At 34.2% G+C, this 117,736-nt stretch overlaps 9 protein-coding genes and 2 long non-coding RNA genes across 12 annotated transcripts in view; 5 read left to right on the top strand and 6 right to left on the bottom strand.

Annotated features, from left to right (window-relative positions):
* The first annotated feature begins 26,857 nt into the window (after positions 1–26,857).
* LOC105343122 (uncharacterized) lies at positions 26,858–56,377 on the top strand. Of its 2 annotated transcripts, XM_066079492.1 has the most exons (43): positions 26,858–27,457; positions 28,733–28,928; positions 29,063–29,214; positions 29,727–29,819; positions 30,047–30,217; positions 30,510–30,647; positions 30,843–31,022; positions 31,484–31,644; positions 31,817–31,954; positions 32,181–32,279; positions 34,255–34,438; positions 34,854–35,001; positions 35,332–35,465; positions 35,704–35,830; positions 36,047–36,138; positions 37,059–37,223; positions 37,366–37,488; positions 37,638–37,772; positions 37,928–38,047; positions 38,395–38,535; positions 38,815–38,999; positions 39,314–39,413; positions 39,597–39,767; positions 40,072–40,152; positions 40,613–40,693; positions 40,938–41,039; positions 41,301–41,405; positions 42,159–42,305; positions 42,567–42,654; positions 43,017–43,181; positions 43,974–44,092; positions 44,739–44,784; positions 45,695–45,786; positions 46,904–46,985; positions 47,367–50,996; positions 51,119–51,202; positions 51,609–51,693; positions 52,976–53,147; positions 54,033–54,188; positions 54,562–54,604; positions 54,754–54,836; positions 55,081–55,180; positions 55,513–56,377. In XM_066079492.1, the coding sequence occupies exons 1-43, from the start codon at positions 27,323–27,325 to the stop codon at positions 55,836–55,838; spliced, it is 9,075 nt and encodes a 3,024-aa protein (XP_065935564.1). In that variant the 5' UTR covers positions 26,858–27,322; the 3' UTR covers positions 55,839–56,377. The 2 variants fall into 2 exon arrangements, with proteins under 2 accessions (XP_065935564.1, XP_019928831.2); XM_020073272.3 differs by having other exon boundaries at positions 46,904–50,996.
* Positions 32,286–33,580, top strand: LOC105326364 (uncharacterized). The gene is made up of 3 exons (XR_010712104.1): positions 32,286–32,799; positions 32,965–33,084; positions 33,239–33,580. It is a non-coding gene; the product is annotated as an uncharacterized lncRNA (long non-coding RNA).
* Positions 56,378–57,744: 1,367 nt separating the features above from the next.
* On the bottom strand, positions 57,745–63,703 carry LOC105343121 (translation initiation factor eIF2B subunit alpha). Its single transcript, XM_011450325.4, has 9 exons — positions 63,622–63,703; positions 63,089–63,190; positions 62,824–62,963; positions 62,497–62,613; positions 61,980–62,092; positions 61,767–61,835; positions 60,166–60,241; positions 59,106–59,231; positions 57,745–57,904 (listed from the first exon to the last, which is right to left on the bottom strand). The coding sequence occupies exons 1-9, from the start codon at positions 63,632–63,634 to the stop codon at positions 57,749–57,751; spliced, it is 912 nt and encodes a 303-aa protein (XP_011448627.2). The 5' UTR covers positions 63,635–63,703; the 3' UTR covers positions 57,745–57,748.
* A 146-nt stretch (positions 63,704–63,849) lies between these two features.
* LOC105343120 (general transcription factor IIH subunit 3) lies at positions 63,850–68,601 on the top strand. Its single transcript, XM_034480036.2, has 12 exons — positions 63,850–63,909; positions 64,003–64,094; positions 64,209–64,315; positions 65,885–66,030; positions 66,336–66,398; positions 66,521–66,579; positions 66,730–66,804; positions 66,902–66,955; positions 67,058–67,126; positions 67,499–67,634; positions 67,766–67,802; positions 68,433–68,601. Exons 1-12 carry the CDS (start codon positions 63,903–63,905, stop codon positions 68,494–68,496), a joined length of 909 nt encoding a protein of 302 aa, XP_034335927.1. The 5' UTR covers positions 63,850–63,902; the 3' UTR covers positions 68,497–68,601.
* A 241-nt stretch (positions 68,602–68,842) lies between these two features.
* On the top strand, positions 68,843–71,462 carry LOC105343119 (uncharacterized). The gene is made up of 5 exons (XM_011450323.4): positions 68,843–69,155; positions 70,051–70,329; positions 70,472–70,487; positions 70,620–70,722; positions 70,901–71,462. The coding sequence occupies exons 1-5, from the start codon at positions 69,044–69,046 to the stop codon at positions 71,321–71,323; spliced, it is 933 nt and encodes a 310-aa protein (XP_011448625.2). The 5' UTR covers positions 68,843–69,043; the 3' UTR covers positions 71,324–71,462.
* Positions 71,463–72,105: 643 nt separating this feature from the next.
* LOC105343118 (transmembrane emp24 domain-containing protein 6) lies at positions 72,106–74,770 on the top strand. Its single transcript, XM_011450322.4, has 4 exons — positions 72,106–72,557; positions 73,666–73,783; positions 74,128–74,273; positions 74,510–74,770. The coding sequence occupies exons 1-4, from the start codon at positions 72,348–72,350 to the stop codon at positions 74,741–74,743; spliced, it is 708 nt and encodes a 235-aa protein (XP_011448624.2). The 5' UTR covers positions 72,106–72,347; the 3' UTR covers positions 74,744–74,770.
* Positions 74,771–76,260: 1,490 nt separating this feature from the next.
* LOC105343116 (uncharacterized) lies at positions 76,261–83,433 on the bottom strand. The gene is made up of 5 exons (XM_034480031.2): positions 83,379–83,433; positions 82,287–82,491; positions 79,845–80,836; positions 78,170–78,302; positions 76,261–77,548 (listed from the first exon to the last, which is right to left on the bottom strand). Coding segments are annotated over exons 1-5 (2,334 nt in total). The 5' UTR covers positions 83,381–83,433; the 3' UTR covers positions 76,261–76,546.
* A 1,217-nt stretch (positions 83,434–84,650) lies between these two features.
* On the bottom strand, positions 84,651–93,588 carry LOC105343117 (uncharacterized). The gene is made up of 4 exons (XM_066077869.1): positions 93,059–93,588; positions 91,499–92,512; positions 86,338–86,568; positions 84,651–85,863 (listed from the first exon to the last, which is right to left on the bottom strand). The coding sequence occupies exons 1-4, from the start codon at positions 93,182–93,184 to the stop codon at positions 84,859–84,861; spliced, it is 2,376 nt and encodes a 791-aa protein (XP_065933941.1). The 5' UTR covers positions 93,185–93,588; the 3' UTR covers positions 84,651–84,858.
* A 3,109-nt stretch (positions 93,589–96,697) lies between these two features.
* Positions 96,698–98,517, bottom strand: LOC117692426 (uncharacterized). Its single transcript, XM_034480193.2, has one exon. The coding sequence runs from the start codon at positions 98,023–98,025 to the stop codon at positions 96,820–96,822; it is 1,206 nt and encodes a 401-aa protein (XP_034336084.2). The 5' UTR covers positions 98,026–98,517; the 3' UTR covers positions 96,698–96,819.
* Positions 98,518–102,160: 3,643 nt separating this feature from the next.
* LOC105343112 (uncharacterized) lies at positions 102,161–106,288 on the bottom strand. Its single transcript, XR_010712102.1, has 2 exons — positions 105,963–106,288; positions 102,161–105,691 (listed from the first exon to the last, which is right to left on the bottom strand). It is a non-coding gene; the product is annotated as an uncharacterized lncRNA (long non-coding RNA).
* Positions 106,289–116,322: 10,034 nt separating this feature from the next.
* The window catches only part of LOC105344220 (large ribosomal subunit protein mL44), a 5,302-nt gene continuing 3,888 nt past the window's right edge, over positions 116,323–117,736 (bottom strand). The window contains exon 10 of the mRNA XM_011451918.4: positions 116,323–116,595. Within this exon, the coding sequence (XP_011450220.2) occupies positions 116,384–116,595 (212 nt within the window). The 3' untranslated portion in view covers positions 116,323–116,383. The remainder of the gene's footprint in view (positions 116,596–117,736) is intronic.

Raw genomic sequence — 117,736 nt, 5'->3', positions numbered from 1 at the left:
CATGTATACAGTTCTAGTATCATCAATACTTCAATTATATTAGGATCCAGGAAGAGAAAGGAAGTTGAAGCGCAACAACAAGTAATTTCTGTCTAGGAAAAAGTCCAATACATCTCTCGATGTAACATTAATGGCTGCCATCTCCCAGACATGCAGGTTCTGTTCTATAGAGTTCTATATAGAAAGGTTTTCAGTTTGCTGGAGGTCACTGCAAAATGACAGGTCAATCCAAGATGGTTGTAGTTTGGATGCCATGTATACTCCTGTATAGCTGGTGGAAAAAGAGGCATAATTCCTGTGGACAATAGTTTAGTTGCTCTTTATTCTGGTCACACACGGTATAATGAAGGTCTCCGCTACTGGGATTATCAAAACGATATGTACCTGGGTTGAAATTCTCAGGGTATTCCTCAGTGACCGCTAGGCTTCTGGCATAGTGTTGGATATTGGTGTTAGGCACTAAGGAAAAAAAACCTGTAATCGATGAACTGGTCCTGGATGGGGTTTTTTGGCCTTGCTGAAGTCCCTTATTGATTTACCTTACATCAGCGTTGTCACCATCTTGTTCCCTTGTTGGTACGTTGTCTTATTCTGTCAACTCATGATGTTTCTCTTTGGTTCATTCGTAACAAACTTCTCTTTTATCTTTCTCAATATTCTTGATGTCAGCCTTGTATCTGACGATCGACCATGAAACGGACAATCGCCGAGAAAGGTAGATCTGGTAATATTGTCGCATACAATGGAATGTACTCAACTTTGCTGAAATTAGGAGTATCTAGAGGACTCGAAATATAAAGGTGCGTTCAAGTTTAACATCAAATTGATGATCTCTTCTTTTGAAACGCTACACCCAAATCCTCTGCTAGCCGCTAAATAGAGTACTTTTTTTAAAACTTGATTAAACTTTCCCGGGTGGTCATCTTTATTATTTTAAACAATGTTGTAACCAATGCTTATCCGGAAATTGCGTTAAGTAATTTTATATGTAAAACTGGAAGAAAAAGATTTTTTTTTTAGTTTATTCATTTTATTAATAACATAGAGATAAACTTCGGTAAAGTTGACGTTAAATGGCAAAATTTACGTGTATTTCTCTTTAGCCATATGCATCCCTTAGGGGTTATGCACATGCGTGCATATTACCCTAAAAGAGTCTATACAGGCGTCTCATACAGAAGATTTTTAAAGTCATCAAAACATAAAAATGGGGTCACAATCGATATATTTCATACACTGAAACAAAAAATGAAAGCAAATAAGATATAAAATGATTCTATTATCCAGTTATATATTTATCTTTTTATGCATGACCGCTTAGAATAACTTTTACTCTACTCCGATTTGAGTTGTGTAAAACTCAACGTTCGTGGCCCCGGGGCCAGGTTTCGAAGTCATGTTTCTGTCAATCAGTCTTATAGGGCTTCGATGATCTAAATTGGGTATAAACACTGGAACAAGTTTCCCAGTCAGAGGAAGTACATTTCTGTTGCATGGACTGCAAACACAGTTTCAGCTTCATCTTTCATCCAACAGGGAAGCAAACTTTTTCCGACTTTCATCTCCACTTTTATGTAATCAATGTTATGTCCTTCTGTCTGTCTGGCTATATCAAAAATTTCTGTCTTATTTTTCTCTGCAACTTTTCATTGTAGGTACTTGAAATTTTTAAATACTCTTTGTAATGGCATGCCATGCGTTGGAATTTATTTTTGTACCAATCGGACGTCAACGTCCTGTTTAATAACGACTTTTTTGGTTTTATTTGAAATTGCATACAACATTTGTTTGAGGCAACATTTCCGCAGATACCCTCATTATATACCACACCTGGGCTGCCAGGGTCCCCGTGGATCGGAAATTCTGTATCTAAAAATGATGTTACATATACATTTATATCTTAACAAAATCAAGTTAATAAAAAAAGTGATATAATTATATTCATAGTAAATATTACACAAACATATAACTGAACAGTGCGAATATCATTTTGCTTATGTAAAGATTTATTGAAAATATGTTAAATGACGGCTTATTTATTTGCAGCCTTAATTTTCAAACAAATTGTCGTCAAAGATTTCTCAACAACTGTTCATTGCAGATGCTTGAAATATTTACACAATTGAACTCTTCTAACGAGGGAGATGAGTTAAGAATGAAATCACCAAAACGCTTAGAAAATATGTCGGTTCCCTCCGTGATTAAAGCTTTCAACTACCGTAACATTGATTATCAGCTGTAATGTACAGAAAACGTAAAATCGAAATAATATACTGTTTCCCTGCTATTGGCAAGACATATTTGTCATGTTATCTGCAACAGACGATCATAAATATGTGACGGATTATCGATAAAGGTGAGCAGATATAATATTTTCACTTGAACCATATATGCATGATTAATATAAAACTAAAGTTCCATAGTATCATCTCTTGTATTGATCCCAACTTCCCAAATTTAAAACATTTGCAGTATAAGACTTAGAGTAGAAGGAACAACAGAATCTTGAAAAAGAACATGTTTTTAATTACCACATGTACATGTGTATCACTATGGACATCTAATGTATGTTTAAATATGCATATGGTTGTTTATAATTTGTATTGTATATTTAAAAAAAAGTAAAAGGCAATGTAACTTTTGTTTTTGTAATTTTGTTTTAAAGAGTTAAATATAAATATAATGCATTCATCAAAAATATAATTTTTCAGATTCAAACATTATCATAAGCACTACTAACCTTATTCCTACATTCTAGCATATACTTGTACCTTTTTTAAATTTTTCTTCGTGATTTTTTTAAATTTGAAAATTGGTCCCAAGTTATTTGTTTTAAAGCAATACGAGCTGTATATTTTAGAATTTTTTTTGCTGCAAAAACCTGCTATTATGATAAGTCTGCATATAACTTAAACTTTTATGATAAATAAGATTTTTGTACATGACGACAATAATTCAATTTTGCTCCGAATAAGGCTTCTTAATGGCATTTTTCACAAAAATATGGTTAACAGAAATTTAAAAACCATATTTTTGTCATTTTAGTAGAAAAGAACATTTTCGTAAAAAAATTCAACATGAAAGATGCAGCTCATATTGCATTAATTTTTCAATTTCATTCAATTTCTGTTTTTTCATCTCATTAACCAACGAATATTGTTTCTTTTTTCAGATTTTTGTGGGATTTCATCCAGCAGTTTGCCGTAAAAGAATTTTTAAATATTTTAGTTTCATATTTATGTGGATTCCAATAAAAATCATACAAACTTCATTCATGATTTACTTTTTTTTAATTTTCAAACATAACATTTCACTTTCATAAGAGTTTTTAAAACAGAAATGTATTAAAATTTGACTTATAAGGAGTTATCTGGAAGCAGACTGATATTTTAAAAATTCTATAAAAAAAGAGTATTGTACTTTGAGGTATATTATTGTTGAATACTGTGCCTATTATTAGTAACAAATGCATGCAACAAAAATCTCCCACACTTATTTGGTGTACACATCCCCCTTAAATACAATCTCTGTTATGGCATGGCATACGTTGAGATCTATTTTTGTACTAATCGGACGTTCCTGTTAAATGTCGACTTTGCTTATTTTGTATATTCACATCAGGGCGGAGGTATGTGTGAGCATTGGCTCACAGATATTTTGTTCTTACTACGATATATCCCTAAATCGGAACACAGAGTGAAATGACCTATGTACTTCTCCCAGTCCTAGGATTCACTTTATGTCTCTGGCTTTACTCGCAATCCAGCATTCTCCTTATAATTCTTCATAGACATTGAATGTATCAAAGGTCTACAGTCCTCATGAGATCTCAACATATATGGTTCCTGATTCTCATTTTTGACTATATATATATATCGCCCTGTCCTAGTTCATCACGTTTAGTAAGGCATCTTCTAGATCCCTGATCATGTTGATTTATGACCACTTCAGTATCAGAATCATCCGCATTTCGAATATTAAATCTAAAACATATTTACATGATTCATGTATAAATGTTTTTTCACCACTTACAAAAGCCTCTCAACTCGGGTTCATATCCTGGATACCACTTTTGACTGTGATATTTAACGTCTGACACCATTGGCCTCATTGTCCTCTTTATACTGTCAATGCTTCAGATATGTACCTTGTAGCAGTTTATTTATGTCATCACAATAAGTCTCCATAACAATTTAATTTAGTTAACAAACTTGATTACACAATATCATAAAGGGTCTCGTGAATGGTGTGAGATAGCTAAATGAGCCCCAAGTCGTTTATAAAAAAGTGGCGTATTAAAGGGGAATAATTCTTGTAATAGAGAGAGCTACTATGGGAGTAAACACAAAAATAGATTTATAAATTATGTTTACTAGGTGTAACGTAGCAGTACCTGGTGTATTTGTAATATGGTTAAATAACGACCAAATAACTCAACCATTCGAAGAATAAGATCTACGACTTTGGTAAAGTTAAACGAACAAGTTTATTAACGATTTCAACAAAAAACAATTTATATCATATATATATTATAACAATCATACACACATGAATAAATAACGAATAATGAAAAAAATAATTAATGGAGTCGCTGAATACATAAAAATATATCCTATAAAACAGACTACGAATTTTGAATAAAAATCCCAACCCGAAAAATATTATTTTAATCAATGACGCATATTAATAGGTGACAAGTCATAGTTATATGTAACTTGAGACTTCTTAAACAAAACAACAAGTCGTGCAGTATTAAATTTACAGGTGTGACTTGTTTAAGAAAAATGCCAAGGAACCGTAAATCTCAGGTATACAATTTTGATACGAATATTAATCTTAAAATTTCAAAGAAAAGTTTATGTTTTAAAAACAATGTCAATCTAGAAATTCTATAAGAATACACATAAACATAGACAAGGACATCATCTTAAACAGTTTTTACACCCACACAGAAATATTACACATAACCATAAGATAAAAATATCATACACACAACTTTCATGCAACTAAATATAAAAACCCCATTTATAGAAAAAGATGTAACATCTCACATGTACCATCACAACTTCTCAAAATAAGAAACAATACAAGGACAATAAAATGATGATGCTTGTACTGATTTACATCAATTAAAATGCTCAAAAATTCTGTACCACAGCAACAAAAGCCATACCCATGATAACAAATATTCATAACCATGCTAACAAAAGAAACTTCATGTCTGTAAAGAGGTTCTATATTATGCTAAAGAAAAAATATATACAGTAAGCAAAGAACCTTCGGTGATCAATCGTCATTGCTAACACCTAAAATTGCGGAGCCAATCGTCATTGTACTACCGACATAAGAATATCTAATTTTCTAGGACAAAATAGTAAACCTATCATTCACTTATAAACCAATATAAACAAATCAATTAAACTCAATTACTATAGATGTGTCATATTCAGGTATCTTCAAACATTTCTATCTAATATGATAGTGATAGACATAATACTGTAGTACTGTACAGAAAAATCTAGCTCACAATGTCAGCTAACAAAATACATCTAGTTCTCATTTCAGGGACAACAGAAACTGGCAAGTAAATTGGATATGACACAAGAACATGATACAGTATATATGAGCATAAACAATAATACACTGTACTATCAAAAGTCCATCTTTAGATTTAGTATATACATACATGTTAAAATCCAACCCCCATCCCAAACTGCAACCTATACTTTACCCTTAAATTTCTAAATACATAGCAAGTACTCTTCTTGACAACTGACTTCATCTTTTTTGAAGGGGGGGATGAGGACCTGGACCGGCTTCTTTCTCTTGTGAATAAGGTTCTGGATCTTTTCCATCTCTCATCCCTTTGAATGTTCCTACTCCGGGGGGGGGGGGGGGCACTGGCCTGTGAGGTCGTACGACAACTCGTGGGCGATAGAAATGGTTAGGTGGCCTTCGTGGAGATCTTCTCTGGTTTCTGCGTACGTGGAGATCTTCTCTGGTTTCTGCGTACAACTGGAGTTGGAGGCCCTTCGGGCAAAGGAAGTAACCCGCGCTGTGGTCCACTGTTGTAAAAATAGCCTGTGAGTGTCCTATTCAACTCTTGTATTGCATTGGTCTGCTCTTGCAGAGCACGCACCTGTCTCTCTCCCTCTTTCTCTTTTATCTGTTCTAACGCTGTCATTGATATTCTTCTTTCTCTGGCCTATCTATCTCCACACTCTCTCCATCTCCCAGAAAATCTGGTATCTCAAATGGTGCTACTTCACTAAGAGGTTCGGCCGCCACAATGCTGGTGTTCTCTGTTGGCTCCATGTTCACTGTATTTGGAAGACTGGCAGCCTCTTCTAATAAGTTCTGGATACTCTTTTCATCATTTTTCTTCTGTTGGTTCACCCAATAGACTATTGATGAAGGCTGATCCGAACGTCTAAGGTGATAGTCCTTTCATACAAATGGGTTAGCTGCTCTGATGATATCCACTGGCAAATCCGTGTTCTTATGCGGCCCATACCATTTCCCGTGGTTTTCGACATCTTTTAGGGTAAGTGAAACATACTAGTAATCGCATTTACTGCATGAAAATGGAACCTGGTCTCTTGTCACATGTGTTTTTAGATATATTTTATGGCATATTTCTTGATCTGTTCATAGTCGCAAATACTGCATTGAAATAATCTTCCTTTCTTCTCTGCCTTGGAAATATCGATGGTTTTCTGTGAATTTTACAGATAATAAAGGTAAGTATAAGATACTTAAATATAAATATCATAAATCCATCCCCAATGTTTCTTATGCACCCATAGTTGTAGTCTGCTTTATGTACCAATATATCATTGTACATATATATGTATATAATTCATAGAATGTTATACATCATGTACATACTATTTTGACTGTAATATTAAAGTTTAAGTAAACTTCTGGAATTTCTTCAAAGCAGTCTTCATCCATGCCAATTTATCTCCTTGATATGGCTTAATTTTGTCATGATGAATGATTCTCTGTGTTCCCATTTCATCTATTTGAACTCTACATAATAAATCATTCAACTTTTGTAGGATAAGAAAAGGTCCATGATATTTCAACAGTAGTTTCGTGCTTTCCACGTCAAGTTGGGGCTGATTATGTAACATCATTACAAGATCTCCGGGACTATACAGGTTTAAGGGCATTTTTGTATCATATCTATCTTTCTGTACTTTTGCTGACGTTTGTAGTTTTTTTGACAATTAGATGGGCTTCACACAAATTATCACGTAAATTGCTGATATACTCTCCGTAAAAAAAAGGTATCATTTTCATTTGGACAAAATAAAATTTCTAGAGGTAGTTTTAATACTATTTTTAACATTATAAAATTTGGGGGAAAATTTATAGACTCATGCAGCGTACATCTATAGGCCATATCTAAGCATCCTAAATTGAGGTCCCATTCGGTCTGTTTCCCTTTGATATAGGATTTAATCATGCTTACTAGAGTTCTGTTAAATCTTTCTACCATCCCATTGGCTTTGGGATTCCTAGGGGTTGTTCTTGTCTTTTTAATTTCTAAAAGTTGACACAGTTCTTTAAACTCTCAAAATTTCTGCCTTGGTCGTTATGTAAATTCAAGGGACATCCGAAACGAGCAATATACTCATTTAAAATTTTATCTGCACATGTAATGGCAGTTTGGTAAGGCACTGCTAAAATTTCAACCCATTTGGTAAAGTAGTCCATAACTACAAGTATGTATTTATTTCCACGAGGTGTTCTTTGTAATGGTCCAAAAATATCTGTGGCTACTCTATCTAATGGGGCACTCACTCTCATATCTCCCAACGGTGCCTTGGGTGGCTTATTCATTTGACAAATATGGCATTTAAAGACCCTTATTTTAATATCTTGTCTCATTTCAAACCAATAGATTTTCTGCGTACTTTTGCAGTGGTTTTCTTATAACCGAGGTGACCAGAAATGACAGAATCATGCATTTGATGTAAAACATCATCTTTTAAAACTCTTGGTAAAAGTATTTGAAGACTTTCCAAAGAACCATCTTTCAATAAGTTTCTCTTTTTTAATATACCATCTTCTAGTACAATAGAATCCCATATACAAAATTAATGCCTAGTAGCAGGACAAAGTCTGTATTTGATGAAAATCAGGTGTCTTCTGTTCTCTTTAAGTTTCTTGAAGAATTTTCAGATCCGGGTCATCTTTTTGTATCTGTTCCATATTGACAGGTATATGAAAGTCATTCCAAGTTGTAGCTTCAGATTTTAGTTGATTCCTTCTGACTGCACGTATTTCTACAGTATTTTTGTTTCCCAGCCATCTTTTTCTCTCTGGAGTTTCTTCCATACGCTTAGTACATTTTACATGGTCCACACTTTAATGGTTCTAGGGCCTAGATCCTTCAAATGGCGTCATAATTTCATACACATCATGAATTCTGTTGAAGATTACGCCAAGCGATGGGCAAAATCTGAAAAAGAAGAACTGGATACTTTGTCAGAGTGGGTTAAAAGCATCAGGTGTATATTAAAATCTCGTATTAAACGACTGAGAGGTCACATGAAAACCAGATATCCTTCTGTTTTCAATAAAGCAGAAGTGAGAAAAGAACTAGTCAGATTGCACGATCAGTATGTACTGGTCCCTGCTGATAAGGCAAATAACAACATTGTCTTTGTTTGTAAAGCACATTATATTAATTGCATTTTCAAACAACTAAGTTTTGATTCTACACATGGTAATCCTACTTACACCCACAGCAGCCTTTCCAAGCAGGAAATACTTCACAATCATAAATCTGTAATGGATATCTTTAATATCCCCAATACACAAAATGAATTTGATTTACCTTATTTGTACTGGATTCCAAAGCTTCACAAAAGTCCTTACAAACAGAGATATATAGCAGGTCCCAGTAAATGTTCTACCAAACCTCTCTCTTTACTCCTTACTAAAATTCTTACAGTAGTGAAGGAGAAACTTCAAGAGTACTGCACAACAATATACTCCAGAAGTGGTGTGAATCAGATGTGGATATTAAAAAACTCAAAAGAATTATTAGAAACTTTGAGGTCACAAAATCTTACCAAAATCAATAGCATCAAAACGTACGATTTTTCCACGCTTAATACAGTCAACATGACAAATTAAAATCTAGGCTTTTTGATATCATCGACAATTGTTTCTTCAATAAGAATGGAAGTCGTAAAAATGATTACCTTGTCATTGGAGATCCAAAAAATTATTTTCTTAAAAACCATCCTGATAGCACACACAAGTACTCTGAAGTTTACATTAAAAAGATGCTTGAGTTTCTGATAGACAACATCTATGTAGTTTTTGAAATCAAGTCTTCCAACAATCTGTTGGAATTCTCATGGGTACCAATTGTGCCCCATTGTTTGTATTCTTATGAAGCAGAATTTATTCAAAAACTTGTACGTGAAAAAAATAAATGACTCACTGTGGCCTTCAACTTAACATTCAGGTATATCGACGACGTATTATCAATTAACAATTGTTATTTCCATACTTACGTGGACTCGATACTGAGTATATCCCAGTGAACTTGAAATAAAAGATACCACAGAGTCTGCGTCATCTGTTTCATATCTGGATATTTTACTGGACATAGACATTGATGTTAACCTAACAGCAAAACTTAATGATAAATGCGATGACTTCAAATTTTTTATAGTCAACTTTTCTTACTTATGTAGCAATATACCTTCATCACCTGCATATGGTGTTTTAGTCTCTCAGTTGATTCGATACGCAAGGGCATGCCCTTCGGATGAACAGTTTCTAAGACGAAGCAAGCTACTGACAAACAAAGTGATAAAACAGGACTCTTAACAGTCTCGTTTGAAGTAATCTTTTCGTAAGTTCTATGGTCGATACAACGACCTTGTCAGCAAATACAATCTTCCACTGGGTCGCATGCTGACTGACGTTTTTCATACTAGTTGTTAGACCATAATTAATCACCTAACTGTCTACGGACTTTTCCATTTTTCCCGATTACGACAAAGAGCACACGGCGGGTGTGACCGGTCAGCAGAGGATGCTCACTCCTCCTAGGCACCTGATCCTACCTCTATCTATTTGGAGGTCCATATTGCTTTGCTTTGAATTTGTATTTCGTTTAATGGATTTTTGAGATGGTTCACGGTTTGTTATTGTCATTTTTTCATTCTAGGCTATCAAAACTTGAACATTGACAGTCTGGCGGATCCAAGTCATAGATGGTCTCGATTAAGATATATTCTTGCAGTGAGATGATATTAAATGATCACGTAAAGAGTGAATATATTTACTGTAATCCTTTTTATAATATACATAGAAGTTAATGTTTGACAAATGTTGAATAATTAAAATAAGTCAATTCGTTTCTTTAGTGGGCAATTTTAGATTTGATACTCATTCTCGTGAAAGAATGGGATAGAACTTTCCAGAACGGGTAACCAAGAATGCGGATTAGCGAAAATCATCATGCATCGCGGGCTGATACCTTGCATCAGACTTTGATTAATACAAAAAGTTAATAAATAAAATGGAACAATTAATGCGATTTTAGTATTTATGGAAAGAATTTTCCAGAACGGGGTGCCAAGAAACGGGTTGATTAATTGACATCATGGCGAAAAGTGTACTGTGAGTTAACCATCGTAGTGTTGCTGTGACTGGCTCTGATGGACGATTCCAGTCCCTCACCGATCGCGGGAAGAAGGAATTTTTGTATACCTCTTTGCTGGTCCAAGGCTGTCTGAGTCTGTGACTCCGTCTAGTTTGTCTGTCTCTGGGTATGTAATAATTCTCTACGTTTATGTCCACGGTTTGTTCCCGTTTTGCACCATTTGAAAATTTGGTATCGAAAAAATGTGTGCGAAACGGGAATTTGACCAGGTGAGATAATTGCTTAATTGCTATAGTCTATATCATAGTTCCTGTAAGGGCAATTGACAATGAAATATATAAGACATATCTACTCGCAACTGATATTTACATTTATTTTATGTTACAATATAACTTGCATAAAAGCACATTTACATAATAATTGACATCCACGTTCTTGAATATAATTTTAAACATCGTTTTGGTCATGAACAATTTTATTTATTTCTTTAAATAAAACTGATTATTGCAAAAATGTTGCGTATGTAACGTTAGTGCTTTTTGTTTAATTTCCCGCCTTTAGGAAGTACATGTACATGCTACAAGTTTGAAGAGAAAATATCATATATTAATATTTATTTATTGCTTTTGCTTACATAAATGGAGGAAATGTGTCTAGTGAAAACGCTGCTAAATATTTTTCATATATGCTGTGGCTTGAATAATCGAAGAAAATAGAAAAACTGTCTGATGATATGATGATTAAATAGGCAATTTTTCATGCTTCAAAAACTGAAAATATTTTTTTCACAAAACCTATCAAATGTAGACCTAATTCATACATTTTCAACCTCTTTCAGTTTGAGGTATATTAAATCAATATTTAAATTATTATTTTTGTCGGAATTTATTGAGCTACTGATTTGAAAAACCAGAAAAGTGACCCACAGTATATTAAAGCGGTGATGTCGATCATAAGATATACTGTCAAGGTTGCTTCTTCAAAGATTGAAATATTTTGTGATAAAGGTCTGTTTCGTTTCATAATATTCTTTCTGTTGATACCAAACAACCAATTATAAACATGCGTTTTACATATTTTGCAGCTATAATGTGAGTGGTAAAAAGAGACACGGAGTATCCCATATGACTGTCTATGTAGTTTTCCCCTTAATCATATGATTATCCACTGAATCAGCTTCCAATCGGCTTGGGACCATCAATTATTCCTCAATTCATCAAAGTAAATGGGCAAAAATGTAAAAGTCAAATCATCTCATCCTTATTTTTCTTATCAGTGAGCAGAAATTTAAGACTAAAAATATTAATTTGAACTTTATTTTATCAAATGAAAAAATGCCAATAGTTATTAGTTATTAGACTAAAACACAACAAAATATCTATATTCTTCTTGTTTCATGGCGCTGATGAATGAATGATAAAACACAAGTTAAAATCCAGGTATAATCTTTGACCGAAAACAGACTATAATTGCTATCACAACAGAATTCACACCTATTGTTCTATATCCAATTATCAAATGTGTGCAAAACGGGAACACACCATGTCCACAAGCTGTTTTCTGACTCATTGGTGGAATGACCAGATAAGAATGAGAAGCTATGGTCTCTCTTTGTCGCACTTCACAAGGAACACATCTTCAAAACATCTCGTTCCTTGTGGGGCTGCAATGACCATGGCGTCTGCCCTTTCTAAATGAACAATTTACACAAGCCGTAACTGTTTTATTCGTCCATCGACTTGTCTTGAAGCCTCTCTCAGCTATAAGTATTCTTACAGGTTATTACTCAAAGCTCTTTCCTATCTCATCTCAGCTCCATATATATATGAAGGGTTGGATTCAAGTCCAAAATTTTAAAGTATATCTCCGAAATAATAAAAATATTGTGATAATTATTTCTCGGTTTGTCATTCTTGCCCTGGATTGGGCCAACTTCTCTGGTTTACGATTTACGAGCGTAGGATGTCAGTGTCGTTCCTTTGCACTGAGTTGAATTCTACATGTAATTAAAACATTAGTATGATATCTTCCTTTGTTCTTTTGATATCCTCCAATGCTTGAAATGACAAACACAATCAAATATCTTACCTGTGACCGTCCAATAAGTTATAAAAAGCTGTCCATTATTTAAAAGTATACGCTTTTTACAGCTTATTAATTGGACAGTTACGGGTAACATTGAACTTGAAATAAACAATTACACCGACACAAAAGTGTATACTAACATAAGTTAAGGATTAAGGTTTTTAGCATTTGCATGCATCTACATAGTTTTCTCACCAATAAATGTCCGCAATGGATTTCAGCAAGTACTCACAAGGAGGTTCAAGTTTGAATATTTGTTATTCGTAAATGATGAAAAAAATAATTCCAATTTCAAAATTTAAAGAAGATGGGTGAATAAGGCGTGTAAACTGCCTATATGGGGATAGATAAGATGCTATAAAATTAAAATATGAACAAATCTCATAATTTCTTTCTAAATTATTGAAAACCAAGGGTTTTCGGTCCACTTTGCTCCCCTTAAAAAGTTTGTGGGTAGCAAAGTGGACCGACAACCCTTGGCTAGCAAAGATGCGGGTCAGGGGAAGAACTTACCTGTAACTGTTCCTTAAGTTAACAATTACAATTAATTCTATAAACTGTAAATTGAAAACAAACCCTTTACCTGAGACAATCCAATAAGACGATGACAACTCAGAACAATTAATGTTTTCTTCATTGTCATTTGCAAGAGAGAAAACTTGAAAAAAGTACATTCTGAACACAAAGGAATAGATGTTTTAATTAGGTTACAAGCCTCAAATTGTCGATAAATCTGTGAGAAGAAACAACTACATGTATATATATTGTCGGGCCTAACGGCCCCTCAACAGTTCTTTCTTCTCATAGAATGGACATTTTTCGGCATGTAACCTTTACCTCGGGGAAGCTTTTAACTGAGAATTTTATTTAATCTAACGATATTTTATATATAACAGTAAAAGAAAACAAAACATACTGAATCTTAACTTGCTTCTTTGTTTAAACGTTTAAATTCATATCATTTACAGTCGTATTACACCAGTATGTCAACTTGTAACATAAATCTGACTTTAATGACTTTAATGTTCGATTTCATAAGCAACATCCAAAAAGCAAATTGACTGCCTGTTGATTGACTGAATCTTCCCCCAACTCTACATCCTATTGAACATCGTTGTTGTGAACCAACATGGTAAACAACTGGGATCTCTTGTATGGTTTTAACAGCCAAATTGAGCCTGGTAGTACATGTACTTTGAACACAGACTACACAGTTTTTGCATCATGTCGTTTCAAATAAGCCTTAAGTTTCTTCTTTGTCCGTCAAAAATTGCGGTGGCATACCTCTCAAAAGAATTGTCTTTTCCTTGTTAAGACGATACCCTGCCCCCACAACCAACTCTTTCGGTCCCCAGTGGTGCATCATGATGGCCTATAGGTTGCGAATTACCAAGATTGGCATCCTGTGGAAATTTTAGAAAGGGGTTTTAGGAATTAAATCCTGGGACCATTGGAGGCCTAAGGTGTGATGGTGTCTCAGTTCAGTATGGTTACGTGTAACAAGTACTCGGTATTTTGATGTTAACTGCGATTTCTTGGCTGGTTAGTTTTTGTTTAAATTCTTATTAGATGCACGGGAATATTTAACACTGTACACCGCATTAATATCATACAATGCTTAATAGTTGAACCATATATATATTGTTTATTTTTTATATATACTGTGTCCGAAATTTTTCTAAACTGCTTTCTTTACCTAAAATTAAAAACAAGTGAAAACTGCATTGCTAGACTGCGTTTTACAAAAGAACTTACGACAAAGTCGTATATATATCTTTTGTCTCATAGATTGATCTTTCCTATACAATTTTTTTTAAAACCGTTAAATCACAAATATTTTGATTTTTATTATTATAGCCTATTTGAATGGCACTAAATTGAAACACTGATTAGTTTGTTATCAATAAGCATCCGTTCATTTGGTCGTAAATCGTAAGTTCTTTTGTAAAACGCAGCCAAGACATTTAGAGAAGCGGGCAAAGTTGAAAAATCTAAACTGAAATGGATGGTAAAAACATGTACTTGGCTTTAATTCTATTAATTGCATTTGGCTAGAAAAAAAATAAACTTTTTTAATATTTCAAACAAGTAAGTGAGTATTTATTTATAACATTAAACGTTAGTGCGTCGGTATCTCTAAATTTTTGCACAACACACTTGTGGAACCTCTCTTCGTATATTTTTTTTTCTGGTTTGTTCGTTTTGACACAGTATGAGGTCTAAACTCATTAAATGTTGCACATACAGTATATCATGATAGGGAGTGCCTTCTGATTGCTTTTACGACAGTTCAACTCACTCGACTTTGGTTTTCTAACACTTCTTCGGTCTTTCAAACGTCTCAAAACTCCTTACACAGTTGATAGTGTGTGTCCTGTTTGCTTAGCGATCTGTGACCCCTTGCCGAGATACCCGCTCTATGCTACTCAACAATCGAATTTCTTTCTAACAATGACAGCGGAGCACTCGTCTTTTTGTTGCCAATGTTAAACTACATGTTATGGGCTATATATAGACTAGCAGACGATGTCACACTTCCGGTTGACCCCCAAAATAATTTATCGACGTAATAGTTTTGATTGCAACTGATATAATTTGGAGAACATAATTAATATGTATTACGGTGCGACCGTTGGGGCGAGCGCAGCATGTGTTAAATAATCAATTATGATAAAACAATAAAAATAAAAGTAGCGACGTAAAGTAAATGAATTTGAATGCAGAATAAAATAAGCATGCCTATTTTTTCCAGTAAATTTTCATCATTCATAATTCATAAGATTTTGTTATCTATTTATATATAGAATTTATCTTGGATAAATTTAAATGTTGTTGAATAATAAAGATTTTAACATAATGTACATTACAGTTTATTTCCTCTTTTCTTGCAGCAGACATTTTTCTTAAACTTACATGAAAAATTGACTTATCACAGAGTCCCCCCCCCTCCCCCGTTTAAAAAAAAAATCAAATTCACGTATAAAAAAAACTTGCTGATCATATAATGAAAATGGATCCCCCGGGAGCATGTAATAAATGGAAGTGAAAATAAAGATACTATTGTTTGAGTATTGAGCAGCTAAAGAGCTAAAGGCATACTACGCACTCCCAATTCTTCATCCGGATTAGAATTTTCCTGATTTTGAGAATTTTTTTCTTTTTGCTTGCGAAGAATTTTAGAATGATGTTGCCACGCACCCTTTTAAAAAAACATTCCTGGAAATAACCGTAAATATAGTGAATAAAATAAATGTGAGCATTCATCCAAATGAGAGCAAGTTATAGTTGTTTCCTATCTTTGAAGAAATGTCCCTATTCGTTAGCTCTGCAAGATTTTGAAAAGATTTTGGTATTTATATTTTAGCAGTTTTACAATAACTACTTAGAGTAATTTCCCCTTATTGTGACGTCAAAGTTCACGTCGGTCAAGTGTCGTCTGTCTCTCTGAAAACATCCTTTAAAAAAAATAACTCCGCGAAATATACTGTTTTGTTTATTTAAAAGCATTATGTCCTTGAAATTACATAATTTATCTGTTTCTCAAAAGTTTTACTTTGATTCTCGCGAGATGGTATCCAGTCTAGTGAGATCGTCCGACATTGAGGAATTGCATTGTGGGTCGAAATTTACTGACTCCGAAAAATTCTGTCGGATCAATGTGTAAGAAATCCATTGTGACGTCACTCGAAAGGACGATAACTCTGTTAGTCTTATGTAATGGAATTTGCGTTGTGTCGGCAGTATATTTACAATGCATGTACATAGCATGCGCGGATCTAGAGGGGGGGTCGGGGGGGTCCCGACCCCCCCTGGAAAATGAAAATTTATTAAATATACATAGTAAAATTATCGCGAAAATATGCCTCGGACCCCCCCTGGCAAACACAATTATCCTTCGGACCCCCCCCCCCTGGAAAAAATTTCTGGATCCGCGCATGCATAGTCTTTTATCTTGTTCTCGTGAGAGTGTGAAATGGGAAACCATAATTACAGGGAACTACTGGGACGATTAAAACAAGGCATTACTGGTCCGATTTACTGACACCAAAAAAATCCGTTGAATGAATGTGCAAATAGTCCGAATTTTCTATTCACACACGCCTTGCCGGTAGAGCTCGCTTCGCGCCGGCGAGCTGCGCTCGCTAATATATAAACGGTGTGACCGTTTGACCGAGCGCAGATTTAACACACTGCAGATTGAATTTTGTTGAAAAAAATTCATTTGAAACGCACACAGTAGGATCCGCCTGGTTGCCTACTCAAATCATCAGCCAAAGTTAAACCAAACGTCGCGTGCTCAGTCTACATTATGACGTCATGTTACAGACGTAAAACGTACACGTTTTGTCTTCGGAAATAGCCGAAGAGTGACTTTATTCCGAACTTTTTTTTATTTCTTCTTTCATATTGTTTATCAATTTAATTCATATAAATGCCGCGATAATAAAATTGAATACTTTATTCAGTATCTAAAAGATCAGTTCCTTGATGTTAATGTTTTTATTTTCCATCTGATAATTCGATAAGACATACATAGAACTAGTCGTGTTTCTTGATTGACGCACTATTGAAACTTATCTGGTGTCCTCTTTTATTTCTTTTAATTCAAATTACCTTCTATTGAAACATTGGAAAATCTTAATTGAGTTTAGCTGCAATAAACATCGATAAGTACCAGTCAATCAGTGATCGAACTAACTTTTTGAAAACAAAATGGCTTTCAATATGGCGGCGCCCAGGGCTGGAAGAAAATTTGTTTGGCCTTAGTACCCCTGATTCAACTTTCATTTTTCACTGATTTTCTTATATATATATATATATATATATATATATATATATATATATATATATATATATATATATATACGTGTTACCATTAATCCTGCGCTCGGTATTAATATGTTTTACGGTGTGACCGTTGGGGCGAGCGCAGAAGGAACCAAACATCTCTCATCATTGTTAAATGCAACGTTAACCCATGGACTTGCCCCAACCTAAAAACTTTGGCTTTGTCTCGAAAACTTTTATCACCGCAAGGAACCCGAAGTTATCAAATATTTATCCCAATTGTCCATCATACACTTAAACAAACTACCACTGAGCATAGATTTAATGTAAAACAGACTTATTAAAATATGTCGAATCAAAGACGTTTGATTTTTTTTTTATAAAAGGACAATCATGTTTTATCATTCCTTAACTTTTTAATAATGATCATTAAAATCAGTAATTAATAAACTGCTTGTCTGAGTGTGTTATTTCCCATTTTGTTCCTTGTTGTTATTTTCCTCTGTATCATCAATTCGTTTTTAATTTTCTTAATTTTTGTATGCTATATATGCGTTGTAGACATTTTTTAAATAATTTTTTGTCACCTACCTCACGCATGAATATTACAATTGAATCAATATGACTGTAAATTAAGTATGGAACTTGCATGTGTGTTTACTTAGCCAAAAAATATGATAACAAAACTAATCAGCCGAACAGTTACCATTAATACTGATACTGAGTACTTACTACACGTTACACCGTACAGTACATATATGCTTGATCCACCTCTAAACTTAACTTCTTTTGCGCTCGACAGTTCTCGTAAATTGTCGGAAAAATTCGGGAAAGGAAATGACGTCATATGTCAGCAAAAGTTCAGATAGGTACAGTTTTTAACGTAAGCATATATGTTGTTTACTTCAGTGTTTTTAAAAGATTTTTGTTGTTATAACTGAAATAGATGTATACGATTAAGAGGTAAGAATTTTCCTTAGAAACGCTTCCTGTTCCACCATGTTGCTATGCACCGCAAAGGATTATTGGGATATGTAGAACTTTTTCACGTGGCCTCATAAAAATTTCTTTGAACAATGTGCAGATTTCAACTCGAATTTCCTCCGTTCGTACACGTTGTCTATGGAGCTCGCTGCGCTCGCTATTATCTCAAAAAGTCGATGGCGCGTTGTTTTTTTGTTTATATATATATATATATATATATATATATATATATATATATATATATATATATATATATATATATATATATATATATATATAATTATAAGTTACATGTATCTATTTGAATAGTTTTTCCTTTCATTGCTAAAATATCCCTAGAATAGACCAAACTTTGAAAGTTTCAAAGGTCTAATATAACTATCGTACTAGGATTTTGCTTAATACGATATTTCCGTTAATTTGATCCTCGGGATCTTATTCGTCCTTGACCAGACACCTGGCGTTGTCTGTGCCACGTTATATAACCCAGAATTCTCTCCTCCTCAACCTGGGGAGTAGCCCTTTCCCTGTCTGTATAAAAAGAGGAGGCAAAAGACAGCTTCCAGTTGACTACTGGAGAGCTGCTTTCCCCGCACCTCCTTTTTATACGCACGGACACTACTTCCGATCTCCGGACCTTATAAGTAAATGCGATTAAGTGCATACTAATGATCTGACGCACCGTGGTCAGTAGAAGCGTTTTATTTAGATTTCTGACCCGGCATCGACAGGCTCATCACTGGACTTAATAACACATTTCTCCATGAACCTAAATAAACATACGTTATCTATTTACCGCATGTCCTTTAACCAATTTCTGTATAATTTCCGTTATGATAAATTCCAAGCTGTCTTTTGCCTCCTCTTTTTATACAGACAGGGAAAGGGCTACTCCCCAGGTTGAGGAGGAGAGAATTCTGGGTTATATAACGTGGCACAGACAACGCCAGGTGTCTGGTCAAGGACGAATAAGATCCCGAGGATCAAATTAACGGAAATATCGTATTAAGCAAAATCCTAGTACGATATAGTGGTGGAAATCCGGTCTTCGTCCAAGCCACGGTAACGTCAATTCTTCCAGTTAGAGAACATCTGGCTCGAAATTTATTCAGCCTGATTTTGAAGATTCAGACATTGAATTTAACGCTAACACATATAGACCAGATTTCGTATCAGAATCGAGACCAGATTTTGCATCAGGATCGAACAAGAACTATAAAAACATTTCGCAAACTTCCCCGCCTTTGTTTTATTCTAATGATGATTTAAATTTCAACTATCCATCTGTGGTACTAAATCCACACGAGGCATCTTCATCCCAGGCGGCTTCCTTCGGAAGGACTACATTTCCGTCCTTCGATAGACACGAAATCAGCAGAGTCCCGGACCCGTCGGACGCACACAACGCTACGGACGAATATAACACTCCGAACGCAAACAACGTCAACAACGAATCCAACGCCCCGGACCTTTCGGACACACACAACGCCCAAAACCTTCCGAGCGCACATAACGTCAAGGACGGATTCAACGCCCCGGACCCTTCGGACGCGCACAACGCCCCGAACGCATCCCAGGCCTCCAAGACAAGCAACCCACCGCAGAACCTACCTCGAACCAGCCAGGAATTTGTAATACCAGAAAATACGGCTGCCAACTCACAGACAGCAGGTAGAAACTCATTTTTCTCTACCTTTAGAATGTCTTCTAACATTAAATTAGACAAATTTAAAGGAGATGGCTCTCAGGACGTAAATGCATGGTTTACAAATTTTGGGCAATGGGCAAAATTTCATGATTTGCCTGATTCTAAAATTATTGATGCTTTTCCGTTTTATTTAGAGGGGCATGCAAAAATTTGGTATGATTCTTTGTCACCTGAACAAAAAGTAAATCCTGCGACACTTACAAACTTGTTTCAAGAAAGGTTTAAAGAATTAGAAAACTTTTTGGATTTGTCGGTACTTCAAATGAAGCAAAAGGGGACAGAACCTGTGGGAGAATTTTTGTCCAGACTGGTCAGTTTAGCTTCTATTAAAAATATTCCAGAAAAAGTTTTACTTTCAGTTGCAATGAATGGTTTAAGATCTGATATTAAAACATACGTTGTTACCCAGAACCCCAAAACAATGGAACAGTTAAGGCAAATTGCAATTTTGGCGGAAAAATCTCAACCAAGTCAAATTACAACGTTAGAGACGTATGAAAATTTGTTGTCGGAGATTAAGAACTTAAAAGAAAAAATTGAGACAAAGACAGAAGTTAATGAAATTAACCGTGTTATGCCGCAAACTCAAGATTATTCCCCACAATTTGTAACGCAACAACCACCTGTTTTTCAGCAAAGGGTTAGATTTCATTCGCCGCCACAGCAGGCACCTATTTATCGGCCAAGACGGCAAACTATCAGGCTAAATAGATCAAGAACGGTCAGATACGCGTTGCCCGGTGTCAATATAAGACCTAATACACAGCAGCAGTCAACCCAACACCCCCGCATGATCGCTCCGCAATGTTATTTTTGTCTAGGCATGTGCATGGATAGATCCAGATGCCCCGCACGAAATGCTCTCTGTCATACTTGTAACAGAGTGGGCCATTTTTCAAGGGCGTGTAGACAGTCATATGTTGTACAACAATAGGAAATCGCGCCTATCTCCAAAACGTTCATTCCCAGATCCACTGTTCAAAATTATCATCAGAAAAAACAATTACGTTGGCAACAAAACCATTTTCAAAATTTTAACGATCAACACTTAAATTTAAAGAAAAATCAAATTCACAATTTCAAATCAACACAAAATTCTAATTTAAAACAAAAGAAAAATCGAAATTTCAATCAAAACAAATTTGGAGATGGGCAAGAGACAGATTCTGTTGATGTTTTAATTTCTTTTAAAGAAAAATGTTCTATTCCTGTATATGTACATACCACTCGGTTTAATGCTCTTTTAGATACAGGATCAACAATTTCAGCCATTAATTCCGACACTTTGAACAAAATCAAAATTCATGAAAATAAACTTAAAAATTCTGAAATTTCGTTTATCACCGGTGCTGGGGGAACGACACATACAGTAAATGGGAAAATCGAATTGGAAATAAAAATAGGAGGTCTTAAATTTAGGCAAATATTTTATGTCATTCAAGACTTGTGTCATCCTTTAATTTTGGGAACTGATTTTATGAAAAAACAAAAAGCATGCATTGATTGGGGTACGAAAACATTGTATTTACAAGAGTTTTCTACTTATGTTAATATAATTAACGTAAGTAATGGTTTGGCCAGAGTCTCAAAAGCAATTACCGTACAACCGAACGGATTTGCAAATATTCCAATAAAACTCTCGCGCACTCAGAAAAACCATACCGTGTTATTAGAACCGACTGGCAATATACAAAAGCAGCTCGCAATTGCAAAGTGTCTTGTAATTAATCGGCCGAAGCGCGTGTTTATACAAGTAGCCAATGCATCCAATAAGAACGTATGCTTGACCGCGGGCACGATAATAGCTACAGTGAGTACGATCCGGACAAAAGCTATTTATTCCATAGACGAAAATAACACAACTATAAAATCGAAATATAAACATGTACCGTTAGACTTAACATCAACTGTGTTATCAGATCAGCAAAAGCAAATATTTCAAGAATTTATCAATCAAAACAGTGATGTCTTTGCAAATGATTTATCAGAATTAGGTAAATGCAACAATTATTATCATTCCATTATAACAGAAACGGAAAAACCTATTCAATCGCAGCCCTATAGAACATCGCCAAAAGCAAAGTTGGAAATTGAAAAACAAGTTAAACAAATGTTGAAATACGATATAATTGAAGAAAGCATTTCCGCGTATGCTTCTCCGGTTGTCTTAGTTAAAAAGCCAAATAATGAATATAGATTTGCAATAGATTATAGAAAATTGAACGCGGTCACTCAACTTCAAACTTTTCCATCTATGCGTTTAGATGATGTATTCGATGCGGTAGGTCAAACCAATTTAAAGCTCAGATATTTTCAACTCTAGATTTGGCTTCGGGTTATTGGCAAATTGCCTTGGATGAACGAACAAAACATAAAACTGCTTTTATTACGCATGATAATTTATATCAGTTTAAACGAATGCCTTTTGGATTAGTTAATGCACCTGCGACGTTTCAAATGCTCATGAATATGATTCTTAAAGGTCTTACGTGGAAACATTGTTTGGTTTACATTGATGACATCATTGTATGGTCAGATAATTTTGAAAATCATTTAAAACATCTTTCTTTAATTTTTCAAAGATTACGAGACGCAAATTTGACATTAAAACCACTCAAATGTTCATTTGCAAGATCAGAAGTCAATTATTTGGGACATATTATATCAAAACACGGAATAAAAGTAAATCCATCCAAAATTGACGCGGTAAAATCTTATCCTTTACCCAAAAATCAGCATGATGTTCGCAGTTTTCTGGGTCTTGCAAATTATTATCGGAAATTTGTCAAAGGTTATTCCAAAATTGCGCTACCTTTAAATAGATTATTGACAAAGAACACGCTGTTTAAATGGACACAAGATTGTCAAACTGCTTTTGATTCATTAAAACAAACTTTAACGAATACTCCCATCTTGGCGTATCCAGATTTTCAAAAACAATTTATTGTATCTTGCGATGCATCTGGAATGGCAATAGGTTATGTTCTGTCACAAATTGGGGATGATGATAAGGAACATGTAATTGCATATGGGGGAAGAGCGCTTAGCAATACAGAAAAATCATATTCTGTTACGGAACAGGAAATGCTAGCATTAATATCAGCTATTGATCATTTTCGCGTTTATTTAATTAACAATAAATTCATTGTTAATACCAACCACAAGGCGCTTACCTGGTTAAAAACGATAAAACATACAAATGCAAGATTAATTCGATGGGCTTTAAAATTGCAAGAATATACATTTGATATTAAACATCGACCAGGAATAAAACATCAAAATTGTGATGCTCTTTCAAGAAGGCCATACCCAGATCAAGACATGTGTCAAAACACAAACAAGTTCTCCCAAGATGATGATTTGTTACCGTCAGAAAAAACAGAAATAACATTCATCTATGCAAATGAAAATTCTGAAGACATTTTAAAAATGGCTGAAAAGAAAACAGAATGTCAAAACACCACAATAAATGTACTATCAATTCAAACTCAAATTAAGAATGAACAACAAAATTGTCCATATTTTAAGCATATTTATGAGTATATACAACAAGGACTTCTTCCGGCAGATAAAAATCGTGCAAAAGCAATTCCGTATGAAGCAAATCAGTATGAAATTATAAATGATGTATTGTTTCATATATTCCAACCAAGAACTAAAAATAAGGCAAAAACGGAAGTAATTTTAAAACAATTGGCTGTTCCGGAAAAACTAAGAAATGATGTGATAAGGTCATATCATGATTCAATTGCAGGCGGTTGTCATTTAGGCGTTCAAAGGACATATGTGGCAATAAAACAAAAATACTTTTGGCCTAAAATGTATCAAAATATCTACGATTATGTAACGTCATGTGACATCTGTCAAAGGGTCAAACGAGATACGTCAGCTCGAAATGCACCATTACATCCCTTGCCAGTCCAAGGTACCTTTGATAGATGGCATATGGACATTTTGGCAGGATTACCAAAAACAAAACAAGGCTTTCAATACATTCTAGTGGTTACAGATTCCTTGTCGCATTGGTCAGAAGCTTTGCCAATGAAAACTCAGGAGGCTACTGAAGTTGCTAATGTATTATACAAAGAAATTTTTACTAGATATGGGGCTCCTAGGACTTTAGTCAGTGATAGGGGACAAAATTTTATGTCAAAAATAGTGCAGGTCTTGTGTAAAATTTTTCAAGTTACACGACATGTCACAAGTTCCTATCACCCACAAAGTAATGTAGCTTGTGAAAGAATTAATTCCACGCTTGCGCAATCTTTACGGGCTTATTGTCAAAAAGAACAAACACAATGGGATGAAATTTTGCCCAGTATTTTGATGGCATTTAGAATGAGTCCCTCAACGCAATCAACGGGGTTTTCGCCATACTATATGGTATTTGGAAAAGAAATGTCCTTGCCGTTGGATGTTGCGTTATTGCCAACGGAGGAATTAAACAAAGCGCCTGATGCATACGTAAAGGAATTGGTCCATAAAGTAAAAATTATTCAAGAACTCGCAAAACAAAATGTAAAAGATGTCCAAAAAGTAAATAAAGAACGATATGATAAAAAAACAAAGGTACCACAATTTCGGATAAGGGACCAAGTACTACTCAAAGTCATGAAACGTACCCCAGGAAAAAAACATAAATATTTACATACATCTATCCCCGATTCAATCACACATCCTGTAATAATTCAAAGACTTTTTGATTTATTCAAAAATATTACTATAAAGAAATTAACTAAATTTATTTATTACTGTAATGTTCACTTAGAATGTGAAACTGAATATATTTATCAACAGTTGATTACATTCGCTGATTTTTTGTGTTTTGATTTACTTTTTACCTTATTAGAGGAATATACGTTAACACTCAGTAAAGGAACAACCTTTGACTTACTCGTTTTATATTTTGAATGTTTTGGCCTTTCACCGATTGCAAATAATTATTTGGTAAAAGTTTCTCATTTATATCGATTACCTAAGCAATTCGTATTCGACTTAATTTTGGAGGATGGATATATACCTCTGCGATTTAGAAAAAATAAATTAAAAAAATCGGTGAGAGAACAATTAAGGTCATCTTGGTATGATCAACCTACGGATGATAGGTTTAACATTCATTGTGCTGTGTGTATGTTTGGTTGTCCAGCAACACAGCTGTGTGCAACAACCGAATGCTGTTTTGCACGGGTGCACAGGCAGTGTCTAGACAAAATTAACGCAGTGGGACGGTACCCTTCTGGCACCTTATTTATCATGTGCCAAGGCCAATGCTCAGGACAACGATTGTTTTACACAAATCAGAGTTTTTAAAATATCATCCGGACACTGTTCAATTTCCTGACCTTGATCATTTTTAAAAATCTATTCACGGAATCTTGAGGACAAGATTTTTTTTGTTAGTAGGGGGAATTTATCATAACGGAAATTATACAGAAATTGGTTAAAGGACATGCGGTAAATAGATAACGTATGTTTATTTAGGTTCATGGAGAAATGTGTTATTAAGTCCAGTGATGAGCCTGTCGATGCCGGGTCAGAAATCTAAATAAAACGCTTCTACTGACCACGGTGCGTCAGATCATTAGTATGCACTTAATCTCATTTACTTATAAGGTCCGGAGATCGGAAGTAGTGTCCGTGCGTATAAAAAGGAGGTGCGGGGAAAGCGGCTCTCCAGTAGTCAACTGGAAGCTGTCTTTTGCCTCCTCTTTTTATACAGGTAAGATCATAGTAAGATACTTGCGCGGTTTTAATAAAAGTTAACAAAAATGATTCAGAAGGTTCAAGTAAATATAATATCTTATTTTCAGAGTTTTTGTAATCAATGTTTATTGTTATTAATTATACATTATATTATATTGTGGAATTTGATTGGAATGTTTTATTAGTAAACTTGAATAAAAGAAGTAGTCAACTGGAAGCTGTCTTTTGCCTCCTCTTTTTATACAGACAGGGAAAGGGCTACTCCCCAGGTTGAGGAGGAGAGAATTCTGGGTTATATAACGTGGCACAGACAACGCCAGGTGTCTGGTCAAGGACGAATAAGATCCCGAGGATCAAATTAACGGAAATATCGTATTAAGCAAAATCCTAGTACGATATAACATTGGAATTACTAATACTTAAAGCAGAATACTTATTACAAACAAGGCAAATTATCAACTATTTAAAAATCATTTATAAAAATAGAGTCGAAAATTTTGAACTCAAATTATGTCCAAGACTTTTCAATATTCAATCGATACAAATAAAAGTCAGGGATCTATGTTATTTTAAAGATATTATTTATAAAATTTATATATAATAGTATTCCTCCATATTCATGCATTAAAATATGCATTATATTAGTATTTAAAGCTAATATTGACATGTTCAAATCCTTTAAATATTCAACCAATACATATCGAAGTGCGATGATACTCCAACGAGTCCTGCACTTTATTGGAAGAAGAAGAAAAAAGATTAGGCTACTATTCTTTAATTTATATATCTATTCCTCCATATTTATGCAGTAAAAAGGTATTTAAAACTATTAAAAATTATGTTTATAATTTTCATAGGGTACATTCTCTCTTGGAGAAAACGTACCCTAGGAAATGGGTACGTTTTCTCCTGGGTACGTTTTCTCTTGGGTACGTTTTCTCCTGACACCCAATGTTAGACCTCTACGTCATAACTTTCAGTTTGCAAAATGAGATATTGTCATAGACCAAAATAAACACTAAAGACAGTGAAGCAAAGGAAGGAGGAGGTGTAACGTGTTACTCGTTTCACTATGAAAGTTTATTTGTTATGCTTCATGTAGGTTTGCAAGATAGAAGTCACAACCTGTTAGATATGAGAAATTAAAACGATTGATAAATTTATAGTAGTAGTTGACAGCTATAGGATATTCAGTCAGCTCTGATCAGACAAAGACGGATACGACTGCAGTATGTTGTGTGCCACAGTGCAAGGTAGATGGACAAAATGACCTACGAATAGAGACTTTTTGCCAAGCTAATCAAGCTGAAATATTCACATGTTAAGCCTCGGCAAAACTTAACAGCTGAACCAGCATGCATAAACCTTAAATATCTTGCACAATTTTTGGATGCTTATTAGTTATTACACACAGGGAAATGGAAGACAACATTTTCCACAACTTTGTCTTTGTGTTGGAGTTTGATATTTTAACAAGATTTAAAGAAAAGCAGTGTTGGAGAAGAAAGATAACAGAACATGGAGGGACAATATCCTATGTTTTTACTCCGAAGGTGAGTGACTGAGTGAGTGTCTCTAGAAAGGCCTGTCTCTTCACACATTCTTGACAGATTTATATATAAGAAAATTAAACTTTTGGGTATTAGATGAGAGAATATAATCTTAGCTAGATTTGTTGAAACTAAAAAACTTTGACTGGCGTCTCTTCTGGAAGAAATGTCAGTTAAAATTTTCAGTCTTTATGAATCTAGCTGGTTAATATGTATAAGCATATTAAATGTAGGTGATCGCACTCTTGTTTTACTATACTCTGTCCCAAGTTTTTGCTTTCACCACTTTTCGCTTGATATTTTGATTTATACCTTTGTGCTCAAACTATGTTCATCCACTAATATAAAAAATGGCCAGATTATCTGTTTTAAAACGCCCCCACTACTGCTTCAAGTTTCAATACACATCCCAAAATAGAAAGTCTACGGGATTTTGCATTGCATCAGGCATGAAATAGCCCAGATGATAACGTTGAAAAATAGTGTGAGGTATTCCAAGTGAGTTCTGAAGATGAAAAGTTGTAAATATTTCCCATTAATAATAACCTCCATAAGAAATTTGTTTTCGTTCCTGTGAACTTTTATGAGTAGATGAATAATGCGTCAAAGAAGATATTTTCCCTTACATCAATTTCAACTGTATTTCTTTCACAGGTATTTGTATTTTAATCAAAAATCATAAAAAAGTGATGGAAGCAATAGCTTGGGACATACAGTACTACATGTATAATTGCTTTACAAACAATGCATATAATTAATAGATCATCAGATTTTATCTGCTAGTAGCTAAATCTGTCAAAGGTTTGTGAGAAGATGAGTGGATCAGAAACACTGAGTTAGGAATATGGTACATAGAGGAATTTTATGAAAACATTTTGTTAATCTAGTATAATCTATAACACCGAAAATAAGAGAGAGAGGAGATCGAGGGAGAGAAATAGAAAAGAGACATATTGTACACATGTTTCTGGATGAAATCCTGAAATTTCAAAGATTTTGGAAAAAATATAGTGGTCTTGACATGTTGTAAAAATGTTGAGTCAGTTATTACGAACATAGGATATTTATGTCTTTGATCTTGTTTACATTAAAGGTAACAAAATTATGAAAATAAAAAAAATCTTATGTACCAGTAATTGGATTCAACATTTACTATATTAAAGTAATTCAAGATCTTGAAATACAATCTCAGGGATTATATGGAATAAATATGTATTGCAAATACATACCGTTACAACCTATCATATGAACAGATACTTAATAACAAATATTTTTCAGGTAAACTATGTGGTGCTATTTGGTGATATGTTGGAGAAATCATCGTATAAGCAAAGACAAGCTGTGAGACATAATGTTCCTGTTCTGCGCTGTGAATTCATCACTGATTGTATTGAACAGAAGCAGATTTTGCCAACAGCCACATATGCTGTGGGAGAACCAATCTCTGGAAAGAATTTCAAAAAAGGACGAATAAGTAAGAGTTCTTGGAGAAATTTTTATGCATATATATAAGTCTCAATGTACCTGTATACTATATATGCCATGATACATACTATTTTGAATTCTCATTTAAGTAATTAACAACAGTACTGGTAACTTGATTTATAGCTAAACAAGAAAAGACAAAAAGGTACCTCAGTGCTAGAAGACATGTGAAGAGTGTTAATTTGAATGCTATAAAGTCCTGGTCTCTGGATGATCCTGAAGCCCCATCACACAATGATGATCAGTATGAGGTAGCCAAGTGGGTTTTGTTAAAGGTACAGTGAAAATAATTGGACTTTGAAAAATTTCTTGCAATAATAGAATTATGGTACGTACTTCAAGTGACAGTGATCGATTTAATGTTTCAATGGAAAAGTGTGGTTCATAACTATTTCATAATTGCGTCACATTTTTTGAAATATGTAATGACAGTGATTTATTGTTTAAATGGAAAAGTATGGTTCATAACTATTTCATGATTGCTTAACACTTTTAGAAATTTTAATGGTAAAATACTAAATTCAATGTTTGTATGTTATGTATATATACATGTACAATATAGGTCAGTTAATTTAATTGACAAGGATTAGTATTTTGAAACCTGAATTGAGACAGCTTATGTGCTATATTAGAATTGACTCACCACAATGTTTGATTTCCACCCAATCCTAGTAATTCCCATATTTTATTTATATATATACATGTGATAATAAATTGATGTGCAAGATCATAATGTTAATAAATGATATACAATTTAATTTATGATTTCTCATTATTCACTTTTCAGTCAACAAAAGTGATTCAGGTTATTGAGGTTCATGCGCTGACGTCATGTGACAAGTTCCGGCTATATCATCAGGAGGGACACTTGGATGGGGAGGTGATTACTGTGCTTCTATAGAACACAATCCTTCAATGATATTCCTCTACAGGTTAAATGTAAAAATGACTCTTTTCTGTGAAGTTATGTTAAAATTAGTCCCCTTATCTTTTTTTTTTCCATTTCTATGGGAAAAAATTGATTTTTACTTGTGGTTTTTTTTGTTGTTGTTTGTATAGCTGTAAGTTATTCATGAGCACTTAACTAAACATAAATTACTCTTGCAGCACATATTGGCTTCTGAAGGCCCTGTGGTCTGGTATTTGGATACTGCTGATGAAGTTCTGGTTTGTTTTGAACAACTTTACAAGAGGTACACATCAGGCATGATGAATATGGAACCTTGGTACACACCTAGATTTGTCTCCAATCAAATAGGGTCACACAAACTCAAAATGGTAAAGAATTCACTACCAACAAATATTAATCAAAGTACTAAAAGTATTGATGTACACTAGGCATGTTAATTTTGTATGATTCTATATCTCAAATGGTGTTTGATAAAAGCTCAAAATTTTCCTGTAATTCAATAACTCTACAACTATTGACAATTAAACAATGTTTTAATCTCATGTTTACATTGATACATACTGTTGTAAAATGTCACAAAAGATAAGTGGAGTTTGATGTGAAGTCACTTTGTACAACATTGTGGCAGAAATTAAGGGCTATAGGTTCTTTTTTCTTCAGACATTGGATGATCTTTGTTTGATGAACAGTGACCTTGATCCAGATGTCGGACAGTTTGTGGAGATGATTTGGAAGGAAGCCACCCAAGAGGCTGAGAAAATGCTTACTATGTCTATGGAACATATCAAATCTGATAAAGTATGCATCTTAATTTATCATTGTTGCTTGTTTCAGGTAAAGCTTAGAAAAGCTGTTGTTAATGTGCAAAACAAAGTGTATGCATTGTTTTGCTCTTACATGTAAGTATTTGATCTTCTTACATGTAGTCCTTATGTCAAATGGAAAATAAGTTATGAAAATGTGTAACGTAATCTTTTTAAATCTCATTTGTAGGTAGATGATGCCATGGTCATTTTGCAACAGATTAAGCAGATGAAGAAAGAGAATCAAGGAGACAACCGCTTGGCTGGATTAGTGGAAGAGTTCTATAACGAGGCTCTCCCCCACAAACAACAGTACATAACACGAGATCTAGATCCACAAACCATCTCCCAGAAACTAGATTTGTGTCAGGTACTGTGGTTTCATTAATTTTCGTGGGTATCAATTTTCGTGGATTTTCTGAAAACCACAGTTTTAAGGATACGTAATTTCGTGGCCAATGATCCTATCAATACAAAGTGTTAGTTGAAATTGAACTTCAATGAACATTTAATTTCCTGGGTTGCAGAAAAATTTGAATGGCACACAGACAGGAAAACATGGTATACAATGAATGTTTTCTCCACATCTTGTGCAGATTTTTATTTGGGATACTGAAATGTAGCAGTATGCTTTTATGTGTACCGAAAGTTATATATTATGGTGGCAATTAAAAATCACGGCTAGTTAACTATGTACCTGTTTTCTGAAGTTTTCTCAAAGTTTTTATTCAAGCTATTAAAAGCAGTTAGCAGTAAATTGCAGTTGGGCCATTTAACATGCTCATATTGATATATTTTTTATGGTCTTGCATTTATATCTATCTTTTGCAGTTGATCTATGATGTCTTGGCTGTAAGTGAAGCCACAGATTTTTCTCCTGCTGCCAGCACTGTTGCTAAGTACAGGGCCCTAAGATGTCACATGACAAAATTGGACCTGTCTGCCAGCAAATATCAAGTCATACAAAATATTCTCAAGGACAGTGAACAAAGGTGGTTTTTATTTTCTTGTTATTAAAGTAGTTGCCTTTATACTTTATACTCCATTTTAAAGACTGTGTGTAAACATTCATCCTAATAATCATGCACATGTATGTGTATGTTTTCTCAAAGTTTTGTTTTCTTATCATCATGTCGTATAAGTGTTGCTTTTGTCTTTTTAAAGCATTGCAGTTCACAGTGTTTTTGAAGCTGGGAGAACCATGGAGGACATTTTGTTTGAGAGTACTGCTGAATGTATTGGAAACACACAATTATTGATGCATGCTTCAGGGCCCCATAATCTCTTGGGAATTCTATCAAGGTAAACTTGTCATTCATTGGTGAATACAAGCTAGGTTTCTATGATTGACATTTTTCTATGTAAAGTACTTAGATGCCATAACAAAATTTGTGTTTAATTCAATTCATATATTAACTATGAAGAATACATGTAGATAACACCTTTTGATTGATAATTTGAGACTATAAACACTGCAACAGTGTGCAATTACAGTTTGTGATTCAGGCAATGAATGATTTTCTCTTAGGGGACTACTTCTTCCTCAAAATGTAGTGGAGGAACACGGAGTGAACAGGACAGATGGGGGAAAACTGGGATATGGAATCTACTTCTCCAATTCATTCAAGTAAATACATACATGCCAACTATCCCGATTTTTGCGGGATTCTCCCGATTTCACGTCATCAAAAATACAAATCCCGATATCCCGATCGGGATTGTCAAAATACCTCGAAATCCCGATTCTCAAAAAGTCCAACCCGTTTTACGACAATAAGTCCCGATTTCCATCTAAAATTTCAAATCCCGCGCTGCTTGTCTACGCTAACCAATCAAAAAGCGGGATTATGACCGCCATTGCTGTTTACCTGTATCGCGTGTGTGTATATCGGTGTAATTACCTGTACTCTACCTGTGTCTGGGTGCTTGCAAACCTAATGGGGAGCATGTTTTGATAGTAATTAATCGGGAAGTATCGGGATGGATAGCGAAATGCCACACTTTTTACACAAACTTCGACAAGAATGGGGTTACACCACCAAAGAAAACGAAACTTTCATCCCAATATCGGGAGGCAGATTCCCGATTTTCGTGATGACTATCGGGATCGTAATTGGATGACAACCATGTATATTGCCGTGCAATAGGTATGTTTAACTTATATATAGTACAACTAAATATATTGACAGGGTACATTTTATTGTGTACACATGACACAAGGAGAGATTGATAGCTATTATAATACATTATCTACAAGAAGAATATTGTAGATATGTTAAACTTTATGAGTAACAATTTTTTTTTATTTTGAGGGATTTTAGGGTAGACCATGGTGGAATGAATGATGTTACAAAGAACACGAAAACAGCCATTCATCAAGCCACCTGCTGCTACCAACTTGTTTGTGAAATCAAAATTGGAGCAAGATGAAGGTAACTAAATTTTTTAATAAGCTAGTATATAATATTTCTAAAGAATTTTAAGCCAGGAAACAATTATAAATACTTTCTTTCACTTTTTATAGCAACTTGACCCATAAATGCTTTTTAATATTTAATTTAATTAATTAGTCATTTTATTTTGTAGACGTCACAAGAGCAGAGGTCCAGTTTGCCAACTGCGTTGCAGAATTTAGTGCTTTTTGAACTGCTATACCATACTATTTATTGTTTGTGGAGATTTCAAAGATTGATTTAATATATGAAAATAAAGTTATGAACTTTATTTATGATTTCATTTGAAAGAGGAGATTGTTTGATAAACACATTAGGATAATGATAAATAGATAAAGAAACAGATGAATTTCTAAGAGTTCAATTGTTTATACAAAGCAATTACACGACAAAATGCCGCGAAATTTCCTTCAAGGAAAATGTCGTCGCGCGTAAAATCCCCCATGGAGATTTTCAAAAGTTGGCATGTATGTAAATAAAAAAATTGTGTTCTTCTGAATGTTTAACTATACTGAATGTATTACATTTTCTTGACCTTGATATGATTTTTCAGTAGATATATGATTTCAATTTCAAATTTATAAAATATATTCTTTTAAAACTTATACACATATTGGTCTGTATTCAGATATTGTCATAGAAATATGATGAAAAAAACGAGCACATGTATACATGATCACATATCATACTTACAAATAATATATCAAATTGAATTCATAAAATTGTATATATGTTCTTCAGTGTAATTCACAAGTTCATTGACACTTTAGTTTTGTACTCATGATCAGACTGGGTAATATTCTATTTTCTAACCTAACTTTTGTTACCCAAAAAGTCACCCAAACACCAAGATACATGCAGATGGATGAAATTGTCATTTATTTAAAAGGTGACAGGAAAATTTAATAGATACACAAATCAGTAAAGGGGAGATCACTCATACACAATACCATAATACATGATCTCCCCAGTGTATCAAATTACATTAATATTAAGAAAAAAACCCCAATCCAGTTTAAGAATGATAACGTGTAAAAAAGGTTGCAGACAAAAAATGCCACAGTACATTGCCACCAACTCATAAAACTGTATCAGTGGATTTAGTATAAAAAGTTATAACTTCTGACCTCTCTCTATATTGTGACTCAGCACGTGCCTTCAGTACGCTGTACCAAGTGCTGTGACGGGGATGAGAATGCTGGTATTCTGTGAAGTGGCGCTAGGAAATTGTATGGACTTCACCACCCTCCAGTCAGGTATAACAGCACCACCTGGTGGCTACCACAGTTGCCACGGAGTGAAGACCACAGAGAACGATCCAACAGAGTTTTTGGTAGGTCTCATGTTATTTAAGTTTTGCAAAATGGTGAACTTATGAGAAAGCATTTACAAGTGTATACTTTAAGAGTATGTGCAATGGTGTTGTATATGTTTCATTCATGTTTCGCCATATACATTGTATGTTATTTTATTGTTTGTGAAACATCATACTAACGATTATTTTTATCATACACTTGCATGTATGTAGATGTAACTCTCATTCAGTCAAATCTTAAAATGTGTTTGAAGAAACTGTAATTAATTTCTTTTTTTTTTCATACTGTGTAAAAAAAGACTACCAGTACCTTTAAAGAAAAATGTGAATTAGACTTATTTATAGTACTTGCTTTAAAAGTTCCTTTATACCCAGTATAATTTTATCACTTTCCTCACAATTACAGTGTGTTTGTAATTCTTATCCATGACAGGATGATGAGTTTGTGATATACAGCACATCACAGCAGAAAGTGAAGTATGTAGTTCTGTTCACACTCCCCAGTGATCCACCCCTTCGACTGATCCAAACCACGCCCGAGGAGGAGGAGGAAAACATGGAGGTCACGGCAAGCTCTGTTGGTAAGAGTTCTGTGACTCTCTTTTAATTGAATTTAATTAAAAAAATAAACATATACCCGGTACATCTAATGTGATTGTTTTGTCTGTCTTTCTGTTTTAAACAAGAAATTTGTTGATTGTTATTAAAATTGACACAGAGGGGACATATAGGCAGAGTATCAAGAACATATATCGTGGGAATTGAAGGAAATAATTAAGAAGTATGATAAAGAAGTTACCAGTATTTCCATTTTTTTATTCTTTGAAATTCATGGTATGGTAAGAACTGGTATATACAATTAATATAATATAAATTTATTTTTGATGTACTTGTACTTGTGTATCTACTAGATATAATGGAATTAAAGGACCTGCCTGACCCCTTCTCCAAAGTGACCAGCGGTTTGATCAGCCAGAATAAGTCTGTTCGAGTCCCACTGAAAGCAGTCCATATCCGGGCCAAGGTCATTGATATGGTGGCAAAGGTAAGACAGATACTGTGTAAAAATGCATGCTCCATGTGTTCAATAGAAAAATTTAAAGATTGGATTGTTCATGTATGTCATAATGAATGTATAATCTGCTTATCAGTAATCATGTCTTGATATGATATAGTAATTTGATTCTCCCATCCTTTATTTTTTTTTTTCATTCTTCAAATTTGAGAGTGATAGCTAGCAAAAGCAAACTCTTTCAATTCATTTTTTTTAAAATTCTAACCAGGTTGTTGTCTTGCAATCTTACAAAAACAACATGACAGAGCCAATCGAGGCGAAGTATGTCTTCCCTCTGGATGAGAAAGCTGCTGTGTGTGGATTCGAAGCATTCATAAATGGGAAACACATTATAGGCATGTACATTGAAGTTAATATTCCCTTCATGTTTTGATTAAAAGCTAAGAAAAAGATGTCTTTTATAGGGATCAATACACAAAATTTTTATCATCTGAAACCTTTTTTTTAAACATGAGAGTTTCAATTCCTATAGTTATTTGAAAAAATTGTGTTCTACGGATTTAAAGTGGTACATGTTTAAAAGTTTTACCATTGGTTGTGGGGATTTTTAGGAGAAATCAAGGAAAAGAAGACAGCACACCGCGAGTACAGAGAGGCCATCAGTAAAGGTCACGGTGCATACTTAATGGACGAGGAGGAACCAGTAAGTGTCAACTCAAGAGTCATGGAAGCTAGAAGAGATTAAAAGTTAAAAGAAAGTGTTTCAGTATGATGATGTGGATAAGTTTAGATGTGTAATGCACATGCAATAATGCTATGGTGTAATGTGAAAAAAAAATTATATACCTTGGGTGGAACACAGATAATACGGTATCTGCTTTGACTGTACTTGATGTCTATTATTACTTATTAGGTTAGTTACTGACTGACTACAGAAATATATCGGGTTGATCGATCTCATGGCGAGGCAAAGTCAAGCCTTCTATGGGATTGCATGATCAACCCAATATATTTCTGTAATCTGTCAGTAACAAACCTAATAAGTGTTTTGTTTTCCCAAGGACTATCAAGTGGCATATTAATCACAAAAAATGATGATCTACGCAAACCTATGTATACAAGTTGCCTAACATCTCATCCAATTTAACTTATTTAAACTCTTCAAAATTATCAATCTCACCTTTCAAATACTCTTTGAAAATCTTTGCTACACTATTGTTTACTTATAATGTTTTGTTGCCATTCAATTTTAAATGCTTTCTCCCTTTCCGCTGCAGAGATTTGAGCAAATCTCAACACTGCTGTTTTATTCTGCTCCAGACACAACAATGTGACGTCAATATTCAAAGGGCAACAAATCTAGTTTTAAAGAATTTCAAAGGGCAACTACTCCAAATATTTTAAGAACTTATGGCATGCAGATTTTGTATTAAATATCATGAAATTTTGAAATGAGAAGGCGAAGCGTTGGCCAATGACGGCCATTTTGCCCAATATTAATTCTCATAGAACAAACATAGAGATATATTAGGCAGTCACGTGCTATGTTTAAACTAATGAAAGTGTGACATTTCAGTCCGAGGGAAAACAAATAAATTTAATTTACCTGCTTATTGCTTTTAGGATGTATTCACTGTGAGTGTCGGAAATCTACCGCCCGATTCGGAGGTACTGATAAAGTTGACCTATATCAGTGAGCTTGGGGTGGAGGGAGATGGCATAGCCTTGACCATCCCTGCCTCAGTGGCCCCGTGGGTCAGAGATACGGCCTTAGCTCAGCAGACCCAGGTACTGATCCTAGGTGTATAAATTGCATTCATTGTCCTCATGCATCAGTTATTTCTTTGGAATGTGTACAGCTTCAATATAGATGGCAGGTAGTGAACATGGAAAGTTTTCATGCTGCTTAATTTTGACAAACTATTTGCAGGCAGAGACATCAGTCCTTCAGATCAGTGACTTAATGGATTGTCAGATCTCTCTGCAAGCTGCCATAGAAATGCCTTTTGAAATAAGGGAACTGAATTCTGGAACTCATAGACTCAAGTACAAGGTTCGAGTTTATGTCACTTTTTTTTTTTTTCTTCATGTCATTTATGATTTACACAAAGATTTATGTTACATGTTTTGTTAACGACATAAAGTAACTCTTGATTGTCTTAAGGTTTTTTTTTGGCTACAAAGTATTTTGTTTATCAATAGAAAACTGATACCAAGGCTGTGGTGGAGATACCAAAGAAGTCCAACTTTGCCGAAGGATTCCAGCTGCTGATTAAGTTGGCAGAAATCCATGTTCCGCGCATGTGGGTGGAATGTCATCCAGAAAGAGATGTGCAGGTAAGAAGCATTGTAGAGGACAAAAATAACCAATTTTACTATTGCTTGAATAAAAAAAAAATTAAAATTCATAGGGATTGAGAACTTAAATTGCTTAAGGACACAGGGTCTGAAATTTTTTGTATAAATTAATGGTTGACTTTGAATGATTACAGGCCTGTATGTTAGCTTTTTACCCTGAATTTGAGGCAGCAATCGATCCTAGCCCAGAGGTTGTATTCCTTATGGATTTATCCAACTCTATGAAAGGGGACGCATTTAGAGATTCCAGAAAGGTATATCTGTTATCCATTTATTGATATCTTTTAATATACATGTATGATAATTACAATTACATGCAGTTGATCTAGTACATGTATGCATTGGACATGAAGATTCGTCTGTGGAATGGTTTTGTAATTCTTTTATCTATTATTTGGTTATTCATGTATTAAATAAATTCCTTTTGTTAGCCAACAAAAATGAGCATATCAATTCTAGCTCCCAAATTACCTAACAAATAGTACTTTAATTTTTTCAAGGACTTATTTTTTTTATTTGGGGGGGGGGGGGTAGGGGGGCCATTTTTATTTGTTCAAGGTGATTTAAAAATATTTTAAAAATTCTTTCATTCTTACATCAGGTCTTGCTGCTGGCACTAGAAAATCTTCCTGAGAAAGCTTGCTTTAACATCATGACATTTGGATCATCCTTTAGGGAGCTCTTCCAGTTTCCTCATAGAATTACAAAGAATTCAACTAATGAGGCCATGAAATATATTGAGGTTTGTTTAGACTTGGTTGTAAAGGGATAAAGGCTCAATTTTCTGACATGTTGAAAATGCATGTAACCATTGTCATGTACATGTATTTATGCATATAATGTTCATAACACATGTATGAGATTTCTTAAACACATGTGCTATACCTAGTGTATAACAATTAAGATACACATCAAGTAACCGTAGAATTTTCTTTTTATATATGTATGTTTGTAATATACATGTATATTACATCTATTATTCATCTGATAAAATATTTGTATTATCATGTTATTATTTCAGAGAGCCAATCCTGTGATGGGCTGCAGTGATGTGTTATCTCCCCTGAAATCTCTGTACTTACTAAGTCCAGCAGAGGGCAGTAGAAGCATCTTCCTGATCTCTGATGGATTTGTAGGAAATGAGGGGCTTTTTGAAACTGTTGCCAAACATTCCTCCAAAAATAGGCTGTTCTGCATGGGTGTTGGGTAAGTAAACATGCTCTATGTTACAGACTGGTAAGTGTGTTTGTTCACCTGATAGAAATTATAAAATAATAGTGAAAATATTTGTATATTATACTTATGTTTCTAAAACCTTTAGTTTGAATATGCTTGATGTTGCCAATAAAGATACACATCCCATAATTGCAAGATTTATCCTGAATATCTGAAAGATATTTCTGTGCTTTATTAAACATTCAATAACACCAGTAGTGAACATTGATAAAATGGTTGGAAAATGGAACAATTTTAAAATGATCTTTTTATTAATCAAAAATGTTGTGGTGATATCATTTTAGAAGTAATAGGGACAGTCATACATTACGGAGTTTAGCTAATTATGGAGGTGGGACATATGAATACTTCAACAGCAAAACCAAATCTAACTGGCAGTCAAAGGTAAATAACAGGTGGAACTTTTTTTCATGTTAAATTAAAGTGTTTATTGTAATGATTGGATTGGATTTGAAGACTATTGCTAACTTATTTTTATAGGTGCTTCTTATTGAGAGAGAGAGAGAGAGAGAGAGATGGGTTTTTTCCAGGGTACATAAGTGTATGCTTCTGTGGGTGTATTTACAGATTGCATTACAAATGGACCAAGCTACACGGCCTGGGATCTCCCAGGTGCAGGTGGAGTGGGGCCCGCTCACTGATAAACTAGATCCACCCCTTCAGGCTCCCTGTAAGATCCCCAGCCTGTTCAGTGCAAATAGGCTTGTGGTGTATGGATTTGTCAAGAATTGCACACAGGTATGTTTTGAAAGAATGACATTTTTTGTTAATTTACATGTACATGTAGGTATGTTATTAAATTACTATGCAATTCGTTGTTGATTTAAAGTGGGTTTTTTTTTTTCAAACCAAAATACATTGTACAGATTTCAAGGGGAGATAATTGTGAAGCAGTCTAGGAAATAAGTTTGATATTTGATAAGTAAAAGTGCTTGTACATGTATATAAAAACTAATATAGGTTTATTTTTTAGGAACTGTAATCATTTGTGTTGATTTATTATATTTGAAAGATTATTTCATTCATAGTTTATTCTTTATAGGCAATTTTAAAGGCAAAGGTTGATGAACAGGAATTTGAAACAATTGTTTCTACAACAGAGCTGAACTTCACAGAGGGAAAGGTAAAGAAGCATTAATATGACAAATGGTATCAAATTTTCTGTTTAATCACCATGCAAAACTACAGTATTAAGGTAATAATATACAGGGCAAATATAGACTGACCTTGCTCCACCGTCACCAAAATATTTTCTAATCACTCAACTCATTCCTCGGCTCAAATACTTTAAAGAAATTAAAGCACATAAAAATTTGAGGAAAAACCTCAGATTTGAGGCTGAGTATTGACTTGAGGAAAGTGACGACGGAGCCAGTCCTAGATTTACAGGTTGAAAAGGAAGTTTCATAAGTGTAAATAGATGATTATTGACCAATACCTACAAACTGCTATGATTCTTGAAATAGTCAATGTTAAGATTGGTAGAGTTTTGAGTATTTCAAATGTCATTTAATTTCATCTATGAACATGAACTGAAAGATTTAACATTTGCTATTTATGCACTTTCTGTTCTGTACCGTTAGATGCTGCATCAGTTGGCGGCCCGGGCTGTTATAAGAGATTATGAGGACGGGGTTCTGAGTGACAGCAAACTTCACCACAAGGTATGGCACTGATCATGCACACTGTAATTCTTCATATCTACATCTTATATACATTAAAATAAATCACACATGTTAAAATTATTCAGGATCCCCAATTCTCTCTGTTAAAATCATCTTGCATGTTAGTGAAACATCAAAATAATTTGGTTTGTAAAAGTAAAATTTGAAATTTGACCAGAGTTCTTGTCAAATAAATCAAGATCTGGAATTCGATTTTACTGATGAACTGGGTTTTTTCTTTCAGTTAATTAAACAAGAAAGAAAGCAGCATATCATTGAGCTCAGCAAAGAGTTTGGAATTGTGACTCCATACACCAGTTTTGTAGCCATAGAAGAGAGGACAGAGGTAGAATATAAGGGATCTTTCACTGGGTCATGTTTGATATTTTGAAATTGCAAAAATTGTACCAGAGCAGTTTGTGGCAATTGTATGGAACATTGCAAAGTTCCTGAACACCTGATATTTTATATTTTAAGTACTGATATATGTACTTTTGTATTTGCAAATATGGTTTATGATGAATATACATTTTAAAAACAATGTACATGTATGATCATGTGTATCACCTGTAACTAAAAAAATATAGAAAATGATTTATTATTTTAGGGGGAAACAACTGAGGGTCCAAGTATTGAAGAGCTAGTAAACAATGAATCTGTGGATAATCTTACCTACATGGGATGGATCAATGCGGATAATATGGATGAAAAGGTACAAATAGATAGAAAAACACCTGTACTATTTTAGTAACCCTGATAGCAAAGCATCCAATTTGTATTCTTTCCTCTGAGAGTATCAGTATACTGTAGGGAGAATTGTGATAGAACATACATGTATCAATCCACTTATTTAGTACTTTGTGCTTAGATTAAGGCTTATTTCTAAGAAAATATTGTCTTTGATGAATATATAAATATATGATTAGAGAAATTTTCAGATAGAGCAGCCAATTTTAAACAACAAAATGCTTCCTTAGGGTATTCATGTAGGATATGTATATGTATACGTCATGATTATTTTGTGCAGTCTGTAATTTTTCTTAGGTTGCTGTAGGTTTCAACCAATCGATAAACAGGGCGTGTAGTTTTCAGTCCTGTCAGTTTCAGTCGCTGTAGGTTTCAACCAATCAATGTATGGGCGTGTAGATTTCAGTTGTGTCAGTTTCTATAGAGCAATGAATTAACAATAAGTTTCCGTAAGAAATAGAGGAAATCATACTCGGTAGATGTAAATATATGGTTTTGTTGTGGAACAAAGGAAGAAATATAATGTTACAATAAAAAAGCATTAATTTGCCAGTGATTCAATTAAAACATTGCAGAATGACATCCCGCCATATCATCAAAGATGTTCAAATGAATGATAAAGTGCATATCAATACACATCATGGAAATTTTGAATGGGTTATATGCAAGGTCATTAATGTGCAATCAATATTTTAACCCAAATACTAAATACTGGTAGGATCCATTGGAGTGTGTAGAGGAACTACTACATAGGGCAAGCATTGCTGAGAGCTTCTCGCAGCTGGAGGTGGAGAGGTGCTACCTGTCTGTGCTGGATTACAGAAAGGATCTGTTGCAGGAGGACAACAAGGACATGCTACAAAAGGTCAGCTAGTGGTGGATCCAAAGACAGGGATTTCTTTACAAATTAAATAACAACAATATTATTTCGGGACCATTTTTTATCTTTAAAAATTCTTCATAATTGATAAATTATGTTTTCATTGCTGATGATTGCTTAGTTAAGTACTTTTTTTGCCAGCCAATGGTTTATTATCCGCTGTGATTATAAATCCTTTGGCTAGCAATTAAGATGGGTTTGGTATATAAACCTTTACATATTTTGTTGTGTTCATGTTTGTCGCAGGTCTTGGAGAGGTCAGACGAGTTTTTTAGCAGTCAGCACTCAGAAAAAGCTCAAGCACTTCAGCAACAGTTCCATAAATATTTATCCAGTAGGTCTTAAGTTGAATTATCTTAGACACACATCTTACCTGAATAAATTTATGATTCTCTGTCAGTATTCAATGAAATCGATAAACATTTTGATCCTTTCATAAAATCTGATGAACTACTGTAAATGTTTCGCATTTGGCAGCTAGTGTATTCTATTTAACATTTTTTCGCCAGAAAGCCACTTCACTAAAATTAAATACTGTACATTGCAAATAACATGCATACATTAATATAAATAGTTTATCCAAATATACACTAAATCAAATCTATGCTAACCTGTTGAATAAATCAATTTTCACCAAATATCACTATCGTACATTTACAGTACTGTATTTCAGTATAATGTAATTTTTCCTCCCAGTTCCTAAACAGCTTGAGGTGCGAACTCTGACTGGGAGGTCCATTCCTGTTGTGGCCGGCACAGTGGCTCAATTAAAGTTAGAAATCATGGAGAAAGAGGGTCTGCCTGAGAGCAGCATACGATTAATTCATCATGGAAAACTACTAGAGGACACAGACAATTTAGGTCATATATTAATTTGTGATTTTTGTGTGTATTAAGTAACGTTTATTTCTGCCAGATAAATGCCTGTAGAAACATGATTAGATTAATTAAAAACTGAAACTTCTTCGAAACAATTATTTGATAATTAAGTCTGAAAAAACCCAAAATATGTACTGTATCAAGAGATTGTTTGTTTATCATTATTCATGTATGAAGCTTGAAATACATTGCTATAGGTTTGCTGCCTAAGTGGTTTTTATAACTAGAGTTTGTCAGGATTCAGTAGAATTCAAGAGCATTAAATATTAAAAAAAAAGTATTTGATCATTGTTAGTAACAATATAGTACTGCATGTACATATACCTCACTGTACAATTTGGGCATTTGTTGTGATTTAATATTAAACCAAAGTATATGCATGTTCACTGCAGCATTGTTCATGTATATAAACTGAACATATGTACATGCATATGTACTGTAAACTAACTTTTATTCGCATGCGAGAAAATCCCGCTGTTCGCAACAGCCTTGTTGACGCAAGTATTTCTCACCGCCGACCAGCTATTTCTCTGGTGTATATATTTTTAAGTAATCTGTGACTTGATGGCAAAAATTAGTTGCTGCAAAAGGTTTTATCTTTGGTAAATCGCGAAATAAAGTTGTTGCGAATAAAGTTGGTTTCAGTATTTCATATAAATACACTGTACTAAGATTACGAGGAATATGATAATGTTGAGCAACATCACAATATTCCTTGTAACCTTTGCACACTACCTACAATGTACATTCATTTATACTCCTATGGTTTTCCAGATATGAGAGAACATTCCATTATTTTTATGGTTCAACGTTTGAGAGGAGGTGCACCTCCTCCTACTATGCATCACCAGGCAAGCTCTAGTCCAAGTGATACCCCAATCTACAGTGTAACGGTAAGTAGAATCAAATATAGGTACCGGTAAGATTGAAAAGTCACTGTTCACTAGCTAGAGCAGACAGTGCTTTGAAATTGAATGAATAAGAGTACCATTTTTCCATGACAGTCCAAATTTCACCAGTTTGTGAGGATGTAGTTTTATAAACAAATGATTTTTCTTGAATGGAAAACTATTCCAGTTCAATTTTTTTTTTTTTTTAATGACTTTGTAATCCATGAATAGTAATTATAACAGCATACTATGCTTGTTCAATATCTGCATGCATTAAAATTGTGTTATCAGTGTGAAAGGACACAAAGACCTCTGAAGATGATCTTTATGTTTGAAAAGAAATTCAAAGCAGATTTATGCTGAACTTGAATTGTTGAAAAATTCAAGCTGCATTACATTTTGTGATTTTAATTAACTTCAAAGTTTACAAGAGTTTGAGATGTAATATATTTTATTAAGATTTTGGTATCTGAGGAATAATTATCTTTAATTGTAGTAAATAAAGGAATGATTTAGTATTTGCTATTAGATACATTTTAGCTTGTGAATAATTTAATAACCTTAGTTACTAGTATATACTTATATACATATGTACTATGAGTAAATGCATGCATGAAGAATTCTATGATGGAGTTTTTGTTTTGTTTAGCTGCCTGTAGATCTGACATCTGATGAACTTCAATCATGTTTTAAAAGTAAGTAGCAATTTTTAACTCAAACAGATATACATGTACTACATGTATCTCTCTCAACAAAAAGGAAGGCCTTTTCAATTTAGAATTCTTAAATCTCTCATAATTTTGATACTGAAAGTTAAAGGTTCTTTATTGAATTATGTTGCAACCAAACTAAACATTTATGGAAATTTAGACTCCTTGTCCAAGCAAGGATTTCAATTTACTGACTGTTTAAACTAGGAAACTTTGATTATAGCATGGAATTGTTAAGTAACCTCGAAGAAGATTTGTTTATCAGGAAAAAATAGGATTACTGAGTATAAGTATGATACATGTACAGTTATGGATTAGCTGTTTAGTTCAAATTTTTAGTGGGGATAGAGACATCACAGATTTTGTGTCATACTGTTAAAATTTATCCCAGTGTATCGTGGTGAATGCTAGCAAGAAACAATTTTAATCTATTGCCTTCAACAATCTTTAAAATCATCTCTTGAAAGTAACAATTTACCAATAAAATGATTATTGAATTAGATTCCATTTGAATAGATGGTAGTATATAAAGCTTGATTAAAAAGGTTGATCAGCCACTTACCAATTCTAAAGGCATTGTTATCACACTGTAGTTTCCTAATTAAACATGAGGAATTAACCCTCACCGATTTTAAAGTCTCGCTTTAATTTTTCAGACAGTTTTGATCGTGATTTTTTATTCTCGCGATTTGATACAAAGCAACGGAAATGCAGATTTAAGTACCCACGTAAAATAAGGAATTTACAGTATTTGACATTAAGACTACAAGCTGTGCTTTTAAAAGAAAACCTAGCTTTGTACAGAAGTTTATTAATGACACAACAAGCAGTAGTTTGTATACATTTTCATAGAGGAGTACATAACTGTATCTTGGTATCATTTAATTCGTTGAAGAAAAAAAGAAAAAGAAGAAATGTTTAAGTGAAAAAGAGGCAGAAGAGCTGGGATTTCTGGAGAAAATGGATAAAGTTCATACAAACCAAATGGTACATTTAATTTTTGTTAAATGAAAATTAATTTAATGAGGAGATATATCTACAAGTATAATTTAACCTTGCTCAAGTATTACATGTATATGCAAATAAAAGTCCCCAGAGAACTATTGGGGTTGAAATAATACCTAATGGCTGTGGATATAAGCATTATTTTTAATATGTACATGTTAATTCTTTTTCATTTGATTTTCTTACTTTATCTATGCATCACCCAGTTTTTTTTTAATCATGCTTTATAATTGACATGAACACCATAGCAAAACTCGGTTATAGCGAAGTCCTAGGGACTAATGGAATTACTTCGTTATATCCGTAATTCGTTATATCCGTATAATGAATTCGTAATAATATCTATAGCGAATTCATTATATACACGTTTTCTTTCACAAGACAATAATTTTTGATAATTGAGGCTTAAAATAACAAAAACATTACTTTGATACCTTTAATAATCGAATTGTGAATTGAAAAAAACATATGAAAATAAATTCATTCAAACTATTTTGTTTAATGGTATTGCAAACTTTTTTAAACTGTTAAGAAATTCATTATAAAGCTGTTAAATTTCGTTTTTATTCACCTCTACGGGATTCAAAATCAGTTCGCTATATCCGTATATTCGTTATATGAGAATTCGTTATAACTGAAAAATTTTGCAAAGATTTGTTAAGAATTTTACCGGGGACTCAAAAAAACTTCGCTATATCCAAGAATTCGCTATATCCGTGTTCGCACTAAACAAGTTTTACCGTATGTACTTTGAATAGTATCATGGAGGACATTGCATTTTAGAATCTTTTAACTCTAAATGATAATTCAGTTACTTTGACCCTAAAGATAGTCTGAATATCAAAGAAGTTAAAAGTAACAGCAACAATGTCCATTTTTTTTAATAGTTTGTGTTTAATAGAGACGAAAGCAAACTGTACAATTGAAGTAGTAAATACCTATACCAGAAGTGAGGATTTTTTCAAAAAATGAAATAAAAATATGATTTTTATTTGGATGGCACATAAAAAGGACATTTTGAGAAATACATGTCTGTTTACACCAAGAAATGTGATAAAAAAAACTTATAAAAATTTCGGCTATCTCTGTTATATTATAGGAATACCAGAAAAGTTTGGTGGATCAGCAAGAAGGACCAAATGTAATAGCTGAACAGTTGAATGATGTTGGCAACACCACAGGTGTGTCAATAACAGCAGTACTCAATGAATCAGACTTAGATAATGTAGAGTTTGACATTGATGTAACACAAAAGGAAAATGAGCCAGATGAAGTTGTACAAAATTCCTCTCTTATGGAATTAAATCAGATTTTAAAATCAACAATTCAAAGTTCCAGTGCTTCTAAGAAAAGGGGCTATTCCTTAAGGGCTACTTTAACTCCTACCATTCATACAAACAGTTTTACCCCACCAGCATTCAGTCCTGCTTCACCAGCATATGGTTCTACCTCAGCAGGATTTTGTCCCACCTCACCAGCATACAGTCCCACCTCACCAGCATACAGTCCCACCTCACCAGCATACAATCCCACCATATCACAAACATACTTCTCCACTACAGAAGCAGTCTCTCAAACCGTGCCACCACAAAGTTTCACTGGCAATATAGATCAGAAAGCAGACGAAGAATATTCAGATGGTGATATTCATGTTGAATCTGACAGTGAAGATGATGATTTTGAGGTGGATGATGACAGGGGAAGTAGTTTAGAGAGAAGACCTAGACCAATAGACAAATGCTTTGATGAAAATGAAGACATTGAGGAAAATGAGAGAGATATTGAGGAAAATGAGAGTAGTGTTAATATAATTAAGAGATATGGAGAACAAGAAAAATCTAATTATTCAGAAGGCACGGGTTCAGAAAAAAGAAATAGATATTTGCAAAGTGAAGATCAAAGTTTTAAAAGTAGTAAAAGTCCAGTTTTTAAGAGAAGAGGAAGGAGTAGAAACAGGAAATATAACAGTAGACAAGAAGAAAGAGGAGTCAGAAGTTGTGATAGGAGCTGGCATAGAAGAGACAGAAGTAGGGATAGGAGCTGGAATAGACGAGACAGAAATAGTGATAGAAGCGAAGAAAGTAGCACCAAAAATATGGATAGAAGCTGGGATAGTATAACCAGAAGCAGAGATAGTAGCACCAAAAGTAGGAACAGAAGCTTGGATAGAAGATCCAGAAGTAGGGATAGAAGCAGGGTTACTAGATCCAGAATAAGGGATAGAAACTGGGGTAGTATATCCAGAAGCAGGGATAGTAGCACCAAAAGTAGTAATAGAAGAGACAGAAGTCATGTTAGGAGCTTTGATAGAAGATCAAGAAGTAGGGATAGAAGCTGGGATAGTATAACCAGAAGCAAGGATAGTAGCATCAAAAGTAAGGAAAGAAGCTTGGATGATATAACCAGAAGCAGGGATAGAAGCACCAAAAGCAAAGAAAAAAGCTTGGATAGTATAACCAGAAGCAGGGATAGTAGCACCAAAAGTAGGGATAAAAGCTGGGATAGAAGGAGGGATAACAGATCCAGAAGTATGGATAGAAGCTGGGATAGTATAACCAGAAGCAGAGATAGTAGCACCAAAAGTAGGAACAGAAGCTTGGATAGAAGATCCAGAAGTAGGGATAGAAGCAGGGTTACTAGATCCAGAATAAGGGATAGAAACTGGGGTAGTATATCCAGAAGCAGGGATAGTAGCACCAAAAGTAGTAATAGAAGAGACAGAAGTCATGATAGGAGCTTTGATAGAAGATTAAGAAGTAGGGATAGAAGCTGGGATAGTATAACCAGAAGCAAGGATAGTAGCATCAAAAGTAAGGAAAGAAGCTTGGATGATATAACCAGAAGCAGGGATAGAAGCACCAAAAGCAAAGAAAAAAGCTTGGATAGTATAACCAGAAGCAGGGATAGTAGCACCAAAAGTAGGGATAAAAGCTGGGATAGAAGGAGGGATAACAGATCCAGAAGTATGGATAGAAGCTGGGATAGTAAAACTAAAAGCAAGGATAGTAGCACCAAAAGAAGGGATAGAAGCTTGGATAGAAGTCATGATAGGAACTTTGATAAAAGATCAAGAAGTAGGGATAGAAGCTGGGATATTTTAACCAGAAGCATTGATAGGAGCTTGGATAGAAGATTAAGAAGTAGGGATAGAAGCTGGGATATTATAACCAAAAGCATGAATAGGAGCTTGGATAGAAGATCCAGAAGTAGGGATAGAATCAGGGTTACTAGATCCAGAATAAGGGATAGAAACTGGGATAGTATAACAAGAAGTAGGGAAAGTAGCACCAAAAGTAGGAATAGAAAAGACAGAAGTCATGATAGGACCTTTGATAGAAGATCAAGAAGTGGGGATAGAAGCTGGAATAGTATAACCAGAAGCCGGGATAGTAGCACCAAAAGTAGGAATAGAAAAGACAGAAGTCATAATAGGACCTTTGATAGAAGATCAAGAAGTGGGGATAGAAGCTGGGATATTATAACCAAAAGCATGAATAGGAGCTTGGATAGAAGATCCAGAAGTAGGGATAGAATCAGGGTTACTAGATCCAGAATAAGGGATAGAAACTGGGATAGTATAACAAGAAGTAGGGAAAGTAGCACCAAAAGTAGGAATAGAAAAGACAGAAGTCATAATAGGACCTTTGATAGAAGATCAAGAAGTGGGGATAGAAGCTGGAATAGTATAACCAGAAGCCGGGATAGTAGCACCAAAAGTAGGGATAACAGTTCCAGAAGAAGGGATAGAAGCTGTGATAGTATAACCAGAAGCAGGGATAGTAGCACCAACAGTAGGGATAGAAGCTTGGATAGTAAAACCAAAATCAAGGATAATAGCACCAAAAGAAGGGATAGAAGCTTGGGTAGAAGGGACAGAAGTAGGGTTAGAAACTGTGATAGTATAACCAGAAGCAGGAATAGTAGCTTGGGTAGAAGGGAGAGAAGTAGAGATATGAACTTGGATAGTAGAACCAGCAGTAGAGATAAAAGATCCAGTAGAGATAACAGCAGGGATTGCAGCACCAAAAGTAGGGATAGAAGCTTGGATAGAAGAGACAGGAAATGTGATAGAAGCTTGGATAGTAGAACCAGAAGTAGGGATAGAAGCAGGGATACTAGAACCAGAAGTAGGGATAGAAGCAGAGATACAAGAACCAAAAGTAGAGATTGGAGCAGGTATAGAAGAGACAGAAGTTATGATAGGAGCTGGGATAGAAGAGACCGAAGTAGGGATAGGAGCTGGGAGAGTAGAGACAGAAGTTATGATGGGAGCTGTACTAGGAAATCAAGAAGTACGGATAGAAGCTGGGAGAGTAGAGACAGAAGCTGGGATAGGGAAAATAAAAGAAGAGAAAGAAGAGACAGAAGTAGAGATAGATGCATGGATAGCAGTAGAGATAAAAGCTGGGATAGAAGAGACAGAAGATGTGATAGAAGCTGGGATGGAAGAACCAGAAGTAGGGATAGAAGCAGGGATATTAGAACCAGAAGTAGGGATAGAAACAGAGATACTAGAACCAAAAGTAGAGATTGGAGCTGGTATAGAAGAGACAGAAGTTATGATAAAAGCTGGGATAGAAGAGACAGAAGATGTGATAGAAGCTGGGATGGAAGAACCAGAAGTAGGGATAGAAGCAGGGATATTAGAACCAGAAGTAGGGATAGAAACAGAGATACTAGAACCAAAAGTAGAGATTGGAGCTGGTATAGAAGAGACAGAAGTTATGATAGGAGCTGGGATAGAAGAGACCGAAGTAGGGATAGGAGCTGGGAGAGTAGGGATGGAAGTAGGAACAGAAGCTGGGAAAGAGAAAACAGAAGAAGAGATAGAAGAGACAGAAGAAGGGATCAAAGCTGGGGTAGAAGAGACAGAAGCAGGAACAAAAGCTGGGATAGTAGAGTCAGACGCCGGAATAAAAGCTGGGATGAAAGAGAAAATAGAAGAGATAGAAACATTTACAGAAAATCCAAAAGAAGAGATTGGTATTGGGAAAGTAGTAAAATGGGTAGTGATAGAAGCTGGGATAGAGACAGAAGCATTAAAGATAGGAGAAAAAAATTGTATGGAAAGAAAACAAGAGGCAGGAAAAGAAAAATAAGTAAGAAAAGTGATGATAGTAAGATGCCACAGAGAACCGAAGAACCATATAATCTGAAGGGAACCCAGTTTGAACTAGAGCTATCAGAAGAAGGTGAGATAATGGATTAAATATTTAAACAGAATAAACTATAGTTGAAGAAATAAACATGATTTCTGTCCTATTATGTATTTTGTATTTATATGCATTGATTTATTGCAATTGCCTCTTTGTAGAACTTTTGAATTCCTTGTGCCTTTATGAAAGTCAGTTTGAGGCACCTGTTGGAAATGGAGATTTTGAAGTCCACTGCTGGACAGGTATAGATGAACATTCTTATAACAAAGATATATGAATCAAGTTTGTTATGAAGAAAGTCAGAGTATTGGTAAATGATAATGATTAATTCCATATTTGTAACTGAGTGGAATGGATCTAATTAAGGAATGTTAATAACATTAACAATTTTGTATTCATGCAATTTATATTGTTTCAATGTTTGAGATTTGATTTAAGTCTGACATGGTTAAAGTAATTAGTTTAAAACAATTTTTTTTAGAAATTTAATATACAAATTTGTGCTTTCTTGAATTGGAGGACAAAATAAAATTTTTACTAGAAACTGAGACATAAATCTGAGATTTGAAGTTTTTTAAATGAGAAATCCAAGACAGAACTCTGCCACTATATTTAATCTGAACTCAAGTTATGATTTTCTTATTTCAGGGAATTTGCACTATCAAAAGATTAGTACCAGGGAAAACATAAATTATGAAATTGACGTTTATGTTAATCCACAGAGAAAAGAGAGGTAAGAAACATTTGAGAGTGACTTTCATTGATAAGTATGCCTTATAAGAGCAAGTACAAAGGTATACACAGATTTGCTGTTATTTTCAGCTCACTGAGCCTATGGTGCATCTAGGCACATTTCAGGAATAAAAAATTGGATGCTGAATCTAAGCTATAGGTATCAAATGCTAAAGGAGGTTACAGTTAAGGAGCAGGCTAAGTCTTTGGTGCATTTGCCCTTTGATGGCCATATTCAGGTTAATAATAGCCTTATTCCTGTCTTCACCAAACTTTCATAGAGTGTTCATCTAATGATACTTAAGCACTTGACAAACTTGATTGCTGAATCTAAGCCATAGGTATTGAATGCTGAAGGAGGTTACAGGTTTAAAACCAGGTTAAACAATTATAGAGCATTAATTGCCTTATGATGATCACATTTATGATATTTTTGGTCCTATCTTTACTTAGATGGATGATGCATCTTTTAATACTAATGCACTCTTCAAGCTTTGATGAGCATTAGGTGATGCTGGATGAGTTTAAAGTTTTTCGAGCAGGTCACATATCTGGGTTAATGATGGTCCTTACTTATTCAAACATGCATGGTTGATTTAACTACATGAGTGTATGTAAATGAAGTACAAAGCAAAACTAGCTTCAAATACAGAGTGTGACCTTGATTATTTAGATGCTCAGGCAGGTTTAAGTTTAAAAGCAATTCAAAAGTGTGTTAGAGTTGTTAATTATAAAAAAAACCACATATTTTGGTTGGGTTAAAATTTTGTTGTTTTAAACCAAATAAAATTTTGTTGGCAATTAATTTCATCATATTGCAATTTCTAAATTGTATCACCTATCAACTTTGTATTTATAATACTTGGATGAAATATTTATTGTGGATTTAATTTCGTTGATTTATTCTGCCAACGAAAATAATGAAATTTTTTAAATCCTTAATGAATATTTCTGCTTCTACAGAATTATAATCTCTTCGTGAAAAGCAAGGAACAAACCATATTGATTCATTATTAATAATACAGTAAAACACGCTTATAACGAAGTCCCAGGGACGGGCGATTTAACTTCGTTATAAGCATAATTCGTTATATCCATCAAGTTTACAACATGAAATAGAATCTTGGGGAATGAAATTCACTTCGCTGTAAGCGTCAATTCATTATAAGCGTGTTCGCTATAACCGTGTTTTACTGTATTTGTTTTACTAAATTTTATAATAAATTTTTGGAGTAAGGTTTCATGGTGTATGCAATTTGTATTCTGATTATTTAAACTTGTAGGGTACAAAATGTATTGTTGCCAGAAACATTATACATGACCTTTGTGCCAAGTTATCTGCTGAGAATGTTGAGCCTGCAGCAATTTCCGGAGAATGCGGTGCAAGCAACTATGGAAGTGCAAGATGCTCCAGAAGAATTCTTACCAATAGGAGAATTCTTACCAATAGGACTGGTAAGAACAAATCATCATTGGCAAAAGAACATCTCACATTTCTCATCACTATGATTAAAAACATCTCATGTTCATCATCAGGAACATATCACATTTCTTATCACTGTCACAGGAACATTTCATAGGAAAGTATCACATTTCACAGGAACATCTCACACATTTCTCATCACTGTAACAGGAACATCTAACATTTCTCATCACTGTCACAGGAACATATCTCACAAATCTCATCACTGTAACAGGAACATATCTCACATTTCTCGTCACTGTCACAGGAACATATCACACATTTCTCATCGCTGTCACAGGAACATCTCACATTTCTCATAACTGTCACAGAAACATATCTCACATTTCTCATCACTGTCACAGGAACATATCTCACATTTCATGTCACTGTCACAAGAACATCTCACATTTCTCATCACTGTCACAGAAATATCTCACATTTTTCATCACCGTCATTAGAGTGTCTCACATTCCTCATGTTGTTTTTTTTATACAGTTTCTACTACACAGAACTTGAGAGAACAAATCAATATCATTGCTGCAACAAAAGCAATACATTCTTATTTTTTACATGCATTTTCTTTACTTTATACTACTTAAGCAGTTGTGTATAAGTTATCATGTGAAATTGATATTGGTGAAGGATCATGCAGTACACAGAAATTTCATACTTTGCGTTATTCAAACATGCATGTGTATGTTTATCATATGGGTCACTTTTGGCCATGCAGAATGTTAATTTGTTGAGCCAACACATAAGTCATTCACTGGATATATATGTTTCTGGTTTTTGGATTTTAAGAATTTAGCATCTTTTTCTTGATTAAGTATTGCTTGAATTGCCGGAAACTGTTAGAATGCTCTTGTTCTTTGTAGATTGGATGCATTCAAATCGAGGAACCTAAGGGACATTTTGAACTTGTTTTAGCAATTCCACATTCTATGAGTGAGACAATATTGTTCCTTATCCCAGAAGATGGAAAGGCTGTGGCTGAACAGCTTGAAGAGTTTGTGAAGGAACATAAAATGCAGGTATGTGTTTGACAAAATCATATTATGTTTATATTGTTCAAAATTCACCTCTGGCTTCGGAGCATAAATGTAAAATTTCATATGAATAGCCATTATAAACAGAATATCTATCTAATTAATTATTAAAATTGTTATGAATGTACAATTCAGACAACATCCACACTTTCAACTAAGAAATATAATGAAGTTGTAATGACCATCATTGTTAAGCATTTTCCTATCAGAGATTGTTGCATTAATTTTTCGAGTTTATTCTCTCTCTTGATTTGTAATCTGGTTGGTTGCTTTTGCTGGTATACATATAGGATATACATGTTTTTAAAAAATGTTAATGGTTTGTTCAATAAGAAATCATCAATTACTTGATTTGTAGGTTAAAGAATACAGGAACAAACTGAATGAAACACTTTCTACAGGTCTGTATATCTAACTCTTCAATTATTGCACCTTTCTAGTTTTGTTTTGGAAAGATATATTTCTCTTATTTCTTGTGATTTACTTCTTAATTTATTTCAAATGAAAGTATTTTTGTGTCATTTCTTCGTTTCTTTTTCTTTAATTTAAGATGCACCTTACATCGACATGTGGAAGAGTGTGTGGGACAAAGATGGCACAATGAACTTTAGATATCTGCCACCTTTGAACGAGGTACATGTATAAGTCATGCAAACTCAATTTATAGAAGATTATTGCTTTTAAGAGAGTTTGTCATTTAATGAACCTTTAATAAATATTCTTGGCAAGAACTGACTGCGTTTATTTTTGTTATTACTAGTATTTGTAGACAGAAAAGTGCAACTTGCTAGAGCTAAGTGATAATATTCTTGTCCTTACAAATCATAAGAATTAGAAATGTGATAGTCATTTAATAATTTAAATTGCATTTATGCAGGATGGTCTGTGGAGACTTGATAAGGATCTCGCTAAGGGATTAGCAATCAGTGCCGAAAAACTGGAACAGTTACTGAAGAATCAAGGCTTGCTGTCACTATGTAAGATAATACATGCAACATATTAACATTGTGGAAGTAATATCCTGCTAGCTATTTTAGACCATTACCTGCCTGTGACATTCAACACAGAAATATTTGATAGAATATTTGCAAAGGAAAAAATGTTCAATTATTTAGAATTTTTTCTCAAAATTATGGTACTTTTGATATCAAATTATTTCCCAATACATGTACTACCTCTGATACAGAAAATGATGTAAAACAGAGGAACAAAACCCATGATGCATTGTTCTTGCATGTGTTTTAGGACCATCAATAATCATAATTCAAACTTTTTGTACATTGAAGATAAAATTATTTTTCTTTCGTAGCAAAATCCATTCAGAGTGAGCTGTTACCTGTGATGGCCACTTTTCTTGTTGGTATAATGAAGTTCATGCATGAATTCAAAAAAAGAAAACTTCCAAAGTGGCTGTGCTGCTGCGAACATCTTCTTGACATATCGCCAAACATTTCTTCGGTGGTAGTCAGTTTTAAATGTATGAAAGAAGTTGTCAGCATTGGGTTTGATTTTCCACTAGAGGCATCCATTCAGTTGGGAAATCGTAAACCAATATGGACTCCTTACATCAGAGATTTGGATCTTGGAAAAAACCTGACACATCTTGTGGATTGCCTGTTACAGTCACTGTTCTAATTTTATGATACTATTGAAAAAGGACTAAGTTAAGAATGTAGAGCAATATAATGGAACACACGGCTCAGTGGCCACTAAGTAAAAGGTCGCTGGTTCAAATCGCACCGTGGACATATGATGTGTTTGTGTGATTTTGAACAGGGTACTTCTGTATCTGCATTTTCTCAACCCAGCCAGCTAAATCAACTGAAAGTTACCCTGCCATTGGCTAGTGTCCCATCTAAGAGGAGTCGATCATTCTCTTCTAGACTAGATGACAACAGAGCAAGGGCGCAAAACCTAACAACCCTCTGGCTTGGAATGGATTTTATCAACTATCCAGTGCAATTTTTAAATTTGATCTCTATGTCAAACTGCGAAAGTTTAATTTGTTTCTTACAAAGCCAATGAAGTGATAGCAAATGTAGTTTATATTTGATCAACAAAAGCTGTGATAGATTTGTATAACAGTGTCATATATTTTTATTTCATATACATTGTATCTTTATTTGTCTGTGATATTGTCTGCAAAATTCTTTATCCCATTCAAAAATGAAATTTATAGTTAATTACATAAATTTAATTCTTATCATTGCAAAGTTAAATGATAGTAGATTTTAGTGGAGTTGTTTGGCTGCAATACATTAAGACGTTGATTTTTTAAAACCATAGTTGGAAATCCATGGTCAATTTAATGCAGATTGTTTTGCAACACTTTGTATTTATCATCTTTGGAGGGGGGGGGGGGGTCAATAATTCATTCATGTTTACTTTTGTTTTGCAACTTCTATTTTTATTTTAATCTTGTCAACAACTTCCACATTTGTGTTTTAGTTTATCTCTAAATTTTTTACATTCTTCAGTCTAGGCAACTTATCAATTCTTCATTAATATTTTCTTTAATCTTGGATAATACTTTTTCATCAGTATTTTTTTTTTACATGTGTAATGCTGATCTGTTTCTGAACATTCTTCTTAGACTAATACATAGTACTGTAAATAATTGGTTTTCCGTACAATATTTTGTTTGAACATTCTTGTAATAGAAAATGATTGGTTTGCAATATTGTAATAAACTTGTACTAAATGTATTGTTTTACAAATTAGAAATAAACTTTAAAATTCAATGTTACTTTTGAAAATTGTTAACCAGGTGGAGTACAAAAATTTATTCTGCTTATTCTTATATAATTACATTTTCAACTGTCTTTGTCTGTAATAACATTACAAATCTCTTGGCTCTACATGTAGGTTTGTATGTTGAAATGCTACCCAGAGGAATAATTGTTTGAAATTTATGCCTGCTACTTACAATTTTTACCCAGGCTCTGCTGAAAGCAGAGTCCTGGCTGTAGGCAGGCAAATCGCCAATGTTACTATAAATAGCATAACTTCAAAAGTAAACAAAAAACCAATCAGAGTCAAAGTAAATGCTTCGGCTATACCAAATAGTTACAAAAAGAGCCACGTTTTGTCAAAAGTGTTGGCATTTTGTTTCTTTTTTTTTAAATTCGAGAGGAGAATTGTTTATCTTTTTAAGTTTTCTTATTAATAACATGTTTAAACAAGACTATGCATTTTGGACACATACGATGCGCATGAATTTCCATGAACTACCTTGCTGCGCATTGAAGAAATGGGGATTGAATATATAACGCTTGTTGCAAAATTCAAGGCACCAACTGTTGAACTTTTTTCTATTAGACAGACATATTTTTGTTTATAGCCGCTTACAAAATTTGGTCGCTCTCTGACGCTTTGCCAACATTAAAAGCATGAGAGAGAGAGAGAGAGAGATAGAGATTTTCAGTCTTTACCACACAATATGCATAAAGACACACCAAAAGAGCCCGGCTTTCAGTACTTTGATTGGTCTTGTAGCTACATGTAATTCAAACCACTTTGGAGAAAAAAAAAGAAAAAAAAATTAGTTAACAGTATAATTTAATGAGTTCATCACTGACAGCTGAGGGGGTGAGGACGCCCAGGTCGGTGAACAGTAGAGTGATGTAGGAGGGGGGAGTGTAGTCCACCAGGGGGTGCTCCTTCATCAGGTCCGGACTAGACTTCAACACTTTTGCATGGTACTGAAACCAAACAAATAATAACATGGTACATAATCTGTGACACCGATACTGTGTCAATGTTGTTGATTTTTTAAATATGATATTGAGTAAATGTATATTCAGTAAATTTGTCATGCACAACCACACATGGTCTGTCAAAATTCATGGAGACATTTTTCAGAAAGGAATACAACCTAGAGAATATTAACACATCCAAATACCGGTAAATGCCAAAGGGCTGATTTAGAGTTGAAGGATTTAGAAATGAATTGTATTTTCTGTTAAATGATCATAAATGTATTCGCTATCAGAATATACGAATAGGTTTCAGACCTAAGTGCATCATTGATACATGGTAATGTGACATCACCAGTGCTGAACAAGGAGATGCTGTGTATTATTAACCGGGTTTTTCAACGGAAAAATCCGGTTATTAAAATGGTGAAAATGGCGGGCAGGCGGGCGGGTAAGTGGGCGGCTGCCAAAAAGGTACCCTCATTGTACGGATAACTCCTCCTACAGTTTTCAAGATAGGAGGTTGTTCTTTTGCAGATCAATTGTACATATATAAGAGGTGTGCGTATTGCTAGAATTTTGATTTCCGATAATTTATGAAAAAAATACCAGCTATTGAACTTAGTCATTTTTTGGCAAAATATTGCATATAGGGTACCCTCATTGTACGGATAAGTCCTCCTACAGTTCTCAAGATAGGAAGTTGTTCTTTTGCAGATCAATTGTACATATATCAGAGGTGTGCATATTGCTAGAATTTTGATTTCTGATAATTTATGAAAATATACCAGCTTTTGAACTTAGTCATTTTTTGGCAAAATATTGCATATAGGGTACTCCATTTCACTGGATACGGGTTGACATGGATTATGGATACAGTTCACATAAAAGAAAACCCGGTTTGCTGTCACATTGACAGCTTTTCACTTGTTCTACATGCAATATAGAATACAAATAACCCAAAATTCCACCAATCAGTGGCGTCAGAAGCAAATTGAAAGTGGGGGGTTGGGGGGGGGGGGGGGGGCTAGATTTCTTTAATAATCTTGAAGAGCATTAAAAAAAAATTTGGCTAATGGTTATGTCTAACTTTGCAAAAAAAAAAGGGGGGATAATTATACTCTATTTTAAATACAATACTCTTTCAAAAATGGAGCTGTCATGTTTTCATTTATTTTCCAGCTGCTTTAACAAATAATATGGGTACCTTGAATTGATTGGGAAGATCCTGTTGGTTGAGTGGATATAAACGGGCAAATTTAAAACTCTCAGCCACTACATAGAACGGTTTATTCATGGCCTTTGCTGTAAGTCCCAATGTGTATGTTCCTATCTACAAAAAAACAAAGTGAATTTAAAAGTTGATAATGTACAAGTACATTGTATATTAAAGCTGACATACAGTTTTACATACTGGTACACTTAAGGCTCTTGACTTACTTTTACAGTGGTATAGATCCAAGTATAATTTGTGAAGCAAGAGAAATGGATATTCAATTTTGAAAATCCTAGGTTTTTTTTGTATCGTATAAAATAACATGAGGATTGCATTTAAATTATGCATTTATACTTTATATAAATTTCAAAAGATGTTCTCTTAAAGCTGAACATGACTCGTGAAAAGCATTTTCTGCCATTCTTCCCTTTCCTTGCGGCTATCCCTACAACCCCTATATAAGCTGCAGACCTCTGAACATTTCTCATCTATGTGGATGAACATCTTGCATCAGTTTGTTACTGCTTTAAAATGAAATGATCTAACCTTTTGCATTTATTTGAGCCAGGAGAATAGTTATATCAAAAGCATGGGTCAAATGCATTATATAAAAAAAGAATTTGCAAAAAACAAGAAATGAAAAAGCAAGGCTAAGACAACATTAAGGGTTAATACACTGTATACCAATGTGCTGGTGCTTTTTTATTGACACATTCAAATTCAATAGCAAGTGTAATTCATACTGTAACTGCACACGACGTATAACCTATAGGTTTATATGAATCACCCTGTTAATGATTCCCCCTCACGAGGTAAAACCTATAGGTTTATATGAATCACCCTGTTAATGATTCCCCCTCACGAGGTAAAACCTATAGGTTTATATGAATCACCCTGTTAATGATTCCCCCTCACGAGGTATAACCTATAGATTATGTTAATTACCTTGTTAATGATTTCTCCACACGGCGTATAACCTATAGGTTTATATGAATCACCTTGTTAATGATTCCCCTACACGGCGTATAACCTATAGATTTATATAAATCACCTTGTTAATGATTCCTCCACTCTCTACAACACCTTCTGCTCCCACCAGCACCATGTCCACTTTCTCCATTACATATCTTTATATCAAAATAGAAAAGAAACTTTGTTCAGTCTCTGGAACTAGCATGATTAAACATGTACATTCATTTACAAGAAACATTTAAATTTTGGAAATCTTTTACAATCTTAAGAATTTCGAAGATTTGTTTGATATTTGAAAGCATTAATCAACTAGAAAACTGACCAGTCAGGAAGGGCCCCGCTATGACAATTAATATAGAGAAGTGAAAAAAAACGTTGAATTCCATCCTCTTTATATTAACAATGATGAGAAATAAATGCCCAACATAAGATGTAAAGAACTGCAATATATAGGATCTCATGATTTGTAGTTGGATATGATTTTCATCCAACAATTAAAGTGTTTTTTTCTTGAGTGAGGGGATAAAACACAAAAGTTGGATAAAAATCATATTATACTACAAATCATATGAGATTCTATTTATCCCATGTTTTATACACGTACCACAATCAATGTTTACACTGTTTATTAAACTCCACATTATTTTACTTCATTATGCCTACGCAAATCCCGTTGTAAAGTCACAACTGTGGGATATCCAAAAAATATCCAATGTTTTATACACCACAATCAATGTTTACACTGTTTATTAAACTCCACATTATTTTACTTCTTTATGCCTACGCAAATCCCGTTGTAAAGTCACAACTGTGGGATATCCAAAAAATATCCAATGAGTCATATCCATGGGATAAAGGAGGTTAACATGGGATGAAATAATTTTTTTTAGAAAAACAAAGAATTGATACCAATGCAATGATACCTAGGCTTTGCCTCAACTTCAAACAAACATCACTTTAACCGAGGGGGAAAAATATTAGGGTGCAGCTCATGGAATGAGAGTTTAATTTGCTTCAAAACAAACATCAGTGCAGACAATTTCAAAGGTGTTCATTAATCTCGATATGACAGATAGAGATAAGCCTCTAAATTTTCTGCAGCAGGCAAGATAATTGATCCCAGGGGATTAATTGTTCTGCTCTCTCATCCTTTTCTTCTAAATTTACAATAAGATTTTTTTTTCCGAAATGACAGCATGGGGTTATTATCTGATTACCTGTTAAAATTAACAGCATTAAGGCAGAAAAAAATAAAATAAATAATTAAAAAATAAAATAGTGTGGAAGGTTAATTAATCCCAAAGGACAAATATTGCACAGCCTTCCATGTATACAATGGTAACATTCTCAGCAGTTATCTCTCTTTGCCCATTCATTCTCAGCAGTTATCTCTCTTTGCCCATTCATTCTTATGCATAGTTAGGAATCTACCCCACCACCCCAGCTCCAAACCAGAAGACATAGAGAACCAAACTTAGCATCAAAATATGTATTTCTGCCTACTGAACTACCATACCAAATTTGAACTTGATTTGGCAACCATAAAAAAAGTTATTCGAAAAAAACACGAAATTTGTGGACGGAAGAGTGACAGACGGACGGACGGACAGAAGGACGGACGGACAGAGTGATTACTATAGGGCACCCGCAAATCCTTGCGGGGCCCTAATAAATGTTTACCCAACTGCAGCATCTAGTATCAATGTTGCCGGGATCTCCATGTCTTGAAGTTCATTATATGTTTCCAAACTAATAAAAAAAGAGAGAACTTGTATAATTAATTTTATATGATCAATGATGATATATAAGTAAATACCCATATTTTGCCTTTTTATGCCCTACCCTGACTTGTTTGGTAGAGATTCTGTCACATAGACACATACAGATACTGACCCTGACTTGTTTGGTAGAGATTCTGTCACATACACATGGAACCGTTTGTTGGATTGCTGAGCCTCTTTCAAAACTTGAAGGACAACTCTGGACTTTGAGTGAGTCAATATTGTCTGCAAAGGAAATAAAACTCTGTACGATTATTCACGATAAAATATGTCATACATACTGTGGTTTCATTGATATTCAAGGATATCAATTTTTGTGGATAAAATCACAGTTTCAAGGATACGTAAATTTGTGGCCAATGACCCTATCAATACAAAATATTAGTAGATGATATTTGCAGTTCAATGAATATTTAATTTCATGGATAAACTTAAAATCGAAATCAACGAAAATTGGTATTCAACGAATATTGATGAAACCACAGTAACACGATAGATTTCATGAAAATCACTATTGTAGAAGTGAATTGGGTCCATCGTCCTTATTATAATAAGCAAAATTATTGGCACTTCTAAAACAATCAGTCAAAATATGGACTGTTAGTACATGGAATATAACTTCCTCTTACTGTGCCATCTCTAATGAACTGTTGAGCTTGTTTGCCAATTTTCTGACGAGAGTTCTTGATCTTGTTTAAGAAGACATTTCCTCTTTCTACCAATATCCGCTGACAGTCCTGAATATCCTGAAAACAACAAAGGATACCCCACTGATTGCTTTTATGTCATTTTTCACCAATATGTTGTTATATCAATTAACCCTGCAAGGATTAGTACTTCAGTTAATGTAAAGGGATTTATTGATCATCTGCAGTCCCCTAATAATCATTAAATCTATAACTAATTGACATCATCAATACAAATCTACTAATTAGAAGAACATTAGTGATATTTACAGGGTGTTCTAAACTTGTGAGGGTGATGAAGCGAAGGAAAAGCTCTCCAGCGGAGGAGATAGAAGTAGTACTGCTGTCTGTTTCCGTAAGAATCTGAATTGCCTCCTTGAGTCTGTCTCGCAATTCAGCCAATGTTTCAACTACAAAATAAAAAGAATGGAATAATTTATGTCATCTTATGTTGAGCTTGCAAGTTACGATTGACTTTTTCTCTTAATATTCACAATTTTCTTTTCCGAAATTTATCTTTTAACATTTGACTTACTCTTATTATTCTCTAGAAAATGCAGTAAGGTCTTAATGGCTGCAACAGCTACTGATAGACTTGGATCCTCTTTGACAAGTGAATTGAAGTAAGATAAAATACCTGGAATAAAAATAAATATAGAAACATACATAAAGTAAGCATGGCAAGTACTGGTTTGTCTAAATCAATGTAAAGTCCAGTTTTATCAGAGACATAATTTGTCTCTGGTTTTATACAGTATACTGTGGATTGTACAAAATATATCAATACAAGAGTAGTCTCAAATACAGCTATAAAGGCTTTAATATACAGTTCATGTGATGAAAAAGATGCCACATATACACTATAAATGTGTTGAACATATTATATGGTCAGGTGTACATTTCATCACCAGACTGAGACATATTTTTAAAAAAATACATTTACTTATGTTAGGTTATTCATTATAAGTATCTTAACAGTTTATAGCTATATTAGTTAACATATCTACAATTATATTCACTCTAAAATATATTTAACATGGGGCTATAAAGCACATTTGTAATATTTACCGTCTCTGTCCATGTTTGCATCAGCCGTGAAATTGAAAGTAGAGAATTTAGTTAGCCCGTACTTAAAATATCAGTTTAAATCTATTAATGTGTTAGTTTTTCACATAGTCTATTCAAAATTTAACAAAATCTGATTCAAAAAATGTATCTTTAAAAATACTGTATCACATTCATTGACGTTTTCTGTAACTAGAAATTGAAAATATTGATACGAATAAAAATTGAATGCTTTAACATTTTTGTTGTAAAATGAAAGAGTAACATGCGAGCTCAGAGTCAAAATGACAGGCATGATATAATTTACACACACAGTATTTGTAATGAATTGTAGACCATTTATAATGCATGCAGTAGCTGTAAAGTGATTTTTTGTTTCTTCAGATAATGTGAAAAGCCAACTTATCATCATCCTCGACACAAACCCAGTATGGTGGGGCCACAAACCATCATCTCATACAAAGGCACAGCAAAAGGTAATATTCCCTTGCAACAATTGTCTCCATTACTCCTTCAGTAGAATGTTTACTGGTATATTTTGTAAGCACTGATCTGAAATGGATTTATTTTATGCAAATTTCATTACCTAGATGACTTTGACAGAATGCCTGAATTCTGTAATGGTTTTTGCCCACTCTCATTTAATGATGAACCATTCCAACAAGTTGGCCATTATTGCTGCTCACTCAGACCAAAGGTATTTATGATACAATTCTTTAACTTCTAGTTGTGACTGCTTGACTTACAGACTTGGTGGGATATTATAGATTAATGAAGCTGATCTGAAGACTTATTTATTTTTAAAAAACGAGAATGCTAGAATTCAGAGTTATCTAGATTAAAATGTGTTCTAGGTTTGCTCTTGCTGAGTCTATACTAATCAATAATCTGCACATAAAAAATGTAACTCTATGAACTATCAGCCTTACTAGTGTGAGATTTATTCTGGCCAAGGACCATTTCTCGCCTATGCTTTGTTACATCATTTTCCTTACAAATGATGATTTAGTGTGTTGATAAAATGACGTAAAATGCACTGGTCAGTGGACCTTGGCAAGAATTCGTGGTATGCCAGTAGTATTTTGAGCTTTGCAATGGAAAAATTAGATTCAAAATAAAAATATTCAACTGCTAGTGTTAGCTGAATACCTAAAATGGCATCTTACAATAGTGATGATAAAGCAAAAGAAATTCTTTTTTGGTAAGCGTTGGATAGAAATCATATGATGTTTTTTAATACATAGCCAAACTATATCTTAAAAATTGAAACAAAATGACTTACCCCAATTGCTACTGTGTCTTTAGTTGGAAACATCTTACATTCTTGGAAGCTATTGTTTTCAAACTTACAGTGGGCCGCAGGTTTACCCCATAAAAAATCTCGAGAGGAAACATGCCCTGAAAATTTGTTAAATCATTATTTAGGATATACAGTTCATTATATAAAATTTTTATCAAATTTGCCTATGCAATTTGCCTACGCTATTAGTATACAATGCCGCTCTAAACTTAGTATCGTTTGTGGTGCTGTTTTGACGCTTTTCTAAGGAAACAGATAGGAAAATGAGCATATTTCTCTTTACATCCAAGATGGGAGTTATTTTGAGAAATTGCAAATAGCTTCTAAACAATTTAGACAAATTATCAATTGTTTCTATGTTTCTATGAAAACACGATTTACAAATTATTTATGTAAAAAAAAAATTTGAGTTCTCACTAGATATTTTGGTATTTTATTTTATGTGTCTGATTATTCTACCAAAAATTGTCGCATTTTCATGAGCACAACGTCAAAAAATGTTAAACCTGTTCCACTTACTCAGTCATAGCAATCATTTATAAAAAACTAAATTCAGGACTGCTAAAGCTACAACTTTTACAGATTTAAGGTTCAAAGGATAATGCTGATTCTTTTTACATAAATATTGTCCACAAAAATACAGAAAAGAGAAATTATTGTTCATATGCAATTTGTCATAAACAAATGTGCACAAAACGGCCATACAAGTTGTCTAAATTGCGTACAGAATTTGATGACGAAAGCAAACCCGCGACCCACCTTAAGCCAGTGACAGCGAGAGCATGGCCTCATAACAGCCATTTGAAAAGAAAATATTTAATTGCATGGATCACATCAGCAAATCAGCTTGTGCTTTTTAATAGGGCATCCTGAAGATCTATATTAAATTTATTTAATGATTTAAAGTAGTTTTTTGTCATATTTGTTTTCTGTGCATAGATCTACTTATGTGAATTTTGTTTTCAGTGTGTTTTTGTATCCAAAGAATGATCCCACAGTTCATGTGATATCAGAAGCAGATGAAGTGACAGAAGGGACTGATGGGAAATACGAGCTCTTTAATCAGGTGGACAAGCAAATCAAAGAGGGAATTAAAAACCTGATAGACAATTGTAAGTTTTCTGATGGATGTTGGATAAAGATTTGTATAAATTCATTACATTTATTTTGTTTTAAAACCTTCAATGTGATTATCTTACAATGAACAACTTATTTCCCTGAATAAAATATTATCTTGTTACATTATTGTATTTAGGTCTGTTTTGATATTAAAAATGCTGGCATTTTCTAGTGCTTGCTGAACAATCAGTTGAATATTGGGTCAAAATCAACGTTCATTTTATTCTGAATAATAGCAGGTACATGTATGCTATAAAAACAGAATCGCATTTAAAAGACGTATGTTCATTTTTTTCAGGTATGAATGGACAACTCTATCCAGACTCTCTGGTTGCTGGTGCTTTGGCCATGGCTCTGTGTCGTATCCTTGGAATATTTTCAGCAAAGTTGCAATGTTGTTTTGAGCATAATATTAATTACTGTAAATGCAATTACACATGTACATTGTACTTGCTAGGACATGGTGATTCTTAACTTAAAAAGATATCAACAAGACAGAGAGGAGTCATGAAGAAGCGGGGATTCTTTCCAGTCGAATTCTGGTAAGATTCAGAACATGAACTTTAAAAAAAAATATCGTATACATGTACTGTTTTCATTGAAACAATCACTGATCACGATCAAAATCTAAATTGTTTACACTCCAAATTATATATATGCATAAGAAATCTAAGATTATTTTTGTGTTCTAGGTGATCAAAGGGTCTGAGGACAACACAGAGCAATATATGAATTTAATGAATGCCGTTTTTACAGCCCAGAAACAGGCATGTACCATACATATTCACATAACTTACAACCTAAATGCATTAAGATTTATAAAAGAATTGTTTTGAACAAGTGGTGTTTCTTTTCTCTTTGTAGAATGTGGTAATCGATGCCTGTGTTTTGGATAATGAATCAGGACTCCTGCAACAGGTTAAGAAAAGCTGGCTCATATTTGAAAAATTGTTTTGTAAAAATGCATTTATTTATTACTTTTTTGTAGAATTTACTTAGTGAACACCAGTTTAATTTCAGGCTTGTGATATAACCGGGGGCATATATCTGAAGATTCCTCAAATGAAAGGACTGTTGCAGTACTTGATGGTTTGTTAGATTTTTTTCTTTATTTGCTTTATGATTTTAAGACTGCAACTTGAATCTCTAACAAATGATGAACCTCCATGCACATGTTGCCCCAAAAATTTTAATTACTCATCAGTCACCAGTAGTTTTCTTATTTGACCACAGAAGAAATGTATAGAAATTGTAAGCAAACTTTTATTTTGCATCGTTATACTCTTTTCTTAAAATGTTAAAAGCACCAAATATTGAAATTTTTATCATACTCTCTTTGAATTTGTCAATTTTTTTTTTTAATATCCACATATGATACAATCTTAATCTACATCAACATGATTATGTGGTTTGAAATAGCATGATTGCAGAAATAGATAATGAACAAATTACATTTTTCAGTGGGTTTTCCTTCCCGACCCCCTTGAGAGACCAAAGCTGACCCTTCCTCCCAAAGTCCAGGTGGACTACAGAGCTGCATGCTTCTGTCACCGCAACCTCATAGATATCGGATACGTGTGTTCTGTCTGTCTCTCAAGTAAGACCTCTCTCTCTCTCTCTCTCTCTCTCTCTCTCTCATATCCAATTTAATTGATATGTAGTATAATTGGGTTTAAATACTTTGTCCAGTATATTAACATAAGAATTATTTAAATCCATTTATTGTAGTATTTTGTGCCTTCAGTCCAATTTGTGGAACATGTCAGTAAGTACTTAGTAGTTTATATCTAAGATCTTCATTTATTAACGATAAGATACATGTACATGTAACTCTGACTATACATAGAAGATCCCCCTTTATTTCTGGTGGTAATGTACATGTTTACTTTCATGGATCCAGAACTTTTTTGAAGAGGAGGGGTGGGGGTCTGGGGCACATTTTTGGTAATTTTACTATGTAAATTTTAACAAATTTGAATTTTTATTGTTTTATTGGTTGGGGGGGGGGGGGGGGGGGTCCTGGCCTCTCCTGATCTCCTCCCTTAATTTGCACATGTTTAATATCCCTTGGAATCACAATAGACAGATAATATACTTGTACCACCACAAACAGTACTAAGGAGAACATTTTTATCATGGTTCTTTTTGTAAATTTTTATTTGGTACACTTTGAGATACAAATGATACAAACATTTTGTCAACATTACTTAATAGCAGGGAGTATAAACTAAGTAGTAAGTATATATATGTATGTCCCTGTTATTAAATAGACTTTGAATTGCTACATTATATTTCATGTCAAATGAAAACTATGTCGTATTAAGTCAAATGTTATAAGAAGATCATTTCTTGTAAAATATTTATGTATTTATAGTACTATTTTTTATTTTTACAGAACAACCTTCAAGATATTTGGTCCCCCAAAGGGTGTAAAGAAAAAATCAAAGAAACTGGGATAGCATTAGATAAAATTATTTGTGTATTTTGTATTTCATGTTATATATCATTGCATTACAATATGTGTTCAATTTAATATTTGTATATAATAAATGAAAAAAAAAATCTTTCATGTGTTAAATTTGTTTTTTTGTTATTTCTCTGTTTTAGAAAAATAATAAAAAATTAATATTATTATATCAAATAATGAGAAGAGTAAAATACTGACCTTTTGTTCAATTGCGTTTAAACTTATGGATCAGGAGTCTTGATGCAGGTTGCAAAGGGAAAAGAACCAAACATTTAGATATTTCTTAAATATCGTTTTTATGTCTGATCTTGCGTTCCGTAGTTTTACGACAACTCCCCACTTTATGACAGGAGTTGTAGGCGGAAGTAGGTCGGGTTCCAACGTAAACAAACCAACGTGTATGGTAACTCGTGTACACATTATCGGTTTTAATTACAAGTGGGAAATTCTGATCCGTTTGCAAATGTTCCAACACACTTTGTCTTTTCAAGGTCCAACTGATTATATGTAGTGTCGCCTTCTGATAGTAACGAGGAAGGATGATAAAGCCCCGTGTTATAATTCGTTTTCTGTGTTTAGGTATTTTCTTGTTTTCAACTTTTTCGATAACGATATCTTGGCGATCTTTGGTAACATTTGCTGTATTTCTAGGTAAGTAAATCATTTTGCAGTTTTAGGTGAGAAATGTGAATAGTTCTATGGATGTGTGTGTGTAAAGGGGGGGGGGGGGGGGGCTACATGTCTCAGGTTTCTACAACAAATTACGATGAGACCTTGAATATTTATATACAGCATGCTGTATTCAGTTTGGTAAAATAAGAGGGTTTTTTATTCAGCTTGACTTAATATAATATATGGTTGGCATATAACCAAAATATTGACCACAGTATTTGCATCATATGGCATAAACTCACAGTTAATATTTAATGTTAAGATAGGTCTTTATAATTGAGTTATATCATAATTTACAATCCTATATAATATTGAAGGATTCTTTCAGAAATCTGTCGGAAATTTCTCTATATTAACCGACTCCAGAGTTTAATAAAAAATGGTTTGATGTGTCCAAAGATAAATTTCCTACATTTTCATGCATATAAAAGTGCCCCACTACACCTTTCTCAAATCAGCAGAAAATTACTTCATGATAGATAGCATGATGCAAAAGAAGAGCATAAGTCAAATAAGCGAAACATACGCACTTTTGGGTTGAGAAAAAAATTTTAAATTTCAAATTCAGTAAAAATTTACAATGGCTCCAGCTAGCCTGATTTGAACTCTAGAGCCGTGGCCGATACTTTACCCACTGATCTATGAGAAAACTCGACGAAATTAATTGATGCAAATACTTCGATTAAACATTTATTTAAATCTTGTGATGTTGTGTCTTCAAAAAAATGTTTTTTGTAGTGGGGTAACACTGCGTAATTTAAAAAAAAATCATTTTTTGTTGATTTGTTTTTTCATTTTATCTGCAACAGCTTAAACGGAACATAGGATCTGCACTTCTTTGTCTTGTTTATTCATAATGTCGTGTTTTTTCTAGCATCTTTATATATACTATCCCCGGCAAAGCAACCCAATGCCTCATCAGACAGTGATCAGAAAACAACGCGACACATCGTAAACGAGTTATACCCCTTGGTGGATGAGGAGGAGCTACAGAGGAGCGTAGAGAGGGCGGTGTTTGGGTTCGTGACCTATGACGCAACCAGTGTCACGGCACTGCAGCAATTCAACCCTGTACAAGAAAACACGGAATGTATATTTGCAAAGAAGGCGAAACTCTGGGGAAATAAGGATTGGAACCAAGAATTAAGTTTGGGTAATTTATCTCACTAACACTTTATTCACATCCAACATAAAACCCCTTTTGGGTTCCACAGTAGTATTCCTTATGTATCTGACAAAACGTACTGGAATCTTGAAATAAGTTGTAACATTTTGTTTTTTTAATTATTTTGCAGAAGAGAATGTTTTCAGGTAAGGCTTCATAACTTTGCTTCATTATGTATATATACACAACTGTACACAATTTTTTTTTAATTTTTCATTTAAATTCAGGTGTGTCAAACCATGCAAAAAGTTGTTATTCAAAGTCGACGTTTTTTTTAGATGGCTACCAACTCTGCTGCAGTTTACAATTGTTTGTCGCCAGTATAAACTTGATGGATTCGTTATCGAAATACCCGAGGAATATCACCATAACGACATACACGTAAGCCAAGTCTTTGAGATATACATGTATTTCAAGAAAAATATCATTTGAAAATAAATTGCTCCGAATCCAAATGAGATTTATCGAAGAATATTATGGAGCTCTATGTAATGCATCCAAGATTCTAACATTTTTTTTTTTCAGTACTTGTATAATACATCACATATATTTGTTGTAGGAATTTGCAAAGACATTCAAGAAAATTCTAAAAGTGATTTCGGATAATGATCCGAAAAATATTAAATGCATGGATAAATCGTATGTCTCGAAACGAGGCTGGGTTTTTCAGTTCAACAAGATGACGTTTTTCATCACCACGTTTGCACCTTTTTATCCAGCGACCAACAGCAGGTATGCCTTCGGGTGTGACAACTGTTTCATTTTGCTTCAACCAGAATTGAGTTTCGCTCTTCACGATTTGTCTTGGGACACACCCGAGACAAATTACGACAACCCTACCTCAGAACGGGACAGAATCCGCTGTGCCTATAGGGATGCAGGGAGACCCTATGTAGTACCACGTGATATCACTCAGCCAATGGCGTGGGACATGATAAAACCACTCACAGAACACGATCCGATAGTTCAGTGGTGGAAGTGATAACCCCGTTGTTGATTTTGAATTTAAGTTTGTTTTATCTGTCAGCACATCTGAAAATATTGTATAATTGTCACTGACAAAACTTTTTGTTCTGATACAACCTGTATAATTTAATTAATATTATATGGTTATATATGATTGTGGTTCATTTTTTAATCTTTTGGACTATTTTTGGACCGAAGTAACAGACCCTACGTCAACACAAAATCGTTCAACTAAACATTCCTTCTCGTGCATGATTTCTTGAAATGAGTGAAATACTCTCCAAGTGATGCAAAACAGCAAGAGGAAATATCATTGAAATTAAGGTACTTCACTACACCTTCAAATAGTTTCTCAAATCAGCAGAAAATTACTTGATTATGATAGTGAGCATGATGGATAAGAAGTATATATGTCAAATAGGCGAAAAAATGTGCAATTTTGGATACTGATATTTTTAGAAATTTCATTCAGTAAACATGAACAAAAGCCACAGGCGGATTCGAACTCATGATCTGCGGTTCACAAGCCTGATACTTTAACCACAGCGCTATGACGATATATATCTGAATTGCTTGATACAAACAGTTTAACAAAACATTTAAATCGCCATCTTGTGACGTAGTGTCTTAAAAAGTATAAGTCTAGGTGTAGTGAAGCACCTTAAAAACAAAACCAGTCTCTGTATTTCTCTCCTCATCTGGGTTCTAGCATAACAACAGCTTAAATTAAAATGTAGTATTATTCACTGCGTGTTTAAAGGTTTAGTTTTCATTTAATTATATTCTAGCATTTATAATTATATGGACTTGAACATATAATGTTATGCAAAAAATCGGTTTCTACGCCATGTATGAATTACCAGTTGTAAACTGATGTTTAAAAGGTTATATTGATATTTATCTCCGCTTAAATCAGCATCGTTAGAAAGTGATTATGATCAAGCGCCGACGTGTTGTGAGAGTACAGGCTTCCCTTCTAGTATTGATTATTTCATTGTGCCATGACGGAGTGATGATATTCGGCTACATGATTTATCACCATGTTCAGTGCTCGGGCCTTGCTGGTTTCTGTGTGTCTCTGGAATCTCTTTCACCACACGCTGAGTGCGTGGGAGGGGGAGGAAGGAGATTTCAGCTTTGACGGCCTCCCCGGGGCTCAGCACGAGTTCAAGGTGGAGGTTCCCGGGAATCAAGAAGAATGCTTTGTTCAGAAGGTAGCGGAAAACGCTGAGCTGCATGCCTCGTTTGAGGTAAGATTTCGTTACAAGAATATGCACAAACACAATTGTGAAATGGAGCTTTTACGGCTAAATTATACACTGTACACATGATTTTGTTCAAAACTATTTTCCTTAGTACATGAAGTGTTGCCGATATATCGATTTTTAATACACATACTGGTGAATGTAAACACTCTATCGAGATATTCTATATTGTCTATACAAATCTTTATTATTCTCAGTGATTTTATTTCCAACGTTTGTTTTATGGTTTTTGCACTGAGAAAAGTGATATGCTACTACTTATGTCACTATAGCTTTTGAAGATGCAACAATGAAGGTAATATATAGTAATTGTTCACACGTGTATTTAAAAAAATTACAAGGTGATGAGATTGCAAAGATAATTTAATGATTGTATCTATTTACTATAGAAAATTTACATAACTCTTTTGATTGCTTTCGTGGCGTATCAGTAAGTGAAGTGTAAATTAGGATAAGAAATTGTTAAAAATCTGGAAAGGTTAGGATTGATTATAATTGGATAAGAAACAAAGATCAAACATCAAAATGTATCGAAGGAGATGAGATGACCATTGGCCGTTAAATTCGTTGTTTAAAGGGATCGGGGGTTATACTGCACTTTAATTATACTTTTTATAAAAAATTAACTTGATAAATAATTATAGTGACTGTAGTGAATTTCCAAGAACTAGGCGGTAGAAAGACCTCGAGGGTGAGCAATATGGCGCAAGTACCTTTCTCTGACTGTCATTACTGAAAACATTATATTACATGTAAATCTATACAACGTATGCCGCTGGTCCGCATGATTACATTTTCATAAATTATTGGGGAAAAACACAAATTCGGAAAATTTAACGCATGGATAATTAATACATCGATTTGTCATTTTTATTTAGCTACGACTCTGCAGCTACCGATAAATACTGGTTATCAGAATCATTTTGGCCACAGTAACAAAGTCAAAGGGGGTTAGGGATATTTTTTCGGCCATATATCGGGAACATTTCACCGTACTTCTCCAGCTTGTACAAATCACGACCCCAAAAGTAGTTCTGTTTTTCAAATGTAACATCGTTTTTTTTAATACAAAAACTTCTGGTGTGTTTTGTAGGTTTTGCGAGGCGGAAGTCGAATGGTGGACTTCTCCATCAAGGATGCGTATAACAACGTTATCCAAGAAATAATATATAAGTCTGAGGCTAACATTAAATATAAAGCCCCTGTTACAGGTAATTAAGGTTATCAAATATTTCTTGGGTGAGTAGATACACGTAGTTACCAGATACCCTGCAGACAGCTTCAAACAGTAAAATAATGCTACTTGACCCTCGTATGTACACAGTGGGTTAAACAGATTCTACAGTAAAACTAGGTTATATCGAAGTCACGATAAAATTGGTTTAATGTAATTTGAAATGCCAAACAATGATAATAATAATGCTAATAATAATATATAATTGTTAGACATACCACGTGTGTGTATGTTTTTCCAGTGAACATTATGCTTGCAAGAAAATTGTTGCCCTGTGTGTTTATCCTTCAATTTATAATTTAACATTGCATGTATTTTCAGGGTACTATCAAATATGCGTCAATAACATTCACAGTCGTTTTGTATCAAAGCTTGTACATTTTTACATCGTGACAATGGTTGAAGCAGAGTGGGCAAAGTATGTGGAAGAGATTGAGGAATTAAAAACGACAGTAGAAAATTTTACGGTAAAATGTTCTTTTTAATAACATATTTTAACATTTTTTGATGCACCGGAGTTTTATGATTTTCTGTTTACCGGTATTTTTATAATTTTATGTTTTGGTTGAAAAGCAACGATTATCTTTAAGGTTACACAGAGAGAGAGAGAGAGAGAGAGAGAGAGAGAGAGAGAGAGAGAGAGAGAGAGAGAGAGATATATCGCTTATGACTAAAAGATTAAATCGAAATTTTTCAATTACAGGTTGTTATTACGGAAGTTCAAAACTCAATTAAACAAGTACGCTTGCACCAATCATCAACTAGACTAAACGTCATGAAGGATTGGTACTTATTAACTGGAAATAACTCTTACGTCATGTATTGGTCACTATTCCAAATTGCATGTGTCCTTATGACGTCATCCTTTCAAGTGTACTTCGTCAGAAAACTATTTAATATCCCAAATGTGACCCCTACTGCGAAACCGCGAGCTTGAATAAATCAGTTTATTTATAAAATGAAATGCGTAATCTATTATTTTGTTGCATACTAAGTATTCAAGGAATCATTCTTTGAGTATTATGAGGGGATAATTTCGGTTGGGGATGGTCAAATCCAATAAAGAAGGGCTTTACGATAGATTGACCACGCTCCGACCGAAATTATCTCCATAATATTCAAAGAATGATTTCTTATTACTAATATTTTAAGTGTTAACTATAGTTAACAGATGTGAAACATAGATTTTCGCGTTAACTTTAGTTTACAGACGTGAAATATAGATTAACGTCGGTAACTATAGTTCCGTAAACTATAGTTAACAGTCGATAAACCTAGTTTATCGACTGTGAAACTATGTTTAGCTCATTTCTGTGAATTTGTCTGATAAATGTAGTTTCACGATTTGTGAAACTATAATTAACAACTCTTAACTATAGTTTAATATTACGATTGTAAATTATAATTAACAAATGTGAATCTATATTTATCAGCAAAATCTATTGTTAACGTTTTTTACAGAGAGATAAACTATGATTATCATTCGTAAACTATAGTTTACATTCGTGAAATATAGATTCACAGATGTAAACTATAGTTATCGAATCGTTAACTATAGTTTAGGATCCGTAAACTATAGTTAACAGCTGATAAACCTAGTTTATCGACTGTGAAACTATGTTTAGCCCATTTTTGTGAATTTGGCGTTCCATAAGTATTGCCCCGATACATCATAAAACCATTAAATGTTGTGTGTGATACCTAGGAAGTTCCTAGGTATCACACACAACATTTAATATCTTTTGTAGATGTCTTTTCATATACATCTAGTAGGAACTACATGTATATGAAAAGACATCTACAAAAGATTTAAGTATTGAAAAAATTTCACTAAAATTCCTGTATAGAGAAAGAAAGAACAACATTCCAAATATGATGAGATTTATCACATGCATTTCATTGTATTTTTTTTTATTCATTTGTAAAATTAATATCACAGCGCTTTTAATGGTAGTTTTTTTATAACTATAGAACATAATGTGTTTTTGATTGAATGTTTGTGTTTGCAATAAGCTATGAATTTTTTATTTTTTTTGGGGGGGGGGGGTATTTGATGTATAAATTTCCCTCTATATAATAATTAGACACAGAAACTAATTTTATAAATAAAGATGTCTTAAATAACTACACATTGTTACATTTCAGCTTATAAAGTTTTACTCTCCCCAAAAAAATGTTTCGAGAAAAATTTTCATGAAAATATACATGAAGATATCAAATCTACGTATTAATAAAACAATAATTTCATGCACATTATGAATATACAGTAAATCACAGCTGATTAAATTTCAAAACCTCGCCAGGTTCATATGTCACAGTATTCCTTGTTATCGCCATTTTATAACCATGGCTCTATTATATGAAGTAAGATTAATATTATTATAGAGCGTTTACAGCAGATATCACAACCCGATCAGAAGAACAGTATACAGGGGTTGTTTATTTTTTTTGGGGGGGGGGGGGGTTGTTTACTCGGGTCGAGGGCAACAGTTGCTCTGTCGGACCGGCTCACAAACTGTTGCCCAAGGCCGAACCTCGACCCCAGTAAACAACTGTTTTGTTATACTCCTACTAATTTAATCACTCGTTTTGTGTAATATGACAGTCGATTTTAACAGTTCCAATCCAACAGTTCCAGTCTAACAGTCAAAATGCTGGACTTTTTTGGTATAGAGTTATATGGTAACTGTTTTACAGGGGTATAACAATCGGTCTTGCTAAATGCTCTCACAGACTGAAGCTACTGAAAGCACTTCTTGTGGACAATGCAGGGACCGTATTCGTCATATTCCTCTTTGCTGATCCATATATCTTTGAAAATGGAGGTAGAAGCTAGAAACGATCCACCAAACCAGGCTGAGTATTCCCTGTCGGGCGGAGCAGTTATCTTGACTTTCACAGAACTGGGAGCAAGTGCTGCGATTTCCTTCTTTAGACGTTCCGCAATTCCGGAAAACACAGTTGAACCGCCAGATAGCACAATGTTAGCGTACAAGTCTTTTCGGATATCCTCATCACATTTCGTGATACTGTTGTTTATGCTTTCATGGATACTAGAACATTCTATTCCGAGGAGTGATGGTTGGAATAGAGGTTCTGCACATCTAAATCGCTCGTTGCCAATGACCATGAGCTGACCGTCAGGGAGTTCGTACCTTTTTTCAAGGAGGGATGAATCGATCTCCATATCTTGTTGAAAGTCATTCGTGACAAAGCACAATTTCTCCTTGATGTCGCTGACAATGTCTTTTTCGGCTTTGGTTGTGAATGAATATCTACGTTCGGTAAGTAGTTTCATGAGGTAATCGGTCAGATGACGTCCAGCAAGATCTAGTGTCCTGGTGGCATGAGGAAAGGAGTAACCTTCGTAAATGGGCACTGTATTAGTAACAGTATTTCCAGAGTCGAGGACAATTCCTGTTGTACGACCGGAAGCGAACAGAGACATAACGGCCTGAATAGCCACGTACATGGCGGGAGTTTCAAACTTTTCGAACATGATTTGTGTCATCTTTTCCCTGTTTGCCTTTGGGTTGAGCGGAGGCTCTGTCAGTAGAACAGGGCATTCTTCTGGGGCCACACGGAGTTCGTTGTAGAAGGTGTGGTGCCAGATCTTCTCCATGTCGTCCCAGTTGGTGACGATGCCATGTTCTGCGGGGTGTCTTAGGGTAAGGATTTCTCGCTTAACCTTGGCCTCATCTCCAACGTACGTGTCTTTAAACTCCATACCAACCATGTTTCCCTGAAAATAGCAACTGCTTTAAAATTAGAATGAACAGAAAATACCGGATGCGCATGAGTTGTTTTGATGTATTTGAGAAAGGGACATGTAATAATTGTCAAATCATAGTATCTTAGCAATGAATAAGCAGCATACCGACCTATCAATACATCAATGTCAACCATATTTTATTTCTATAAAATAACTGTGTTTAGAATTTGCGTACATTACAGAGTCTTTCATACACGTTACACGCCATTTTGGTCTTAAACAGAATTCTCTTCCATTTAAAATATTATATAGAGATTTACAAGATTTACAAAACTGACTCTGTTTTTTATAATAAACCTGAAAATAAAAAGCTTACTGATTTAAGCTGCAATGCATGAAATCGATGAAATTATGCAAATAAAAAAACATTCTCGATCAAACACGGATCCACATTAATTAACTAACTGTGATATATCAAGGTTCTGATAATTACTAGTAATGAACCTATTCTAATTGAGAGGGCAACATTATGCGATTGTTTTTGCATTTGACCTATTACACTGAATGATATACCCAGCAAAATGTCATACATTTTTTTTTTTATTTGCAGACGGTAGAAATTACTCAAATTGTAACGTACCATTAACATACCGTATTCTTGGGGTGACCGACAATGGAGGGAAACACGGCTCTTGGAGCATCGTCTCCGGCAAATCCAACCTTGCACGTTTCGGATCCATTGTCAATAACTAATGCAGCAACTTCGTCTTCGTCGTCGGCCATTTTTTAAAACTGTGCTGAGGGTGGATTTTAAAATTCTTAATCTTGATTAGATTCCCTATGTTGGGGGAAATGTTCAGCCATTTAAACCTACACTAAATATTGCACAATTCTTTTATATTGAATATCGATACGTCAATTTTTGCGATCTGGTTCCATAGTTGGGCGTATATGGTCAATGGTATTTATTTTATGTATTTTAAAGAGATAATCCAACTTATACCGATCGAGTCATTAGAAAAAGATTCCTAGTGTGCAAAATATGAAACAATGCAATAATAATAATGCATTCCCAAAAAGAGAGGTTCATGGGCAGCTGAGCAGCATAATCTATAACTGATAAAATCAGCTTTATTGGGTCATATTTTACAAAGCTGGACAGTGTGGTAGAGTAGGTCTTGTTTTATAGGTTTTCAATTTTTCTTCACTCTCCACATATTTTTGGTTAAACATTAAGCCCCTTTTATTGTTTCAGAGATTGTTGTTTCAGCAATTTAGAATGATTACTTATACGTATACTATTTTCGCGCATATTTTTACTTTTTATTTATTTGAAAATTTTAAACTGTGTAAGTCGGGATCAGATTTTAAATTTGTATTATCCGTCATGGTGATGATGAGTTTTGCTCATTTCTATACCTGACAGAAAGTACTTATTGAAGAAAAAAAAGATACATTAAAATTATATTTGCAAAAATTAATGGCATACCTCGTAAGACCGAATTCGCCAAATCTTTGCTCTGTCCCAAAACAACTGCTTTACGGTTTTATAAATTGCATTGCATTTGAAAGAATACTCTTTAGTTGCACATTATACATGCTAATTATTCTGATGCTGATTTTTAAACCTCTTCAGTGGACACAGAGTCATGGTTTGAACAATTAAAATCTAAACTGTTTCCAATATCAAACTCTGAATCCCTCCTAGGGGCCCAGTAATCAAAGTTTGAACAATATTGAACCCATACTTTATCAGGATGATTGTATAGTCAAATCACATTTTTATTTTTCGTCCATATAACAACATAAGTGCATGACTCGATTTCATATTGATATTTTTACTCGATAAAATTTATATGCAGAATATTGGTATTACTAGTAGATCTTCCCGGTCGAGTTAAATCGATTTATTTAGTGGTAAAAATACATTAACACTTTATGCTGTGCATGTAAATTACATGCACGCAGTTACTTAAAAAATTAAGAGACAACTACTGGTTTCGTTAATATTCGTTAAACGTCAATTTTCGTGGATTTTGTTGCATATGCGGTCCACGAAACCAAATATCCACTGAAGTAAATCTAGTAACAGGTTTTGTTGATATATCAATTGTATACGAATTTTTGCATTCTCGAAACAGTAAAATATACTTAATCTTTAACTATTTATAGCAACAAAACATTAATGAAACTATAGTATGACAAAAATGAAGTTTCCAAAATACAAAGCATCATTTATTCATTTCATAAAAATCATTACATAATCGATCACTCAAACTGTAACCGCTCCCTCCTGCTTTGTTCACACAAAAAGTATTAGAAGCACTTCTTGTGAACAATGCAGGGACCATTTTCATCGTATTCCTCTTTGCTGATCCACATATCTTCGAAAGTGGAGAGAGAACCCAGGATGGATCCTCCAATCCAGGCGGAGTATTTCCTCTCGGGTGGAGCAATGATTTTGACTTTAATAGAGCTTGGAGCAAGTGCTGTGATTTCTTTCTGCATACGATCGGCTATACCTGGAAACATGGTTGAACCTCCAGATAACACAATGTTAGAGAACATGTCTTCATGGATATCCACATCACATTTCATGATACTGTTGTTTATGTGTTCATGGATATTGGAATTCATCACTCCATACATGGATGGCTTAAAAAGAGTCTCAGGACATCTGAACCGCTCGTTGCCAATGGTGATAACCTGGCCATCTGGAAGTTCATAACTTTTTTCCAGAGAAGATGTCATTGAGGATGACATCTCCTTTTCATAGTCAAGGGCGACGTAGCACAATTTTTCTTTGATGTCACAGACGATTTTTCTTTCAGCAGTGGTTGTGAAAGAATATCTTCGTTCGGTAAGTAATTTCCCGAGATAATCGGTAAGATGACGTCCAGCGAGATCAAGTTTCAAAACGGCGTGGGGAAAGGAATGGCCCTCGTAAATAGGCACTGAGTGGGTGACATCGTTTCCGGAATCGAGTACAAATCCAGTTGTACGACCGGAAGTATACAGAGACAGTACGGCCTGAACAGCAACGTACATGGAAGGGGAATTGAAGGTTTCGAACATGATTTGTGTCATCTTTTCCCTGTTTGCCTTTGGGTTGAGCGGAGCCTCGGTCAGTAGAACAGGGTGTTCTTCCGGGGCCACACGGAGTTCGTTGTAGAAGGTGTGGTGCCAGATCTTCTCCATGTCGTCCCAATTGGTGATGATGCCATGTTCTCTGGGGGGTCTAAGTGTGAGAATTCCTCTCTTAACCTCGGCCTCATCTCCAACATACGTGTCCTTGAACTCCATACCAACCATGTTTCCCTGAAATGTAACCAACATTAAAAAAAATGCGATTAAACCAAGATAAAGTAAGGGAAAACAAACTTTGTTGGTGTACAATTCCCCCATATAAGTTAGTAAAATTACGAATTACTTTTTGGGCTCTAGAGACTTTCCCTGTGTTTGAAAAACAATAATAATAACAATTTTTGCATATGTTATAAACATATTTCAATTATAAATTGATTAATACTACGTACTGTCACATCAGCAACTAAAATTATTTTACAAAATTTAAGAATTCGAGAACAAATCATATGGATGTTAACAGTTTTACATTTATCTGTACAGTGTCTTCTCTAGCGTTTATATTTTGTGTATCTTAGGATAATGATGAAATACTTGCAGAAATTACTAAGTATAACAAACAAATTCATTATCTTTACATCTATCGAGTATGATTCGATATATTTCTTACGGAAACCTATGGATAACTCATGACAGGACTGAAATTGACAAGGCTGAAATCTACACGCCCCGTTTATCGATTGGTCGAATCCTACCGCGACCCTAGACAAATCATGGACTGCACAAAATAATCATGATGTCAGACTCAAATTCCTATTTATAGGAGGCGATTTGGCCGTTTCTTTTAGCGGACGTCCTGATGTACATTAAAGGGATTTGTACACGATTGGACTTTAAATTTTCAAATTTGATATTTCCATTGTCGATGTTTATACTGATAAATATAGAAGTTTATAATGCTTTGTCAAAATTTGAAAGTCAAATATTAAGTTATAAGCAAGATACAGAGTTCATAATTCTTTGTTTTGTAAACAAAGCCAGAATGTTGTCATTTTTACATATGTGTTGTATCGGTGCAAGTTTCAGTCAAATGTATCTTTCTTTTGTTGAAGATACTGAATTAGTTTAAATTGTTTTTACATGTCGTTTTGTTAGAGAAATTGTAATTCTCTTCATTACATTTTTTGTAAACAACTATAAGACTCGAGCTTTGTTTACATAACAACCAATTCTTTCGTCTGTATCTCGCTTGTAACTTGACTAAAACAATCAATATTTTGGTCCATCATTTAAAATGCGTTATAAACCATTTTTTACATAAAAAAAATAAAAATGAAATTTTTGATCTTAAATCGTGTCCAAGTCTCTTTAAGTCATTAACAGTACATGTAATTTAGTTAATTTAACTTACTTTTTACAATCAATTTATTAATTTGTTGAAAGAAAGATGTAAACATAAACAATAAAATGCTTTCTTTGATGATTAAGATTTAAAGGTATCGATCATTGCAGAAAAAAATTACATAAACCGCGTCAGTGGGTTGTACATTTTTTCTGCAATGTCGCCACCTTCATATCCCGCTTGAATCATCAAAGAAAGAATTCATTATTTAAATAACAACATTTTATATCATTGAATGTGATGCTATTAATGATATTATAATTGTAACTTGGCATAGCCTACCGTGTGCTTGGGACGACCGACGATGGGTGGGAACACAGCCCTGGGGGCATCGTCACCGGCGAATCCAGCCTTACACATCCCGGATCCATTGTCAATAACCAACGCTGTGACTTTGTCATTATCAGCCATTTTAACTTTGTTTTTTCTTGATCTCGTTTTCGATTTACACAATTCAACATTTCCAAGATTGGTTAAAGAGAGATGCCTAAAAGTAAAAACTTATTTATAGCATCCGTAGAGTAGGCGTAAGATTAACGAGAAGAATTAGAGTTGTTTTAACAAGAATTTGGACATTTGGTATTAGTGTCATATGCTACTCATGGTTAACTATTCAGTCATCAGCAAATAAATATGAACATACACTGATTGCAGCAACACTTGTCTGACTTTATAGAGGGCTTTATATTCATGATTAGTTGAAACCGCATCCATTTCACAAAATAGATCAGAAAGTTTTCAACATTCAAAGAACATTGATGAATTTCTATAAACTTAAGCAAATCTGAAAGAAGGTTCATGTTCTTAATATCTGACTGCTGTTTTTGGTGAACAAACTAGACATTTTCATCTGAAAGTACAGCCTCTTGATAAAATGGCTCTACAAAGAATCAATTAATCCACCATATTGTAAAATTTTATGTAGTCTTTTTTTAATCCACCATACAGTCTGGTGACACAGTATTGTGATAATCGTGAACAAATTGTCATTTTTTCACTCCGTACCTAATGTAATGTTTGAGAGTATACAGGTTGAATTAACATATTGATCCATTTTAGAATGCTTTAATATTTACTTGAATAGTAAACACCTGTAAATATTAATATAATAAGCTGCAAAACACGTACATAGTTATAATTTACAAGCAACATATGACGCGGAAAAGCGTTTATCGATTGGTTTATGGCACTTTAAAGATTCCATATAAACAAGCCTAGATCTAAGAGTACCTTAATCAATTAATCCTCGAACGGTTATAATATGATTTACATATTATATTTCAAATTTCAAAATTTAAATTCAAGTTAGAATAACATTATTACAAAAGTTTACATCTAACATACCACAAATATTAAATGATATATTATACACACATTGAAATTTGTTCAATGGATCCCCCAGTAATTCGTTCGGACCTATCTTATTATCTCATGAAAACAGGATGTGTTCATTGTATTGTAAATATATAAGTACACGTACTTACTATGTATCAGACGATTGTTTACAGAGTTGGTCCGAGTCTACCGAGAAAAAGAAAACACTCAAAGTCAAACAGGATGTTTCGACCGCTACGGAAGCCGCTTTGTACCAAATTAAAAGAAATATTTTATTCTGCGCCGCCAAAAAGGCGTTTATTATACACTTAATATCGAGAACTTCTATATGGAGATATTCTTAATTGTTTCCGAAATTGATATCATTCGCTCCACCACTTCGATCGGAGGACTTGTTTTGTAAGAAACAATAGAAATTATCTAAGTAGAAACATGCAACTTTGTAGGTTTACGTATGTAGTTATTTTCCAACGAGAATAAAGATTGTTTAAAAATGCATTGATGACGTATATATTTATTTTGGCGGCCGTCATATAAAATACTTTTTTTACTCGTCACCATTAGTCTTTTACAGTATAAAAAACAAAAACAAAATACCCCCCCCCCCCAAAAAAATAACAATACTCGTATCAAAGATAATTAAATAACGAAGACAAATTTTCTTTAACGCTCTATTGATCTAAGGGGGCTGGGTGGTCGACATCTGCCTCAATCTTTATCTTAAAAATTTTATTTATCCTTCAAACTTTATAAATGAAATAATATAAAAAGAAAAGTTTTTGATTGTATCCATGAATTTTACGAAGTTGTGGCAATTTTGGCCACGATGCATATTATGGAATGAATATATACAACTTGAGATCAAATTAGAAAAAAAACCCGGTTGTACCGGTACATCGGTGACTCCAACCCCTTTACCTTTATGTTACACGTAAATCTCCGTGGAGCCACTAAGCCAAGCAGTTTGCTGAACACCTGAGCGTAATATTAACACTACAAGACTTATTAGATTTGTCTACATAAAAGTCAGATTTATGGTACAAATAAAAAATTCCAGATAATTTAGAGTTATCGAACATTGCTGATAGTCTAGTCTCGGAGATCGTTATCATCCTGACGGTCGGTCAGTAAACTACGAAAAGCGAATAGTGCCAAATAAAAAAAATATTTTTATCTCGTAATTACGAGAAAAGATCTCGTAATAACGAGTTAATTATCTCGTAATTACGAAAAAAGATCTCATTATTACGAGTTGATAATCTCGTATTTACCAGAAAAGATCTCTACAGATATTCAGATATAAACAGGGATTTCATTATTTATTATACATGTTACAATATGCATAATTATATTTTATATACTATCACTTGTAAGTTGCATACTAGTGTATTTGTATTATATTTGAATCAATCAATCAAGTTCATTTCATAATCATTCTGGATAAGCTAATTGCTATTCTAAATGATTTACAACAAACATCTCAGATCGGTTCAAAGGTCAACTGGTTAAACAGTAAGTACTAGAAACACTTTCTGTGGACAATGCTTGGACCACTTTCATCGTATTCCTCTTTGCTAATCCACATCCCCTGGAAAGTGGAGAGAGAACCCAGGATGGATCCTCCAATCCAGACGGAGTATTTCCTCTCGGGTGGAGCAATGATCTTGACTTTCATTGAGCTGGGAGTCAGTGCTGTGATTTCTTTTTGCATGCGATCAGCGATACCGGGAAACATGGTTGAACCTCCAGACAACACAATGTTAGCGTACAAGTCTTTACGGATGTCCACATCACATTTCATGATACTGTTGTAGGTGGTTTCATGGATTCCTGATAATTCCATGCCAATAAAGGATGGCTGGAATAGAGTCTCTGGACACCTGAATCGCTCGTTGCCAATGGTGATGACCTGACCGTCGGGGAGTTCATAGCTTTTTTCCAGGGATGATGAGGATGCAGCCGTTGCCATCTCATTTTCAAAGTCAAGCGCCACGTAGCACAATTTCTCCTTGATGTCTCTGACGATTTCTCTTTCGGCTGTAGTTTTGAATGAATATCCACGTTCTGTAAGGATGGTCATTAAATAATCGGTAAGATCACGTCCAGCGAGATCCATTCTCGCGATGGCGTGGGGAAGGGCGTAACCTTCGTAAATGGGTACAGTGTGAGAAACGCCATCTCCTGAATCTAGTACAATTCCAGTTGTTCGACCTGAAGCATACAGAGACATAACGGCCTGAATAGCGACGTACATGGCGGGAGAATTGAAAGTTTCGAACATGATCTGTGTCATCTTTTCCCTGTTTGCCTTAGGGTTGAGCGGAGCTTCAGTCAGTAAAACAGGGTGTTCTTCTGGGGCCACACGGAGTTCGTTGTAGAAGGTGTGGTGCCAGATCTTCTCCATGTCGTCCCAGTTGGTGACGATGCCATGTTCTATGGGGTACTTGAGGGTGAGGATACCTCGTTTGCTCTGAGCCTCATCTCCGACATAGCTATCCTTTTGTCCCATACCAACCATCACCCCCTGGAAAATAAGAATATACATGTATTATTTAATATAAACAATTTAGAATTTTTTTTCTTTTCCTTTATTTTTGATTAATTAACAAACCCTATCAGAGTAAAATGATTTAGATTTATAAATTCCGTCATAAAAAATCGGTTTTCATACAGTTAACATTCATTTGCGGTTTACCAGTATCAAATTACCATAAACTGAATCATTATCACTTAGTTATGTAATTAAATAGTTTATTTAGTTTTTCAATCAGATTGCTTTATGAAACATGAGCTACCAGATGAAATGCAAATATTATTAACTTTTTTATTCTATTGTTTTCGGTAAATAATGAAATAGAATAAGTGAAAAGTATGCTAGGCGTTTTCCGTTCTCGTTGCATTACAAAAACGATTTTATCCCTTTGGTTGTATGTTACCTATTATACGAACATAGGTATGACATGGTTGCAACTTACATCAATTATTAGAATGTACATACCGTATGCCTGGGTCGACCAATAATGGAGGGAAACACAGCCCTTGGAGCATCGTCTCCGGCGAATCCAGCCTTACACATCCCGGATCCATTGTCAATTACTAACGCTGCAACATCGTCATCCATCATTTTGAAAGTATTTAAATTCTTAACACTTTTTCCGATAGTTAAGTTCCACTTTATTCTAATGCTTAACATATGATGGCTGCTCTTATTTATATGCCATAAGACTTTTGATCACGTGCTTCTGTTTTCATGATCCAATACCATATTTAGACAACAGAATGGAGCGCTGTTTGTGATTTTTACCTTTTTTGGAAGTTCAGTTTATAAGTCAACCAGGCTTTATCAGAATCATAATTAAAAATAAACCATAATGTATGAAGCATGAAACAACTCAAGATAAGATAATTTCATTTAAGCCTTTATCGACTCTTAACAATTTAATCACCAAACAGAGCAAAACAATTGAAATTTTGCTCTTTTTGTTTTTGTTTTGATAAACCTTAAAATTTGATATATATGAAGAAAAAAAAATATATCGATTTGAAAGTTTAAAAGGTTTGTAAAATAATTCAGGATTGTTTCATTATTGAAATCTTTAAAAAAAAAATAAATTAAAAAAATATATGAAATAAAATTAGAGCAGAGCAAAGTATATTTAAATTCGTGTAGTAAAATCAATACATGTATGTATATATCACACTTTCATTGTTGATTCAGGTACGTGTATTTTCTTACATATATTAGTAATGTTTAAATGTATAGAAATGACGACATTCTTCAAAACCAAATCCAAATAAGGTATCTACATTTATGTAGAGGTCTCCGTTCTAGACCGAACTATTTTTAGACTTGACACACTCGGGACAGGTGTAGTACTGATCTCTCGACTGCTTGCGCAAGTCGTGTTTTGATAAGGTTATATATATATAGATTCAATTCTTTATTTCTTTAAGCTTTACAGCTTATCAGTATGACATATGTATAACATGAGGTGGTAGTGTATTTACAGGAGAACTTGTGCACGTACAGATAATAACATTTACTGTTACATATACAGGTTGAGAAAACAAAAGACTACAATTATGTAATACAGTTGTCCCTTAATAACATACTTTTTGAGATGAATTTGCCAAGATTACAGAGATCTTTGACATTGTCAGTATTAAAAAGTTGAATTAATTTAAACATACAAGGTTTTTTATAATAATATTCTTTCATGTATAATCTGCGCAATGTTCTGTATAGAGGACAAACAAATAAAAAATGGAATTCATCTTCAACACTAGATTTGCAATGTGGACAAAATCTATTTTCTCTATTTGTGTTATTATATCTACCAGTTTCAATAGCCAGGCGATGTGACGATAGTCGTAATTTAGTTATATATTTCTGTAATTTAATGGGAATAGATTTTCTTAAATAGTATTGAAGATGTATACCATCGATAAGATATTTGTAAAAAGAACATTTCTTTGAATTTTCAACATTTGCAAAATTATCTTGTTTTGCCTGATCAAAAATTCTTTGTTTTACAAGTTGTAAAATACCATTGTTTATTTTTTGGTTAGACCATATATCAAAAAAACCGAGGTCAATGAGAATTTTCTTTACATAGAAAACCCAGTTTTTATAACCGTGTTCTTCACAATTAATATACATAACTTCGTAGCAATGTCTAATTATACAATTGTCACTAATTAAGACATTTTTCCAAAACTTAATAATGTTAAACATTCTATAATGTACAAGGGGCACACGGCCTAATTCAGCATATAAGTAAGCAGTATTTGTACTTTTCTTCACTCCGAGAATTTGTTTACAGAAGTCTGTATGAAGTTTCTCGATATTGCAACCTATATTATTTCCCCATATTTCTGAACAGTAATTAACAATTCCACCAATAAAACAATCAAAAAGCGACAATAATGTTTCTATATTAAATGACATTCCCCGTATATTCTTTCTAAGCGCAAACAATGCTTTTCTACCTTGTTCAGATAATTGTTTTTCAGCTTTGGTAAACTTGTTGTTAAAGTTGAAAAGTATTCCTAAGTAAGTGAATTGTTGTACAATTTCTAAAACATCATTACCAATATGCCAACACTCACTATCTTTTACTCTGCCATTGTTTCTAAAAACCACAATTTTTGACTTTTCCGCATTAACATGCATTTTCCAAGTATTACAATAGCTATGTAGTTCATTCAAAAGACATTGTAAACCTTCCACAGATTCAGAGAACAGGGCCATATCATCAGCGTACATTAAAAGAAACAGATTTAGGGAAGATAACTCGTAAGACAAACAACCGGCATTTAAAAAGCTATTTTCGAAATCGTTGACATATAAATTGAATAAAATAGGTGATAACACTTCGCCCTGCATTAATCCTAGGTTATTACAAAAATATTCACTCAAAAATCCATCAACACCAATACAGGATTTCACATGACGATATAACGCTTTAATAACTGACAATAATTTTCCTTCAATGCCAACCTTTGAAAGTTTAAGCCACAAAAGTCGTCTATCAATAGAATCAAACGCTTTTTTAAAATCGATGAACGCACAATATAACCTCTTCTTTTTACATAGACTGTTACTAATAATAGAATGTAAAGCAAAAATAGCATCACGTGTTCCACAGCTTGGTTTAAAACCAAATTGTGCATCCGTTATAACATCATTATATTTTGACCATTCCAATAACCTTTTGTTTAAAATTGAAGTAAATAACTTACACATATTACTAACAAGACTTATACCCCTGTAGTTGTTAGGGTCTGTAGAATCACCCTTTTTAAACACTGGAATAATTATTGAGGAAGACCACGTACTGGGAAAAATACCAGTATTTAATATACAATTAAAAAGATTATGTAGTATAGGTATAAAATAGTCTTGAAATTCAATAAAATATTCGTTCAAAATTCCATCTTCACCGTGGGATTTTCCAGGCTTTAGATTACCGAGAAGACCAAACAAAACCAAACAAACAAAAATATACAAATTAAATAATGAAATGAAGGAAAAGTCTATATAGTCATCCCGGTTCCGGTGCACGTGGTGTTTAAGAACCCTCAGGTGAACACGTGGTTACAGTCAGGTTTAGGTATATCGGCAACCACCAGAACTAAGTTGAAGTACATGTAGAAAGTTCACATGCTGCACGGGTCTATCGAGGCTTCATTAGACGAAAGTTTTCCTTGGAAATGTAAATAACCCATGGCCTCGTCCACGCTGATTGGAGGTTTCTTTCAATAAACTCAATAAACAGAATATAAGTTTTCAAATGACACAAATTATATAAATATCAAACTTTCACAATGTTAAGTTAAAGCACGTATCTGCATTGACGATTATAAATTGGTAAAACTGCGAGGATCACACTCAGGTATAAATTCATAAGTAGTTTTAGAGATGTGTCGAAAGGGCCGCCGTAGTTCACTCACTCACTGTAGATTACCGATATATATATATATATATATATATATATATATAATTTTGGAGAGGGTTTGTTTTGTTTTTTGATTTTGTTTTTTTCTGGGGTTATTTTTTTTTTGGGGGGGGGTATTTATTTATCCATTCATTTATTTATTTATTTGGTATTTCTTACTATTTTCTAACAAAGATTAATCAAGGTATCGTTATTTATTTTGTGTTTGCTACGCTACAGGCTGTTATCAGGGGAAAGGGTTTATATGCTATACTTATTGATTTTTTATTTAACGATTTGTATACGACTATGTTAAAAAACAGTAACTTTGATTCAATTCGTTTCTCTGCTTTAAAATGTTTAAATGTCCGGTTGTAAATCTGTTTCAAGATAACAGTACAAACGAATTATTTTTTATAATAATACTTATGATATTCAAAAGGCTATCCAGTATATATATATCTGCATTTACAGCGTGTTCATGACCTCATACTGACCTGATTCTAATGTAAACATTGCTTATTGAACGCGGAATGTGTAAAGGTATATATCAATGTACTGGAAGAGGTATAGAAAAAACAACTAACGATGAACACGGGTACTCCGCAGCAGATTTAAGTAGATGAAAAAAGCTATCAAAAACACTTTCCTGCCAAAAAGAAACTTGGTTTATTAATTATATTATATAAATTTACAACAGATCCAATATTTTAGTCGGCGAATAAGGTCGAGAACCACGCCCCTTCTCTCTCAGGACAGCCAAATGAACAACATTGAGAATAATAATGATGTTCCCCCTCATCAAAATATATGCATATATTTCTATAATCGAATAAGGGATATTCTCCTTCAAGTGTCAAAGATCAATAAGAAGTATATTCCCCCATCCCCTTTCCCAGCAAGGCTCATTCTAAAAAAAATGTTCTAAATCAAAATTATTTAAAATTTCAATAACCGTTGCGAAAACGAAGAGTAACAACGACAACAACATAAAACAAAAAAAGTTGTAAAACAAATTTCACGATCCTTGCTAGGGTTTATGGACGAACTTATGTATGTTTATTCGTTTATTAGAATTAATTTTGAGAAAAAAATGTATTTGAACCCTGACCAATTAAATCATAGGTTAAAATGCCCAATACTTCTCTGCTTTCTCTTGATTTATGTCGGCTGTCTGCAGAACCTTAGCAAGTCTAGACTAACAAACGTTATCACTTACATTCTTTTATTTTTGAAAAACGCGAAGATTTAAGTCTTGTCAGTTTCTATACAGCTGTGAATTACAATCAATTTCCATAAGAAATATAGTGAATTATACTTAGTAAATGTAAATATTGAGGGATAACTCTCAATGGAAATAGTTGATATTACATGTACATGCAATTTTACATTCATTAAAAAATATTCTTTTTAGATATTGACCCCCTACATATAATGAAATTGCTAACATTGTAAGTACAACTCAAAACAAAGGAATGATGCATTTTAATTTATTAAGACAACAAGTTTATTTTAGGTGTTGTTTATTATCTGAACAGTTACCATTGTTAATTTTTATACATTGTATATTGCGTAAATTTTTTGTCTAATTGATGAGGCAATATCTCTCAAATGTGTTTCAAACCATCTTGGTCAGTCTTATTGCTTATATATCCCAAATCCTACAAGTGTCAAAGATCAATTAACACCACGACTGATCCTAAATGTTTTAAAAGAGTATTAAGTACATGTATTAAAACACTTTCTGTGGACAATGCTGGGACCGCTTTCATCGTATTCCTCTTTACTGATCCACATCGCTTTATAGTTGCTTAGAGAACCCACGATTGAGCCACCAATCCAAACACTATATTTCCTGTCAGGCGGAGCATTGATCTTGACTTTCATTGAGCTCGGTGCTAAAGCCGTGATTTCTTTTTGCATGCGATCAGCTATTCCTGGAAACATGGTGGTACCACCAGATAACACAATGCTTGCATATAAATCTTTACGGATGTCCACACCACATTTCATGATACTGTTGTAAGTAGTTTCATGGATTCCTGATAATTCCATGCCAATAAAGGATGGCTGGAATAGAGTCTCGGGACACCTGAATCGCTCGTTGCCAATGGTGATGACCTGACCGTCGGGGAGTTCATAGCTTTTTTCCAGGGATGATGAGGATGAAGCAGTTGCCATCTCACTTTCAAAGTCAAGCGCCACGTAGCACAATTTCTCCTTGATGTCTCTGACGATTTCTCTTTCGGCCGTAGTTGTGAATGAATATCCACGTTCGGTGAGGATGGTCATTAAGTAATCGGTAAGATCACGTCCAGCGAGATCCATTCTCGTGATGGCGTGGGGAAGGGCGTAACCTTCGTAAATGGGTACTGTGTGAGAAACGCCATCTCCTGAATCTAGTACAATTCCAGTTGTTCGACCTGAAGCATACAGTGACAGTATGGCCTGAATAGCGACGTACATGGCAGGGGAATTGAAAGTTTCGAACATGATCTGTGTCATCTTTTCCCTGTTTGCCTTAGGGTTGAGCGGAGCCTCAGTCAGAAGAACAGGGTGTTCTTCTGGGGCCACACGGAGTTCGTTGTAGAAGGTGTGGTGCCAGATCTTCTCCATGTCGTCCCAGTTGGTGACGATGCCATGTTCTATGGGGTACTTGAGGGTGAGGATACCTCGTTTGCTCTGAGCCTCATCTCCGATGTAGCTATCCTTTTGTCCCATACCAACCATCACCCCCTGTAAAGGAAGATCGCAATGTCAAAGATTGTTTTAATACTCTTACTTGAGGTTTAATTTAATTAAAAGTTTAAACAGAAGGTGTAAATTGATATGCATAAAATTTCCAGTTAAAATATGTCCCCCAAAAATAGGACTTTTACTATGATAATTTTTTCTGAGTTTACCAGTTTAATATTATAAAAAGGTTAATTTTTTTAAGAGTGATGTCAAAGGAATCAAAACAAATACTTTCAGGTCAGCAAAGAAAACGACACCGTCCTTACGCGTGTATTACATGAAGCATTCAAATTAGTTCATTGTTTGGGACGTAACTATATATCATATTCTATTTTATTCAACGTTATACATGTATATTATTTCCGTTTTACTTATAAAGTCTTCATTTCAGGAGAGAAAAAAAGCAGAGTCAGAAACAGCAAAACGTACTTTCGTATTTTCAGTGACTGGGTTTAAGAAGCTTCATTATTTGACTCTGCATCTTTCTGTACATGAAATCATGCGTTTGGATCGTTTGCAATGTTTAAAAGTAAGAACTCAACATACCGTATGCCTGGGTCGACCAATAATGGAGGAAAACACAGCCCTGGGAGCATCGTCTCCGGCGAATCCAGCCTTACAAATCCCGGATCCATTGTCAATTACTAACGCGGCAAAATCGTCATCCTCCATTATGAAATCATTCTAACAGGCGTTTTTTTTCTCTTCTTTGTAATCACTAATTACAAATCCAAGTTCAAACAGGTTCATATTTAGTTTAATTGTAGTGCTCAACATTCCTTTAGCTTCTTGTATGTATATGCCGTCGAACATTTGAGGACGTGTTCAACTACACATTAGGCAGAAATTAACCCGGGTAGTCCTCTATACACGTATTAACTTTAAAGGAAGTCCAGAGTAAGACGATCAGACAAGCTATAGTAATATATGATATACCAGAGTCATATTTAAAAATAACTCACCAAGTGTTAACCGTTGACCAACACAGGATAAAGCTTTACCAAACCAGTCATGTCATTAAACAGACTTGTCTCGAACGTAATTATGAACACAATTACATGCCTTTTCCGGTTATTGTCAGTGAGCATAATGTTACCAGGTGAAATGTATGGTGTTCCGTTGGGGCCACTTCGACCTTCGCATTTTCGCCTTTAGAATGAAGATGCGAAGGCGAAGGTTCAAAGGAGAAAGTGCAAAGTCTGAAGTTGCTAAGACGAAGGATTTGTACTGCTATTGTCTTTTACTAATTAACAATTTTTAATTGTCAATGAGTCCATGACTAATTATAGTCATGGACTTATTGACAATTAAAAATTGTTAATTAGTAAAAGACACTATTGCTACTTCGTCTTTACACTTTCGCCATCGCCTTTTAACGTGTCATTGTCGGTGTTAATGTGTATGAAGCTCTTTATTGTTTACAGATAATTTTAGCTATAAAAATCGTTTTGATTCAAGCATGTACGTTTCATATTGCCTTGGTTACTTTAGGGGGTCTTTGATAGCACTGATGACAATATCAAGCTTATTAGATATTGTTGGGTCGCTTCACGATTCGTTTGTGAGGTTCCTGATGCCATTTTTGTATGGCTGGTGGGGTTTTGTGGGATTTTTATGCTTGAAAATTAAATTTCTTAACAACATGACCAACATTGATAATGATCAAATTGGTCAAATTTTTGACAAAACCATTATATCTTGATTTTTTGGGATTCAGTACTTCCGCGTTGGATTGTCTTAACATTTAATAATTGAATTTTTAAAATTCTTAATTAAATAAACATAATTTCCCAAATTTGAGAAATTACAATCATTTTTTCTCTGTCGCCACAAATAGGTAAATATTTTCATTGATACATCGATGCAGTTAATTGAATTTTGAAAGTAAGCTAGAAAACTTTTTACTACAAGTATTTATATGTTTGAATTTTAAAAATCACAGGGAGAAAGTGTAGGTTGGTCTCATATCTCTCATTCTCATAAATATCAGTGCATTTATTGTAATGACGACACAACAGCTTGAATGATAGAGCCATTTTAACATTTAGGCTAAGATGACGCAATCTATGCGTATTTTACTCGAAAACAGCGCCAATAATCATGCTGCAACGTCGTCTACGGCCATTTTAAATGTTTTTTATTATTTATATATTTTTTTGGTATCAAGTTTAACCAATTACACCCAAGATAAATTCCAAAAATGGTATTAAGATGTACGTACCAGGCACGTAGCATCGTTTTTGAAAGTGGGGGGGCCAGACCCATCCAAAAAATCTTGACAAGCAAAAAAAACCAGGAAATTTAAAGTTTCCAAAAATCTTCAAAATCCTAATCCGTGGGGGGGGGGGGGGGGGGGGTAGACTAAACTTTACTTCCAAAATATAAAAATTATTCCCTACCGTAATTTTTTCCCTCCAAATCATGAAATTCCTAATCCGTGGGGGGGGGGGGGGTACAAGTAACTTCAATTTGACTCCTCGTTTCCTTATTTTCATATCAATTTCTTAATTACTTCCAAAAAAGTGGGGGGGCCAACTCATTATAATTCATTTTTTTATATGTAAATTTAAAAAAAAATTGTTACTCCGAGAAAAAGTGGGGGGGCCAGGCCCCCCCCTGGCCCCCCCTGATGCTACGTGCCTGCGTACATGTAGAAGTCGTCGTTCTAGATCAATTTTAAGACTTGACACAATACTAGGATAAGCATGTCGTTATATACATACACAGCAGTAATATGTTATCGCCATCTTAAATTTTTTTTTAACTCATAGAAATAATAAATGGCTCTAATATCGATCGAAAATCTCAAACAGATAACAGTCCTGTGTTCGGGTTTTGTTTCCCGTTGGTTTTTACCCGAAAGTGTCATCAGGATTTCGATAATTATCTCACTGAGCATACCTTGGCCTGCTTATACAAAGTGTAATTTACTTTCAATCTAAAGTTAAAAGTCATTACATTACATAATTTTGCATGTAATAATTTTAAACTTTAGATTTAAAATTATTGAAGGACAAAGGAGCGGATATTTGTAGGTTGTGCCTGTTATCCAATCCCTATTGAAATATTCAATAAAATACGTTAAAAATCAATCCGGAATGTGAATCTGTGGCGAGTTTCACTACATCTTATTGACGTGTTCGATCGTAAAAATAAAGATAAATACTGAATGTTTGGAAAGGGTAGGAGTTCTAATGCTAAATATTTACTTGACAAATAAAGCAAGACTTTATCTACTAATGGTAATATATAATTTTTAATTAATTGACCAGAATGTACAGGAATTAAAAATGGACATTTTTTAAAGCTCCTATAATTTATTTTTGATAATGGTACATTTTCTTGAGATTGTGATTCTTTATAAAATATTTACATCCATCGAGTTTAATTCCCTCTATTTCTTATGGAACTTAATTCATAACTTTATAGAAATATAAAATCAGCCAGGCTGAAATATGTATACACGCCCCGTTTATTGATTGGTCGAAACCTACAGCGACCTAAGAAAAATCAGACTGCACGAAATGATCATGATAATGTCAGTCTAAAATTCCCATATGAGACGATTTGGCCGTTTCTTTTGGCTAACGTACTGATGTAAATTAACAACAATTTGGTAAATTTTTCTGACCTTTTTACGATCGATTTATTAATTTGTTAAAAGAAAAATGCAAATATAAACAATAAAATGCTTTCTTTGATGATTCATGCGGGTTATGAAGGTAGCTATCATTGCAGAAAAAGTTTATTTTTTCTGCTATGTCGCCATCTTCATATCCCGCATAAATCACCAGCGAAAGAATTTTTTTGTTTAAATAATAAACGGACTTAATAACAAAAAACACACAACTATATTGCAATAAAAAAGACTTTGCGTGATACATCTATGCAGTATAAATTGATAGCGTTTTACAAAAATATAAAAGAAACTTTAACAAATATTTGAAATTTTAAACAATATGAAAATTATGAAAACGGGTTTATGTGAGTGTATGTCGAAAAACTTGTACAATATTCATTTTTTACCCCCCAAAAATGCATACATGTACCTTTGAATCGTAACAGCAATACCCCACCCCCTTTTTTTTTCTTTCGAATGCAAGTACCACTTACAATGACACTTGTGATAAGGACAATAATCGATAATTGTTATAAACCACCACGACGTAAACATCTAAATATAAGTGAGATTTTCAAAAAAATATTTATTATTCAAAACTGGTACTATCCATAATTTAAGTAATTGCTGAAACATGACCTCTCCCTAACCAACATTGCACAGCGTTTAAACTGTTCGTCGTCTGGTGTCATCTTCTCCATAAGACATCGTTTGGCCACGAGAGTCTCTGGTTCAGAGGTAATGGCTGCCGGGCTAGTACCGGTCGGGTCGGTGTGAATCCATGCCGACTTAAGAAATCAATGATTTCCTGGCCCGCCGGACCCGTTTTGAGCCACATCCATTCCATTAACACAGCTCTAACGTCGACGTTTTTGAAGAACTTCTGTCCTCCTCGAAACACCCTGTTCTCATATCCTTCCACGTCCATTTTTATAATTACTTTTTTCAAATCAAAACCCGGAAGTTCGAGGAGGTCGTCTAGAGTTGCAGTTTGAACATCGCCATAGCTACCGGAAACACGACTTCCTCTGACTTTGTTTGGGTTTTTGTCTTTTGCCACAAACGTCCCTCCAATATTGCCTTTATCTACTCCAAGGGACACAACTTCACGGACATCAGACAGAGCATTATATACTAACTGCACATTATCAAAACGATTTGTTTGTACTGTTGCACACATGCGCTGAATGTTTATAGATAAAGCATCAACTGATACGACTTTCCTGCCGAATTTAGCCACCGCCATTGAATATACACCGAGATTGGCACCAAGATCTAAGAACTGCAAGTCTAGATCTTGTCTAAGAAAGGTTAGGACTAGTTCTATGTAACCCCCTTCCCAGGAACCATGTTTGTGAATACTATTACTAACGTGAATGTCATCCTTTGGGTTATGAATGAAGATTGGGAGTGACCCAGCCGAAGTTCGAAGAACAGCCTGCATAAATTTAGGCAGAGCTTTACAAGTGTGATCGTCCTTGGTCCATTGCTGAGCGTTCCTTGCGTACAATCGAAGTATTTGTGGAGCTGGTGTTGTGATAGCCTTTGTTATTAGAGAGTTTTGGGTAGAATTTCTAATCGCTGCTTTGATTTTCTGGGCGACAGGTTTTTCAGTTGAAAAACTCCCGTTTCGATTTCCTTTAAATGAAGTTCCAACACCTTTTTCAGTATTTGGGACACTGGTACTTAATCTTAATTTTGAAATGCTTGTATTTAAATTTTGCTTAGTTTCTTCAGATGTCCCTCCTTTGAATATTCGGATTCCAGCATTCAATATCGTCTGACCGTGGTGTAACACATTAATATTAGTCTCCTTTTCAATATTGCACAAAAACCATCCAAATGTAAAAGCACAAATCATCAAAAAGGCTTTCCAGAATTTATCCAATTCCATTCTATAGAAGCTTCAAGTAACTAATTAACTGACCTAATAAGTTGCAGTTTTAACTTAGAATTGATTAGATTTCCCAATCGACTTAATCCGAATTGAAACATAATTGAATAGACACACGACACAACGATTTCATAGTTAAAATGCTGAAGAGATTAAGTGTGAAAATATCCACTTCCTTGTTAATGTAAAATAGGATACATAGATTTTTCCTTCCAATGATGGCATTTCCGGACGCTTCTTTTTGAAAGAAGACAAGTGTATTAATGAAGAACACTTGATCACAAAAGAAACTAAACTAAACACAAGGTCACTTACATCGACTAATAATCCTACAGGGTTAAAATGGATTTAAACCCCCAGTCATGCTCCGACTTGATTATATATTAACCCTCGTTGACCAATCTCTCAAACCTTCTGCCGGTATACCCTTTAAAGCATTCTCCGTTAATTATTATTGACCCATGCGCTCTTTTCTATGTACAGTCCCATTGTGCCAAACAATAGCGGGGATTATATCAATAGGTATATCTACCTGTTGTGTAGCAATTAGATGCCAGCTAGTTGTATTTGCTATCAACAACTTTCCAAGTGTGAACAATTCAATTTCTATCGATTTTTTTTTTCTTTCTAGTCTGATGGTATTTGTGAATTGTTTTTACTTATTTTGGAAGCCCTACTCAACATTTTTTAGAGAGAGAGGGTTAGAATAGGTTGTTGCCTGCTGCTGAATCCTATTCAATTTTAAATATAAGTGTAAAATCATTACACTGCTTGGTTTTTTACTTTTCGAAAAACCTTAACCCGTAAATGTGTTGTGTGTGTTAATTTTCTTAAGAATTATTCAATCGTAATCTGGTAATATATAGATCTATAAAAAAAAAATCGAATAAAGTCTTCATCAAATCGTAGAATTGATTTATATCAATTTCCTGATGTAATAGATATCCATCATGAAATGAAAAGAGAAGAACATGATTTGATTTGAACATATTTTATTGTGTAAATTACACAAGAGGATTGGAAACAAGTTCTTGCAACTTGCATATCAATCTCCTAATGATAATATATACAGTTGTCATAGTATATATTATCATTAGGAGAGGAACATGTAAGTTGCGAGAACTTGTTTCCAATCCTCTTGTGTAATTTACACAATAAAGAAGAACATGAATTTTTGATAGCTGATTTTAAGGTTTTCAGTAAATAAACAACATTGAATCATTTATCTGTTTATAAATGCGCATTGCTAGGTAACAATGAAAATGAAATGAACCAAATTAAAATGCCTGATAACATGAGAAGCCAGGCATTTTGTATCTTGAACTTTTCTGAAGAGTTATCTTATTATATCATTCTAAAATCTATACCTTTTCATTTCACTTTTTGCTTGTGTGATTTTGAAATAACGTTTAGAGTATACACTCAATGAAATTAAAAATATAATTATTTTCAAGTGTTTTAAAGACAACATTCGTTTATCAAAAAGCCCTTATACTTGAGCCTATGTAAAAAGTAGTTAAGAATTTCAGTTTGATTTCTTGTTAGAGTGTTAAATTACCATGCTTACTTACGAAATTTTCCATTTGAATGGCTTTCCTGGTTTGTCAACTTGACTTTGTCAATATCACTTTCGGGTACGATTACTCTGTAAAAAGAGAAATAACTCTCACCAAACTAAATAACTAATGTTAAACCAGTGTCACAGAAATGAGAGAGAGAGAGAGAGAGAGAGAGAGAGAGAGAGAGAGAGAGAGAGAGAGAGAGAGAGAGAGAGAGAGAGAGAGAGAGAGAGAGAGAGAGAGAGAGCGAGAGCGAGAGAGAGAGAGAGAGAGAGAGAGAGAGAGTCCGAGTCCGGTTCATATAAACATTTTGCATATTTGTTTTTCTTGTCGAAAGATATTATTTAATAAACCCAAACAAATATTTTAAAATTGAAAGTAAATATCTCTTCCGGGAGGTAACAAAGTCTGCAATTATTATCATTCTTTACATCCTTCCAAAGTGAAACGTCCTTCCTTTTTCAAATATATTTTTTCTACCTTTCTTTTGGAAAAAAATTGCATTATTGTATTGTATTGTTTATTGGTCAACAGCTATACAGCTCACAGCCATACACATGAGAATTGATATTAACATTAATATAATTGTAAACGGAAAAAGAACCTTCAGTTTATACATGGAGTTTTCTGATGACAAAATAATTCTTAATATATTTACCTAAAATGCACAATTCTTAAACATTTTGTGAAGACAATGGGGGGGGGGGGGGGGGGGGGGGACACAGTGATAAATTTCAACAGTTTAGGGTCCATAGGGTGAATTACATGACATTTTATTTCTTTGATTTTTCTCCGTCTAACAGGTTATCCATATACATGTCCTTTTTTTTACTTTGTTAATAACGGATTTTATTTTATTTCAGAAAGTCTAGATTTGGAATGAGTAGGTATTAACAGTTGTCCAATATCATTATGGTTTGTGGGCCAGAAGTTTCGACTAAACTTATCAATATCAAGTTTTATTAAAATAAAAACCAAACAGTTAGAAAGCAGGTCAAACTTTTGTATAAATGAGGAGAAGCTATAAGTTGGGTGTTAGTAAATTGTGCAGTTGCTTCACTAATTTTATAAACTGCCTTTTTGACACAGTAAGTATGTAACTAATTGTTTATTATAGTTACGTTGTGCCTATACGATATGTAATACATAGTATATGTCTAGAAAAATCGTAATTTGCACCCGGCCCCTTGGACCTTTAAGTCACTTCATATATACAACTGCAACTTGAATCGTTAATGCATGAATGATTCAAATTTATATAACATTAACTCTTAACATTGATAAGTTACATTTCTGATATACAATATTTTAACACATTCACTTTTGAATACTAGTATTATTTTTTCCTGAGTTGGTAAGCAGAGTTTATGAATCTAACAGTTTATAATTGGCACATAACTGAAAAAACTGACTGGCAATTAATATGTACATGTACATTGTAGCATTGCATCATGCACATGAACATTGTACATTGTAATATTGCATCATTGTTCTCATGTACCATATGTTAAAATGGTGTGGAAAGAACAAATGAGCGCTCCTTTAATTACAATACGCTTATAGCACTCCTTTACGATACACTTATAGCGCTCCTTTACGATACACTTATAATGCTCCTTTACGATACGCTTATAGCGCTCCTTTACGATTTGCTTTTAGCACTCCTTTACGATACACTTGTACCGCTCCTTTACGATACATTAATAGTGCATCTTTACGATACACTTATAGCGCTCCTTTACGATACACTTACAATGCTCCTTTACTATACGCTTATAGCGCTCCTTTACGATACGCTAATAGCGCTCCTTTACGATATATTTATAGTGCTCCTTTACGAAACGCTTATAGCACTCCTTTATGATACGCTTATAGAGCTCATTTACGATACATTTATAGTGCTTCTTTACGATACACTTATAGCGCTCCTTTACGATACTCTTACAGCACTCCTTTACGATACGCTCATAGCACTCCTTTACGATAGGCTTATAGCGCTCCTTTACGATACGCTTATAGCTTTCCTTTACGATACACTTATAGCACTCCTTTACGATACTCTTATAGCACTCCTTTACGATACGCTCATAGCGCTCCTTTACGATACGCTAATAGCGCTCCTTTACGATACGCTTATAGCACTCCTTCACGATACACTTAGAGCGCTCCTTTATGATACACTAATAGTGCTTCTTTACGATACACTTATAGCGCTCCTTTACGATACACTTATAATGCTCCTTTACGATACGCTTATAGCGCTTCTTTACGGTACGCTTATATCACTCCTTTACGGTACGTTTATAGCACTCCTTTACGATACGCTTATAGCACTCCTTTACGATACGCTTATAGCGCTCCTTTACGATATATTTATAGTGCTTCTTTACGATACACTTATAGCACTCCTTTACGATACACTTATAGAGCTCCTTTACGATACACTTATAGCGCTCCTTTACAATACTCTTATAGCGCTCCTTTACGATACGCTTATAGCCTAGTGTACTGTATAGGAACGGTTTTACGAGTCTAATTTTAATCAGATTGAGAGAAAATAAAATTTGAATCTTAAAGTGTTTATACAATTTTATTTTAATTTCAGTCACTTTCAATAAATTCAGAATAGATTGATTTCTCTGGGTTTTTTTGTTTTTTATTTACTCAAAGAATACCCTCGCTACTTTTTTTATCTCAAAAAAGTAAACATTTATTAAATTTGATCTACAAAATACAAAAACGTACATTTATGTAGAGGGTTTATTCGACCCAAGTAATACAAGAATGGAGATTTATTGACTGTGTCAAATGTTTATAATACAAGACAATTCTTTTTTTTTAAAAGTTATAAATAAAGCTAACACCAAAATACACCCACAAATCGGTGTCTTTTTTTCTACAGATTTGGAACAGTTGGTGTGAATAAAAAATAATTTTTGTTGAGTTTTACAGAACATGCAAAGCGTATGCGACAGGAAAGAAGAAAAAAGGAATTAGGAAAAACAAACCTAAATATATGGTTTTGTCTTCCATACGCTCGGAGTTCGAACGAATCGTTTTAAATAACAAAATTTTTGAAAAAATAAGTTAAAATATGAACGTGGGTTTATTCTTTATTAGTCAGAACACTTTTGAAAGCTAATTTCACGTTAATTGTACGTTATAGTTGGCGAACGCCAAAATACTTCAATTAATATAAACCCTCTAAACATCGTTAAAAGGGAGTTTTGGGAAATATTGTTTTATAAAAGAAAAGCCCAACATAAGTCTTCTTTTCAACTACAAGATACATATATAGTATATAAGTCTTGACAATTGTGCGTCAAATCCGGAATCGAGTATTATACTCTCTTTTTCCACATTTATATTTATGTAAAAATGATTCAATTAAAAAAATAAACAGATAAGCTTGTTACTGAATATAGAATTGAATCCCGATTTTTAAACGCTCACAGATTATAAATAAAATAGTTATTTACATTTCACGTAAAATATTTCCTACGTCTTAGACCTTGTGATAAAATATGATAACTAAAACTTTTGTCCGCTCTGAATGTAGTCTCATAATGAATCAGAACCAGATTCGCGTTCACCGATATATAATGCACTTATAATTTTTCATAAACTAAGATCTACTTATTTGGAAAACATGATTGTTCCAATATATATAAATTAAGTAGCTTACAAATTATTGATTAAGTAGAATTGTAAATCGTTTTACTAAACATTCATGTAAAAATTGTCATGAGCTACCATTGAACAACTGCAAAACAATAAAATTCGTAAAACTCTTAACATTACTCATAACCTTAAAACACTTACAATTTCATGGCCATGCTTAAAATAATTTATAAACACACGCACTTGTAAATGTACATGTACCAACCATGTTACAGTATATGATAAAAAAAAATAATCATACTTCAACCCAATGTGCTTAAAACTTTAAAACTATGGTACATAATAAGTTGGTTAAATCATTCTCTGACATAAAGACTCAAAAGGTCGCTGCTTACACCCCGGGTCGGTTTCCGTTAAGCAAAGCGGATGGGTGAGAGTCACCGATTCCCCCTGGATGGGACACCAGTCCTTCGCAGGTTAACTCCCGGCGTAAGCCGTTCCCCAATTTCAGCTGGGTGGACTGAGCCAATGTAGAAAAAGTGCCTTGTGTAAGTGCACAACACACAGCATCAAGGGACCACAACAGGACTTGAACCAGCGGTCGTTGGGTTTAACACCTATTCCCACTGAGATCTGTCTCATATATAACACTGATGCTATTAGTTCGGATTGCTGAAAATCAGATGCCTGCATTGCAACTAACTCTGATCCCTCTTTAAATTGCTGATGTCGTCTGCTGTGATTATTTTCTATTGTTAATATCATACTGACAAATACATTTGAGGTAAGTTAAACACACTGCAGCCTAAATCCAGCAGCTTAATTAATAACAAACTCGGCCATTTACGTCGACAAAAAGCTGAAATAACAGAGAACTTCCGATTCTAATGAAATTGTCAACATATTTGCAACATTGGGTTTGTGTCAAAAAATCAACCACAGCACCAACTTTTTTAAAGTTTAAAGTAAAATTTAAAAACACGCTTACACAGTATCTGATTTGACTAGCATTATTCATTGCACCAATATCTAATGGAAGAGAACTTGAACTTCTAATCTTTGGGTCAACGCGTTCTCGATGACTTGAATTATGGCTCGTTTGTTGACAAAAATGCGATGGTAAATATATATGGAACCAGAACCCAAGTATTCTATATGCATAATATCTTTATCAAGTTTATCCAAAAACAAATATTCCATGTTCTTGGTTTTATACCTATTAACTGTTGCCCAAAAATTTGGTGCTTAACTTGGTGATCGTTTAATACTACAATGTGGTTGTAAATCAAAAACAAATATTTACAATCTCAAGCTTGGTTATTTAGAGAAGTTATGTCAAGTGATAGTCTTGACGAGATATAACCACAGGTAATTAAGCTGCTTTTCCAAAAAAAAGTCAATAAACTTAACTTAAACAACAGAACCTTCGGCGTAAGGGAATGTGAAAGACCCTAAAGACAAGTCTATCAAACTTTTTTGCGCCATAATACATCATTTGGCCAAAATTCTCGCTGATTAATAGGCAAAACACGCCTGTCCGTAGGAACAGTTGCTTCATAATTATGACGTTTAAAAAATTCAACGATTTCTTGGCCTGCAGGGCCGGTTTTTAGCCACATCCACTCCATGAGCACCGCTGTCACATCGACACGTTCAAAGAATTTATTGCCACTCTTAAACACTCTATTCTCGTACCCTTCTACGTCTATTTTCATAACAGCTTTTTTCACCGAAAATCCCGGAAGTTCCAAGATGTCGTCAAGCATCGCCGTCTGCACGGACCCGTAGCTGCCCCCGACGTCACTTCCTCTAACTTTATTCGGATTCTTGTCTTTGGCAACAAATGTTCCACCAACGTTTCCTTTATCTTTACCAAGACTTACCACTTCTCGGACATCTGACAAAGCATTATGCACCAGTTTTATGTTCTTTGTAAAGTTTCCCGCATTGATGGAAGCACACAATCTCTCCACATTCATAGCTAAAGCGTCCACTGCTATGACCTGTCTATTCATCTTTGCTATGGATAAAGCAAAAACCCCTATATTGGTACCGAGATCTATGAAGTGGAGATCAGGATCTTCTTTAAGAAGGTTAGAAATAAGATCAACAAATTGAGGCTCCCATCTTCCATCTCGTATTAAACTTCCACTTACATGTTTATCTTCAGTGGAAGAGTAAACGAAAATAGGCGTGTCTCCAGCACTTGTGTGTAAAGTTGTTTTCAAAAACTTTGATGTATCTTTGCATGTTATATTGCATGGATTCCATTTAGTTTCATCTCTGTGATAAATAAAGTATTCCTGAGACACCGGTTTTTTCGTCGTTATCGGAGCCTCTGTGTTTTTAAATACCGGATCAAACATCGGAAAGAGTCTCTGTGCGTGAGGACATTGCTGGATAGCGAGCATCCATCCCACGATGAAGCAACAGAACCCCAAGCAGCCGATTTTGACGGCCAAGTTGAATTTCATCGTGGGTGCGTTCTGTAAATGTAAACAAAACGTATTCTGATAAATCTACAGTACTGCAAGGAGTCTCACCTGCCCGACAACATAGATATGCTCCACGTGTAACGAAGCCTTATCAACACCGTTCGACAATTCATCGACTGGCCATAAGAAAGTCAAACGATCATATATTTAATGCAATCACAATTAAAAGTCTTACAAAAAGATTTACAGAAAATTGGTGTCGTTTATGCTGAGAGACAGGCTTTTTCGGGGTAACCGGTACATAGAAAACATGTGATCTTACCGAATATAGACATGTGTGCCGCTCTTTGCTATGTAGGGTATACGTTATCTCTGCCGATAAAGAAAACCACGTGGTTTCCGGCTGTCTAGCTGAAATAACTTTAGCAAATAATCGGAAGAACAAAGGTATTTCCTTGATCCTGATTTTGATTGGTATCGTCTCTAATCGTACCAAATGTATACAGTAAAATCGTGTTTTTTTAGTGTCCGATATCTTATGTGTAATCAAATAAGAGGAGGAAGGAGGCACTACTGCACGCCTTCAATATGTAGCGCTTTTGCAAACATCAGGCATTTTGAATATGATGTACAACATTTAGTTAAAGTATATTTTTTTCAAAAAGGAAAATTACACATTTACCATTTGAAAGGAGCCCTAGTATTGTATACGACATCATTAAAATAATCAGGTATTGTTAATGATATATAGGAAAATAGTTTACAGGTGGATTTTTGACTATTTGAACCAAAGATATCCAACTAAAATTTTGCTCTACAGGTTTTGTAGTACACTTTTACATTGAATTTATTTTTGGTTCAACTTGGTCTTTGTACTGAAAACTACGCATATATTTCAATAAATTAGTAGCTTTTCCAATACAATCATGTATATACGCACAAATATCAAAAAGGCATTCTTTAGTGTTTTATCAGTGGCCAAGTGGTAATGCCTAGGTCTTTTTTATTTTGCGGTCGCTTGATCGATTAATATTTTTTTCTTTTCACTTAAAGCATAATAAGAATAGAGTGATTAAATCTGCTGGATTTTTCCTTCAAATTTTCTTGTTTAATTCTTAGTATACGCATATCCAATATAAATAGATCTCTTCACTGACACCATAAATACACTACTAGTATTTACACTAATACATTCACTGCATAATGCCGGAAGTTATCACGGTTCAGATATCAAATGACTTTATTTCTCGATGAAGGTTTCCTGAATTTATAACAAAGCAATGATTACATACACCATTATATAATAAATACCTATGTTTCGAAAATCATATTGCGACAGCTGTATTTATTTATAGTAACAGTTACTTTCCGTTCAAACACGAGTGTAGGCGAAATAATGGGAAAATGCGCTTAACCTCTTATTTTCTAAGTATTTTAATACTACTTTCCCTGATTATAATCCAAAATCAAAATCCTATCAAAAAGAACAATAAAATGGATCATCTCGTTTTTATTAAAGGTTTTTTCCTCCATAAAATATCATTGGGCCAATTGCCACGGTCCTGAGTTTTTAATGGCCGAGGGTTTTGTTCGGGAACATGCGGTTCCATATTTTTAAGTAACATGAAATTGATAATTTCTTGCCCAGCGTTTCCGGTTTTAAGCCACTGCCACTCCATAAGAACTGCCCGTACATCGACTTTATCGAAAAATGTTTCGCCGCCTTTGAAAACTTTGTTTTCATAGCCTTCAACATCAATCTTCATTATCACTTTTCTAAAGTCAAATCTAGGTAAAGATAAAACATCGTTTAATCGTATTGTTTGAACGGTTCCATAATTCCCAACGACCCTACTTCCGATCACTTTGTTGGTATTTTTATCCTTAGCCACAAACGTGCCTCCAACGTTATTTTCATCCATTCCGAGTGATACTGTTTCATAGACATCAGAAAATGCATTGTACACAATTTGAACACTATCGGTAAAGTTACCTTCAATCACAGAGGAGCACAGTCGCATGATGTTCATCGCGAGGGCGTCTACCGCTAGCACACGTCGCCCAAGCAGGGCGACCGCTAAAGTAAACACACCCACGTTGGAACCAATGTCTACAAAGTGTAGATCTGGATCCTGCTGTAGTAAGGACAGTATAAGATTTATATGTTTTCCCTCCCAACTTCCATACCTGATGATTTCCCTGCTAACCCATATATCCTTCCTCGGGTCATATATATAAATGGCCGTCGAGCCAACATTTGTTCTGAGTTTGGAGCGATAGAATCCAGTGGTATTTCTGCTGCACATACTAGGCTGGACCTTCCATATCGTCCGATTCCTGCTAAATACTAAATTCCAACCATCGCTGCCTTGTGCTCTGTGCGATAGCTGACTTAAAGTGAAGTGGTTATTTTTTTTATTTGATATCATGGTGCGATAGGGCGATGAATTGTTGTGGTAAGCGGTTACATTGTTGAAAACGGCCTCTGTTCGCCGCAGATATAACGCCACAGTTTGTTTCAGTCTATCCACCGTGTCTTCATAAGTCCTAGATGTGAACATGTAGCCAAGATAAAAACCTACAACTAACAGGACGCAAGTTTTCTTTAATCTTGACATGATCCTGAAAAGAAGAAAAAAACATGTAACAGATGTAAATGTAAATTTCTTTCGAAAGAAAAGATATAGCAAATTCACAAATTTTCCCCCATTTTAAATAAAAGGGGCATAACTCCCATATGAAGTCCCAATATGTACATTAATTATATATGTCCTTAATAACTTCAAATTTTATGAAATCCTGATGAGGGGATAAGATGAGTCAGTTGCGCTGACAAGATTAAGACTGAAAATTGTTGCATGGTATTTTTCATTCTTTTCCAATCTTTTCCAATCTTTGTTTCATTAATGGAAGAAATAGAGAGAGAAAGAGAGAGAGAGAGAGAGAGAGAGAGAGAGAGAGAGAGAGAGAATGATAATGGAATATTTTGATTATAGATCAGAATTGTATCTAAAGCTGTGGGTTTATAATATTGTTTCGATTTTTAGATTTGGTTACTTTTAGTAATTGAAAGTTCATATTATTAAAAATGTTTTTTGATATTATGAGATATTTCTTTCTTTGGAGCAGTTGAATAGAATTAGTCCTGTATCCAAAATACCGTCATAAGACACAAGGAAAGGTCGGATTCATTGAATGTTGAAAAATAACACTGGCAACAAATTAATATTTTCGATATTCAGCTGTTGGGGGTATACAATGGACTCATTAACGACACGGAATTCACATTAAGACACCTTTTGTGACCCAAAGGGTTTAGCATGCGTTTGATAAAGCATGTGGAGGCCGTTACTCCTGTGTGTTCGATGAAAAATAGTTTCGCCTTGGTAGAATTTCTAAATTCAGTGATTTGCTTACATTTTTTTTCATTCAAAGTTTTACTACATTGATTGATTCGTTACCCTGTCAAACGATTCCTATGATCTGAAGAACGTACAGAACTCAAACTATTTTAAAAACGGTTTTTATTTGACCAGAGCTCAATCGAATGACATTAGTTCTTTTAAAGATATGCAAACCAACTTGAACCAACATCAATGTCGATACTAGTAACAACTTAAATTTAATACAAAATCATTGATAAGTAAAACTGATCTGCATAACAGCAACTTCCTATCTTGAAAAGGGGTACCCTATATGCAATATTTTTGCCCAAAAATGACTGAGTTTAACAGATAGTATTTTTTTCATAATTTCTTAGAAAGCAAAATCCTAGTAATATGCACATTTCTGATATATTTACAATTTATCTGCAAAAGGTTCCTTTTTGGAAAACCGTAAGAGAACACACACTTTTAATCAATGAACTGTATATTTTATGCACAAATACATTTTTTCTAATTAAGATAAATTAACATTGAAGGAGACATTGGAAAAGTAACTATGCAGGGAAAAATGGGGGATAATGCCAAATTTGTGCAAAGGTAAATCCAATAGATATTTCAATTTCTTATAAGACCGCGGAAAAGTAATTGGCAAGATTGGAAATATACAGCTTACGTCAATTATACCCGTTACAGTCAAAACATTTGATATGGGCGGGAACAAATTAACGCGGACGTTTGAGAAAATATTGGATTGAAACTATCGTTGTATTTTCAACCCACCCCAGCATTTCTAATTAACTTGCTTAGCTATATGAATTAAAGCGATCGAAAACATTTTATTTAGTATCAGCAAAGTGATTGATAAACGTTCTATATCATCAATAAGTATATAATCAGCAAGTATGAGAAAACCCCAACACTTATTCATTCACAGTGTCTATGAAGCATACTTCTCATTCTGCAGACGTATTGGGGCATATCCACTGTACCTTGTCCCTGTATTCTATAAATATTTGAAGTTTACACGAACATTGAAGTTAATTTCTATGTATTGTTTCGTTCAATTAATATGTAAAATTGTGCCTCAATATCATCTACAATGCATTTAATTGTCACATATTTGGTCTCTGAAACCTCTTATATATGCCGCTTTCATATCAACTGTTTTTCTCTAAAATTTCATTATGCTAAGAAGAGTATAGGCATTTGTTCTACTTTTATTAATATAAAATGTCATGAACAGCTTGAACTATGCACATTCAGTGGTAAAGTATAACATGCGTACTTTCGGGTACTACATGTACTATGAATTGGAAAATTGATCCACAACTTTGTTAGTCGGACTAACTTAGGCCCAGATTTACGCCTTTTTGAGAAACGGGCACCAGAATATAAGTCATCACAAATTAATGTTTAGTTTGATAAACAATTAACGCGCAAACGTACAAATATACTTTGCAAAAAAGACAATTTTTATCTGGGTATAATTTTGAATTATTCTATTTCAATTAAATTATTCTCTTCTGGGAATAAAACCCGTTTCAACAATGGCCCCACTTGATTTCATACTTGTTACGATTGATTCTCTGAAGTCATCGGACACAGCTTTGCTTTGCGTATAATATCTCTAATTTTGGATCCTCCTATATTTTCTGATTATATATTTACTTAGTGATGATAAAAAAGTCGTTATCAATTGCTTTGCTGATACTAAATAAAAGTTTTTCGGTCTATTTAACTTATGCAGCAAGTTAGAAATGCTGAGGTGGATTGAAAATACACTTTATATAACTAGTTTCAATCCAATGTTTTCTCAGACGTCCGCATGAAGTTGTTCCCGCCCATTTCAAATGTTTTGACTGAAACAGGTGAAATTGACGTAAGCTGTATATTTCCAATCTTGCCAGTTAATTTTCCGCGGTCTTAGAAGGGTACATTTACAACAAATGAAGTGTTTTATCTTGCTATATCCAAATATAGATATATTTGCCATTACTTATTAAGTGAATAATATTTGTTGTTAACGACATTTTGGTCACTTTATCTGAACAAATCCTCGTTTTTCTTTATTACACGTTTCACACGGGGGGGGGGGGGGGGGGGGGTGTCGGAACTCACCAAACCCCAACCCCACCATTTTTAGATCCGCGCATGAATTGGACTACTTTCACCAAGGATACAGACACATCTGTAGAACAATCCTTGATATCATGCTTCACTTTCAGCATGTAAGTAATCAGTAACCGTCTATAACATCAACACAAAGTAGTCCTGGCCAGGAGAGGAAGTTGATAGTGAATGTGTCCTAATATTATTTGTTTTCCATGCGCGAATCTAGAGAGGGGGTCAGGGGGAACATTATAAACTTATCAAAAATATATCTCAGACCCCCCCCCCCTACCCCCCCGGGAAAACTCAACGAACTACCGGACTCCCCTGGAGAATTTTCTGGATCCGCGCATGGAATTTTTCGATGTCCTTACAAATGTGGTAAGGAAGTTTTAACAGTTATACAAACTCACAGTCTAATTGATAGACGTTTATGATTAAAAAAAATTCCCACTAGAGCTAATTGTTTTCCTTAAAAAATCCATTTTTCATGCCTACTTACCAAAATTTTAGACGGAGTCACGTACAGTATTTGGGGGTGGGGGTGGGGGTGGAAACAAACAACAATGCAAGAAGGACAATTTATGGCTTGCTGAAAACAGGGTCAACAATCTCGCGTCGAGTCATAAATCGGCACTTTTGGTGGAAATGAAACTCTCTGGCGGCCACAAAACCTAAACAGGTATCATTAAGGCATTTCTTTAACTTATTTTAAAATAAAATCCCCACCTAAGTTTCCGCGCAATGTTTTATGAAAATAAAACTTGCGATACTTAATTTAAACAGCAGTTTCTAATGATAAAGAGCAGGGTGTTAATGATAATTTAAGTGCAAAAAAAGGTTTTGTTAGCGGAGATGAACAAGCTAGACTTACCTGATTTGACTCCTGACTGATAGCCAATGACAATTGATCCGTGGGGTAGTCAATACTGGGCTAAAGAGATGCTTTCACTGAGTCGTGTAAAAACAAGTGGATTTCCATTTTTGTAGTAGCAAGTGGGAGCGTGGCATGACAATACTGTTTATTGCACTCTGCAAATATTCTAAAATTCTCAATTCCCACCTACCCATCTAGTCAATTTACTTCTGATGAGTATCTGTTCTAATTACTGGCATGCAGACTTGTAATTGCTTAAACTATGTCAAACTGATTGTTTTCAAAATTTAAAAATGTTTCATACTACTAATGTAGTATTGGGAAAATAAATGATAAAAATTTAATTTTATAAATCATTAATACAAATTTATAATTCATTCCCCTGACAACAAATATACAATTTGTATGGAATCCTGATAGGGCCATACAGTTCACTATTGCATCATTGCACCACCGAGGTTTATATACATTAACACTATTCATTTGATTTATACATCAGATGTTTTAGATATAATGTGCATTTTTATCGCTAAAAAGCATATGTTGTAGTTTTACAAAAAACAAGAGTTACACGGGTTGATCCAAAAGTAATGTCACACTGTGCACCACGCTTCTTACTGTCGCTGTATTGTATAAAATGACACATCAAAATTTTTCTTATCAAAATTTCTTGTCAAAATTCTAATTTGAATTAAAATTTTGATTAAATTTCGTTGAACATTTAACAAGACATTGATATTTTTATCATAATATATACTAGTGGCATGTTGTAATATGTTGTATTTACACCCACCCAGTAAATTCAAAATTTACAACATGACACTAGTACATGACATCGCCGCGTCATGAATTTATATCTTTTTTAAGATTCGTATTTTTTGATAAATTTCAAGCTCCAAAATTTGAAAAAGCTCCAAACAACAAAATGTTTTGAAACAGATATAACATAAACTTAACCTAACTGTTTAAAAAAAAAGGGGGAACGCTACAATGCATTTAACAGGTCTTCGCAATTCCTTTTGTCTCCAGATCAATGAATAGAACGACTGGAATTGTGAATGGTGATACGATGCATTTTTTGCTTCGATGGATAGAAATCACAAGAAAATGTATTGGAATTGTTATATACATGTCATAATCTTTCAGCAGACGTCAATTTTTACTAATTATTGAGGCTTAGAATGAAAATACATTCCTTTGATAATAATCGGATTGTGAATTGAAGAATTTATGTGAAAATAAATTCATTCAAACTTTTATGTTAAATGGTAGTGAAAACATTTATAACTGTAAAGAAATTCGTTATAAAAGTGTTAATTTCGTTATCATTCACCTCTACGGAACTCAAAATCAGTTCGCTATATCCGAAAATTCGATACATCCGAATTCGTTTTAACCGTAAAATTTTGCAAAGATTTGTTAAGAGTTTTATAGGGGACTCAAAAAAACTTCGCCATATCCGAGTTTTCGCTATATCCGTGTTTTACTGTAGTTATACAATAAAACGGGAAATATACCTTCTATGAAATGACGGAATGCATGCTTTACATTCAAATATTTACATTTTTCAGTGCCTTTGCTTGTAATAACACTACCTATCGATTCCGTACAATATAGTCCAATAAATTCAAATGACGTTTATTTGGGGCGCAAACGGGGTTTGCTTATTTACATTCAATCATTTAATCGTACAATTGCTGATAATAATATAACTATAAGTAATAAGGAATCATGCTTTGAAAATTATGAGAAGATAATGTTGGTCGGGGCCGTGATCAAATCTATCATAAAGCCCTTCGGGTTGTATTGGATTTGATCACGCCCGGACCCAAATTATTACCTCATAATACTCAAAGAATGCTTCCTTATTCCTTAAATCTTGTTTATGTTTTTAAAAAAAAATGGAGTCAACGAAAGGTTAGATGGGGTTTTGTAGCCAAGAAAAAGAACAACACACACAAAAAATATCTATTTATTTCCTTTTTCAGAATGAATCAACGAATACGTTTGTATGCGCGACCTTAAATCGATCCCTTGTCGTCAAATGTGCAATGGTGATATTCTGTCTCCATATCAATGAGGAGAGAGAGAAAGCAGATTATCCACGCGGTTTGAATACGAACATTTATAAGGAAATATACGCCGAAAATTACAGAAAAGTGCGAACCCGTGGAATGAAATGGCCATTAGTTCAGTAGGCGTGGCGGCGATTCCAAGTATTCTGAAATATACAGTATATTGTTTCTGGGGATTATTGTAATGGGCCATTGTGGGATGACGGGCGCACTGGATTGGAACAATATGCACATTATCATCATTGTTCACAACAATTTTATTACCGGGGATTAATGGGAAAACAAAATAACGCTTTCGTCTAGGATCAAATCGCATCCATCAGAGAGGCGCAAACAAAAAAGAGTTAATTTGCGATCTATAACGCTTAGTTCGAGTAACAGTAGTACTACGGCCGCTCCCTGGCTGAACTGTACGTTTAACCATAACTCAAACAGCTCCAAAATTATCGCAGTCCATCTAGGGAAATCAAATAACCACGCTCAGATGGGAATAAAAAATCAGTTTATTCATTCATTATCTATTCACCATCTAATTCATACAATAGCAAATGAACGACAAGTTTCATACTCTCGCCCGACATTGTGATTCATTGTAGTGCGACTTCTAAATGGGCTGAAAAAGTATATAAAAGGCTAATAGCGTTCTTGACCAAGGTCACGTGACACGTCATATTCATCTAAAGAGTGACTAAAGCACCCCTGCGAATGTTAGTGTCCTTTAAATTTAGACCAGGTGGTTTTATTTGACCCTTTTAGATTCGCAGTAAAAATTGTGCCTCATGATGATACTCTATTTCTTAGAATTTATAGGTACTTGAGGTCAAATGTAAAATCTAGGCATTTATTGATTTTAAACTTTATCTTCATTAATTAGAGGATAAAACGAGTTCTAGAAATAAATATGTAAATAGAAATTATAATTTTTTTCTGCTATTGCAACAATTAACATGCTTAGTAACGGTTCCCCTTTTAGGATTAATGTTTGATCCGCGCCTGACCTAGTAATAGCATCAATTGTAAAACAGACTATAATATTTCATGCAGAATATTCCTTGAACATAGCTCGATATACTAAGTTTTTATGCAAACCAAACACCCATTCTTTTTTTTTAAAGCATGGTATTGCACGCCAAAAGCATCAAACATGGCTATGATTTTATTAGGCAACCAATGTTTATACTTTCAACCACGTGTAGAGTGGTTGAACACGAACGATAACTCTGTTCTAAATATTATTGTTTAGTTTAAATAACCTCTAGAGGATGAAATAAAACATATATCTTAACAGATTTTCATGTTTCAACATAAATCAAAGTAGGATATGATATGAAAAATGACCAGAACTTACGTATTTTGAGAATATCATCCGAACACTTACACTTCCGCTCAAAATTTCACAGGAACTGAACAAATCTCGGTGAAGTCTCGTGAACTTTCATTCGAGCATCTCTGGATTTATTACATACTTAGCTACGATAAAGGAAACATTCCGAACACATTCGCAGGGGTGCTTAGGGTATTGATGTTATTTAGAGTGTAAACTCAAGAAGCTACGATGGTCTAAGTATTTAAATCAGGCTCGTAGCTTAGGACATTCGTCAGAGTATATAACCAGGCCATTTTGAAAAATTTAATATGGAAAACTGAATCACGTCAAATGTATGCTAAATAATTTTAATATAAAGCAGATTGAAAGCTTTAAAATTAGCCATGTAAAGTATGGCAGGATAAAGACAAGAACAAATCTGGTATTTACAGGGCTCGTAAAGACGTCTCTGGTTTACAGGAAGAATTTGTAAACATAAATCACGTGACTTATCCTAGGTTTGCCCAAACTATGAATCAAATAATCTGTCTCAGGTTTATAAAGCCTAAGGTATAACTTGTGTTAAGTTTACGGAAATCACGAACATGTAACTTCTCTCGATAAAAACTACAAAGGTTTACAGGAATCAAATTTTGCATTGGGTTTACAGGAATATGACTGCTGTATGGTTTAATTTAAGGAATCAAATACCTTAGCCATGTTTTACAGGAATTACATGACTGGATTTTCTATGGTTTACAGGAATCACATGACTTGTCTGGGGAATATAGGAACTGCATGACCAGTCTTATGTTTACACCATACACATGATATTTCTCCAGTCTAAATTACATCATCTGTTTTTAGCCAAACAAATCTGAACATGAAGTTACATCCAAGGTTGTTGCATCTAAAATAATCAGACTGAAAAAAAGGTATTATTTTATTGATTAAATTGAGTGAGAGTACAATCAAATGATCTTTATCCTGTCATTTAGTTGCTCTCTGAGCACTGGTGTCTGACTGGGAGTAAAGTTTCAATAACAGGTCCGCACTGGGATTTTTCTTTTCTAGATCCAATGATTTGAGTGGTACTTTCGAGCTAGATAGAAATGGCGGTCGACTGTCGTCTGATTTCATCAGGTTTTTTAGGGCTTCCTTTGCAGCTTGCTTTTCAGCTATTGTAAGCGTCTCACCTGGGGCTGAAATACAACAATACATCTCATTTATTCCATAGACCCCTTCACGATAACTGCGGTACTGCTCTCTTGCAGGGCAAATTGATATACTTTGCCGAAATTTTAGTAGCTAGGTAATTAAATGACGTAAATGAATCAATTGACGTTACATCATATTTCACCAAATTATGTCATTTTGCCCTGCAAAAGAGTAGTACCGCAGATACTGTGAAGGGGTTAATTTCACAGCAAAATTTGCCTTGCATGAGTTTCACTCCACATGAATTTCTTGCAAAATTTTCTCATGAATTTCATATTTTTACATCTACCAAGTATTTTCTCCTCTATCTAATACAAAAACAGATTGTGATTCATGGCTCTATAGAAACTGACAGGACTGAAGTCTACAGAATCCAGCTCTAACCAGTTTATTGATCAGTCTAAACCTTTAACAACTGGAGAAAAATCATGGACTGCATGAAATAATCATGATGATGTAAGACACAATATAATACATAAGAAGAATCGGCTCTTTATTCTATCTATTAACTGATACTATCATACTGTTATACTCTTACATTAACAATTATTTAGTTACTTTTACTAACTCTTTACAATCAATTCATTAAATTGTTAAAAGACAGATGTAAAAATAAAAATAAACTTTGATGATTCATGCAGGTATAAAGGTAGCGATCATTGCAGAAAAAATGAACATAACCAGCATTAAGTGAATTCCCTTTTCACATGAAATTCACAAGAGAAATTCACAAAGAATCCATGTAAGGCACAATTGCCCATCTACTGTAGATTCCTAATTAAATGCAGAGATTAATATCCCCGTAAAAATTGTGAGAATTCCATTGTACATCTTGCGGATTTTAAAATATCACTTTCATTTTGCGGACAGATGTAAGCTAAATGAAACTATGATAAATATTCAGTGTTGGCAATTTTATATTCTCATGATTTGATGCAAAACGATTGTGGAATTAAGTACTCGTGTAAAATAATAAATCTACGGTATCAAAATGTATATCAAATTAACCAATCCTAAAGCTGTTTTCTAGGAATCATTCTACCTCATCCTAAATAAAACTAGTTTTATGCATAAATGTATGCACCCAGAATATACCATCAAACATCTTTAATAAACATTTATTTA

Source organism: Magallana gigas, chromosome 3 (assembly GCF_963853765.1).
Source record: "Magallana gigas chromosome 3, xbMagGiga1.1, whole genome shotgun sequence".
NCBI classification, from domain to species: domain Eukaryota; kingdom Metazoa; phylum Mollusca; class Bivalvia; order Ostreida; family Ostreidae; genus Magallana; species Magallana gigas.
This window is presented reverse-complemented; position numbering and strand designations above follow the sequence as displayed.

Excerpts from the sequence above, each read along its gene's own strand:
- LOC105343119 (XM_011450323.4), top strand. The coding sequence starts at position 69,044 with ATGATAAAGCCCCGTGTTATAATTCGTTTTCTGTGTTTAGGTATTTTC. Across the intron at positions 69,156-70,050 it reads AACATTTGCTGTATTTCTAG|CATCTTTATATATACTATCC; the intron begins GTAAGTAAATCA and ends TGTTTTTTCTAG. Across the intron at positions 70,723-70,900 it reads ATCACCATAACGACATACAC|GAATTTGCAAAGACATTCAA; the intron begins GTAAGCCAAGTC and ends TATTTGTTGTAG.
- LOC105343120 (XM_034480036.2), top strand. Across the intron at positions 64,316-65,884 it reads GCTGCTCACTCAGACCAAAG|TGTGTTTTTGTATCCAAAGA; the intron begins GTATTTATGATA and ends TTTTGTTTTCAG. Across the intron at positions 66,399-66,520 it reads TTTGGCCATGGCTCTGTGTC|ATATCAACAAGACAGAGAGG; the intron begins GTATCCTTGGAA and ends TAACTTAAAAAG.
- LOC105343121 (XM_011450325.4), bottom strand. Across the intron at positions 61,836-61,979 it reads TCTCTACCAAACAAGTCAGG|TTTGGAAACATATAATGAAC; the intron begins GTCAGTATCTGT and ends TTTTTTTATTAG. Across the intron at positions 57,905-59,105 it reads ATCTTCCCAATCAATTCAAG|TACCATGCAAAAGTGTTGAA; the intron begins GTACCCATATTA and ends GTTTGGTTTCAG.
- LOC117692426 (XM_034480193.2), bottom strand. The coding sequence starts at position 98,025 with ATGGAATTGGATAAATTCTGGAAAGCCTTTTTGATGATTTGTGCTTTT.
- LOC105343122 (XM_020073272.3), top strand. The coding sequence starts at position 27,323 with ATGGAAGACAACATTTTCCACAACTTTGTCTTTGTGTTGGAGTTTGAT. Across the intron at positions 27,458-28,732 it reads CCTATGTTTTTACTCCGAAG|GTAAACTATGTGGTGCTATT; the intron begins GTGAGTGACTGA and ends AATATTTTTCAG. Across the intron at positions 30,218-30,509 it reads GGTCACACAAACTCAAAATG|ACATTGGATGATCTTTGTTT; the intron begins GTAAAGAATTCA and ends TTTTTTCTTCAG.
- LOC105343116 (XM_034480031.2), bottom strand. Across the intron at positions 78,303-79,844 it reads CCCTGCATTGTTCACAAGAA|AATGGCCGACGACGAAGACG; the intron begins GTGCTTCTAATA and ends ACAGTTTTAAAA. Across the intron at positions 77,549-78,169 it reads TCGGTCACCCCAAGAATACG|GGAAACATGGTTGGTATGGA; the intron begins GTATGTTAATGG and ends TGCTATTTTCAG.
- LOC105343117 (XM_066077869.1), bottom strand. The coding sequence starts at position 93,184 with ATGGAGGATGACGATTTTGCCGCGTTAGTAATTGACAATGGATCCGGG. Across the intron at positions 86,569-91,498 it reads AGTGTTTTAATACATGTACT|AAAGTCTTATGGCATATAAA; the intron begins TAATACTCTTTT and ends AGCACGTGATCA. Across the intron at positions 85,864-86,337 it reads TTGGTCGACCCAGGCATACG|GGGGTGATGGTTGGTATGGG; the intron begins GTATGTACATTC and ends CTTATTTTCCAG.
- LOC105343118 (XM_011450322.4), top strand. The coding sequence starts at position 72,348 with ATGTTCAGTGCTCGGGCCTTGCTGGTTTCTGTGTGTCTCTGGAATCTC. Across the intron at positions 72,558-73,665 it reads AGCTGCATGCCTCGTTTGAG|GTTTTGCGAGGCGGAAGTCG; the intron begins GTAAGATTTCGT and ends TGTGTTTTGTAG. Across the intron at positions 74,274-74,509 it reads CGACAGTAGAAAATTTTACG|GTTGTTATTACGGAAGTTCA; the intron begins GTAAAATGTTCT and ends TTTCAATTACAG.